Here is a 115,150-nt window from a genome sequence, read left to right on the forward strand (position 1 = left end):
AATTGCTATCACATGGAAGCTACCAAACGCCCTCTCACCCCTCATTTCTTCCCTTAAAACTGTGATAAGGTTTGTGACACATGGAGGAGCTCATCCGTTACTTACATTATAGAGAATATACCTTTACTTTGGTTTGGGCGCATGGATCTTTGCTGAAAGACAGCTCCCTGAGCTGCGAGCTGAAATCCAGCAAGAAAAGTACCGTAATACCGGTATTTACGTGCACAATTACCGTAATGACAGTAATAGTGCGTGGGGCGCATTAAATTTGGCTGTAACACCAACAATTGAATATGCCCCCATGAGTCTAAGTCAGACAGCGCCTCTGTGATATCACTGAGGCCTAGCAAATTGATAGGCAGTAAACTGGTTAAACTCACAAAATATATGCCTCCAGTCTGTGCAAGTAACAGGTCACTTTAAGACACAGAATGTCTGGCAATTGCTACTTGCACAAGAATCCATTCTGCTACCAACTCTAATTGTGGCAAACAATTAGTTAAGATAGTTTAACTAATCTATCTATACTATACATGCCTAATAAAATAAACTACACAGCTGTCTCAAGGTATTCCTTCACACCTTTCAATAAATATTTATAATACTGTTTGTAGCAGTCAGATTATACGGAAAACAGAATACTGTAGGTGAGTTTGATTTTTGGTGGGTTACTTTGCATGCCTAGTAACAACACCGTCAACTGTGAGTGACTCACTGCAGTGGGGAAGGTAAGTACATTATTTTTTTTATATAGCTACACTCATATTATTTATTACATTATACAGTTTGGGTGGAGACTCCTAATACCACTAAATTTTAAAATGTCAAGGAGTAATCCATGTTTAGTTATGATCCATGTCAAAACCAGACAGTAGCAATTTCAGAAAAGATGGTGTTAAAATTCTTTAAAGCCCTAATATGGAGAAAATACTTAGGTAATAATCGTCTAGCTAATGTACAGGATTCTGCCTGTGTAATATGCTTAATAGCATCTAAGAGCAGATGATTGTGAAAAATAGGCTGGAATGCCGAGGTGGGCTATGCTGTGGAACAGGGGGAAGTGGAGATATGACCGGGGAGTATACTCTGCTTATCTTTCAGGCCATGCACTGTGCAGTTGCACACTTACCGTATTTTTCGCTCCATAAGACGCACTTTTTCCCCCCAAAAAAGTAGGGGAAAAAGTGTGTGCGTCTTATGGAACGAATACTACATTGCACACCACCTGAGAATTCTCCGTAGTGCGCGGCTGCGTGTCTTAGCCGGCTAAACCGGAAGTTCGGCTATTGACACGCATGGAACGCACGCCAGGCTCTCTATCTCCATGCTTATCACTGTTAGGAACCCATCTGTCTCCACACAATCTACAGCTGCAATCCTTTCCGGATCACACCATTAGCCACATCTTAGGTTTACATCTGGACCCTGGCAGGCACTGTCGTGAGGTATTGTTTTATTTTCCCTAATCACTCACTTCCAACCAGAACTGAGACTTTTTGTGAGTATTTGAACTGCAGGTTTTTTTATGACTTCTTATCTACCTTATACATGTTTAACTGGACAGCCATTCTTCTTGTATATATATTAGCTCTTGGATGATGTTTTTATTTTTTATTCAATTTTATTTATATCAGCCATTTGTGGTTGTTGCATCAATATTGTCTTTTTTATCTCCTTGTTTATTCATTTTGTTCATATTAAATCAATTGTTTAGTTTTATATAACGTCTCTCAATATTCATAACACACAATATTCTTATATTCAGCATTATGGCAATCATTTCAATGATTAGTTAGCTCTAAGCATTTGAGCGCAATACAGCTGTTATATATTGTATATTTATACATGCAACTCCCCTTCTGAGGTGTTTTTTCCGGCAGTGCCCGCTATTGTGGTATATTACCAATATCCATCTATAAGTGTATATGAGATTTGGTTCAGAATATTTTTTTGGCCGTTTTCCTCCTCTAAAAATTAGGTGCGTCTTATGGTCAGGTGCGTCTTATGGAGCGAAAAATATGGTACTTGGTACGCTATCATGACCAGTAGACTACTCCTTGCATTCTTATTGTGGGATGGTGCTGACTATTCACCGTTGTGTAGGGAGGTCCCCACAGACTAAAATAGTAAATAACTTAATAAATAAATAATAATAAAATTAATAAATAATAAATAAATTATAAATAAAATTAGTAAATAACTGGAACTATCCACCAATAAGCATTCTAGGAGCCACCTATTCAGTATGACAGCATTCCAGAACAGTCAAACTCTTCAGTGCACTGGTATACAGCAATGGACCACATGAGCGGAAAATCATTTGGGTGGCCAGCAGAAATTTGGTGTCTGCTTTTGTTACCAACAAAAGGTTCTCCATTATAAAGCCACTGTATAGCAAACCACAAGATATTTTAGGTGTGCGCACGAGAACATCACCAGAAATGTATGGCTCTGAATTGTATAGTGCAGTGGTTTCCAAACTTTTGCAGTTCGCAGCACCCTTAGAGTCTCCATAATTTTTTCAAGGCACCCCTCAAAAATAATTACAGAGCAGTCCTGTTTTAGAAGTGTTTAGGTCAGGACAGAAATACTTATTTAGTTGTATGCAAAAATGCCCCCTCTGCATCCAGTCACTCTGCTCCCTCTGCCCTCTCTCACTCTGCCTCTTCTTCTTCAAAACCGCTTACCAATACGCGCGGCGCCCTGGACCGAGCATTCTCCTCTCTCCCGCAGCTTGTCACTGAATGTCGATATTGAGTGAAAAGCTGCGTGAAAGGAGGATGCTGGGGCCTGGGCGCCACGCAGATTGGTAAGTTGTTTTGGTTTTTTTCCTCTGACTTGCCCGCGGCACCCCTGCGACAGCGCCGCTGTCACAGTGGACTCTAGAATAGGACTGGCATTGAATCAGTTACTAGCAAGTTTTTTTGTGGTTTTTTTTTACTTGTAGTCACCTGCTTCCTTCTCAAATTTTTAAATGCTTCGCTTATCAATGCCACCACATTTGTAGATAAGATGTCCAGTTGTTGTGGTCTTTCCAGACTGTGTGTGTTGATGACGATGTTGAGGAGTATCTTTTCCCTTCCCATTGTGGATTTTTAGATATGTGGTGATGGGCATTTATAAATGGGCTGGGGATTTGGTGAGGAAGAGCCTATGGTCTATAACTATAAAGAGCATTCCCATAAGTGGGAGGTAAGTGCTTCATATGAATTCCCTACCAGGAAAAGGGAGCAAAGTGTGTTGTTATGAAAATACAGTATGCTATTGTGGGATATTATATTAAGTATCCCAACAATACTCACAGCGCTGGCTCCAAGTAGTGCTTAGGCCCCATTAATGGGGTGTAAGTAAAGCATGAACTTACACAGGAGAGACGGAAACACTTATCCATGTACAGGTTACACATGATCAGCCAGTTGTGATCTCATTTAACTTACAACTGACCTGCTTTTATACACAAATCCCTTGTTTATGTTTACTAACACATTGCTACTTCTTTTATAATTATTGATCTTTTGCATTTAGCATCCTTTGGGCCCCAAATGCATTGTTATGATCGGTCTGTGGGACATTGAACATGGTAGTATCAAACCCAATGATTTTTAGTTTTTTTTGTTGGTAGCTGGATATATTAAACTATGTTTTATGGTCATTTGTATCTAAACATCAGACTACTGTGCACATATCAATGAATGCAAGCAAAAGTGCTCTAAACTTAATGGTTTCAATTAAAATATTCAAAAGTATGGTCTAGCTTAGGGAGTAAGACGACAACTTTGGCTTTATTACACAACTACACAGCAGTAAAATACAGTACGTTAACAGTCTTATTTACCTATGCACTATGAAGTCTAATTAAAAGATAGTTCATTTAGAACTACCCTATAGCTATTGTAGAATTTTGCAAGCATATATGAAGGAGAATTAATCTCAAAGGAACAGACCACAACTCATATCAAGATGTTAATTTTAATTAGATGTAGGTTAACTGTGGAATCAGTTATCCAGGAATGAATGCTGTTTTTGTACATTTTAATTAGATGGTATTTATTGTTATTTGCATTCTCAAAACCAAATTTCCTTGGTCTCTAGTAAATATCAGTAGAGAAGTTAACTATAGGTACCAAAAAGTTTAAACAAGAAAATGAACTAGTATGTCAGAAGTACTTTTTTTTTTTTTTTTTTTGAAAACCACATTTCATCCAATATTGTTAATCCAATTTTTTTGTGCAACACCTCACCTTTATATGACCATTCTTTCCTGTATTTTAAAGAACCAGTAACCAGTTCCAGGACAGTGGTCAGAGTGATGTTCTTATTTAGGTGGTGTCAAAGGAATGATATATAATCAGCTGGCTAAATATATAGTACTGCAGATCCATCCTTATGAACAGAACACAAAGAACACACAAACCACAGAGTTCTTACACACAAAGTCGAACTAACTCCAAAAAACCAAAATGATTAAAAATCCAAGTGAAAGTGATATACTGTATAAGAAAACATAAAAAACCACAATGAAAATAATTTGTGTTATTAGTGTATGTAAACCAGATTAAAAATGTCTGCAGAGCAGTTCCTTTGACTTGGGATGTAACAGATTTTCACACAAATATAGCAGCATGTATTGAGCATGTTCTGTTACAGTAGACAAGATTATTTGAACATTTAAGAAAAAGCAGGTGTAGTTCAGTATTAAGCTACACACATCCTCATCACCATTTCTTGATAACCTTGATTTTCAATGGAGGATTCTTAAATTGCTGCACTAAACTGCAAAGTGTTTTATATTTTGGTAAATTTGTGCACATAGAGGGATTTTGATGCAATGACCGGCAGCACCTCGCTGCTAGCTGAATTTACCCCTAGGAATCAATTTGATCATGGAAACCCAGTCACTATTTGCAAAATTAATAATGTATGCTGCCAACGTGGAATAGTGTGCTTCCTAATTAATAAAAGGATATGTGATTACATGCCCAGAGATGCTGCAGGTAAGACATAGACTAGTCCTTGTCACACCAACACAAGTACATCCAATATAAGTAGTAGCTGGCACCGATGCCTGTGGTAGTCAGGAATGGAATGCACTCAACAGCTACCAAAAACATCCAAATTAAAGTGAGGATTTCAGAGATAAAATGCAAAGATCTTCAAGCTACAATTTGTGCATAATATACATAAGACAAGTATCAAAAAGTGTCTCCAAGAATGTAGCCCTAGCGTGCGTGTGTGTGTGTGTGTATACATATATAAACACACACACACACACACATACACACATATATATATATACATATAAAAAGGTAGTATTAAATGTTCTCATTGTAATGTATGTAGATATATGAGTACTAACAATAAGAAATTTTCTAGCTCAGATGGAAATAGGAGTTATACCATCAATAGCCTTATGAATTGTACATCTTCATCTGTGATCTATATGCTTGAATGCTCCTGTGGTTTAAGATACGTAGGAAAAACCAAGAGGTTGCTTAAACTGCGCATCCAGGAGCATATAAGGAACATTAAGAATAAGATTGCCAGTCATTCTGTATCAAAACATTTCTTAGAGGTACACCAATCAGATCCAAATTACTTAAAATTTTTGGCAATAGAACATGTGGTTTAAGGTCCAAGAGGCGGTGATTTAGTTAAAAAGCTCGCACAGCGAGAAATGTACTGGATTTATACGCTCAATACTTTATCACCTCTTGGACTTAATGAGGGATTTGAGGTTGCCCCCTTTTTGTGATCATTTCCTGCAGTCAGTGTTATGTTTTAAATTGTACTTTGGTGGAACTTGGCCATTGGGTCTATTGATAGACTCAGTATATGTGTTTTTTATTGGTTTACTATGGGTCTTATTTTATTAAGTATTTTATTGAGTATCATTGTATTTTTTATCAGTAAAGGAGTTCATTTAATTCATCATAGCCTGATTGATGTTGTAAGATCTCTGGCTCTTTTGGGCTATTTACATTAGCTATTATGGCATAATCCATGTATTCTAAATTAATTGAAGTGGTACTATTATAGAGATACATTGTTTAGTGATTACGTTATTATTTATGTATTATTAACGTTTTCAACTGCTGCTATTGATATATATCTGATAGATTCCCCTTATATTAGACATTTATATTAGTTCTTCAGTTTGCTAGTGGACGTTTTCTGTCCTAGTTATGGCCGTCTTGATGCATGCGCAATTATGCATTAGCTGTGAGATGGCTAGTTGCTGGTGCGCATGCGCAGTCGGTTAATTCTTGTATGGGAGTGCACACGCGCAGAATGGCGCGGTGCACTATGTATACGAACGCCGCTAAAAGGGTGTTATTGAAATTATCACGTTATTGGATATCTGTCATTTCGGGTAATAGCCGCCATGATGCATGCGCAACTGGGTATTAGTTGTGTGACGGACAGTTGCCGGTGCCCATGCGCAGTCGGCTAACTTCCGGTTTGGAGTGCGCACGTGCAAAATGGCGCGGCACACTATTTATACAAACACCGCTAAGAGGGCTAATTACAACTTTTTTCTCCTGATGAAGTCTGCTGGTGCAGACGAAACGTGTTGAGACTATTCACTGTGCTGTTGCTGTTATTAAACTTGCTGAAAGGTGGTCCTGTCTTAAGAGGCTGAATATCTGCTACTAGACATGTAAGTGGCTACCTTTTTTAATAAAGTGTATTTTTGAGTTATCACATCGTTGGCTCTCATTTTTTGTCATTTGAGGACCTTTGCCTTATGAATTGGCAGTGAAGAGATTGTGACCTGATTGTGCTGCTCTATGGGATAATATTACAGATAAGCGCAAAAGTTTTTATTTCTGGTACGCATACACCCGTATAAATTTGGATTGGGTGACCTGTAATTTATGCTGAGGGGCCTGACATCTGCTATACCCTTGCTTTATGCTGTGAATTATCCACATGTTTGGTTCACTTGGGTGATGCATTGTGGTCTTTGGTTTCCTTCTCACCGGTGATAAAGTCCCACTGTGGATTCGTGCATGATTCCATTTATATTATTGTACTACACTATTGTGCGCCTCCTCCTCCATCTTTTCTCTACACATATATATATATATATATATATATATATATATATATATACACACATATACACACACACACTTATATACATATAAATATACAAGTTAACCCGTGCATGATACTCATGCATTCTAGTCAAATCAAGCTACTTAAGGTCTTAAAAAGGTTCTTGTCATGCATTTGGACCTAGCCCAGGCCTCCTCAGGGGAAGAGCGTTAGTTCCCGACGCAAGCGGCCTTTTTAATGTGTGGTTATGAGGTAAAATTACCTCACGAAAATGAGTTTGACCCCTCAACTCGTAAATTTAGCCTTTACTACCCCTCCCACGGGGGGAAGGGGGGATGATGGAAGTTAACTGACTTGACTATTCTAATTTTTTTGTCAAATAATGTCAGTATACCAAATTTCAGGTTAATTGGATGAGCCCTTTCTGAGAAAATAGTTTTTTACACACACACACACACGCACGCCTCTACACATGTGTGTTCATGAGGTAAAATTACCTCACGGAAATGAGTTTGAGCCCTACCAAATTTCAGCCCTTTTTGAATTTTTTTTCCCACACACACTAAGAATTTAGTAGGTCAGTGTATAACTCTGCCCAGCAGGTGGCGCTGCAACTTGTTTTTTTTTCCACACACAGATGCCACTAAGCATATATATATTAGATACATATTATTAAAGTAATTTTATCGTTTTTCAAATAAGCATTGCCCAAGCAATTGTATTGTGTTTCCAAGGCACAAAGTGATGTAAAAAGTTAACAGTTCAATACATGATTATAATATAATACAGTACAGCACAGCCAATACCAAAAGATACATACATACTGCTGCGTTCGCATGCGCTTCGCTGCGCTCCCACGGGTGCCAGTGGACAGTAGTTCACTCTAAAATACTGTGGTCAGAGAATGACTGAAGCTAGTGGGAGCACAGCTATGATTATATACATTTAGTGTTACAGAGAGAACAATGCAGATGACGTGGCTTGCTTCTATAGGTCCAGGCTTGAGGTGGGTCCAATGTAAACAGGTCATAGGCTAGTTCAAACAACCCCCTCAAAGGCTGAGGTCAACATTCCAGATGATTCTCCTGCTCAGAAACCAGTTACAACTAGTCCATTAGCATTTTACAGTTTGATATCACTCTGACTATTTATTCCCTAACATCAATAACTAGAGTATGGAATATGCGATCTCTTCGGCGAATGAACCGGACAACTGCTGATGAATAGGGTATTAAAATGATATCAGACACATTACCTATAACCTGAACCTTAAATAACACTGAAGTGTACATATATTCATAATATATAAACTAATAATAAACTAAATACTATCTGCTCATAAATCACTGTGGATTGGAATAAATATAAATATGAAATATATATAGCTAAATGTTAGAGTGCGTGCGCATTTTACCGTGCGATCGCACCATGCGACGTGTTACGTGGCGTACTGATCGCAATCGCACGGCAAAACAATATTAACAGATATACTTTTGTTCATCCAATTATACAACTTCGACAGTTCCACCCTTTGATAGTATAATAAACTATCACCTTAAAGATGTTATATGCAGGATCTCAGTACCACGTTTCATTGCTCTGTAATGTAAGTCCCCCTTATTGTATGACCACGCTGTCTGTAGATCTAAACAAGCTATCATAATAGAGAGTCTTAATTCTCAAAACAATTTTTTTTCTTTTTCTATAGAACGTATACCTCTGGAGCTGGAGATAACCTTTTTGTATGCCCTTCAAGGGTACAATAAAACATGTAATGCATTATTTGGAATGGGACAGTGTACAATAGAACATGTATAAACAATACAGAATACTCTACTACAGTTCTTCATGTCTAACAGGTTCATTTGTCCAAAGCATGTCTTTTAGCTCAGACAACATTTATATAGTACATGTTCATCAATAACATCATCCTATGTCTATCAATAATGTCATATACAATCTCCTTCAGCTTACGTTAGTATATACACTCTAATAATGTCATCAGTTCTTTTCATCAACACTTGTGGGCGGGCTATTGTCTGTTCGTTCTTCTCAGTCTCCCAATACTCAGGTTTGTTTGTACATGAAACAGTGATCGGCTTGCAAAATATTGGGAGACTCCAGACTAAGGGACCTAGGTGTCGTACTTTTCCCGTATTGACCTCCCACCCATAATTCGGGTACCTCAAGAATATTTAGTGGAAAGAGAAATAGTCCTATTTGATATAATCACCGAGGCATGTGAGAGCACGCCCAGCACTTTGTTTGGTCTGAAACCTTACCCTCCCAAGAATGATAATCATTCTCAAGGATGCCTGCTCAAGTCTGAATATTACAGGACTGGCATCGCTGGGTGAACTTCTCTTCAAATATGTGGTCAACGTATTTACGGATGTAATGCTACTCAGACAATAGCCCCTCGCACTTTCTCCAAGCTCCAAGGTTTCCAAATTTTCCTTTACCCCTGAATTGAATAGAGTAATTAGCTGGACCGATTATGCTACTAACTTCTCCTCCATCCCCAATACCTTAATATCATTACCTGAACCAGCCTCTGTCACCTGTCAACAATCAAAAGAATTGACCGTCCTGAAAAGAGTATGTGATGAGAGAAACACAGAACTACAACTTCATGCTGGACAACTGTCTTAGCCTTTGGCTCAGGTGCTACTAACTGCATTCGAGGCCTCCCAGAATAGATTCATGAATACACTTGGACCCTTCTCTGAGTGTTGGCCCCTCTGCAGTGGGTGAAATGGGTACCAGTGTGTCTCCGCTACCCTTGAAGTCGTGATGCTGGTAGCCTACACTCGGTACCTGTCTGTCAAATAACCTGAGCCTAGGAAATTACTGCTCCACAACTTACTCTCCCGGTCCAACATCCTGACAGTTAGTGTGACTTTTCAGGAAACAGTGTTTTGAACGTTCTTGGTTGCTGTCTCACCATTTACCTTCCCTCTCAAGGTCTAAACTAGCCTCTCAGTTACAAACTCATCCCAAGAGGGGTCAAGAACATTTTAAAATCGACAGGTTAAGAGGCAGCCCAGGAGTGATCTTTGGTAGTGGGGAAGGACTAGTGGCCAAAGCTATCAGCCACTTCAATCAAATTCCAACTCTTATTCTATTCAATTTGTTCTACCTAGTACCGCTACTTTATGTTCACACTGGTTTGTGGCTAATCAAAAGTATGTAATTTGTTACCACTACTCATACATTATACCTTTATTATCAATAACATGAATACCCCTATCACCTATTATAACTCTAGGGCTATCACATTGAATAATAAAAGCTTTGAGTATGACACAGTAATACATTAGACACATTTCAATACACCTTTACCCAGACATATTTCATTGGTACACCAGTGTATACTTGAGGATCCTGCATGGTGGTAATTGGATGACATGGATTTGTTTTACCTGGAGAAAAACCCATCTGCAGGAGGGATATGGGATGGTTCTATTGGTATCATTTTCCTGACATTCTCTTAATCAAGATAGGACGTTGCCGTCCTACTAGCTTGAGAAGAAATGTCTGGTGCACCCCAATATGCTCTTACCAGCTTGCGCATACCTTCTGTACCCATCTGAGTCAGGCCATGTGCTGCCTCCGCTAGGTCTGGAAGATACACTCTGGGAGCTACTGGTCTACCTTGTCCATAGCTCCAGGGTCCGCCAGACTCCTCACCACATCTCTTCACCTTTATTCCTCAGGTAACACAAATCTTCATATATTAACCAATATGTGTATGCGTGCATGTGTGTGTGTGTTCACATTTTAAAACAAAACAATACAACGAAAAACAAAACAAAACATAGATTTGTCAGCTGTCACATAAAACCCTGCTGTCTATTTGACAGCTATGTTCGCCCTGGTGTGACAGCCATGTATGGTCATGTGTGTAAGTGTGGACTTTACTAGCAGCTACTTCAGTTGGTAACTGTGTCACTGTATAAAGTCCTCTATGTAGTGTCCTACTTATGTGCTGGTATTGCTATACAAAAGATTTTTCAGTCAACTCAACGTCGCCCCCTAGACTAGAAAAATGCTGAAGACCAATGTATATCAATCGATTTTCCCTCTGCCAACTCACATGCCATTCTCAGTACTTCACATTCAGCTACTTGACTAAGTGAGAAAGGCAAAGGGGTCTATTTCTAGAACACTTTCTTCAAATATAACAGTATCCAGTACATGTCAGTCTAACAGTGAAAAAACATAAAACACGAAAATTCTACATTTTCTAGGGTTTCACATTATTTTGTATCTTGTGGCAAAAATCCTACTCCAATGTTCTACACAGAGATGCATATCTGTATGTCTAACCTCCAGCAATCTCCTGTCCTTCCCACCCTTTGTGCATACTATAAAGGCACATATTTGTACAGGGTGGCACGAAACACAAAAAAAAACAAAACAGATATGCAATCTATAAAACATGAATCGTATTTCCACACAAAAAAACTTTCTGCTTAACATTAGCAGCTTCTATACACAACACCAAACCCCTAACTTTCTGTAACTCATGCCAATCTAGTGTGTATATCCCTGTCTTTTCGTATCTCTATACAAGAGAAGAGAGAGAGGAAAAAAGATAGAGATACTAGCATAGATGTAAAGAATGAGAAAATAGGAGAGCAACGAATAATAGGAATACAATTATTTGAATACAAGGGTTTGAAAACAAACAGACATGCAGAAAGGGAGATTTTTACAGCAAAAATGACAGCTGGATTGGACTCTATGGGAAAATGGCTGTATTCATTCCACTAATCCCCTTAGCTATTTCCTAAACTATGGCCCCTTCCCATACTTGACTAGGGGGTCTTACATCAACCGTGCAATCCAGTGTCGTCCGTCATTTGTTCATTAAGAACTCGGTATCACATTAACTACATATCTTTGCAACGGACTTCCTGACTTATGACAGAGAAATAGAAAAAAATTTACTTTTGGCGACTCATCTGAGATACATTAAACAATATTTTGGAGCAAGGTATGTACATACTTCATTTTTGGATAATGATTCTCAGCCAAACAAATTATCATGAGTCACTGCAGCCTAAAACAAAGAGTGTTCCAATGATCCATTGTTAAGTAGTCTTTCAAGAGTAATTTTCCTATTTCTCTATCCCACCCCTTTAAGCACTAAGGGGTATATTTACTAAACGACGGGTTTGGAAAAGTGGAGATGTTGCCTATAGCAACCAATCAGATTCTAGCTTTCATTCATTTAGTGCATCCTACAAAATGACAGCTAGAATCTGATTGGTTGCTATAGGCAATATCTCAACTTTTTCAAACCCGCCGTTTAGTAAATCTAGCCCTAAGTCTATATTTCTTTCGTGTACCCTTAGCTGTGAGAAGAAAAACAAGATAGTTATCTTCAAACAGCAAACGAAAGAAACATTTCCATTCTTTACCATCGGCCAGCGATCAGAAAAGCAAGCATGTGACAACATAAAACAAACAAGCAAAATCAACAAAGATTACTTTTTAAACCAGTTTTTTTTAAACTTGCACATTAATACTTACCATTGATTATTATTTGCCTTGCCTGGTCCTAATTTCCTAGCTTTCGCTTTAATATTTTCTTTGCAATTTTTCCTCAAATGTACCTTAAGGATTTATCCTTCTCCAACCTACAATCCTTAATAAACTTTTGTATATCAGTATCGAGAGGAAGACAAGCTCTAAACACCGCTCGACAATCTTTATTAGCAGGCTCATGTGCATTACCTAATCTTTTCAAGGATCAGGGAAATTAGACATAATTGTAAACCGTTCCATCCTATTCCATGGAAAATACATTGCTACATGTTTTATGGGAACTACACCATCTCTGTCCGCCTTCTCATTCGAAACTGCTATTGTGAGGACAGGATGTAGACTTACCAAGTCGCTACATTCTGAACTAGCTGCTGGAATTGCTGTTGCAGTATAATGAATGTCCCCCTTTCTATTAATTTCTATATTATCCTCACTGATTTCAGCTGCTGCCCCTGCCGGTGGAACCGTTCCCTTTCCTTGTCCGTGTACTGCTTCTTGTATGTTACTGGCATGGGCAATGGCTGAAATGATTGTGGGTACATCTTCTTCTAAAATATTACTTAAGACATCATACAACTTACTCATTACATTTTTAACATTTTTGGTATTGGCTGTACCTACCACCCCAACCGCATTTGGCGGCGAGGGTGCGCACGTGCTCAGTTCTCCATGCTTTGCAACGCTCACATCCGTTGTGCGTGCGATTTGCGCCACGCCTACTTCCACTGAACACACGCTCCCTTGCCACATGTACCCTTCTTTTTGCCACAATTTTAAACAGTCATCATGTTCAATTCTCGTTTTTGTTGATTTTATCAACCGTACTTTATCTCTAACATTATTTAACACCTCTAAATCAAAACTACCTATGTTTGGGAAAGGTTTCACACACTCCCGGGTCATCTTGACCCATTTGTCGCAGTATGCCGTTGCATACGCACCATATTTATTATGCATTACATACTTTGCCGAACCCACCAGCCATTCATTAGGCAGCACACAATTGTCTTCTTGGCCCTGGACGATTTCAACAGGTACGTCATCATCATCATTTATTTATATAGCGCCACTAATTCCGCAGCGCTGTACAGAGAACTCACTCACATCAGTCCCTGCCCCAATTAGAGCTTACAGTCTAAATTTCCTAGCACACACACACACACAGACAGACATAGAGAGAGAGACTAGTGTCAATTTGATAGCAGCCAGTTAACCTACTAGTATGTTTTTGGAGTGTGGGAGGAAACAGGAGCACCCGGAGGAAACCCACGCAAACACGGGGAGAACATACAAACTCCGCACAGATAAGGCCATGGTCGGGAATTGATCTCATGACCCCAGTGCTGTGAGGCAGACGTGCTAACCACTTAGCCACCGTACGTCCCCTCAACTCCACGCCACTGAGTACAACTAAAGAATAACACGCGATTGTCAGCGTACTCACTGGAGAAACAAACTAACACAACTGGGATCAGACAAGTACCAACTTCGGAATACCCTGCTTTTCCTAGTTTGAGTACTTTACCACTCTTAGCAACCAATATCAATCAAGAATATCAGTGGTTGCAGCGTATTTCCTCCCACATCTCCCAAATCACAATGACGGCTGCACTAAATCAACCATGCGGTCCGATCGCACCGCTTACAGATACTAACTATCAGTAAGCTTTGCGATTACTATTGGGATTGCCGCAAAAACCTGTTATTTTTGCTATGAGTATACCTGCCATATATACTCTGTGGTGTCTCTTTATCCCCTGCTCTTTGATAGAACAGAACACCACTCACACAAAGGTTTCTTCATATCCTGTTCACACCGAGAACAGAACCTTTGTTGTCAGGTCCTCTTTTTACCGTGCCCCGTCAGACACACCTGAACCAAAGCGCTATAAATTTTTCAACAGTTCCACGTTGCCCTCCCAATACTCAATCACGGCCTTACCATGCGGTCGAAACGCACCGCTCAAACTAGTTATCAATACACATTGTGATTAGTATTGGGCACACGTGCAAAAACCTATATTCCGTTACCAGTATACTTTTGTCTTTATGTACTTATATTCACATACACACACACACACACAACCTTTTGTTTTCTGTACAGAAAATAGATTTCCCAAACAATGGTAATATTTTTTTCGGAGGCTTTAACAATTGATTATACTATACATATATAACAGACTATGAACACTACCGTTGAAACACGCAGCAACAATACCGGAAGTTCATACACGCTAAACAGGAAGTACACATACGCTATGCAATGCAATACCTTTTAAAACGCAAAACGACAAAAAAAAAGAAACATTTTTCTTTCTTGTCCCTAGATTCAAGTTAGCGTTCTTTCAGATTATGCAACAACGGACATTCGGTTTCGCAACAGAGAGTGAACAACAGGTTTTGAACACATTGCGTTCTTTCCTGTATGTGACGTGTCAATCCACCCTTTGTTGAGGAACAGAAAACCGTAAGCGTTGCATACCTGCGGATAACGTAACCTCCAAACTCAGAGCCCCCAAATTATTAAAGTAATTTTATCGTTTTCAAATAAGCATTGCCCAAGCAATTGTATTGTGTTTCCAAGGCACAAAGTGATGTAAAAAGTTAACAGTTCAATACATGATTATAATATAATACAGTACAGCACAGCCAATACCAAAAGATACATACATACCGCTGCGTTCGCATGCGCTTCGCTGCGCTCCCACGGGTACCAGTGGACAATAGTTCACTCTAGAATATTGTGGTCAGAGAATGACTGAAGCTAGTGGGAGCACAGCTATGATTATATACATTTAGTGTTACAGAGAGAACAATGCAGATGACATGGCTTGCTTCTATAGGTCCAGGCTTGAGGTGGGTCCAATGTAAACAAGGTCATAGGCTAGTTCAAACTACCCCCTTAAAGGCTGAGGTCAACATTACAGATGATTCTCCTGCCCAGAAACCAGTTACAACTAGTCCATTAGCATTTTACAGTTTGATATCACTCCGACAATTGTTAAGAGCGTTTTGTCGCTATCCAATAACGATTGTCGAATCTCAATGTGTTTCCAACGCACAAATATTTATTCTCAAAAAGTAGCAGAATAATTCAAGCGAAATAATAATAAGTACAGCCGTTACTTATCGCAGGCGCTCTGGATCCAGCGAACAGTCATTCAATCCTGAAGTCTGTGGACAAGAAGTCTGTTCACTGGATGTGAGGCTCATGCTTATATCCAAACAGAAATACAGTAAAACAATGCAGATGATGTGGCTTGCTTCTATTGGTCCAGGTTAAAGGAAGGTCCAGGGGGTTGTAGATCATAGGCTGGTTTAATCTAAGGAATTCAAAGGTGGGGGTCATCTCTCCAGGGGATGAGCTCTGTTCTTCCCACCATAACTCCAATTACAACCAGTCATTAGCATTTTACAGTCAGAATCATATTAAAGGTTTATTCCCTAACATCAATAACTAGAGTACGCAATGTGCGCTCTATTCGCAGAATGCACCGGACAGCTGCTGATGTAAAGGGGATTAATATGATATCAAACATGACACATTTCCCTTAACCTGAATCATTGGTTTCACTAGTATGCATATACCTTCTTTATTAAACATGAATTCTACTATATTTCGACATAAATGAGTATGTGTTGCAACTACAATTAATGTGTACTATTTACAAATGTTTATGTTTCTGCAAATGTGTGTAAAAGTGTAGAAACGGTTTATTGCCACGTGTTGCGGCTGGATACGCTCTTTTACGCCGTAGCATGCTCTACGCATAATTTCAGACAAAGACAATCAAGTTTGCTCGATATTAATTGAAATGACTTTATCCAATTTGCTGACTTCGACAGCTCCACCCTTTGATAGTTTGGTGTACTATCACATGATAACCGTTTCAAGTTCAGGATTATACAATATTTCTTCACAGACCAAGATCTCGGTATCTCTCACCACCCTTTCAGTCTCGTTTTCAGTGTTTCTCACAGGAGACTGTTTTCCACACTTCAACACAGTAGGAACACATTTGACACACAAACCAATTGCTAAGATGACACCAAGTATAAGGAGAAGGAGCTTACCTACACTAGCAACCATATCCTATACCCACTCCCCTAGACCAGAGAACCATTTTACAGGGTTCAACCACGAGAACCAACCTGCCACCTTTTCCCCGACATCATATAACGAAGAATTATGATTCCTTCGAAATTCCCATTTCAGTTGCAGAATTTTGTCCATCTTCCGGTCTATAACCTCTTTGGGGTCATCTGTATTATTGGTGATGTACGTGCAACACTTGACAACAAACTGGGTAGCCAAAGTCACACAGTATCCACAAGTAATAGAGGTAAGATAATTCAGTACCAACCTATGTTGCACCAACTCCTCCTTGTACGCTTGTAGCTCCCTTGCAGTATACCTGAAAGTGTCATCATACATCTCGGTGATATTATCTATCAATTTAGCTAGGTCTTGAATATATTTAAAATTTAACGTTCCCCGAGTGGTCCTGGTATGGTCTAGAGCAACCATAACGTGATAACCAGCAGTTTCACTAATCAATTTTGTAGCTATGGGCTCCTCACCAGGAATCAGATTTCTCTTGTCATGGAACCAGTTTAGCTAAGAAACACAAACCCTTGGAACTCGGAGTCACCCAGGAATAAGCTTTCCTCCCACAAACAAAGTACACATCATCAGGGAGAACATAAGGAACAGTATGCCCATTAATTATATCACATAAGGTTTTGACAAAACTACCCATGCCTAGTGTCTCCATTTGTTCACGACACGTGTCGGCATGGATAACATTCTTACAATTACCTATTGAGACCTTTCCAATGGATACTTTCTTATGTTTAGTTACACGCCCTAATTTGTGGTGTCCATCAACAGTCCTGCTTATTGGTGACCTTGCAAGTCTCCCTCCAACATGAGTGTGGCGAGCTATTGTCTGATCTGATAGGTCAGCTTCCCAATTCTCCAGAAGCTTTGCATGAGAGATGTTTAGGCACAGCAAAGATCTGTCTAAGGAGTATTGTCGAAGCTTCAGACTAGGGTACATAGTGTTATTGTACCTCCCTTCTATGGGCCTCTCTCCCCTCAAATCGACTACCTCAGAGATGTTTAGTGGGAACGCCACTAGTCCTACGTTATGCTGTCCCTGAGGCACGTGGGAGCACACCCAGCACTCAGTTTGATTTAGAACCTTACCCACTAAGAAGTGATAATCCTCCAGAGGATGCCCGCCCATTTCCAGGTTACTGGTGGACTGGCATCGCTGGATGCACTTCTCTTCAACTAGGGAGTCACAGGCCTTACAGATGAAATACTCATCAGACAATAGCCCCTCACACTGTCTTCGATTTCCCAATCTAGCAGACCTTTTCATAACCCCTGGACTAAGCTTGATAATGGGCTGCTCTGGGTATTCTACTAACTCCATCTCATCCGTATCACTACCAGAAACTGCCTCTGTCCTCCATCCTCCTTCGCAAAAATCAAATGTCCTAGAAAAAGTAAAAACAAGGAAAATCCTGGAACAAAAGAAAAACAAAAACCGCCACTCCATCGCTGGAAATATAGTTCTGAGACAACGTTTCTGGTTCAGGGGTCTTGACTGCAGGCTTTAGGTCTCCCGGAACAGGTTTACGAGTGACAGATCAGTGTCGTCGGTCTCAGCTTTATCGCGCACTTTCTCCGGGTTCCTGACTTTCCTACAGTGGGTGGAATGGACCCAAGTGTCTCTCTCTCCAACCTTCAGTGATGTGGTACTGGTCAGCAACACTTGGTACGGGCCTTCCCAACGGTCTGTTAAACAACCTGGGGGTAAATGTATCAAGCTGAGAGTTTTCCGGCGGGTTTGAAAAGTGGAGATGTTGCCTATAGCAACCAGATTCTAGCTGTCATTTTGTAGAATGTACTACATAAATGATAGCTAGAATCTGATTGGTTTTTCAAACCCGCCGGAAAACTCTCAGCTTGATACATTTACCCCCTGAGCGTAAAAAATTGCGGATCATAACATAGTCCCCAGGTTCAACATCATGACAGTTCGTTTCTGGCATACCAGGTGACAGCATTTTGAGTTTTTGTTGTTGTTGTTTTAGCGGTCTGCTCATTTTGATAAGATATTGTACAGTCACTTCATGATTTTATTTTAAGTCGTCTTTCGGACTCACGATCAAATGAGGTTGTCGGCCGAACAGTATCTCAAAGGGGAACAGATTAAGAGGAGGTATAGGAGTGGTTCGGATGCTATGGAGGACTAGTGGCAAAGCTTCAGGCAACGCCAGTTTCAGCCATTACCTTACCAAGCTTGTTCTTAATAGTACCATTTAGTCTTTCCACCTTACCACTAGCTTGTGGTCGGTAAGGGGTGTGAAGTCTGCTACTGATTCCCATGAGTTTACACATATTTTGGAAGATATCACCAGTAAAGTGGGTACCCCTATCACTTTCAATGATTCTAGGGATACCGAACCTACACACAAAATCTTGTACAATTTTCTTTGCAGTGAACCCAGCAGTATTAGTGGCTGCCAAATATGCTTCTACCCAACCGGAAAACACATCAATACATACTAACACATACTTTAGATTCCTGCAAGGTGGTAATTGGATATAGTCAATTTGTATTACCTGAAAAGGCCCGTCTGTAGGAGGGATGTGGGATGGCTCAGTTGGAATAGTTTTCCCGACATTTTTCCTCAAACAAGTAAGACATGACATTGCTTTCTTACCAGCCTGAGAGGAAAATCCAGGAGCACACCAGTATGCTCTCACCAGTTTGCACATACCTTCTTTACCCAGGTGAGTCAGACCGTGTGCTGCTTCAGCCAGACTTGGATAGTATGTTCGGGGAGCTACAGGCTTACCTTGTCCATGCCTCCAGAGTCCTGAGGACTCTTGCCCACATCCCTTCGCCTTCCAGACCGCCTTTTCCTGCAGGGAACACAAATCTTGCATTTCAATTAATTTCTGCATGTCTAATGTATGAAAAACCATCATAGTCTCGGTCGATACAGTCATAGGTTGCCCTGCCGCCCATTTAGCAGCTTTGTCTGCCCTGTTGTTGCCCAATGACACCGGGTCTTCTTCAGAGGTATGGGCTTTACACGACTGACGGCTACTGTCCTGGGTAACTGTATCGCTGTCAGAAGTCCTTTTATGTGTTGTGATTTTGCCACTGGCGTACCTGCTGCTGTCGTAAAGTTTTTAAGACGCCAAAGGGCCCCAAAATCGTGCACTACCCCGAAGGCGTACCTAGAGTCAGTATATATATTAGCTGATTTATCTTTTGCCAACTCACAAGCTCTCCTTAATGCTACTAGTTCAGCCACCTGGGCTGAGTGAGGTGGACCAAGGGGTTCAGCTTCTACCACATCCTGATCGTCTACAACAGCGTAACCAGTACATAGTTCTCCCATCTCTGTCTGTCTATGACAACTCCCGTCTGTATAAAACGTAAAATCAACATTTTCTAAGGGGGTGTCACGTATGTCGGGCCTGGCAGTAAAGGTCTGGTTCAGGTATTCCATACAATCATGCATATCAGTACTCTTGCCAAACTCATTATCACCCAGGGTCTCCTCACCTCCCACTCTTTGTGTCTCTCGAGACACATATGGAAGGTATGTAGCTGGATTTAAGGTGCTACATCGTTTGATGGTGATGTTTGAGGGTGCCATCAGAGCTAGTTCCCATTTTGTGAATCTAGCTGAGGAAACATGTCTGGTTTGAGCTGAGTTTAACAGAGCTGATACAGCATGGGGTGTATAGACAGTTGAATCATGTCCTAATACTACATCCTCGCACTTACTTACCAGTAGAACTGTCGCTGCTACACTTCTGAGACACGTTGGGAGTGATCTTGCCACAGTGTCCAATTGTGCACTGTAGTATGCTACCGGTCTGCTAGCGTCACCATGTTTCTGTGTGAGGACACCTGCTGCGCAACCATCAGCTTCCGTACAGTATAGCTCAAAAGGCTTTTCATAATCAGGTATTCCCAATGCAGGTGCTCTAGTCAGACTATCTTTAAGATTAAAGAACGCTTGCTCTGACTCTTCTGTGTGTACAACACGTTCTGGTTTCGAGGAAGAGACTAGCTCCTGCAATGGTAATGCCAGAATAGAAAAACCTGGGATCCAGGATCTACAGTATCCACACATCCCCAAGAAGGTACGCATTTGCTTCTGGCTCTGCGGCAGAGTCATGTGTTGTATGGCCTCAATTCTGTCAGTCATCAGATGTCTTAGCCCTTGGATGAGACAGTGCCCTAAGTATTTGACCTTAGTCTGACATGGCTGTAACTTGTCCTTTGCCACTTTGTGCCCTGTTTGCGAGAGATGGAGCAACAACAATTTAGTATCATGTAAACATGACATAAAAAAATCAGAGCACAACAACAAATCGTTCACATATTGAATTAGAACAGACCCATTGCTAGGTTGGAAAGTTTGTAAACAGTCATGTAAGGCTTGAGAGAAAATACTGCGGCTGTCAATAAACCCCTGGGGAAGTCTGGTCCATGTGTATTGCACTCCCCTGTAGGAGAATGCAAAAAGGTATTGGCAGTCAGGGTGAAGAGGGACTGAGAAGAAAGCAGAACATAGATCAATGACAGTGAAATGAGACGGTGAAATCTGCATGAGGATGACAGCTGGATTAGGCACTACGGGGAATTGGCTCTCAACCACTTTATTAATTCCCCTTAAATCCTGGACTTATTTATAGCCCCTCCCCCCACTCTTCTTCACAGGGAAAATTGGACTATTTGCTATGCTGTATGTACGAATTAAAATCCCTTGCTGCAACAGCCTCTCAATAACAGGATATACCCCTAGTTCCACCTCTGGTTTTAATGGGTACTGTGGGATTTTTGGAGCTATCCTACCACTTTTTAGATTTACCATCACAGGAGCTACGTTTGCCATTAATCCATTGTCTTGTCCATCTCTGGTCCATAGTGAACCCGGTATTTCCAGCAACATCCCCTTTACTTGAGATGGACTCTGTTCTATAACAGTAGAGTGCAACATTAACCTTTGAGGGGTGTCCAATATATCCTGTACCTAATGTGCGACCTTCTCCGGTATATCTAAGAACACACCATCTGGGGTACAGTATATGACACATCCCATTTTACATAACAAGTCTCTTCCCAGCAAGTTAGTAGAAGTCGCCGCAGCCAAAAGAAACGAATGCTTGGTATGCAGGGGCCCGATAGTAACTTCAGTGGGCTTATTTAAAGGAAAATGTAACACTCTTCCCGTTACCCCCATAGCTGGAATAGTTTTACTGGTCACCTGTAGATTGAAAGGAGAGGTTATCACAGATCTGGCCGCCCCTGTATCTACAAGAAAAGTTTGTTTCCTACCAGCTATGTCAACTATCATTGTTGGTTCTTCTCTCAGAATCTCTGTTAACCTCACTGGCTGTAGACTACAGGTATGACCTGACCCCTAGCGCTGACTATCGCTTTCCCGCACAGCATTTGCTGCTATAATATGTGCGAGTAGATGTGAGTCTTATAATCTATGTGAATCCTTCCTTGGAGGATATTTATGTGTCCCACCTCTAGGGTTGTATCTGTCCTTTTTACAATCCCTCCTAACGTGTCCTTCATTACAGTTGAAACATCTGATCAATCTATGTTTCTTATTATGTGGGTTGTATGCTGGTGGTCGTGTATGCATCCTCTCTAGAGCCTGTATACTCACCATCATCAACCTATCACTCTTCTCTTCCTTTTTCCTAAATATATTTTTATCATGCTCCACAGCAGACTCCCTAAGAAAATCTACTGTGATGCCCCTCCAATTAGGTAATGAGGTTTGTACACTGGTTTTTAAATTTTCCCTAAGACCATCCATTAGTACTCCTACAGCTACTTCCCTGTGATGTGGGTCCTCACGTATGTTTGATATCCCAGTGAACCGTGTTATCGCTGATATAGCTCTAATAAAGTAATCTGCTGCTGTTTCACTATCTTTCTGCTTAATGGTGAAATTGTTACTCCAATTTGCTACTACTGGAAAATAGATGGCTAAATGTTGGATAATTTGTTCTATATTCTCTTGATTCACCTCATCTGTCAAGGTATCATCTTCCTCCAACGAACAATCTTTAATAAATTTTTGTACGTTAGTATTGGGAGGAAGACATGCCCTCAACACTACACGCCAATCCTAATTTGGTTGTTTCGTGTGCATTTCCTAAGTCTTTAACAAATTTCTGACACTTTGCCAACTCTTTTCTAGGATCTGGGAATTCAGTCATAATGGAACGTAATTCTGATCTAGTCCAAGGACAATGTATTGTTACATTTCTTAAAGGAACTACACCATCCTTATCTGCCTTCCCATTGGGAATTGATATTGTGCGGACTGGATACATACCCACCGGTTCACTATCTTCAGGGTTAGCTACTTCAGTACTTTGAATATTATCTCTCCTAGTGGTCACACTACTCTCACCTATCTCAGCCATTGCCCCCTTTCCATACTTACACTGAACCTCTAACATATTAACAGCATGGGCAATGGCTGAAATTACCGTGGGTTCATCCTCTTCTTCAGAAACACTTGCTTTAAACTGACTTAAAACAGGATATAACTTAGCAATTTCCTTTTTTTTCCATTTTTAATAACGGCTGTACTTACTCCTCCCGCCACAAAGGGTGGCAGGGCGCGCTTGCGCTGAGTTCTCCACGCTTCTCAACGGCTACTTCCGTTGTGCGCGCGCTTTTCGCCACGCCTACTTCCGCTGTGCACTCGCTGCTCTGCCACGTGTTACCTTCCATTTGCCACAATTTTAAACAATCATTATGTTTATTTCTCACTTTCTTTGACTTAATCAACCATACTTTATCTTTTACAGTATTTAGTACCTCTGCATTAAAACTCCCTATTGTTGGGAAAGGCCTAACACACTCTTTGGTCATCTCGACCCACGTGTCACAATACTCAGTTGCGTAAGCACCATATTTCTTGCACATAAGAAACCAGGCTGAACCAATAGGCCCTTCCTTAGGCAGTACACTGGCCATCTCTAGCGTATGCTTAGCACCCATGTTGAACAGTACCAGTCTATGCAGACCACACTTCCATAAACACTTTCAACCCTTAGCTACAAACACTCTACCGCTAGAGATCTCTTACTGGCCGTGGACGTATTTGCTCAAGCTGCGTCCACTCGCTTCCTCTCATACCAAACTAGGACCCCTAACACAGAAAATATCACTGTGGGACCCAAGGGCTATCAGCTCCTCGATACCCTGGCTAAACGACAAAAATCTGTTGAGTTTATTACAACTGGTAGCACAAAGTCGATACAATCAACCAGCCTTTCCAATGTAATTAATCCCCGCTGCCTTCCCAAGTTACAATCACGGCTTTCCTTGCCGTGCGGTCCGATCGCAACGCTTACAATTACTATGAATAAATGTTGCGATTACTCTTGGGAGCGCGAGCGAAAACTTCCTTTGTTTTCGCTTCCGGTATACCCGCCCCGTATACCGACCTTCAGTTGGGCAACCTGCCTCGTCAGACAGCAACTGAGCACCTCAACAATAAACAGTGTATCTACGTTACAAAATCACACACTATACACCTTTTCTGCGCAGAAAATCAAAAGTTCCCAACAATAGTAATAATGTCTTAGAGGTTTTCACAAGTAATTATACTATGCACATATAATAACTATCAAAACGATTGTTTAACCACATGGCAAATCTACCGGAAGTTCACATACGTTAAGCAGGAAGTACACATATGCTATGCAATACAATATATCAAAACGCAATATGACAGAAAAAGAAAGTTTCTCTTTTGTCCCTAGATTCTAGTTAGCGCAACTTCAGATTATGCAAAACGGACATTCGGTTTCACAACACAGAGTAAAATTCAGGTTTTGAACACATATATGTTATACATGCACAATACTCTGTGGCTGATATGGGTGGCAGTTATCTGGCCTGTTTGTCCAGGGAAAAAAGGGATAGCAGAGTAATTACAGCTATTTACGATCAAAATGGAGTGAAACAATACGCTGGGGCGGATATCGCCAATTCCTTTTTGCAATATTACAAAGAAATATATGCTTCTAAAGCGTCTTTTTCGAACTTAGAGCTTCATTCATATTTAGACACTATCCAACTCCCTAGTCTGACTAGTGAATCTGTTGCCTTCTTGGACGCCCCTCTCACAGTTGAATTGGCTATTAAATCCTTTCCTAATGGGAAGTCCCCAGGGTCAGATGGTATTCCTGTGGAACTGTATACAAAATTTGAGGAGTTTTTTGTCCCGCAACTACATGCGCACTATGCTAGAATATTGGAGTCAGAGGTAATGCCTGCTACAATGTCAGAAGCTTTAATTGTTGTACTGCCCAAACCTAGAAAAAACCCTCTGTATACAGATTCATATCGACAAATTTCTCTATTGGGTTCTGATGTTAAAATCCTTGCTAAAATCTTGGCTACTAGACTTAATTTGGTAATTACTGAGATTATTCATCCTGATCAGATGGGATTCATGCCGGGCAGATCTACTACGGTCAATTTGAGAGATGTTTGTTCACACATCTGCAGATGGCTCACCTTGCTGAGCCGAGGGCTGCGGTGGTATCTCTTGATGCTGCCAAGGCCTTAGACTCGGTGGAGTGGATTTAACTGTGGGAGGTGCTGAATAGGTTTGGCTTCGGACCTATATTTATCCGTTGGCTTCAACTGTTGTATAGCGCTCCTGTTGCGCGGGTGTGAGAATAGATATACATCTGTCTCGTTTGAGTTGGGTAGGGGCACTCGTCAAGGGTGTCCTTTATCACTGGCCCTATTCGCTATAGCCATTGAACTACTGGCATGTTTGATTTACGCTCATCCGGGTATATTGGGTCTCCCTGCCGGGGAGGTTACAGACACTATTGCTTTATATGCGGATGACATGCTATTGTTTCTGTCTGAGGCGAATGGCTCCCTTAATAACCTATTGGAGACTGTTGATAATTCTGGCCATTACTTAGGAGTTAAAATTAACTGGGATAAGTCTATTATCTTTCCAGTACATGGTATTCTTCCAGCCCAGTCTACACAGGGCCACCCTCTTAAGTGGACTCTATGTTTTAAATACCTCGGCATCTGGGTCTCCTCTAAACTAGCTGATTATGTAAGTTAAATGTTGATCCCATTACTGATTACTTTAAACTTAGGTCCCATACCTGGAGGTGCTTGCCATTGACCGTGACAGGAAGGATTAATCTCTTTAAAATGATAATGCAACCTAAATATCTCTACGTGTTGCAACATTCCCCCATATATATCCCTAACAAAAATTTCCAAATCATAAACTCAATACTTTCTTCATTTATTTGGGGTGACAAAAGGGCCAGAATAAAACTTAGTACTTTATGTAAATCCAAGTTTGAGGGTGGTTTGGCGCTACCCAACCTCAGATTATATTATATGGCAGCCCAGTTGTCACATCTGATTGAGTGGATGAATGGACATAATGTCGGCTCCTTGTTGGGCTTTATTGGTGAGCGGGCTGGGCCCCGGTTCACTTCTCTACAGGTGCTTTTGATGGGTCGGTCTCGTAAAATAGACGCTCCTATCATTACACAAGCCATTAGGATCTGGAATACAGCACATAAAATCATTGGGGGGAGAGTGGATGCAGATACTCCGATCTGGTATAATGACGCTCTACCTGAATTATGTAAACTGAGTGGGGACTGTTTCTGGCGGTGTTTGGGCGTGTCTACGGTGGGTCAGCTCTATGACACAAATTTGTTCAAATCATTTGAACAATTTAAAAGAGATTTCCAGATTCCTCAGGGGGCTTTCTTTCGATATTTGCAAATCAGACATGCTACTCAGTCACAGTTTGGGAACACCCCCCCCCCCCATATTGGCTACTGCCCCTACTAGATCTCTGCTTGAGATTATGAAGGGTCGCAGAGTTATCTCTTTAGTTTATGCGTATCTTAACCATCATCAGACATGTAATAGTCTATTACCTCTCAAGGTAAAATGGGAATTCAATATTGGTACAATTGATGAGGAGGAATGGTGCGACATCCCAAAAAGTATTAAACTTGCTACATCTTCGGTTTGCTTTCAACAAATTCACTTTTATATTTTACATAGGGAATATCACACTCCATTGTCTTTGGCAACCATTGATAGGGCTCGGAACGCTGATTGCCCTAAATGATCTCAACCAAGATGTGATTTTTGGCACTTGCTCTGGGATTGTCAGTTAGTCCATGCTTTCTGGGAAAAAATATGGAAATGTATAACTGAGGTGGTACCCGGTGTCCCTCCTTTGGAACCTAAAGCATGTCTTTTTGGGTTATCACTAAAGGATAAACTAAGCACGCCTCTTTATAAATTTATCCTTATAGCATTTACTTTGGCAAAAGTTGTCATAGCGCGTAACTGGCTGGCAAATGCAAAACCAGACTTCCGTAACTCGAGGGCTTTGGTAAATGAGACCATGGATCATGAGAGATACACTTATACCTTGTGAAGGGCCGAGCACAAATATCATTAAGTATGGTCCTCTTGGTACGAGTCCAAGCAGAAAAAAAAAAGAAGGATGGTCCAGGATGTTGGATAGTTAATTGTGAGATCTCCGCTTGGTCTGGTCTGTGCTAAATTAAATAAATTAATTTAATCTCATTATTGTGGTGCTGATAAACTGCTACTTTACGTGATATCTCTGATGAGGCTATATGCAGGATAGTTATGTATTTAAATACGTGTCTATGTAACTGTTCTATCAAATCTGAACCTGCGCCATTTCTCTATATATTATATCATTTATATATTCAACATTTATCTCTATACCCACACTGATCTCATCTGGGTGACCTTGGGACTCTGCTAATTGGCTGACATAGGTTAAGTAATGTATGTGTTTTGTTGTTTTCTGTTATATGTAATAAAATTCAATAAAACAGTACCTTATTTAAAAATTATTATTATAAAATTTTAAAAAAAAGAATATTTGTGCTGAATATTAAGGGATTAAACTGGAATTCAGCACATCTCAAAAAGTGTCAGATTACGTAGGAACAAAGCTGGTGGTTTATTGCATTGAAAAAGAACACCGAAAACTATTTACGGAAATCAACAAACTAATCTCAACTAGCCGTCAATCAACATATTCATTGGATTACAATGCTAATTACACCCTGAACAACTGCATATACTGCTGTGGAATAATTGCAGTAAGCCGTGAAGTTGTGTATGTAACCATGGGCATATAATGTACCTAGTGCACAAGTGATTATGAAGACATCAGGTGGCTGATTTCACAGTATGTTTTCCAGGTGAGTGCCTGAAAAGCTTCACACAACCTTTATATCACACAGTCCCTAAAAATTAAGTTGCTAATTATAGATACGTGGACATTTCTGTAGTAGTCGTTTTATCACATTAACTGGGATAATTAGCTTTTTATATTTATTAGTAGGGTTTTTGCTCACATTGAGTGCAGCCTATCGACACAAGTGGTTTTAGACACAGATTCAACGCTCTGAATATTTACATTTATTAAACAGGAGTAAATAAGAACAATGCCACACTGCTTGTTTGGCGGAGATAAAATGAAGGAAAAAATAAATATTACCTACTGCTCACTACTAGTAGTTTATTTTTTCATTTATTTCTCCTGATATTTTGCAGTGTTCCTATACTTTAGATTTTATTTACATTCACTGCAAAAGCAGATGTATATAAACAAGACAGTTCATCAACCATCCTTTTGTTACTTTATTCCTTTGATGTTTAGAGAGAACAGCCATCACAGTCATATAAGGATTTATCTAGCGGACAGTGTGTGTGAAAGTAATATAATTTGATTAAAATTGTATTCTCTCTTCTACTACAAGGTACTAGAACCAAAATTTTCTCATCCTCATTTGACTACAATACCAAAGACAGTTCCACTTATTGCCTTCATAAACATTTCTATTGCACTCTCCACTACCACATACCTGTCGATCTATGCGTTTAGTAGAATACAATCTATATGGAAGCAGCAATGCCATAACCAACATGTAAAACCAATCATGTATATTTCCATGGAACCATTTACTTATTACACATGAGATTAGCTTTTACTTAGAACAAGCACCACCAGAGAGACAAGAGGTTTCTCTTTTAATGTTTATTTAAAAAGATCACAATATATTTTCATTCCAGAAAGCCCAGGATGAATTAAAAAAAATAAACAGTTTTAGAAGTAAACCGAGAGACAAATTTGGTGGCAATTACGCTGTTACACAATAGTACAAGTTGAGACTTAATACAGTACTGAAATTATCAGTTTTCAGGCATTAATGTCATGTAAGGTAAAACCCAACCAAGGACATCACCATTACAATTCTTTAAATTGTGACATTTTAACTAATGATTGTCAAAACATTTATGTTGCAGTTGTTTTCCTTGTATATCTGTATAAGGCACAACAGTTCTCTGAAAAGGAATAAAATAAATTGTAAACTGCTCTTTTCACATGTAAAACAACAAAACTAAAACAGCAAGAAGAATGCTCTTTACTCAAATAAGTGGTCAAAGTAAATCAACCCAAGTAAGCTAGTGTCCGAAGATAGATGGAGGCAACCACCCAAGTGTACTGTACTAACCATTTTTCATAAAATATGTAGGACAGGATCATTTAGGTGATTTGGCCAGAGCTACAGGCATGTTGATTACAAATTGCATTTAAGACTATGCCCAGAAAGACAGTTTTTTCCTGTATTCCTGACGCAGCATCCAGGAATGGGAAACTGAGGCACTTTCCACCCCTGTATTGTGTTTTTTCTTTAGAAAACACCAATGTACAAGCATTTTAGTTGTGTTATTTAAGCCCTGAATCTGTGGTGTGTGTGTGTGTGTGTGTGTGTGTATATATATGTATATACAGTATATTTGCTAAATGTTTTGCAGTATCACTTGACATGCAAATGTTTCCTAATGTTTAGTTACCACAAGTGATTCTTTAAAAGAATATTCTATTTTTAAAGATTATATGCACCAAAACTACAATTTGCCCATTGAATGTGCCTTTTTTTTTTATTATGAACCCAGAAATCCTCCTGCTTGCTTTGTAATTTTCACAATGCAGTCTTTAAGGGGGGGAGGCTTATCCATGGTTATGTTAGAATAAACTACCCAAGAAGTCATCAATTGCAACTTTGCAAGCATTCCAGGGACACCAATATCGGTCTCTCCCCTGTGTCATATCAAAGCTACCTACATCTGGTAGTCAACACAGGCAAAGAAAGTAAAACAAAACGGAGTTTGATGTGGGAAGGGGCGTGCCAGATAGCCCTAAGGCTGCGTAGCAGTGCCTACTACCTATAGCTGCCAAATAAATTATGTATAGCAGACAGGTATTGTTATAGCTTCTAAACTAAAATGCACACCTATCTTTTATTAGCAAATATGTATGTTTGGAGCCTAAAAAAAAATATTTTTTTTTGAAAATTGAATTTTTTAACATCCCAATTCTAATATCCAACTTCAATTAATTAGTTATGCAATCTAGTACGATAATTTTTTTAAGGCTTGTCTTCTATAGCTTTCCAACCCTTTTTAAGGCTATGAATGGCAAATAAGTCAATTAGTTTGTTTCTCTCCCAAATAAAAACTAAAGGGTCTTTTCTTCCATAACAATTTAATTTGCGTGATTGGTTTTAAACACTCAGTACTATGTCCAAAAACAAAACGGGTGGTTTAACCTTACTTCGCACACATACTAGAAGATGTTTATGAAATACTCAAAACAAGTCATCTGTGGTCCCATACAAAATATTTCAAATGTTGAATTGTTTTGTATTACTCACACTCCTGGTGTGAAATACTTCCTACCAGTTTTCAAGTTTAATACTATCATGATAATGGTGTTATAAAATACCTGCCTTTTCTATAGCTTGAATAAAAAACACAGGGATAGCAATTTTATAGGGGAAAATAGCATGTTTAGCTATAATCATGACCTACACAGTGTATGGCATATTTCGCACCATTATACAGTAACTGTCATAAATGTCTTACACTATGCAGCACTTGAATTCACATCCAAATCAGGATTCAATAAATATTATATCAACAAAATGAGGGCTGTGCTCACTTCATGCAGTTCTTCTAAGTTTTACTTGGCAGAAGCACTGCCAAAGCCAGCATGGCGTTCGTTATTACTATGCTTACAGTAAGCTTTATTTTCAATCAAAAAAATTGCTGCGCTTAAACATTTTATCATTATTTTGTTAATTATGTATAGGTAAACTAATCTAAATTAACTGTCAGGAATATTCCCACAATTTCTTACATAGGAACATGTAAATTTTGGGGGTTTTTGCTTTTTTTTAAAAAAAAAAAAAACACAGTTGAAGCATAAAGTAAGCTAACAGTACACTTCCAAAGATGGGATACATCTCCTTTAAAATCACATTTAAAAGCATATACTGTACACAACATGGTTTATAAATACAATTTGCACAACAAATCTCTTAAGGATAAACAAACCAACTACAGAATTTAAAAAGTACTGTGTTTTTAGCTAGTCAAGTATAAGGTTAATTTATAAAGGTTATAGCAAAAGTTTGGTATGCAAGGAAAAAATACATATGTTGTTATAAATGGTTAAAATGATCAGTTGAGAAACCCAAAAGACCAGAGAATTAGAATGTAGCAATTGTATAGGAATTGTTAGCCTACAAGAAAACAACAACGTTCATGAGTTAGAAATATACCATACATTAACAACAAGGACACATTTCACATATTATTCCCCCTTTGTATTAGTCTCCAGTACATATAATATTCTTGCTTTGCCTAGTTTCTGTGATTTTGCTCAATCAGTAAAGTTTATTTTGCTTTCTCTATTCCCCAGTCCCTACCCTGACCTGTAACCCATCCCCTTCATGTGTAGTCCCTGAAACAGGTTCAGTACCCAAGGTTCTTACCACTACTATCTAGAAGTGGAACATAAAGTGTTAAACAGTTTAACATTTCATCAATTCATAAAACAAATTCATATCCTTCATTTCGCTTGAATACAAGCTACAAAACATTCATGAGAAATCATTTACACCATTAAAAACTATAAACAAACCACATTCATGTATAGTATTATGCAAAAACTGTAGGATATTTTGAAAGCATTTGTTCATTTTCTCAAGGACTGGCACATTAGTTTCCAGTAAAAGTGTACACAGCATGTAGTGCTTCCTCTGAAAAGAAGCATATGATCACTGCAGCTCTGTTCTTTGTGCAATCCTATTTAGTTTACACATCATTGAGTTTAGCCAAAGGCGTCACCTTATATTTGACTGCCTTGTATAAAAGTCGTCAATGCTTTTTGCCAGCTGTTTGGTGAACAGTTTATGTATCCTGCCACAGTAGGTGTGTACTGTTTTCAGCAATTCCAGTTCTAAAGGATATAACAAAGAACGGATGAGGTCATCTCCAAAAGTGTACTGTGAAGAAAAAAAATAGTATTAGAATTATAAATCATGTCAACACATCCCTATTTATTTCTCCTAATAATATTCATGCATAGTGGCACAGCACAGTGGCCTAGTGCTCACAGCACTGGGGTCATGAGCTCAATTCCCGATTATGGCCTTATCTGTGTGGACTTTGTATGTTCTCTCTGTGTTTGCGTGGATTTCCTTCCACACTCCAAAAACATACTAGTAGAGTGTGTGTGTGTGTGTGTGTGTGTGTGTGTGTGTGTGTGTGTGTGTGTGTGTTAGAGAATTTAGATTGTAAACTCCAATGGGGCAGGGACTGATGTGAATGAGTTCTCAGTACAGCGTTGCGGAATTAGTGGCGCTATATAAATAACTGATGAGGATAGTGGACACTACCAAAATATGTGAGATAAGCAACGTACAAGCGTCAGATTCTGAAAGCCTTAGGATCTGGCTTACTGCACGGTAATCCATAAAGCTTGGCCACAAGCCCCCTTAGCAATCTCCTATTTGGCCTCAGAGATGAGTAGCAAAATTGGGCAAGATTTGGCAGTAGACCAAGGAGACAGGGTACATTTCAGCTTAGAATCAGCATATCCAAGGTGAGCTCCTTTGAATGTATTAAATGTGTACTAAGTGAATAAAACACTTGAGAAAGTGCAACCAGTACAATTTTAGTATTTGAAAAAAAAATGAAAATCTATATCCCATGCTGTTGGTGAAAAGTTCCCTTTGGTAAACTGGCCACACGCTTCAATATTGCAGGCAAAATAGGATAAAGTGCGATGGAAAATTTTAGGCATGTGTGGAAAAAAATGCTTCAAAATAAGAATGCTTTCAAAAACAAAAGCGACAGTGTTAATAGTTTATTTTTATCAATTAACAAAATGCAAAGTGAATGAACAGAAGAGAAATCTAAGTCAAATCAATATTTGGTGTGACCACCCTTTGCCTTCAAAACAGCATCAATTCTTCTAGGTACACTTGCACAAAGCCACGGATTTTGCAGTATTATAGTCAGGTGTATGATTAACCAATCATACCAAACAGGTGATAATGATAATCATTTTCATATGTATGTTAAAACTGTCATTAACTGAAACAGCTGTGTAGTAGGTGTAAAACAGAGTGAGGAAATCCAAACTCTGCTGCAAAGGTGAGGTTGTGGAAGACGGTTTCATGTCACTTGTTATGCACCAAGGTAAGACTGAGCACAGCAACAAGACACAAGATAGTTCTAAACATAATCAGAGTTCCAGTATCTGGTATAATAGCAGTTTTACACCTGATATCGGAACAGAAGGATTAGGTGGCAATAATTATTTGAGTGTTTTCATACTGAGGACCTTGGTTTCTCTGCTACACTTGAATAGTGGGATTCGTGTTGGAGCATTTGACTTTAATGAATTGGGATACATTCTCTCCCCAATATTAATACTACCAGGATTCCTCAGGAGATTGCTTTAGATAAGGTTCCATTAAGAAAGTGTTGGACCGAATTGAATATATAACTGGACTTTGCCTGGAGCCCTTTTTTCTCTTTGCTTGTTTGTACAGTTTTTTATGTATTTTATTTGTAATATGTGTTTTATATTTATGTGAATTAAACTATTGTTTTAATTACACATTCACCACATTTTATCAGCTGGTATTTAGAAAACCACCCACCCAATTGCATCAGATGATTAAAAGCAAATGTGTTATATGACAGCTCTGGCAACTGTTACAGAATTAGAGCAATAATCACAGTTGCACCTATTCCAGAGGGTGCAATTAATCTGTCTAGATGTTCACTACCTAATAAATGGAGAAGTATAGTGGAAACTACTTGGGCAATTGTCTTTTATCTTCTCCACTGACCAGTACCAGAAGTCCCAAAACCTACAAGTAAGCTCACATACTCACTGCGGCCAGATACTCGATGGCATTAAATTGGGTGAAAACACCTCATGATTACTGCTCTTTATTAATAAAGTTTGGCAAGTTTATAAGCTGGAGCCCACCACAAGCATCATTTATGACCAGCCCAACCAATTCTCTTGTTTGGAGTGTGTAGATTACGTTTAAGTAAAGCTTTGGAGGTGGACCTCTGATTCTCATACCCTTCCTCATTCCTATACTAACATCCCCCCTTGCATCCAGCTTCCCTTCCCTCCAATTCCCTTTCCTTGTCAGACATAACTCACTAAAGTTCAATCATGTGGATTGAACCTCACTCCCTCCTTGTTTGATCACATCTACTTGTCATATGACTTGTTTCACCTGTTGCCTGCTGTATACTTAATTCCTGTATTAATGTGATATCCCCTTACCCTATTATATTCTGCTCCCCTTCACCCAGCTCTATTAGAAGAAAAGTTTAATAAACTAAACAAAAAAGAAAAAAATAAAATAAAAAAGCAATTATCTTAAAATAGACATTCTGAGAACAAATGATTTTTTAAGATGTCTAGATACTTCGACAGCAATGATATTTTTTTTTAACCAAGCAAAATCACCAGAGCAGGATACCCAATGGCACCTAAAATGCAACAAGACAACACACAGATTGTCTTTATGGGACACACAATTTATTAACATGAGCTTCGTGTGTAGCGTAATTTGTGCAGTTAATTTAATATATGTCCACAGGCCCGGGTGTCAAAGTGGTTGTAGCCCATGCAGCATGTTGTTAATGCTGCTACATAAATAAAATCAAAGTAATCCTCTAGAAGACAAACAAAGCTTTGCCTGCATTCTAAAGCAAATTCTCAATTTACAAGATTGGCACAGAAAGGTCATCTTCCAAGTAAAAAGTACAGACCCCTCAGAGTATTTAAAAAAATAAATAAATACAAACCAAATAACCCACAAGGATTTTATAGGAACAGTTTCAGCGAGTGCAGAGCAATCTCACATCCCCAAAAGTGCCTTCATTCATTTTTTACATCCACATGACAGCTGGTTATATAGCACCATTAAAATATAGTATTGATTTTTGAAGGTTATATACAAGACTGTCTCCTCTATTACAATGAGTACCAACACATTTTACAACTCTTCAGTGGGTTTACAAGTAATAAACTGATTATTTGTAGCCTGAAAGAAAGAAATCAGATCAGCTTGGCTGAAAACCTTGCATACATTTCATGTAATAACCTCTAGAAAAGTTGGAAAATAACCAGGCTAAGTTATAATGATATTCCAAAACTGAAACTCTACATAAAATGACAAAAGCAGTTCCACTTCAGGGTACCATTACATAAGAGATATTATTATTATTATTAATAATAAAAATATCATCAATCTAATCCCAAGGAGACTGTAATAATGGATCAATTTAAATGAAAGAATTTGTTTGATTCCATTGGTGCCATTTCTTATATATCTTGTCTGAATGCCATCATATAACATGCTCCACAAACTGCAATAATCTCAATGGAACAGATACTTGTGCAAAGACTTTAGGAACGAACATAAGTTTGTCACCACTGTGTTTCATCCCATTCAAAAAATTCCAATATCTTAAAAGGCCAATTCCACCTTTATAGTGAAAATTCTCAAGTTACCACCATCCCTTGCGCCTCTTCAGTTGAATATTGTGGGAGCCATCCCCAGGACTCCAATCTCCTTGACCCGTTGAAAGTAGGACAGAAGCGGAATCCCATGGACTGATATCTTTAGGAGCCATATGTTCTCCCACAAGTGGCTGAGTTTCAGAGAGTTATGTGCAGCCACCTCTTTAGCTTGTCCTTAGACAACCTATGGAGATTCTTCTGTTTGGTCCTGGAAAAAGCCATCTACCGGTGTCATTGCAGAGGGGGCAGGGCACTATTCAGAACTTGATTTCTCCATTACTTTTATGCACAACTATTTTAGCCCATTTTTACTTCTGACATAAATGTAAACAATTTTTTTATAACAAGTATGTAAAAGGTACATTTTAAATGCATCTACACTGTCCTAAACATTAGTTTGTTAGAGTTACCATGGAAGCTAAAGTGCGCCTTACATTTCTTAGTGCATTATACACGGCTCGAAAAGCTGGCTGTTTTTCATCATGGTATACACCTCTGTTCCCATGAAGGACGAAAATTCCATCTTCGGCTTTGTTACAATTGCTTCCATAAATGCAATGATCAGGACGATAATTCCACTGACATGGAAAGATAAAGAGACTTTCTGTTGTAGGAAGCAAGAAAATAAAATTAGTTATTTTTGTGAATCTAGACCATCTGTTGGGATATTGCAAACATTATAAGAGTGTGCATGCTTTGTAGTAGACATTATTTGCAAAGAGGTCATTCAAATCTTCGGGTTACACATTGTACCAATATGTGTAGGACTGAACACTAGTTGCTACTGTTTTGATGCAGACTAAATGACTGATCTACTTTAAGTCAAGCCCCTATGTGCCAAATAGTGTGTATCCCTCTACCACTTGTGTTCAATGTGAATGGATATAGTATGTCCTCTGCCTCCTTCTGAGGGTAAAATCCCCTCTATTTGTTAGAGCAAAGACCATGATCATTAACTCTTACACACTGGTGGTATCAGTTTGTCAGCTAAAATAATCAATATTCATGACCAAACAATGCAGACTATCAATTACATAAGAGTGACATCACGGACGTGCTTGCCAAGCTTGTGATTCCTAGCAAATTGATAGTAAAAATTCTCAAATATTTGTTCAGCCTACAAAACCACACACACTGTATAGATGATATACTATTTATATTGCAAACAGGAAAAAATTGAATTTTAAAAAGAAAACAAATTAACCCATAGCATCCACATTTCTGCTATTTCTCCAATTCCAATAAAGAAGTTTACAGAATAGGTCTGTCTGGATGTGCTGAAGCAACAGTGGGATGAAGCAATGCTATGCAATGTCCTACAGACTTCCCTTTCCCAAGAAACAAGGTCACTTAAATTATAGCAATGACCAGCTGTCCGGATCAGAGTTAATGAGTATATTTCATTGAAATACTTCATGACAGCCATTACATATGGGTTAACTTCTTAGTCAGCTAGAAACAGTAGAAACAGAAAAAGGGAGGACACCCAGAAGACATTTAAGGTAAACTCCTTCCCTTTAGTGTCTTTGAAAATCTTCCAAGCAATCCTTAAAAAAAAAAACATCCCACCGACAACACAGGTGGGAAGATCTGGCTGCCATGGATTCTCTCAAGGAAACAAATTAAGGTAATAATTGTTGCATTCCTTTTCAAGGCTCCATGACAGCCGTAACATATGGGATGTACCAAAGCAATACATGAGCCAGTACTGCAAACTTTTTTTGTATTATTTAATCAAAGTTTAAAGGATTTTCCATCCAAACTGAACTTCAGTAGAAGCTGTCACATCCAGAATATGTCTAGTAAAGATATGAAGTGATGACCACCCTGTTGCCTTGCATAAATCATTTGCTGTGGGTTGAGCTTTCTGTGCCCAGGAGGTTGCCACCATCTTTAGACAAGGTGTTATTATTTCTGGTACCTCGCTTCCATTACACTTGTAAAAGCTTGCACAATGACCTCCTTAATCCATATTGTATGTTTAGATGGAGCATATTCCTGATGGAGCCCTGGAGGCAGAACAAAAAGTTGATCTGTCTTCATGATTTCTTTCATTCTGGAAAGGTAAATAAAATTGCCCTGACAAGATCCAGGGTACGCAATTGCTCTTTACTAGCATTAGTTGGTTGCGGATAGAGAAAAGGAACAATAGTTTCTTGATCCATATGAAAAGTAGATCTACTTTAGGCAGAAAAGTATTGGTTCTGAATACCACTTTGTCCATAAATATGTTTAGCAAAGGTTCTTTAAACCATAGAGCATGTAGTTCTCCCACTTGACAGGCAGATATGGTTGCTATCAGAAATACCACTTTAAAATGTCTGTCATTTGATACTGTCACTTTGATCCCTTTTAGCCTGCGCTTGAAGTATCCAATGTTAGAGCATGTAATACCAAGGTGCTATAAAAGGTTTGTAATGGTTAAAAGCTCATCAGATGCCAAACTTGAGTCTAGGAAAATGCAATGCAGAAACCTCAACTTTCAGGGCAGCAAGAGAAAGACCCTTGTCTAAACCACCCAGAAGAAAATCTAAAATTTGCGAAACTGTAGCAGAAGCTGTATAGAACTGTTCAAACTCCGGTGACAACGTTTTTGTGTTGATGTGTAAAACTGGTTCCTTGTGTAGCAGGTCTGAAAGAGTTGGTAGAGGGTAAGGTTGTTCCAAAAACATTCCCTGTTCTGCCGTTTCCTTGTTGCATGTGGGTAATTAGTGTAAAAGCAGGGAAGAAATACCCTAATTGAAAGTTCCACTCAATTGATAGGGCATCAAATCCCATTGTTCTGGTATCGCTGTGACTAAAATTAAATTGTGTTACCTTGGTGCTTGTGTTTGTAGCAATCAGGTCTATAAGAGAACCCAAATTTCAGCACTATCAACTGAAAAATCTCTTCACCCATGAGAATGGGCCTTGCATGACATTGGCATTGACTCAGTCTGCTATCCTGTTGTTTTTTTCCCCACTACATATAGTGAGTGCAGTGTCAAATTATTTTTTCTTTACATTTTATGACTCGACACTTCTGTCATCATGTTCTTAAATCTTGTTCCACCCTGTTGGTTCATGAAAGCAACTATCATCTGGTAGATCGTAAAAAATTCTGAGATGTTTCTGTCTTGAGAGGTTGACAGCGTTAAATCACATGCTATACTGCCCTCATTTCTAGAATATTTGCCTGAAGACATTTTTGTTCTGGAGCCACACACCTTGTGCTACCTCTGTAAGTAGATGAGATTCCCAGCATTTGGAGCTTCAGTCTGAAGTGGACACAGTCCATTCTGTTTGTGAGTTTGACACTACTTGAACTCTTAGAGGGAGTTCAATTCACTACAAGGTCCCACAGGGGCCTTACGTAATGTGTAGCTGCACTTATTTCCAGGTATCACAATACCAAAAACATTGCTGATTTTTGTAAATCCCAGCATTGCATCACGTGAGACTCCAATGGGACTTCATCTGGAATTCAATTCCATCCTTAGACTTATTTTTTCACCATCCAAAGGATTCCTTGTGATATTTGTAAGCCTGATGTATGGTTATAGAGAAATTAAATTGCAATCACACCAATTTAGTATGTACAGTTGAAGACGTTGCATGCCATCTTGCCCAAGAAGAATACATTCCTTGTAGGCACATACAATTCCTTATTGGCACCTTTTTCTGAATTTGAATTTGGTATGCTAGATGTTGAATTTTCTTCTTTCAATGTGTCTATCAGTCCTCCATGGACTGTAGCTGTTGAATTGGCAACAGATATCTTTTGACTGTGTTGATGATCCAACTGCATTTAACAGAGTCATCACTTGTTCTGTCTTTGGCAACTTCTGAGCTCCCAGTTACTATAATGTCATCCAGATAAGGTCATATTATGAATACTTGTTTTCTGAGAGCTGCCATAAGAACTGCCAGCACCCTGCTAAAGGTACTTTGAGAAGTGGACAGTCAGAATAAAAGGTGTGCAAATTGCAAATGTCGACCCAGAATAAAGAATCTGAGAAACTGATAATGTTGAGGTAAAATAGGAATGTGGAGATTATGAGATTTTATACTTCCGTTAAATCCTTTTCTCTTAGTCCATGGTGTATTGAGCATCCTTCAGGACATGGGCACTTTAAATAATTCTAACAATTAAATGCTCCTCCCTCTTATACCTCCCCATCTTGCAGGGAAGTCAGGTTTTTTTTGTTTTGTTTTTTTAAGAGTGCCCTTAGGACACAGTGTTTCTTTTACTAGGCTGCCTTGGCAGCCCGTTTCTTTTATTTATTTTATTTCGAATTTGTGTCTTATGGTGATGTTTATTCGGGGGTTGACTTATATAAAATTATTAGAAAGGCAACAGGTGAAAGAGTTCCTAGAGTCCTGCCAAGAGCTCAGGACTCTGTTTCAGGCCTTTTCACATAGTGGCAAAGGTATGAGAGGGAGGAGCATGTAATTGTTAGAATTATTTAAAGTGCCCATGTCCTGAAAGAGGCTCTATACCTCATGGCCCAGTGTTTACCAGTGGATAGGGAAATATCAATTGATCTATACAATATGCAAGTCTCCCTTCTCTGTGGCTTGGAGAATGGATTGTACTGAATGTGGAAATGTCTTGCACAAATTATTTAGTGGAGTGGTCTCAAATCTAGGACTATTAAGAAACCTGATGCTTTCTTGACCAGAAAAAAAAGCTTGAAAATTAAAACCTGTGCCTTTCAGTTTTACAAAAAAACAGAATTACTTTTTCATTTAGCAATGTCTGTAAACGCTTTTGTTGTGCATTCATTTCCACTACCAAGTAAGGAGGGAGAAGGGTTCTTAATTTTACAACTATATATTATCTGGCTATAGAATGGAACTCGTTCTTGTACCTTCTGCAAATGATGGCGCAATCCAGCGATCTCGAGTGGTGAGCAGTCAAGTCTCTGCATGTTTTAATATTCTGCCACCCACAGGATTCCATTGAGGTATGTTTAGTCTTTGGTTCCAGCTTACCTTCTTCCTTAAGGAACGAAAAGGCTGTTTAAATGTGGTACCACCAAACTGTTGAAAATACGGCTTCCTTGGACGATAGCTTCAGGCTTCTCTGAATTGCTGGAAAGATGGAAGGAAAACTTCTAGCTCTCATATTTTGTGGGAAATAATGTGATTTACCTCCAAGTAATCCTCAGAATCACACAATTACTTGCTCATCTAGAAGTGTAACTAGCTGTAGTCTTCAAAATAACATATGGCTGCATCCGTGGGTGGCAGACTCACAATCAAAGCATTGTTTTAAATACACCTCCACTTAGTTACACTTCTAGATGAGCAAGTAATACAGTTTTCACTCTACTGCCCAGGCAATATCCCGGGTATATGAACCCGGGATATTGCCAGGGGACAGAGGCTCCCCGGAGTCAAAATCCCGGGTAGACTGCGTTCACACTGAACACGGGTCTGCCTGGGGTCTCCATGGCAACATCACAAGAGGAACTCTGATTGGTTCCTCTTGTGATTTTGTGATTGTTTAAAGTAAAAAAAAAAAAAAAAAAACTTTGTGTCAGGTGAAACCCAGATTGAAAAACCCAGGCTGCACCATTCATAGTGCAGGCTTCCCAGGGCAGACCCAGGAATTACCCCACCAAAAGACCCGGGTCTAATGACCCGGGAATTAGATCTGGGATCATTAATACTGCACCTCGACCCAGGTCGTCTGGGCTTGCCCCGACAAAAACCTGGGTTTTTGGTGCAGTATAATGGGTTATAACTATCTAGTGTGGCTTCACAAAAAAATCCATTCCTTTTTGCATACTTTCAATGCTTTTAAGTTATTATTGTCTATTTTCTCTTGCATATCTTTATGAACGGTCTCTGTCCAAAATAAGTACTCGAGACAGAAGCCATAGCTACCCCAGACTTTAGTACTGTAAATGAGGAAACGGACTTAAAGCAACTTTGTTTTCTGGCCACAGGATCCTTTAATGGGTCTTCATCTTCTAATGAAATAGTTGCTTTTGTAGACAAACTGGCTACAGCTGCATCAATTTTTGGTACTGAACACCATTTAGGAGCGTCTTTATCCTGAAAGGGAGATACACATGATCAATGCTTTATCAGTCTTCTCCCCGCCACCTATTTCCCGAGTTCTCCACCCAGCTCTTGGAGCCCAACAGAGTCATAGAAACATAGAATTTGACGGCAGATAAGAACCACTTGGCCCATCTAGTCTGCCCATTCTTTTATTAACCTATGGTTACCTTAAACCTTATTTGATCCCTTATTCTTTATAAGGATATTCTTATGTCTATCCTAAGCATGTTTAAACTGCTCTACAGTATTAGCCTCTACCACATCTGCTGGGAGGCTATTCCACTTATCCACTACCCTGTGAAGTAGTTTTTCCTCAAATTTCCTCTGAACCTACGTCCCTCCAGTTTCCGTGCATGTCCTCATGTTCTAGTACTTCTCTTCCTGAAGAATGTTTCCCTCATGTATCTTACTCAAACCCTTGATATATTTAAAAGTTTCGATCAGGTCACCCCTTTCCCTTCTCCAAACTATACATATTAAGCTCTTTTAGTCTTTCAGGGTAAGTTTTGTGCTGTAGGCTATGCACCATTTTAGTTGCCCTTCTTTGTACAGCTTCTAATGTATTTATATTCTTCTGGAGATATGGCCTCCAGAATTGAACACAGTATTCTAGATGAGACCGTACCAATGACCTATACAGTGGTAATATTACTGCTTTCTTTCTGCTACTGATTCCTCTCCCTATGCAGCCAAGCATCAGACTTGCCTTCCTCATTGCTTTGTTGCATTGCTTACCTGCCTTTAAGTCACCTCAAAATAGTGACTCCTAAATCCCTTTCCTCCTCAGTAGTTTCCATTATAGTGCCATTAATACTATATTTAGCCTTTGGGTTTTTGAGACCCAAGTGAATGATTTTGCATTTTTTGGCATTAAACTGTAGTTGCCACTCTCTTGACCATTCCTCTAATATACCTAGATAATCAGTCATTTATTTTACCCCTCCTGGTGTGTCTACCCTATTGCATAGCTTTGTGTCATCTGCAAAAAGGCATACTTTCCCTTCAATACCATTTGTGATGTCTCCAATAAAAATATTAAAAAGCACTGGTCCAAGTACAGATCCTTGGGGTACTCCACTGGTAACCTTTCCCTCATGTGAATGTACTTCATTTACTATAACTCTGTTTTTTTATCCTGCAACCAAGATCTTATCCATTCCACTATCTTGGAAATCAATCCCAAGCTTTCAAGTTTATTTAACAGTCTGCGATGTGGGACAGTGTCAAAAGCCTCACTAAAATCTAGATAAGCTATATCTACAGCATACAGCCCCTCATTGATCTAGTACTTTAGTCACCCACTCCAAAAGGTCAGTAAGACTTGTTTGACATGATCTTCCCCCAGTAAATCCATGCTGTTTGGCATCTTGTACGTTACTGGATTTGAGATATTCTACAACTCTTTATTTTAAGAGTGTTTTCATCAACTTTCCTACTACTGATGTAAGGCTCACTGGTCTGTAGTTGCTCACCTCTTCCTTGCTTCCACTTTTGTGTAGTGGGACTACATTCGCTTTTTTCCAGTCCTCTGGAATTACTTCTTAATCTGTTAATGGTGTTACCAACACCCCTTTAAGCTATTTTAGTATCCTTAGATCTATCCCATCTAGCCCCATTGATTTATCCACTTTCACTCTGTCTTTAGTCTTATTATTCCTCCTTTAGTTTTTCTGCTTTCACTTATATATACCACAAAAAATAAATTGTTTCCCCCTTTACCCACTGACTGGGCCATATTCTCTTCAGCTTGTGCCTTTGCACATCTGATTACCTTCTTAGCAAGATACACCTATTTGTCTTCATTATTCTGAGTCTGCTTATATGTCCTAAAGACCATCTTTTTTTCTTTCACAATACTTGCTACTTCTTTTGCAAACCACTCTGGTGGCTTCCTTTTCCTTGTACTTTTCTTAACCCTTTTGATACAAAGGTCTGTTGCTTTAAGTATTGCATTTTTTAATTTTTTCCACCACTCCTTTCAAGTTCTTCCACTCTGCAAAACAGAGTCACTTACACATTTTTCCATCTCTACAAAGTCTGCCTTCCTAAAATCTAACATATTTGTTTTTGTGTGGTATGAGTTGGCCTCTGTCTTTATACTAAACCATACTGCTTGATGGTTGCTGGATCCTAGGTTCTCACCCACATTTACATCAGATATCCTGTTACCATTTGTAAGAATTAAGTCTAATATTGCATCTTCGCGAGTGGCCTCCCTCACCATTTGCTTGAGGGATGCTCCTTGCAAGGAATTCAGAATGTCCCTACTTCTAGTGGACCTTGCAGAAGACTCCTCCCAGTTCACATCAGGTAGATTAAAGTCTCCCATGATTATTACCTCTCCTTTTAATGCCATTTTATTGATGTCCTGCAGTAAGTTCCTGTCCAGTTATTCCTGACCAGGTAGTCACCCAGTACGAACAACAGCCTTATCCCCAGTTTCTATGGTCACCCAAAGGGCCTCAGTTTTTTCTTCAATACTTTGTATTAAAGTAGTATTTATGCTTTTTTTCCCCACATACATTGCTACCCCTCCTCCGACTCTTCCCACTCTGTGCTTCCTAAATAACGTATATCCCGGTATAGCTATGTCCCAGTCATGATTTTCATTGCACCATGGCTCTGTAATAGTCACAATATCCAGATCATCCCTTGTCATTAAAGCAATTAGATCAGGAATTTTATTACCTAAGCTTCTAGCATTAGCACACATAGGTCCAAGAATTTTGTTTGAGCATCTTCTGTTCATCTCTCTCTCTATGTTTATTTTGTTTTGACCTGCATTGTCTTTTGTTGCTGTGGATATGTTTTCTGTACTATTAGCCTGCAGAAACAATACCTCTTGGTTGGGGGAGCAGATCGTTTTTTTCCCGTTTAGTTCACTGCCCCCCTTTGCTTGTTTAAATAGTTCCTGATGAAGCTTTCAAACTGCTCACTTAGTATTCTGGTTCCCCTTGAAGATTGGTGCAGTCCATCACTTCTGTTTAATCCCCTATCTTGCCAGATGGCATGACTGATCTATTAATCCAAATCTCTCCTCATAACAACACTTATTTAGCCACACATTAAAGTTTCTGCTGCAGTGAGTTCTGTCTTCACCTCTATGCACTGGCAATACTGCTGAAAATGTTTCAGTGGTTGCCACCTCTTTTAAAACAGTCCCAAACTTTCTAAATTCATCTTTTACTGCCATGACTTCAGCATTAGCCAGGTCGTTTGTCCCTAGGTGGACAATGACATCCACCTCCCCATCTTTTCTTGCTGCTTTCACAATTCTTAATATGCATTCTTTATCTCTTGGGCTCCAGGTAAGCACCTTACTTGTTTCTCTACATCGGTAGCTTTTCCCAGATGTATGCCTCTTATAATGGAATCCCCCCCCACCTAAGAGAAGTGTAGTTCTTTTAGGAGATTTTATTTTCCTGTTCCTATAGCTAGTCCCCACATCCTCATGTTGTGTATTTCCTATATCATTTGTACATTACAACCCTGCAAGAGCAGCATATGAGTTTTTCAATGGCACAGTTTGTGGGATGTTTGTGTCCCTCTGGATATTTACCCTTTTCAGAGGTTACAGTAATCCAGGCAAAACGTCTTCTGGGGACTCTCCGAGGCAGTGGTGGACTCAAGGATACAGACAGACACTACATACCTGAGCTTGCAGTTTGGCCATTTTCTCCAGCAACAAAGAAAATTGCCTACAGATTGGATACTAGTTGAGTTTCCAGAATGCTTCCCGCAAAACAATGCACACCTACTGCACTAGTGCAAACATTGTATCAGATGTTAATTGTAGCGTCAATATTTGTGCACCTGCTTCTGTATTCAAAGTCACCTGACTATGAGTCCTATTAAAATAGAACAAACAATTGTTTAACCCAATAGAACCGGCACTACGTGAGCCCTACAGCCAGTCCCATCATAATGCCTACTTAAAGGTTTAAGAGATTCGCTTGAAATTTTTTCTTCAGCAGACTCTGAAAGAGTACTGAGAGGGAAAGGGTTACTAACCAATCTAAACTATTCAAACTTTGCAATAAATATATATTGCAGAGCTTAAATAAGTTTACCAGGCAGGTGTTTTTTGGGATGTGGATACCAGCTCCATGATGTAGAATTTATTTGATAAAATGTAGTTTGCAATGGAGGATCTCCAAGTGTTCCACATGTCTTTACTGCCGATCAGCAAACAGCTCGCACCGGATGTGATGTCATACAGGCGCAAATCACCTTATTGGTTTTGTGCTTATTTAAACCAGGCTCTCCTGGTAACACTGCAGTACTTTATGTCCAATGGTACAGTCTCTTATACCCCGCCTATTTATATATAATGTCCGGAGCATAGCTATAAAGAGGCTGACTTTTCACTCAGCAGCCAGGTGCAATGTGCTCCTGGAGTCACTGAAATTAAGGGGCGACTCTCCAACCATGCATTTGCTACTTTAAAAATAGGAAGGAATGCATTCACATGGGAGTCACCTCTGTCCCTGCTTGAACTCAGCAAGGTCCATCACATGGAACCATCTGGACTTGCTGGGAACAGGTAAGCCACATAAGTAGACAAAATAATAAAAATATTCGACACACACATGCCTTACTCAGCTGAGACACAGGAGAGACACAGGAGAGACACCAAAGGGAAGGAAGATTCACCTTATATTCCTTCCAGGGATATTTTTTTTCACTCTCTACATAGCTGACTAAGGAATAAACCCATATTTAACAGCTGTCATGCAGTCTGGAAAAGGAAAGCTTGTTTCTAGTCTCTAAGAAGAATACAGCTTCATGAGCATAATTTAATAATGTGAAAGAGCCAAGAAATCGGTCTTCAATAAAATGGGTACTTTTAGGAAAAATAAAATTAATACAGATAGATATATCTATATATAGATCTCTCTATACACACACACACGCAAAGGTATATATATATTCTCCTTTTTTATTCACAACTGTTCGCTGTTAATATGCTTTTCATCAGATAAGGCCTGAAAAGCGCTTTCAAAATAACCATTTTGTTCTAAACTTTTAAGGTTAAGATTTTAAAAGCGTAGCATGACAGAACTCGTTGGTTAACGTGCTTTGCATGGACTTATTGATTTTCTTCAGGTTCATGATAGATACCAACAAATCAACATAGGCACTTAGTGGCAGTTGTTAAAAAGTTCTTACAAGGACTACATTTACACATATAAATAAAAAATAAAAAAACCACACACAGGCACATTTATCTTTCAAGAAGTTAATCAGATTACTCATCTATAGCAATGTCAGAGAGAGAGATTGACGTGCAGAAACCTCACCATATTGAAAATTTGGTCATAGCCATCAGAACAAAAACTTACCTGGGTTGTGGGAAAATACAATATTCAATAAATCCTGGTCCCCCCAAGTTATGTTTAACTTGTACTTTTTCAGCAATGGCATAAGGATTTCCCCCCAATGCAGATGAACAGGAGTCATGTCATTCTATATGAAGAGAAAAGAAAAGCTGCTGACATGAGGTTTTCCTCTTGTTTAGCTAAATGGATTCTGTTCTAGATTCCACAGTAGAATATGTTCAAACTAAGTAATGTCATGCTAAAATGGCTGATTTATATAGTACACATGGTCAGACCTACTAAACACTTCCCAACTCACTTTATACTATTGTAATTTATTTATTTACAATAGTTTTGATTCTAGTAATTCAGAAATTGTCAATGTAAGAACACACACACACAAAAACAAAAAAAGAAATTGAACTATGGATAAAGACTTAATTGAATTAGTATATGGGATTAGTATATGTCAGACTCAAGCATCAAATTTAGTCACGGTGAGCTTGTAATGTTAGACAGATGCTTCGGTTACTATGCACCTCTGTCATCTCCATTGTATTTGCAGCCAGTGTAGCAGTCCAAAGCCTCTGCAAATAAAATGTCAGGAGATACCACATGAAACCTGCTGATTATTTCCACACTCAGGGGTAAATGTATCAAGCTGTGAATTTCCAGGAGGTTTAAAAAGTGATGCTGTTACCTATAGCAACCAATCATACTAGCTTGCATTTAATTAGTACATTCTACAAAATGATAGCTAGAATCCAATTGGTTGCTATAGGAAAAATCCCACTTTTCAAACCTGCTGAAAACTTGCAGCTTGATAACTTTTACCCCTCAGTCTTACTGGCCATGAGTTTCCCATCCACTTCTTCAGTTTTTAGCTGGGTATACCTATCAACCAGAATCATTCAATAAAAGCAAATTTGCAAATCAGTAAGAGAAGGTCTAAGCAGCTGTGTTACAGTAATGCTAGGTATGGTGGACATTTCCTTCTGACTTAATGTGAAACGTATGCTTTTATTTTATAACGGTTTTTGTTACTTGGGAGTAAATTAGGAACCCCTCCTCCCACAAAAACATTAAATTAAAAAATGCCTACCATCACCTGTCTGTCCAGGAGAGGATCTAGCAAGTTCATCATGCCAATTAACCCAACAACCAACTGATCAGCCCCCTGCACCGTGGATACTATTCCAGGTATTTAAAACAAACTTTTCAAACATAATTAATAGCTTAATATTTCTATTAGTATTGTCTATATTAGAATATCTTGTCAATCAATGTAGCAAAATGTGAAATATTTGTTGTAAAAGTGCCGAAAAATCTTTTCAGATGGACAGATGTCTGAAAAACTACATTCACTTGCCTTGAAGCGTTTGCTTCTCATACGAGTCATATTCATTAACATAACTCCAGAATTAATGCCAGTCTTTCCGTAGTAAGGGTGTCGAGCAAAGCGGTTATACCATCCTATGCGTGGCTCTTCATGTTCCGGAGCCATAGCAGCAATCTGAGTAGAATTAAACTGACTCAGAAAGGACCAAATATCATCTACTGGACGTAAAAACAGGATGTCTGTGTCAACATACAACAAGGAGTCCACATCTTTGAGTATTAACTGCAAAGAGAAGAGATCATTACTTAATAGTGTAATATTAATTTTTTACTTTAACACAGGTTACATCAATGCTCTATAAGTTTTCTTCATTTCCACTCTCCTTTCTTGCTTTTGACATACCTACACATATTCTTGTTATACCTCAGCATTTAATTTAATCATATACAAGATAATGTTACCACCTAAAACTTCTCTCCAAAATTACTCCTTTTGGTGGACCACTGCAAAGAAGGCAGTGGACCACAACTTCTTCTTGCAGAGTACTACCAATAATTTCTCCAATTTCACCCCTTCACCTCCACTCTGATTATTATGAAAACGTAATATTCCACACTTCCTCGTAATGCCGATTACATATGCAAGAAACTCTATAATTCAGGATAAGCCCTTACTAACTACACCTCTACTTTTCTCAACCTATTGTATCATGCTACAACACCAAACACCATAAACCGCAGCATGACAAAGCAGCTTGGTCAACAGAGTTACCCCAAACAAAACAGATTTCCCTACAGAGGCTTGTATATTGCGGGACGGCCAGCGTTTGGGGAGGGCACATAAGGCAATTGATCATTGCTCTAGCTTGACTGGGGAATACAAGTCTTGGTTCTTTACTACCTATATATACTGTCAGTAGCATGTTTCCAGCATTAGTGTCAGGAGCAGTTTTTCTTAAAAGGAAAAACCGCTGCAAACTCTTATTACCATGGCAGCTTCACTTATATCTATGAATTACATTTAGATATACTTTTACATAAAAAGGAACAGAACTGCGGTAGTCTCCAGACAGCTGCACACTCTGTGGCCGCAATGAACCTGACCAGTCTCACGACACAGAAACTAACAGAGTCAGTAATTACAAACACTATTGCTGTGTAACACAAGTAAAAGTCTCAGGGTGTCAATATGATGATACCATTGCAGCTAAACAACTTAATTAAAGGTGCTTACTTTGGACTGTGACTGGCATTATGCCTTTATGTTGAGCACAGGCTTGTGTATGGTGGGCATTTGGCTGAATGTGGGGAGCATGAAGCTGTTATGCTGAACACAGGACTACAGAGGAATACTACACGGTGTTCAACATGGAGATTTTGTCATTTTTAAGACTCTTCTCCAACACACCCTTCACTCCACTGGCCTCTGTGACATAGTTCTTTCATGGTTCACTTCCTACCTGTTCTGGGCCCTTTACTTTTTTCATTGTACACCTATTCTCTTGCAGAGTCATCACCTGTCCTCATACCTCCCTCACTGTCAATAACTCCACAATTTCCTCAGTCTCCCAAGCCCGCTGTCACCCCACCCTCTGTTTTATTCCGCACATCCAGACTCTCTCCTAGTCCAGTCAACTCCACCTTCAAAACATTGTCAGGATACGTCCTTTTCTTACTTAACATGCTACCAAAACTTTTATCCATTCTCTCATCATCTCCAGTCTTGACTACTGCAACCTCCTGCTATCTGGCATTCCTGACACCCATATAGCCACACGATAATCCATTGTAAATGCTGCTGCAAGACTGATCTTACTCTCTCACCACTCCACATTTGCTGTACCACTTAACAAATACCTACACTGGCTTCCTGTGTCCTCCAGAATCCAATTCAAATTACTTGCCCTTACCTACAAACCCCTCAACACCACCACCCCTCATACATCTCAAATCTCATATCAAAATACTCTCCCTCCAGCTCTCCTAGATCTACCTCTGATCTGCGCATGGTGTTGTCTCTGGTAACCACTTCTCGCTCGCACATAGAAGACTTCTCCCGTGCTGCTCCCAACTTGTATGTCCCTGTTTAATGTATATACTGTTTTCCTTACTGTACGGCGCTGCAGAGCACTGTGGTGCCTTACAAATCTACAATAATAATTTTTGCCATCCGGCAGATAGTCACAGTATTTGTTTTCCCATACCGTGCACACAAAGTTCTCATACATTTTTCTTTTCTATATATGAATGACGTTTTATTTAATTACAGTTTTGACAGGAGGAACCAACCTTGGTTACTGCCCTAAGAAACTTTCACTCAAGACTCCACAACTACAACTTAGTTGATACTTTAAGTAAACAACGAACATCCCATCACTGATATTTTCTTCATATAGCAATTCTCCATGCTGATTCACACTACCAGGCCAAGCCCATCCTACTCCAACTGTGCTTTTATTTCCCAAGATACAGGTCTCCATAAAACGTATATATACCAAAGTACCCACTCTAGATCATATTCTCCTTAAAATGTTTTAAAAAAAAAAAAAAAGTATTTAGACAGCACAAGTAAAATAGACATATGTTACTGAACACATTAAAAAGCATATTACCGGCAAGAATAACCTCTGTGATGCACAGGGTTTAAAGAGTTTTCTCCATTCTGCTGCATTTTCCAATGGAAAGGATATAGGGTACAACGTGTACTTAAATTTCTGAGGAAATCCCCAACTGCTGAGCTGTAAAAGGAGGAGGATTACTTTGGTTACAAAGATGTTCAAATATATAATCAACCTCTCTCCTCAAAGTAACTGTCAATTTTTCAGCCAAACTGCAGCTGTACAGTAAATGTGCAATAATCATGTAAGTAATACCAGTAAATGCCAAATACATACAAAGACAAAATCAGGCTACATGGAAGTTTTGGAACACAGAGGGACAACAGAGGCATGCAGGTAAGTGAGTCCTAGGTAATTTAGGACAGCAGGAAGCAACAAAACAAAGCTGCCATTTTGTCTAAAATAAACACTTCTCACCAGGAAATTGTTAGGCAGTAAAGGGGGGTGAGGGAGAATCTAAAATCAATGGATTCCTGTAAGTAACTTACCATTGTGATGAAGTCATTGTGTAGTTGCTCTTCAGCAAAAATGTGAAACTGAAGGGGTTTTCTACTAAACAGAAGTGCAGATTTCAGCATTGTAACAGTCTCTTCCAGTCGATCTCCACAAGCCACAACAGCCAAGTGCATGGGACGCAGATCATGTTTCACAGGAAGATTGTACCTGCAAGAGAAGACCTTTTACTTCTGACACAAATGGGAGAACAAAAGGGTTTACGTTTAAAAGTGTCACAAACGGTACACAAACTACTTTAGACAATAATCCAGAATAACTGATTATCATTCCTAAAGAGGAAAAGTATGTCCTAACCATCACCTTTGTTCAGTTCATTGCTGTTGTTCAAAAGAACATATGAACATTATTTCTCAATGACAAACTTATTTATCTCCAAATTTGCATAAATTAAGAAAAAGTGAGAGCAGTTGGTATATCACCACCTACATTGACACAATTGTCACAATGTTTATGGAAGGTGGTAGAACACCATTATGGCTTTAACTAAAAACAGTTGAAAAGAAAGATACAACTTCTCAAACATTGGGGTAATGTAACCCCCGTTAAGAGGAGCTCCAAATAAGTAACACTTTTTTTTTTTTATTATATTTTAAAAAAAGCAATTATAAAAGTCTTCTGAACAAATATCAAATGCACCTAGATGATAAATAAATTATCCCATTGAAAGCATAAAATGCCCCCTGTTTTTAGGAAGAAAGAGGTTATCCCACAACAAGCAGTCCAGCTCCTCCCATCAGAAGATGCAACATTTTGCACCCGCTGCAATCATGATATCCACATGTATACACTTCAAATAAATACGGTCGCATTTGCACATAAATGGGTTGGTTGTGCAACAAAACAGCACAAGCACTTTTGGGGCACATTTGGAAATATTATTGCGTGGAGTTACAAATAAATAGTGTACAAAGCTGCATCTCATTTTTAATATTTGTTTGAAACTTTCAATTTGTCTGGAACTCATAACTTGCTGTAAGAGTCAATTAGCTACATCACAATAGGAAAGCACTGTGGAAAAGTAAATTAATGTTTACTAAATATTCTGTTTTATATGAAGAATTGTATAATTAACCCTTTCAATGTCTGTAGGAAAGGCAGGTTTTTTAAAAAGTTGCTCTAAATTAGCTTGGGCAAGATTCCTTGGAAAAGTGTTACATTTTACATGTAAATTTTTTTGCCCGTACTATCAGGACAAACTTGGCTTCTTGCACCAAAATTCAAATTTTTTTTCTTTTTTCTTAAAAAAAGGTATTGTTATGATATTGTCAAAGTCGTATAATTGGATTAACGAAAGTATATTGGTATCAGTATGCCACGCTACACATGGCATGATCACGCGGTAAAATACGCACGCATACTCACACTATTATTTAGTTATTTATATAATTCATATTTATATTGGTTCCATTCCACAGTGGTTTATGAGCAGATAGTATTTAGTTTATTATTAGTTTATATATTATGATTATATGTACACTTTAGTGTTATTTGAGGTTCAGATTGCAGGAACTGTGTCATGTTTGGTGTCATTTTAATCCCCCATTTGTCAGCAGTTGTCCGATTCATTCGCCGAAGAGATCGCACATTGCATACTCTAGTTATTGATGTTAGGAAATAAATGATCAGAGTGATACCAACTGTAAAATGCTAATAGACTAGTTGAAATTGGAGTCTTGGCGGGAAAGTCAAGAGCACAACCCCTGGAGAGATGATCCCCACCTTTGGATATTTGTGTTTGAACTTGCCTATGACATGCAGCAACTGGACCTTCCCGATACCTAGACCAATAGAAGCAAGCCACACCATCTCCATTGTTTTCACTGTAACACTGAGTGTATATAATACAGCTCTAACTGGTACCAAAGCAGTCTTTTCTGATAACAGTATTCTGGAGTGAAGTACTGTACGCTGGTACCAGTGGGAGCGCAGCTTAGCGGGCGCGGTATGTATGTATCTTTTTGGTATTGGCTGTACTGTATTATAATTATGTATTGAACTGCTAAATTTTGCATCTGCTAAGATAAATTACTTTGTGCTTTGGAAACACAACACAATCGCTTAGACAATGCTTATTTGAAAACGATAGAATTACTTTAAATAATATAATGAATTTTTACAAACAGCATTATAAAATTATTAAAGATAAACTTTCAAACTGTCAAAACCTCCCAAATATGCGAATATTGGGTATGTATAGTACCTTGAATAGCAATTAGTGAAATTTTCAAAATTGTTCTGTGAAATATTTCTTTTTTGCATTCGGCCACAAAATTCTGTATAGAATTTTGCCTTAAGCGTTCCTAGTCCCACCAAAACTATACCACATAGCAGCATGAACTGACAGTCATTGTCCCAGCTCTATTCAGACCATAAAATCAGCAAAATGAGAATATAAATACATGGAGCAAATTGCATTCCATGGAATGTGTAAGGAAAAAAATAAAACAAACATTGTATCACTGATTAAGCACCTATACAGAACAGCGTGTTCAGACAAAACTTTATTGGCCTTACAGTTAAAAGTGTAAGTGTGTACCTGGACAAACCATGTGCTACAAGGGGTAAAAAATAATTTTTATTTTTGCTTGTAGAAAAAAAATTCAGTCTATTTTGCATGTAGCCCACAAATACTGGGTAGCTTTATTTTAAAACTGCAGTTTACTGTTGAGCTAAGATGTGCACCCTTCCCAACTCTAAGTCTGCCTGTATTTTAAAGTTTCCATCCCTGTAGTGAAACATGATTTTGCCAAGGTGTAAAACTGCATCTTTCAGCTGGAATTTCCTTCTAACTTCAAATGAGGTTTCTATTTGGGCCAAACTACTAATCTCTATCCATGACATATCACTAGCACAGATCCTCATCCTCAATCATTGCAAAACAGAAACAGCCAAAACACAACAAAAACTAAACATTAGATTACAGACTTAGTAGCTAAAATGTCAACCCTTATTTTTGAAACATGTAGTACAGAGTATAGGAGTACTATACATTATACAGCATAAAAATATCAAATGGAAATATCAGTGCTTAAAATACATCTTAATAACAATAGGTGTGTTACAATTAGAGATGCTCACTGACCCCCGTGTTTTGGTTTTGGATCTGGATTACCATCATGTTTTGGTTTTGCCAAACCATCATTGCGTGTTTTGGTTTTGTTTTGCCATTTTGTTTTTGGGCCTAAAATAACCAAATTTAGTGCTCCACCTGTTTCTTGGATAAGTAATGTAATTGTAAAGCTAATAAATTATCCAAAAAAACAGTCTAAATCCTGGTAGGCCTTCATTAATTCGACACACAAACCAGATTGTCTTCCTCTCCATCTATAAATATTGGCAATGCAGCCATCGTCTTTGGATATATATTACACCTTACACTTATACTTAAATATGTAAAGAAATGGACAAAGGCAGTTTGCTTTCTGTCTCTCTAGGCCCCCCTCCACTTGTATAAAATGCCAAAAAATTCAGCCGTTATAGACTGTACAATATTGAGAAATGGACAAAAAGACAGTTTGGGGGTCACTCTGTATGACACCCTACCTTAAGGAGAAATTGCCCAAACAGCAGCCTTTCAAGACGGTACGTGATATGGAAATGGGCCAAGTCCCATTCCTCTTTGGGGGTAGATTGGACCCTACACACTTACATAGAAAGTTTTAAAAAGATGTTATCGTCATCATCTGGAGCTTCATCCTCACCCTCATCAGTGTTGTACGTCATCATCACAGACTATCAATTTATCGCTGCTTGAATCCACCATTACAGAACAGTCAGTGCTTGGATGTCTTGGATGGTGAAGGCCTTCCTCGTGGAAAATGTAGTTCATTTTTATAAACATCATTTTCTCCACATTTTTGGGAAGTAACCTTCTACGGCGATCACTGACTAAGTTCCCGGCTGTGCTGAACACTCGTTCAGAGTACACACTGGAGGATGGGCAGCTTATGTATTGCAAAGCAAGTTTGTACATGGGTTTCCAAATGGCCTGCTTTTCTTCCCAGTAAGGAAAGGGACTGTCTGACATTTCCATATCAATTACCTCTTGAAAATAATCCTCCACCATCCTTTGCATGTTAATACTCATATTGGATGGAGTTATGGGCAAGGTCACACATTTTTTAGAAAAATCCTTCAAAACCAGCCCAGATGTTAAACTGTTCTGGTCTGCCCCCTGCGTCTTCCCTGCTTCTTTTTTGAAAATTTAATTTTTTACGAGCAGCAGCTGCTTGAGAAACTGAAGGAGGACACGTCGGCAAGCCATGGCAGAATGCCTGAAATCTTACGGGCCACCGAAAGAATCTCCTGCACCTCACGGTTATTTCTTAGGAAGATCTGCACCACCAAGTTGATGGTGTGAGCAAAACAGGGTATGTGCTGAAAATCACCCAGCTGTAATGCCCGCACTATATTGTTGGCGTTATCAGAAATGACACATCCTGGGGAGAGTCCAAGTGGTATAAGCCATGTATCAATCACATCTCTTAGTTGCGTAACAAATTGTCAGCTGTATGCCTGTTAGTGAAGCCGGTAATACAAAGAGTGGCCTGCCTGTGACAAATGTTATGTAGTGGTGTACATGCTGCTGCTGTTACTGCTGGTGAAGGTGAATGACCAACCCAGTGGGCTGTCAGTCATATAGTCTTTGGTTTGATCACTTCCACTTGTCCACATATCTGTGGTTAAGTGGACAGTGGACAGAATGGCATTTTTCAGCGCAATCTCTACATTTGTACACACTTTTTGGTAGAGTTGTGGAATAGCTTTACGGGAAAAATGGTGTCGCGATGGAATTCTGTAACACGGACACAAAACCTCAATTAACTGTGAAAAACCAGCTGCGTTTATTGTGGATATTGGACGCAGATCTAACACTAACATGGCAGCCATGGCGTCTGTGATTCGCTTGGCGGCTGGGTGACTGCTGTCATATTTGAAACAATCATTTGCTAGGGGAAGCACAGTTAATTGTTGAAATGTAGGACTGGTCTTTTTCTTGGCCTTCCTCTGGGCTGACGATTCACCCCCAGCAGCAGCAAAACAGTGGGACTAACACTTTCGTCAGAGGAATCAATAATAGTGCAGGAGTCATCCAGCCTTAATAAGTGGGATGCAGTGCTAACTTCGAGCGCTACTGAGGATATTGATGAGGATGGTGTGGTGGGTGTATTTTGTAGCCCTCGGGATGTCGGTGAGCGGAGGGTCCTAGCTGATGATGGAGTGCTTGTAATTTTTTTGGAAGAGCTTTCAGCCTTTCCAAAACACTTTGCCATGAACTCTCGCCAAATGGCGTAACATAGACGAGGCTCCAAGATGGTTAAGGTCCCTCCCTCAACTGACTGTGGCTTGACATACACTACAAATGGCTATACAATTGTTGTCTGGATTTGGGTAGAAATAATTCCATACATAAAAAGTGGATTTTTTTGTTTTATGGCCTGGCATGACAATGGCCTTTTTCTTGTCACGTGCCAGAACTGCTGCCACTGGTGCAGGACTGACACAAACAACCTCATCCTCATCAATATCCTCATTAGCACCCTCGTCGCCTACACAAATCTCCCCCTCATCCTCTTCTAATTCCAAAGTGGCATCCTCAATTTGTGTATCACCGGCTACACTCGGGCTGTTCAGGCACACATCAGCAGAACTGCTGAAAGGGTCCCTCTTTATGGGTACACTAACAGAATGCTCACGATTAGACGTCCCACTGTTGGATGGACTCTCCACAGGGATTGGTGTCATTTGTGATTCAGAGCAAACATTATCCTCTACTGCCTTACTGTTATCTTGCAGCTCGGCTTTGACATGCAACAGTAGTTGTGCACCACTTGTAGGCTCGGTAACATTTTTTGATCTGCCACTAATAGACAAAGGTGAAGGCCTCATTCTCTCTTTGCCACTGCGTGTGTAGAATGGCATGTTGGCAATTTTTTTTTATTTTTTTTTTAATCGGCACTTAACTTTTCCTCAGTTACACTTCTTTTTCGCTTCAACGCGATAAATTTTTTGGGGGTGTGTGTTTTTTGGACTGATTTCAAAAGACTGTAGTTTGACATCGCCTTTCCCAGATGACGTACTGGGAACACTACCATCAGAACTGGTGACAGAACCTGGTTGCTGATTCTGCTCATATATGGACTGCTTTGAATCCATTATGAGCCCAAAGCACTTGTAGTGCTACAAATTGTTTTAGATACTGCTGACAAATATGACTTTTGACAGCCAGAAAAATGAATGTATAAGAATGGGGGACACCCCAACAGCACTTGGAGTGCCAGAAACTGAACAAAACCCCTCCTCTCTTCTCCTCTTACTGCTGTAACAACTGATTACAATGGTATTGAATACAATCAATCACTGTCCCTGCGCTGATATAGACAGTGTGACCTAACCCTGCTTTCTCCCTCTGTCAAATGGCGATGGATTGCTGTGGAGGCTGGTATTTATGCTTTTCAAATCTCGCGACAACCAAGCTCTGAAAAACGAATACGTCACAATGATGTTTTGCCTCGATTTCGAATGGGCGGGAGAGTACCGAGCGTGCTCGGCTCAGTACTCGGAGACCCTAAATTCGGTAGGATTCGGATCTCGGGGAACCGAGCCCGCCCATCTCTAGTTACAATATGAATATGGTCTTCAGGATAACTACAGATATATGTATGAACTCCAACAATAAGCACATGAACAAGTATTTGAATACCAAAGCTGATGTGCCACACGAAAGACACCCCTAAGATCCCAAAGTCTTCCCATATAATTCAAAGGTGTAACTGTGGGTCCTGTGCACATGTATGGGATAACAGCAGGACTTTCAGACCTGCGTTTCCGCATACTGTTTTAAAACACAGGGGTGTCGACATGTAAGGTTACATTGAAATGAATGAAGCAATTTCTTATAAGTGATCATACAGTTTACATTAAATAAATCATTTATTTCAGAGAAACATCCCTGCCCACTTGTGTACCCAGAGCCTTTTCCTATTGTCCCATCTCACACCCATGACAAAAATGCAGTGACCTGAGCAAACTACAAATAGAGCAGAGCCTTGGGCCTTTAGTCCCCATCCCCCACCCACCCACACACAAGTGATTTGAATAGCATACCTATGAAAAAGGTTGTGAAAATCAGTAACAGTTAGAAAACACAGCTGTATATAATATGCTGTTGTGAATATTCCAAGGATATGACCGCCCACTTCAAAACAGGAGATAAAGAATTAAAAACAAATAGACCAACAACTTAAAAACTGTACAGTAATGGCCAAACGTTTTGAGAATGACACAAATATTTTTCACATAGTCTGCTGCCTCAGTTTTTATGATGGCAATTTACATATCTTACAGAATGTCATGGAGTTATCAGATGAATTGCAATTAATTTCCAAGTCCCTCTCTGCCATGACAATGAACTTTATCCCCAAAAAAACATTTCCACTGCATCTCAGTCCTGCCACAAAAGGACCAGCTGACATCAGGTCAGTGATTCTCTTGTTAACACAGGTGAGAGGGTTGATGAGGTCAAGGCTGAATCATGACTGTCATGTTGAGTGAGTTATAACAGACTGAAAGCTTTAAAAAGGAGTTTTCTGCAAGGAAACACGTGCAGTCATCATTGCTTTGCATAAAAAAGGGCTTCACAGGCAAGGATATTGCTGCTAGTAAGATTGCACCTAAATCAACCATTTATCGGATCATGAAGATCTTCAAAGAGGTTCAATAGATGTGAAGAAGGCTCCAGAGTGACCAAGAACGTCCAGCAAGTGCCAAGACAGTCTCTAATTCAGCTGTGGGTTCGGGGCACCACCAGTGCAGAGCTTGCTAAGGAATGGCAGCAGATAGGTGTGAGTGCATCTGCACGCACAGTGAGGCGAAGACTTTGAGGATGGCCTGGTGTCAAGGAGGCTGCAAAGAAGCCACTTCTCTCCAGCAAAAACATCAGGGACAGATTGATATTCTGCAAAAGGTATAGGGTTTGGGCTGCTGAGGACTGGGGTAAAGTCATTTTCTTTGATGAATACTCTTTCAGATTGCTTGGGGCATCTGGAAAAACGCTTGCCCAGAGAAGGAAAGGCGAGTGCTACCATCAGTCCCGTGTCATGCAAACAGTAAAGCATCCTAAGATCATTCATGTGTGGGGTTGCTTCTCAGCCAAGGAAGTGGGCTCACTCACAATTTTGCCTAAGAACACAGCTATGAATAAAGAATGGTAGAAAAACATCCTCCAAGAGCTACTTCTCCCAACCATCGAAGAACAGCTTGGTGAAGAACAATGCATTTTCCTGCATGATGGAGCACCTTGCCATAAGGCAAAAATTATTAAGTGGCTCTGGGATCACAATATTAACATTTTGGGTCCATGGCCAGGAAACTCCCCAGACCTTAATCCCATTGAGAACTTGTGGTCAATCCTTCATGAGGCGGGTGGACAAACAAAAACCCACACATTCTGAGACACTCCAAGCATTGATTAGGCAAAAATGGGCAGCCAGTCAGTATGTGGCCCAGAAGTTGATTGACAGTATACCAGGGCGAATTGCAGAGGTTTTCAAAAAGAAGGGTCAACACTGCAAATATTGACCGTTTGCATAAACTTAATGTAATTGTCAAAAACACTTATGAAATGCTTGTAATTTTACGTCAGTATACCATAGCAACATCTGACAAAAAGGTCTAAAAACACTAAAGCAGCAAACTTTATGAAAACCAATACTTGTGTCATTCTCAAAACCTTTGGCCATGGTAATTCTAAGAAAATGATCCACAGCAAACAGTTCTTAATGATATCCATAGATTATATTATATGTACAGTATTGATATAATTTATTAAGGACCGTTTACACTGTGGATCCTTTCCACAGATTTATATACTGGAGAACCTTTTTGAACTATGTAACTATACAGTACATTTGGGGATCTTGGTGATTCGAGTTGTTATTTTTCTTTTCTTCAACATGAAACTGTATTTTATGCATTGTCTTCACTAGAAATTAGAGAGATTTAGAATTTAAAAAATATGATGGTTATCGCTCTTTATAGTGAAAATAGATATTGAAACAAAATAGTATGTTTTAAGTGCTGTTGAAGGATACTTTCACTTCTACTTAAAATTGCTCCGCAGTTTATTGATCTGAACTTTGTGCATGCAGTTCAGTAAAAAGGCTGCATATTTATTCTTCAAATGAAAACTAAACATCGTCTTGTTTATCCTTACCTAATGTGCACAATTATTTTAAAAAGTATTACCAGACAAACAGGAATTCTAATTACTGCTTTGTATCTCTGTTGTTCAAGAATTGCAGTCCAACTAACCTGTTATAGACCTGTGGACAAACAATTCTGATGTATTTAATATTTACCAAAGGGGAACATTAAATATTAACAATATTACATATTTAAACCTATTTAAATATTTAATTGTATATAGAACTGTTTTGTTTAAGTCTACACTTTAAACTTTAATTTGGCCTCCAAGTCTGCAGTCTTGGCCCCAAAGAAACCTTTCAAGCTCACAAAATAAGCTGGAAATTGCACAAGTGTGCATTGCTTTACATCAATTTCTATATTGCCTGTAATTAGAAAAGTTGAGGCTTGACGATATATTATGGTGAATGCTCAAAGTACGCAACGCTGCAGAGAAGATCTCAGATGCCTTAATGAACAACATATCACAAGCATAAAAGACTGAAAATAGTTGACAGGTGTTGTGAACTGGAACACAATAAACAGTATGAACCAAATACTTCCCTCTGTTTTTGCCTTTTTTCCTACGGTCCATTTCTCTTTATAGTAGTTTATCGCTAGGCTGAAGAAATTCATAACTAAATAATGTTTAATGAATGGTAGAGATTACTACATAGAATTGTCAAAAAACTACACCCAAGCTACCTTCCATTTGTGTATTTAATTCCGTGTTGAATAGCTTTGTCACATGGAAAATTATCCCACAAATGTAAAATATGTATTTCTGCATGACTTCCACAAGATGGCGGTGTTCAACAACTAGATGTAGCAGCATTAAATAAATGTGCACAGTAAAATAAAGTAACAATTTGGAAATGATTGGAAAACAGTGGATGCTTTAGCAACTTAAGAAAGCAAACACAAGGTCTAAGAAACACATTGTACCAGGGTGTGCAGATTTTAAGCAACTTGATTTTAATCACAATTTAAATCACCATTAAAAAAAATCCAGGGTTCTAACAATCTTTTAATGGTAATTGTCATACTGTGCAATATCAACCATAGTCCTTTGACCTTTGATTAGTTGCTATACTAATAAAAGGTCTGTATCTATGGCTATTGCTTTCTGACCTAATTTAATTATGACCCATGATACAAAGCACAAGCAACAAAATTCCAGAATCTATGGAGAAAGACCAACACCACTGTTGAAAGTTCAGAGAGAAAGACAGTTGAAAGAAGTAACTTATCACTGTTACAAATTGCAAAAGTCATGGCAGGCAGAAAGATCCTGTATGGATTTATTTTACTGAAGAAAAAACAATCAGGAAGAGGAATAAAAGCCCAATGTAAAAACTGTAATACAAAAATGATGGGGTTGGCAAATGAAAAAAACACTTCCAAACATGCACTCTGGGCCGTGGAGGCCCAAGAAGAAGATAAAGAAGAAGTAGAACTAGTCCAACATAGCGAACAGCAACAAAGTCAGTGTGACACCTTAGGTAAATTTAACATTTTTCTATAGTTCATTTTTCAAATCAGAAAAATTTTAATCTGCAATAAATCTGTCATTGGCCTCAGCCTAACTCCTGAGCCCTGGCATTGAATATATAAAACAATAATTTTATATGCATATTATTCGCCATTTATTTGTAGAAAGTCAGCTTTCAAATTCAGCTCCACAGACACCTACAACCAGTAAACAATTGTCATCACCTGCGATAGCCAATAAGTAGTTGAAAAGAAAAGCTAGCCAGGGTGACCATGAAATCAATAATCCCACCAACTAGAGAAGCATGGACACATGTGGTTAGGACAACAAGTCTGCAAAACAATGCACTTGATGAGCAAGTAGCTAAATTTATATATGCAAAAAATTCTTCATTCCGTGCTGTAGAGCATGTGGAGTTCAAAAAGATGGTAAGCTTAATGCGTACAGGGTATACTCCTCCAACCGAAAAAGTTGGTAACTCACTCCTTGACAAGATCTTCAAAAAAAGTAAAAGAAACATGCTTAAAAACTGACAAAGCTGCAAAACTTGTTTCTTTTTAAGGCTTTCAATAAACCTGATGTGTAGGCTCATTCTGATTTACAAATCAGGCAAGACAATTGCCAACTATTGTAACTTAACATCATTGCTGTTTCTTTCCTTTTGCAGTTTGTGTTGTAATTTATTTGTAGTTTGCTATGCCATGCCATGATTGGTGCCACTGTCAAGTCACTTAAATTGAATATATTAAAGATACAGTATTTTAAAACAACTTTGTATTACTGTTTTCATTTGGTTTATTTGTTTACTTGATCATTTTTTTTTAAACCCCCCCCCCCCAAAAAAAAATAATTTAAATAAAAAAAAAAAAAAAGATCAGCTTGGTTTGTTTTTTTTTTTAAAAAAGGCGTTTTGGTTTTTTTCACACTCTGCATTGTAGCGATGTGCAAAGAAATATTTAATTTTTATTTTTCAACCTTATTTTTAATGTTTTATTTGTTTAATCTTTGAAACACCCTAGATAAATTTAAATTTAACTTTTGTATACTGTGACAATGGGAGTGGTTTTCCACAGGCCTCCATCAGAAAAGTTGGGTATACAGCTGACAGTCTGCAGGGCAAGGCTGCAGACAAGGTTATTCATTTGTACAGCAGTGCACCTAGGTTAAAGCTATACAGGTGGAGGATATATGTGTAACAAAATAAAAGTAGAGCGTGATTTAACTTACATGTTTTGATGTGGTTTGGAAGTAATTTTCCTTCACAGATAACAGCAACAGACCGGGTTATGGCTGTAGTGAGACTGATCAAACAGAGCACCTGAAGAGACCTCCTCTATAAAGACCAGGTGGAAGTGTCATCTGTCCTTCAGCTAAGGTGGGGAGGAGTATAACTCATTTAAACCTGTAATGTTGTTTTGTGATGCTGGGTGTCAGTGTCAGAAATTTGGATGTCAACCAACCTGACAAATGCAATGGTGGAGAGTAAAACGTATTTAACTCCATTATCAAATAACAAACTGTTATAAACCCATCTGTTGCCGTAGGAGAAAAATTGCTGTTGTGTTGTAGAGAAAGCAAATGTTATAATCTGTGTAGATGCAGAGAAAGAATAAATATACCTTTGAAGCCATTTGTTTTGCACAGAAAGCAAGTTTTAAAAACAGCTTGCTATTGCAGTGCCACATTTGCTGATTCATTAAGTTGTGAGTTGGTTGTGGTCCAGAAATCTGTGCAAAACCGTTTGGCTATTTGCCTCTGGAAAGTGCTGGCTATATGTAAAGATCAACTTTGTTGTATAAAGGCTTCAATAAAACAAAGAGTAGTTGTTGCCTGTGCAAATTGTCTTTACTTCAGCTAAGATGGGCAAGATAAAGTGGCAAAAAGAAAGTTTGCAAACAGATGTGCTTGAAGCACTGTCCCAGCAGGAAGATTTGAAAACCTGCACTAGCCGGCAGGCAGCAGACAACACCAGGCGGACCATAGACCTCATTCAACATATTAATGAATGTAAATTGCCCTCTCTCCTCATGTCTCTTGATGCCGAAAAGGCATTTGACTGCGTTGGCTGGCCCTTTAAGGTGAAAACCCTCACAGTCTATGGTTTCAAAGACCGCTTTATCGAAGGGATCTCTGCCCTGTATGCTAATCCAACTGCTTCTGTCCAGGTGAACGGGTGTTCCTCATCATCCTTTCATATTAAAAGGGACCCGACAGGGTTTCCCCCTCTCCCCCCTCTTATTCGCATTAATCATAGAGCCTCTAGCCATGAAAATACGTCAAAATCCTAATATCTCCGGCATACAACTATCCTCTAGCACTTATAAGTTGGGGCTTTATGCGGATGATATCCTCCTTACCATCACTAATCCCCTAACATTGCTACCAAACTTATTCCAAGAACTTGACAATTTCTCTATAGTATCGAATTCTAAGATCAAAACGGCTAAGACAGATATCCTGGATCTCAATATCTCCCCTAAGATAAAGCAGCTCCTGGAACTGAACTTCCCTTTTCACTGGAATTCCGATTGTATTAAATACCTGGGTATTACACTTACCTGAAAACCTGCAATAAAGTTTGCAGGTGGGAGATAAATTTGCAAAAACTCTTGCTCTCTGCAAATAAACGGTTAATACCTGGAGCAGATTATAGGGAAGAGTTTGCATGGAGAAAAGTTTTTGGGTTTTTTTGAATCTAGAGAAAACTACTGGCGTGAAAAAGAAATGTGGAATTTAAAGCAACAGTGTGATAAAAGTATATGAAGTTGTTTTTGAATACTTAAAATCTGAAATGTATGAACTGCAAAAGTCATAAGGAAAGAGGAAAAGCAGCAAAAGTTGTTTAAGACACTGCAAAGATGGCAACAAAGGGAGAAAGAAATTTTTGCTTCTGAATCCTTGAAAGGTGAATTGCAGAAGTCATGAGAAACGAAAAAAGTTAAAGCTCATCAATCAAATCAGGAGAGTTCCTAAGTGATTTGATTATATTATTTCTCACACACGTCACGCATGCACATTTATATACATACACACACATTTTACTTTGTGCCTATACTTCTTTTCCTGTTTAATGCCATCTTCAAAGGCAAGAAATTTGAAAAAGACATCACCAGAGCAGATATAGTCATTCCCAAGTAAGGTCGTGTTCTCAGCCTCTATGATAGCTACAGACCTATATCACATTTAAATATTGCCTTGAGACAGTTTGCTAGGCTACTGGCAAATAGACTGGCCCCTCTGATCCTAATTAGTCCACCCCAATCATGGGGGCTTTATTTTGGGCCCCCAAGCCATGGACAACACAAGGCGGGCGATGGATTTCATCTCTACAGCTAACAAACATCATACTTCCGCTCTGGTGCTGTCTCTAGATGCCAAGGAGGCCTTTAAAAGGGTTTCCTGGCCCTTTACGAGAGGTATTCTCAAAGAAATGGACTTTCAAAGTTGATTCTTATGTTTGCACTTCCTCAAACAGCAACACTATTTCAGGGAGAGTGACAAAATGAAATACCTGGGGGGGGGGGGGGGTTTACCTGACCATACATTATAATCTGCTGTATAATGCCAACTTCCCCAGTTTGTTAAAAACTCCTTTAAAGAAAATCTCATTGACTGGGATAAGCACCACATTTCCTGGTTGGGGAGGATAACAGTTGTTAAGAAGAACACTTTGCCTATAATCCTCTACTTATTTCAAACTCTTCCCATCAAAGTCCCATCCCCAGTTCCGAAAATACTGCAGAGGCAAACTGCCTTTACAAATGTAGGTGAACGGTCTATGATATTCCCGATAGGCACTGGCAGACCAGGGGCGCGGAGTCAAACGAGTTCCCCAGTGTTCTCCAAGAACCGCCGCAAGGCGGAATGGACTTCGCTGCCAGGAACTCGCAGGTCGCTGCCCCCGGGACTGTTTCAGGAATTAACAGGTCTCGGGAATATTTTCCCAAAAGCAGTAGAGGGCAATGATAATGCAGACAGAAACTAGGCTGACATGATCTAGTATAATAAATAAAGGGAAGGTACTGACCAGTTAGGATCGGGTACTCGGGAAGTCAGACGAGCCAAGTTCGGCACACAAATGATCCAATAAAGTGTAGTAAGCAAAGTTCAGTACACAGGAGATCCAAGAGGTGAGCACAGGGGAACAGAATACAAGGTCAGACAAGCCAGGACAGTACACGGAGGATCCAGCAATAATAGTACTCATAGGGAGAAGGGCACAGAGAAGCAGGAGTCAGACGCTAGCAACACAGTTGCACTGACACGGAGTGAGTGTCACTGCCGAGAATATAGAGGAGATTTCATATAGCCCGCCCCGGCAACCGGATCATGTGACCCGCTACCTGGAAGTGCTGGCACGGCAGCGAGAGGCAGTGCTGGAACGGGGAACAGGTAAGAGCGTTACAACTGCTAGATTTGTCTGGTCAGATAAAAGCTAGAGTGCAAGCTTGTACCATTACCAACATACACCGGAGGGCGGATTGGACTGCCCAAACATTCAAAAATAATATGATGCCACCTACCTGACTAGGTACCCGAGACTCTTGGTGGACACTGAAGCTAATCTTTTAAATATGCTCTCAGTTCAGTCATGGCCAAAAGTATCGAGAATGACATAAATATTGGTTTTCGCAGTTTGCTGTTTCAATGTTTTTAGACCTTGTTGTCAGATGTTGCTATGGTATACTGGGGTAAAGTTACAAGCATTTCAAAAGTGTCAAAGGCTTTTATTGACAATTACATTAAGTTTATGCAAAGAGTCAATATTTGCAGTGTTGACCCCTCTTTTTGAAGAACTCTGCTAGTCGGACTGGCATGCTGTCAATCAACTTCTGGGCCACATACAGACTGATGGACACCCATTCTTGCCCAATCAATGCTTGGGGGCATATTCAATTCCGATCCGCGGTAACGCGCGTTACCGCGGATCGGGATCGGAATTGAATATGCCCCTTAGAGTTTCTCAGAATTTGTGGATTTTTGTTTGTCCACCCGCCTCTTGAGGATTGACCACAAATTCTCAATGGGATTAAGGTCTGGGGAGTTTCCTGGCCATAGACCCAAAATTTCGATGTTTTGATCTGCGAGCCACTTCGTTATCTCTTTTGCCTTATGGTAAGGTGCCCAATCATGCTGGAAAAGACATTTTTTTAATCACCAAACTGTTCTTAGATGGTTCATTATTCATGGCTGTGTTCTTAGGCATGAATGATCTCAGGATGCTTTACTGTTGGCATGACACAGGACTGATGGTAGCGCTCACCTTTCCTCCTCTGGGCAAGCGTTTTTCCAGATACCCCAAACAAAATGAAAGGATATTCAGAGAAAATTACTTTACCCTTGTCCTCAGCAGTCCAATCCCTGTAACTTTGCAGAATATCAGTCTGTCCCTGATGTTATTCTTGGAGAGAATTGGCTTCTTTGCTGGCCTTCTTGACAGAGGCCATCCTCAAAAAGTGTTCGCCTCACTGTGCGTGTAATACCTGCTGCCATTCATGAGTAAGCTCTGCACTGGTGGTGCCACAATCCCGCAGCTGAATCAACTTTAGGAGACGGTCCTGGCGCTTGCTGGACGTTCTTGGGCACCCTGAAGCCTTCTACACAACTATTGAACCTCTCTCTTTGAAGTTCTTGATGATCCGATAAATGGTTGATTTAGGTGAAATCTTACGAGCTGCAATACCCTTGCCTGTGAAGCCCTTTTTGTGCCAAGCAATGATGACTGCACATGTTTCCTTGCAGCTAAACATGGTTAATAGAGGAAGAACAATGATTTCAAGCACCATACTCCTTTTTAAAGCTTCCAGCCTGTTATTCTAACTCAATCAGCATGAGAGAGTGATCTCCAGCCTTGTCCTCCTCAACACTCTCACTTGTGTTAACGAGAGAATCATTGACCCAATGTCAGCTGGTCCTTTTGTGGCAGGGCTGAAATGCAGTGGAAATGTTTTTGGGATAAAGTTCAATGTCATGGCAAAGAGGGACTTTGTCATGAAGAGTAATCAGATGAATTGCAATTAATTTAAATTCTGGAATATATGCAAATTGCCATCATAAAAACTGAGGCAACAGACTTTGTGAAAAATAATATTTGTGTCATTCTCTAAACTTTTGGCCATGACTGTACACTCTTCTGTGGATCTCCATTAACCACAGACTGCCTCCCCACTATGACCCTTTACATGCTTTCACACAACATTTGGGACTATGGCACGTGTACTTACAAAACTATCGCAAATCTTCCCATTAAGACCCTCAATAGAATAGTTCTGCCTTCCCACCTGGCCTGGATCACAGCTCATTTGCAGCATCATACAAACACAATATAAAATTCCTACCCAATATTGTCCCTCTACAGTTTTTCCCAAGTTCGTGGACATTTAGCGTTTGTTCCATATCCCACACAACTGCTTTTTCCAATTCCTGCAAATTAGACATCCGCACCACTAAATGCTTGAGGTCAAATCACTATTCGCTTATTTACCTTACAAACGTTCTGTAACTGTAAATCACACCGCAGTTGAATTAGCTCTACCTTTTATCGACTCAGAGCTCACCGTCAACTAGATCGGGATAGATATGAACTGAAATGGGAGGTTGACATCGGGGGAGATTCTCAAGATAGAGGAATAGTCCACAATTAGGAACAAATTTTCAAGAGCTCAATTTGTGTTAATACTAAAGAATACACCTAAAAACTGCTCTATAGATGGTGCATGGTTCCCACCCGCGATCTGTCCTGGGTTTTTCAAATCTTCCAGAAGAAATTGCGGTCAAGACAGCTCTTTTAGTCATATTTGGTGGACATGCCCTATGATTGTGCGTTTCTAGGGCTGTATTCATGACTTATATATGACCTAATCTGCAAACTCCCGAACCTGACGCTACTTTTCTGTTCATCAAACTTATCTTTTACCCTGTTCCATTCTGGACGCAGACTAGTATATGATTGGACACACTCTTAATGCCGCTAAATGCGTAGTAGCTCCGAACTGAAAACACCCTGACATCCACGCAGCTAGTAGAATTTGGCAAACTTTTTGATGCAAGTTTATCACAAGTATACTCCATGACTGACATGTTCAATTTCAGGCTACACCTGGCTATCTTATTACAAGTTCATGGTTTAACCTATTACTCTTATATTGCTCATGTTGGACGCCTAGCTATGTTTGTTGATAGCATCGATCTGGACATATGTCTTCATTTCCCTAACTTTTCCTCCTGTCCTCCACTTCCTTCTCTTACACACTGCTCCTCAGGTAGTTGATGTCTAATGGATGTTATAAGATTCTGGATACCTGCGATTTTAACCACTACCATGTTGATGCAATTGTTTGTTTTGTTATGCAATACTGTTTGGTTGGCTTTGCACACTGCTATGTTTTTAGCAATGTCTTTTTTCCATACACAAAACTTAACTTAAAAAAGACTTCAACAAATTATATTTAAAAAGAAAGAACAAAAGAAATTTGCCTCAATGTTAGAACCTCACCATCAAATTTATAGGAATAAAGTGCTATATAGGATTTTTTTCCCCAGCTCAATATAGAAGTTTATTTAACAGTCTTTTTTTCCCCAGCTCAATATAGAAGTTTATTTAACAGTCATCCTCGAAGAAGGCAAATATCCTGAATTTGTGGGAGTTATTGACCCATCTCCCTTCTTAACATAGATATTAAGATCTATGATAAAACAGATTAAGATCTAGATTAAGATCTATACATCCAATTCTACTCTCGGAGAGTAATAATCAGGTTGATTAACTGCTACCTTCTCTTCCACAACCAAGGCTAAGCTGGGACCTCAGATCTTCTGCTATATTAACTCCAAATGGGAGGAGACAGAGTTGCCATCACTTTGGAACTGTCTGCAAGCTATATTAGGTTTAATGTGTATATCTCATGGTTACAGAAGTGCAATGTCCTTCTGTTTGAAGAATATATTACTGTCAAAAAAATAAAATAAAAAAAAATTCTTCTGAATCTTTTCTTTGATTTGCAAACTTAACACATTATAAGATCAATACTACTAAATAAGCTTCCCTCCCAATTTACCCATCTAATTTAGTTAAAACTACTCCAAATTAATCTTTCTTTCACCTGGCACAATATCTAAATTCAAAATATATTTAAGATAAGAAAAAATTACCAGATATCAGTTTGCTGGGGTTTCATATGTGGTTTAATGGAATCAGGCTACAACAGCAGTCTTTGGCACAGCATATGTAAAACTGATCAAAGACAAAATATCTTCGTAGCAGGTTCAAGCACTAATCTGTATAGGGCACTGCCTGGATATCTGGTAAATAAGTAAATGTCTGGTATTTTTAAAAAGCTATAGTGCTACTGAAGCGATTAAGTCATGTGTATTTGTTCAATTAATTTGTTTCCTAAAATTGTGCAAAGAAGTTTATTTTTATTTTGATGTGGAGTACTCCGATAATCACATTTCTATTACTTTGGTGGAGATGCATATAACTGATGTGATAGCAGAACTCCTTTGGTGGTTTATTAAGGATTTTTCTACTATGTCTATATGGTTTATTGATACGACCAAGGGCGTTCCATCCAATTATGCCAATACAGTTGCCATGCACATTAGCTACTTCAACCAACATTTCTCTCCTATAAGCCATGCTACCTCCCAAATACTTGCACTCCACATACAGTTACTAAGAAGCTGCCTGCAATTAACAAACCAATCATTGTGAACTTCCTACAAGCCACTGTATGATGAGCGTGCTGGTAATTGCCAAATAGAATATAGAAGTTGCAAGAGGAAGTATCTCGCCATTCCTTTATTCCTGCTGTGACATGTTCTTCAGCCAGTGACTACAGGAGGAAGAATGAGGTGATTGTTTAGTAAACGACGTATGAAAAATTCTGGATGGAGAGAGGACCAGGATAGAGGCAAGTATGCAAGCTGAGAACATGAATATACCAGGAGTGATCAATAGAAAAAAACACAAAAAGTGCATAAAAAGCAACAAAAACACACGATTATATAACAGACCCTAGTATTCTGTCTCCAGAGAAAAGGGTCTCATTTCATCGTAACAGTGCCATCTCCCAATACCACAAACACAGCTTCATGTCAGTATCCCTGGTTATGCAACAATGAAAATATTATAAAAAAAATATAAAAAGAAAAAACACATTTGGATCTAGCATGCATGAGCGAATGCTTATATTTGATTGTTGTTATTTGTATCGTTGCCGTTTTGTAAGAAACCGCAGTGCTATGCAGCGCCGGACAGTGCGGAAAACAGTACATACAAAATAAAAAAAAACAAGATATACAGAAAAAAGTGCAGCCGTCAAGACCAGGTAAGGAGTTCCCTGGTTATGAGGGTTTACAATCTAGTAGGAATGGGCAGAGCAGACAACAGAGGCTAATAGAACTCCGAGCAAATCACCTCCTTTAAATTAGGTAGTAGAAATACTTTAAAAGTGGAATTTACAGATCCTAATTAAAATGAACACTAGAAGGGGTTACAAATATATATCTTTATTTTGCAAAGTAAACCAATTTAATCAGCAACTATTTTGATATTTGATCCATAAAACCAACATGTCCTACCTAAAAGCAGCTTCCCACAAGCAGTCCTTTCCACATACACCAGTAGGCAGCATCCAATAGGGATTCCAGAAAGAGACAGAGAAATCCTTACACCTGACAGAATAAGATATAATTAAAAAAATTGTGGTTTTAAGAAAAATGGTTGTAGCCATAAAAATGCTGCAGTACCAAGTAAAACACGCCATTAACCCTGTCATACTCAGGAATGGTTTACACCTAAACGAGACTGATGTTTATTTTTCAATGCATTAATTTAAAAAACCTGGAATATCCTTCTAGTGAATAATTTTTTAAAAAACTTTAAATTTATGTAAGTATCCCACTTTATAGGGACAGAAATGCTTCCACAAGTGATATATATGCCTGCTGCCTAATGCTTTTCTATGGCAACGCATGGTACTTCACTTAATCTCTAACAAAGAGGTTAACACAATTTCGGCAGGGCACAAATGTAACAATGACCTATTTGTGCAAAATCACTATGTATTTGCTGAACGGAAAATTTAAAAACCATAACAAAAAACAGTCAATGTGGCATGTGCAAAGATTTGGGTACACAATCAGTTGGTAATAAGGCTGGGTACACACTACAAAGTTTTCTGACCAATGTGTTATCTACAACAATTGTACCAACGACTGAAAAGCAAACAAAACAAAAAAAAATTGAATGATCCTCATTCATCACTGGAGCGTACAAACTGCAATAGCGGCCCGAATGATCGTTGATCGCTTGATTGACCCAAAACGTGGCTTAAAACACTGTAGTATGTATCCAGCCTTCACATCTCATGTGTTACCGCAGCTCCCAAGCATTTATCTTAGTTAGTGGAGAGTCTTGTTTTAGGAATTTCCCACTTTTCCTTGTGGAACAGTTTCCCTTCTATTCAATTTCTGACTGACGTTTACAAAAACAGAAATCCCAAGCTGGAAGTATTATAATTTTATAGCCGTCCCTTGCATTATAACAGTCACCTTTTCATTTTCAAGCCATCAGCTGTTTAAGTTGATTAGAGGAGTCCAGGGTTAAGGTAATAAAAGGTCAGTGTTTGTTTTTAAATTAAATGATGAGAAAGGTTGCCATAAACTTTTGTACATGCCACATGCAGTCCAGTTATTTTTCAACCAGTTAATTTCAGGTGAGAGTCAAGGTGAGACTGTAAAGCTTTTTGAATACAAATATCTGTGACAGGTAAAGCTGCACCTCCATTAAAAGGATAATTTCCCTCAAAACTGAAAACTTATTATTGGCTGGATTATCCTATCCAAGTAAAACCAGTCCCAAAATATTACCTACCTGAGGCCCTATGTTCAGGCTGCCGTCTTGCACACACCCATCACTTAGTTTGCTTCTCTATGCTCCACCCTGTCAGCACATTGTTACTTCCTATCTGACAAAAGGGACAAGCTTACAGGAGCAAAGATATTCCAGGGTCATCATTCCTTGGACAGGCAGCATATTCGGCCAACAGGAGCATGTATAAGTAAACTGAGAGGTGGCAAGTGTGTGCAATGTTTACTGCGCTTTTGTATCTGTAAATGCCCCTATTTGTTCTGCTATGATATACATGGATGTAATACCAAATTTCGCTGTTTATAACATGTTTCAGAAAATGGGTGTACACTTAATTTGGTGTGATTTCAGGTCTGCCTTGAAATGCACAAATATCTTGTCCCAGGAAACGAAGGCTTGTTTTTACAATTTGGCGACAAACAAGACACACAAGTGTGCCTAGCCCAGATTTAGCTAAGAATACCTGATGACGTGCAATTATGATCCTCCTGTTAGAACATGTGTTTGGACAAAAAGAAAAACTTTTGCATAAGAGAAGGGAGAGAGGAGAGAAAAATAGGAGAGATATTTTGTGAGGCAATTCTCACACTTCATCATTTATTTATATAGCACAAGCGAATTCCGTACCGCTTTACAATTGGGAACAAACAGCTATAAAACAATACTGAGTAATACAGACACAGTGTTCTCAGCACCTATTTCCTGGGTTTCACCAGGCCACCTGGCTCTTGGAGTCTAATAGTCTTATTATAATAGAATAAACCATTGTTTCTCCTATTAGAACAGGCACTATGTGAACAGCCAGCAGTGTGTGTTAGACCACTGACCAACAATCTGACCAGTCCTGGCAGGTATGGGCAATAACCTCTGAATTTGTTCAATATTATTGCAAAGTATTACAACTTTCCCCATCCAGCTACTTCTTAAATGCCCCCTGACTGGCAAAATTTTCTTGGGAGAACACTGCAGACAGAAAGGTAAAGCGGCCCTGCCCACAAGCTTACAATCTATGGACATGAAAGCAATTATGGGTAAGAGATGATAAACAATCTGTCCAAACAACACAGATTTTCAGAGGCCACAAAGGGCACAGACTACTGACAAATGGATGTGGCATTATTGGAAAATGGATGTGGTCAGGGTATAGATTGAGAGCTTGGACTAAATTGTTCCGATTTACCAATCAGTGATGTGACACCTTCATAGAAGGTAAGTAAACATTATAGCAATTGCTTGGTTGGCTACAGTATAGTTAGTTCATCAAACAGAGCTATGACTAGTAATTTTTTACAATTGAAATAGCACTTTTCTCATCTCACACAAAGTGTGAAAAATTTGTAGTAATGTAATTACCGTTACTATAAGTGACAAACTTACAGGCCCATAAAAGTTAAACCTTTCATAATTTGTTTTTTTGTATCAATGTTTTTCTTTCAAGATCAGCATCTAAAATTGTGAACAGTATAGAAAATTAAAAACAATTTCAAACAGCATAAGCAATTTTGTATTGATTTGATATTTTCTTGGTTTATGGAATGTATGAAATGATATAAGGGAAACAGAAACAAAATGTAAAAAAAATGTGGGGGAGGAAGATTAAAATAATGCAGGGAAAGGATAGGAAGCAACACAGTCTGAAAAAATGGTTATGTACCAACAAGTTATATTGTAAGTCGCCAGTAAACCATGGTTCCATACTTGGTTAAATGTGTCACCTTTGCTATATATACAGTGGGTAACTTCTTATATTTCAGCTATAAATCCCTTTTTTTTTTTTTTACTTTCTTTATAGGAGTAAGGGTTGTTTCTAAAAGCTCTCTACAGAAGTCCTAGCAGCCTGGAGAAGATGGAATGTTAATTGAGTTTATAGGTAAGTGAGGAATGGGCAGGCCAAGGGTTTATCGTGACATCAGTTTGTAATCTGCCATCAAATAGATTTTTTAACGTCCAACAAAAAGATAGAAATATTTGGACTAGGTCTTTGGCCGCAACCTCGCCAACAGAGAAGCAGATGGAAAGATTTTGTTTAATATATTTGGAACCATGTATCACATTGAGTATTGAGTAAATTTTTATAAGAATGTTCCTTAATTAGTATGGAAATGGCTAATCATTAGATAAGAAGTTGCTAAATCTTCCAAGAGAACTCATTTGGTGGAAGGCCAAAATCTTACATCCAATCAGATTCAGGTTTCATTAATGGTTCCAGATTAAAAGAGCATAGCTTACTATGTAGCACAGATATAATACCATTTGTGATGAGTAAATACTAGCAAAGTAGCTTCAAAAGGAGTAGGATCTCTAAATTAATCTTTCTATCCTTCCAAACCAGAGATTTTTTAATTTAAATAAGTTGGCAAGGGCTGCACATGTGGAGGATCAAGCCATTATTCCAGATAATTCAAAGTGATCAACTGCTTCCCAGAGTTTTCATCAAAAGGGTTTTCCTTTATATATTTAAACATCTTCAATTCGATAGGCCGTCGTTTTCTCATCCAAAGTTCGATGTACAAGAGAATTTGTACATGTAATCATTTGTTTTAAGAAGTGTTTTTAATGTCATTTTTAATGAGTAATAAAAATGTAATGGAACTTTTTTGTCTAGTGGAAGGAGCTTAGAGATATTTTCATATTCTCAGAGAAATAAGTCCGCATTAGTGCTTACCCAGAGGGGATTAAACACAGAGGTGGTTTGGAGGTGTTTGTTAATATAAACACACTATTGCTATTATACACTTGTAAAACTGTTGGGATTTTAATTATTTTTCCATAGCAGTGTGTTTCACAGTGGTGTTTTGATTTGTTGTTCCAAATTACACTGTATATTTTTCTTTACCGTTACTAAACTAACATTGAAACATGTTAGGGGGGGAAAAAGAAAAAAAAAGAGAATATTGTTACCTTGAGGATACACTCAAATAAATCTTGCTATAGGTGTATATACAACTACTCTTTAGTAAATGTCTTAAATAATGAGAAGGCTTGCTATGAACTTCATCTACTGTAGACGAAGCACAAAAGTAATGTCTATTACACATTTTTGCTTTATATTTTTGTAGTTTACAAGAGATTAAAGTTCTGAAGTTCAGTATGATTAAGAATCTGAAACAAAGGGTGAATTGGGATTGTTTCAATCAAAGAAATTTATGATAAGTATTATTTATCTGAGGAGTTTGTGATCAGGTTCACATAGTTTGTGTTAAATCACTAGCGCCAACACATTTTCATTCGTGTGATTTGTATTTTGGGATTTGGGGATTAGGGTGGATGAAATCCCAGGAGAGGTGGGCTGCAATCTACTGGTACTGCCAGAATTAAGTATTTTTTGATCAAGATTTCAACTACTGTCTCCATGTCTGAAGTTATTTTTGGGTGAAAAGTGGAGGTATCTTTATATTGTGGACACAATAACTTGTTATATAAAACACCCAAATATTTTAATGTCCTGGTTTTCCAATTGAACTCAATTTTGGGCTAAGATTAATGTGTGTGTGTGTAATGTAAATGTGCAAAGCCAATTCAGTATAGTTTATTTTATTTTATAACCCGATAAATTGGAATATGAATCTAGTCTTATACAACTTTAAGTCAATAGTCATTTGTCCATATTGCAGGCCTCGCTAAAAATTTCTTTAGTCTTAAAAGTGTGTGCTCGAAGGACGACATCCCTTAGGAGGTGCAGAAGTCTGAGGTCATGGTTTCAAAGGTCAATGAGCCTAATCTATTAGAAGATGCTCTAGGGAAGGGTCTGGCAAGAATTATTGAAAAAAAAAAAACAACTCACCAGAAAAGGCTCTAGTGGAGTGGGGATTTGATAGATTATGGAATATTCTTAATATGTAGATTATTCCAATGAGCTCTGTTCTTCATTTCTTCCTGCTTAACTTATTTATTGAAGATCCTGATGGAATGCTTTGAGGTTATCTTATAATTCCTGCTGGTATTGTATAGTTTCATCCAACTTTGTTCTTAAATTGTCCGTAGGGGCTCCAATTTCAAATACCTCAGTTTCTTTAGACCTGCCATTTAACTGCATTACATCTCCCATTTCAGGGCCTGATTAAGGAACATATTTATTTTTTCAAACTGGACTGAAACGCACGCAGGAACGCCACTTTCTAAGAAGGGTGATCCCCATACTGTATGGTCACTTTATGTCATCTGCCATTTCTGGAAATTGTTTGTGTGTCCTGTATTTCAGCTATTGTGAAGTCTATCCATATAAGACGCTACATATCAAATTATATCAGTTTGATTCTGAGGCACGGCACTTCTGTCCTACGTTTATTTTCATCTATATTGGGTTATAGTTCTACACATCCTCTGAAGAATCCCCACTCTTGATTGCAGGATACACTCTGTTCTTAAAAGCGACTAGTTTTTCAACGATCGGCGATGATAGATCCTATTTTAAGAGCTGCTTATAAAGACATCAGTATACACTGAAGGTGGCTGTGTTATATTTATCTTTATAGGCAATATAGTTTATTGTAAGATGTTTATCTTTTATATTTCATAAGTATCTAGTAATCTTATTGATATGTGGTCTTAGTGATGTCTCCTTATATATTTTCTGCTTATTTTTTTTACTATATTTTTTGTTGTTTACATTTATTCATTTATCATTTGCATAGGTAGGAATCAGGCACTGGTATCCCTTTTTTTGGTTTTTTTTTAATTTATTTTTACTTGAAATTGTGGTCAGTCAATTACTGAACCAAGTACCTTTTAGCAACTGTGAGTGAGTGCTATCGGTGTAAGAGGCGTATGCCTCCTAAATCTGTACCTTCTCCTGATAAACAAGTAACATTTAATGTTCTGAATAGGCCATTTCTACACACTTTAACTCATGGCTTAATGAATACTGACAAAAAAATAAATTTGCTTAACTCCACGACATGTGCTTCAGCCCATTTTCTCTAAAAATCACTTTTTCCAGAAATAACATTTTATAGACTAGCAGATTAATTGGGTTTTTTTTAAGGACAAATTGTACTGTCATTTAGGAGCATATTGCATCATTTCTTTAATTTTTTTATTTTTGTATATTACAGAAAATTATACCCGTTACTTATACTGTTAGTGCAGCCCCATAAATATGTTTGGAGATTTATTCTAATGGGTAAATTTATTAATCTGCGATATTCCGGCGGGTTTGAAAAGTGGAGATCTTGCATATCGCAACCAATCAGATTCTAGTTATTATCTATTTAGTACATTCTACATGTGATATATAGAATCAGATTGGTTGCGATAGACAACATCTTCACTTTTCAAACCACCAGAAACTCCGTTTTATAAATTTACCCCTAAGAGTTAAAGGCCCGAGTCATTAAGGCACACATCTAGAACCCTACTAATGATGTTACAAGAGGTTTCTAAAAAAAACATTGTTTCCTATGTACAGTCATGGCCAAAAGTTTTGAAAATTACATATTTTTCACAAAGTCTGCTGCCTCAGTTTTTATGATGGCAATTTGCATATACTCCAGAATGTCATGAAGAGTGATCAGATGAACTGCAATTAATTTCAAAGTCCCTCTTTGCCATGACAATGAACTTTATCCCAAAAACATTTCCACTGCATTTCAGCCCTGCCGCAGAAGGACTAGCTGACATCAGGTCAGTGATTCTCTCGTTAATACAAGTGAAAGTGTTGATGAGGACAAGGCTGGAGATCACTCTGCCATGCTGATTGAGTTAGAATAACAGACTGGAAGCTTTAAAAAGGAGGAAGGTGCTTGAAATCATTGTTCTTCCTCTGTTAACCATGGTTACCTGAAGGAAACATGTGCAGTCATCATTGCTTTGCACAAAAAAGGGCTTCACAGGCAAGGATATTGCTGCTAGTAAGATTTCACCTAAATCAACCATTTATCGGATCATCAAGAACTTCAAGGTGAGAGGTTCAATAGTTGTAAAGAAGGTGAAGAAGGCTTCAGGGTGCCCAAGAACATCTAGCAAGCGCCAGGACCGTCTCCTAAAGTTGATTCAGCTGCGGGATCGGGGAACCACCAGTGCAGAGCTTGCTCAGGAATGAAAATAGGCAGGTGTGAATGCATCTACATGCACAGTGAGGCAAAGACTTTTGGAAGATGGCCTGTGTCAAGAAGGCCAGCAAAGAAGTCACTTCTCTCCAGGAAAAACATTAGGGACAGACAGATATTCTGCAAAAGGTACAGGGATTGGACTGCTGAGGACTGGGGTAAAGTAATTTTCTCTGATGAATCCACTTTCAGATTGTTTGGGGCATCTGGAAAAATGCTTGCCCGGAGAAGGAAAGGTGAGCGCTACCATCAGTCCTGTGTCATGTCAACAGTAAAGCATACGGAGACCATTCATGTGTGGGGTTGCTCCTCTGCCAAGGGAGTGGACTCACTCACAATTTTGCCTAAGAACAGCCATGAATACAGAATGGTGCCAAAACATCCTCCAAGAGCAACTTCTCCCAAACATCCAAGAAGAGTTTGGTGATGAACAATGCCTTTTCCGGTATGATGGAGCATCCTGCCATAAGGCAAAGTGATAACCAAGGGGCTCGCAGATCAAAACATTTAAGTTTTGGGGCCATGGCCAGGAAACTCCCCAGACCTTAATCCCATTTAGAACTTGTGGTCAATCCTCAAGAGGCGGGTGGACAAACAAAAACCCGCAGATTATGACAAACTCTAAGAATTGATTATGCAAGAATGGGCGGCCATCTGTCAGTATGTGGTCCAGAAGTTAATTGACATCATGCCAGGGGGAATTGCTGAGGTCTTCAAAAAGAAGGGTCAACACTGCAAATAATGACTCTTTGCATAAACTGAATGTAATTGTTAATAAAAGTCTTTGACACTTATGAAATGCTTGTAATTTTACTTCAGTTTTTTTAGACCTTTATGTCAGATATTGCTAAGGTATACTGACCAGCCAACTTTGTTAAAACCAATACTTGTGTAATTCTCTAAACCTTTAGCCACGACTGTACAGAATTTTATATTAATCTGGCAAAAAATCTTTATGGTTAGCGTTTTACAAGGACAGCAACTGTCAGAATTCTAACAAGTAGTACATACTATCTGATAGGCAAAGAAACTGCACATTGACAGCACTATAATTGGTTACCAGCAATGAGACCTCCCATGCATAGCATTACAACACACTGCACAATTATATTAGTCAGTGTGCTGGACCGGGGTGCAGCGGGCCCCCGGGCCGCTCAATCTAATAGCTGTTCAGGCCGGCCGCCTCCCCCCACCCCCCAGTGGATGCAATAATAGCTTATTACATGCGGCCGCATTGCGCCGCGTCAGCGCACAGGCGGCCGCATTACATGACACGCATGTAATGATTATGACGTGGCCGCATCGCGTGTCATGTGATGAGGCCGCCTGTGCGCCCCCCGGGCTGAAACCTGCCAGCCCGCGCCTGCTCATGAGGGACTGAAACATTAATTAGTCCATATTTTAAACATTAAGGGAGAATTCAATTGACCACATTACATGTGAGAGTAACACTGCCTACTCACTATTACCATTAGTATGTTAATTTTAACGCAGATTCCTGCTGGTGGCTCTTAGAGCTGCCATGTTACTTGTGAGCTGTCAACTGAATTCCCTTTTAAATATTGTGCTGCTGAAGTCTGGAAAATACACCAAACTAATTAATGACTTATGCTTCCACCTGGAGCTGCACCCAGAAATAACAGTATGAAATTCCACATAAGTGGTACTACAATGCTTACCTCACAAATGAAATATTTTCTAAATTACATAACACTTGTCAGGCTAATGGCCATCTCATTACTTATATGAGGTACCATAAACATTCTTGTGTGCACTTTAAAATACAATCATTGTAAGTGTTCAGCGTCAGACTTGCCTAGAAAGAAAAATACACTTTTTCATTGTGAAAACTTAGATTTTTTTTAAGTTACTCACTAACTTTGCTATCCTTTAGAAGACGTGTTACGTGAGACAATTGCCTCATCATAGAGGTATCTCTGTTATTTATGGTACAGGGTAGAAGCTTGAGCACAGCTACAACCGTAAATATGTTATTACACGCCCTCGTGAGGAGAGTGGTTACCTGTGCCGCACTCGCGAAGAGGCGTCTGGGAGCTCCTGTGCCTGGGTGTCCCCGCTCCCTCTCTGGGTGAGCGCGTACAGCAGCGAGCAAAAGCCACAGACCAAGCACACCAGCACAAGCCGTGACGCCGGCCGCCGCATTACACAATCCCCCAGTCGGGGCAGTTATCTAGGTTTAGGCTGCTAGTGAGCCGCTTCCTTCCGGGACCACACTCCAGGCACTGGATCCGGGGGCGCGGTTGCAAATCTGCGAGGGGCGGAGATGTGAAGAAAAAAATATTAATGGGACGCTATGTTATGTTATGCTACAGGGAGGAGCAGCATGTGTGTAAGAAAGTGATGCGGTAGGGCGGAGTTCTGTTTTAGCATAGCAACTTGTCAGAATCAAGACTCAGAATCAGCATTGCAAATCACCAGGTTTATTAGTCATACACCATGAAGACCTTATGTGCAGATGAAAACTTTAGTAAATAGACAGGTTATAGATCAATAGGAGTAGTGCCTTTCAAGTTTATTTATCAGTCTGTGATGTGGAACATTGTCAAAATCCTTACTAAAGTCTAGATAAGCAACATCTACACCCCCATCCCCTTTGATCTATTACTTCAGTCGTTTAGTTAAAAAAGTCAATAAGATTTGTTTAACACAACAACCCAGTAAATCCATGCTGTTTACGATCCTGTAAGTAACTGGATTTGAGATATTTTACAACTCTGTCTTTTAAGAATGTCTCTATCAGTTTCCATACTACTGATGTAAGGCTAACTGGTCTGTAGTTGTTTGCCTCTTCATTGCTTCCATTTTTGTGCAATGGGATTACATTTGCTCTTTTCCGGTCCTCTAGAATTACTCCTGTAGCAAGCGACTGGTTGAATATTTCTGTTAATGGTGTTACCAGCACCCCTTTAAACTCTTTTAATATCATTTGATGTATCCCATCTGGCCCCATTGATTTATCCTTTAAGTTTTGAGAATTTTGTAAGGACCTTCTCCTCTGTAAAATGTACTATCTGCTTATTTTTTATGAAAATACTTGCAACTTAACTGTGGTCCCTTCTCCTGTCTTTTAGTGAATACTGAGCAAAAATAATGATTAAGATAATCTGCTATTACCTTGTCTCCCTCTTACACTCTGTATTCAGTCTTATCAGAGCCATAACTTAGAATTCTAGCGCCTGGGACGAGAAAGACAAATGCCGCCCCCGTAGCCCTCAATTTTAACCAAATTAACCTAAAATATTTCTAAACTGCGCCCCCCTGCAGCACTGCGCCCTGGGCAGTCGCCCCTATCGCACAGCCCTAGTTACGGCCCTGAGTCTTATTATTCCACTTTTTGTTTTTCTCCTTTCACTTATATACTTAAAAACATGTTTGCAACCTTAACCTACTGACTGGGCCATTTTCTATTCACCTTGTGCCTTTGCATATCTGATTAGCTTCTTAGCCTCCTTCTATCTAACAAGATAATTATTCTTAGTTTTGTTTATATTTCCTAAAGACCATCTTTTTTGCTTTTAGAAAACTTGCTACATCTTTTGCAAACCCCACTGGCTTCTTTCTCCTTGTGCTTTTCCTAACCCTTTTGATACAAAGATCTGTCGTTTTTAGTATTGCAATTTTTTAATTTTTCCCACCTCTCCTGCACTCCTTTCAGGTTCTTCCACTCTGCCAAAGAGTCACTTACACATTTTCTCATCTCTATAAAGCCTTCTTAAAATCTAACACTTTTTTTGCGTGGGATGAGTCAGTCTCTGTCTTTATACTAAAGCATACTGCTTGATGGTTGCTGGATCCCAGGTTCTCACTGTTAGGAACCCCGCCAGCCGGCACAACACAACCCGGAGTGTACTCTGCCAGTCAGGTGTTCACTGGAGCCCCTGATGGTGGGGACAGGCTGGGCTGCAGACTGACAGAGGGTTGTGAGGTGTGTAACGGCTGGGGAGAACCCAGGCAAGCGGAGTGGAGTCCAAGCAGAGGTCAAAGGCCAGCAGCAGATAGCAGATCTGATAAACAAGCCGAGGTCAGGGGTCACGAGCAGACAGGGAGGTCGGTATTCAAGCCAGAGGTCAAGGTCACGAGAAACACAGGCAGAGTCCAAATCCAGGCAAGAGGTCATACACGGGTAATCAGTAGAATTTCCAACAGACAGGAACAAGGCACAGAGCAGGTCGGCAGACTGGCAAACAGAAGCTATAACCGGCAGTGAGGCTGCAGACCTCACTGCCTTAAATACCAGTGGCCACCAATCAGAGCCTAGCTCTGAATCACACACAGCCCCCTGCATGATTAATGTACCAAAGCATTAATCAGCCCACAGGCTAGAGCAAGGCTTGTTTATTCAAGCCACAGGTTGTTTAACTGCTGCGCAGAACACAGAGCTTCCGAACAACGGTCGGCCAGGATCCGGAAGTGACGTCCCGGTCGTCAAGGTGACGGCCGGGACGCCAGTGGACACAGTAAGCGAGCCGCTGCAGCTGTGAGTACCGCCGCGGCTCGTGACACTCACCCACCATTTGTATGTATTAAATCTAATATTGCGTCTTTGCGAGTGGGCTCCCTCACTAATTGTTTGAGGGATGCTTCCTGCAAGGAATTCAGAATGTCCCCACTTCTAGTGGAACTTGCAAAACACTCCCCACAGTTCACAGTTCTCGGCCTTTTGGCTAAGATCAAGTGTAGTATCTGTTCTTATCTGGCAATCTAACACTGGTGAGGGTTCAAACAGATGTAGACTTTACTGCATGGTGTACCTGTCCTTCTCCTGTCAAAAACCCAGTGGTCCGAAATCTGATTGTGGCTCTTCCATAGCACAATCTAACACTGGTGAGGAACTGTCAAGGCAGTGCTGCACCTGATGTTACCCGACCAGGAGCAAGAAGATGACGAGGACGATCGACTCCGGGGAAGAGGCTCTGCTGGATGCTGAGCGCTGGGAAGAAATCTACATAGCTCCGCCCCCTTGTAGAAGATTGCCCTCCAGACAAGCCTTCCAAGCCTCTCTGCCCCAGGAAGAAGAGCCAGGAAGATGGCTTCAGCCTCTGCAGCTCCTGCCTCCACCGCTGCTCCTGCCTCTGGGAAGAAGGAAAGAAAGACCACCGCTCCAAAGCCTTCCCCCATGACTGGAACCTCTGCCTCCACCGCCCCTGCTATTGCTGGACAAGGGAAGCCCAGGCAAGAGAACCCTCACTCTGGAACCCTGGATGAGGCAGACCGTCGTCCTGAAGCTGAAGGAAGTGGATGGAAGGGTCCCAGACATGACAGCTGAAACTTTTGGAAAGAAGATGATCCTCGGTCAGGGATTCTCCACGGCTAAAACCCTCAGCATGCAGAACTAAATGAAGGGGATCTTTTACATCACCTCCGCCTCCATAGCTATCCGCAAGAGATACTGGGAGGCAGTGAAGACAGCAAGACTGGAATCTCCCTTTTCCCGCTTTGTGGGGAACTGCCCCATCCAGAGAGAGGAGAGAAGAGGGAGGGTCATCTCTGGTAAGGACATCGCTACTTTACTGAGCCGCTTCTGCTCCGTGATCAAGGACCCCTCCAATATCCTGAGTGCCAACGGTTTCTGGACAGGCAAGTGGTCCATCATTATCAGGCTGAGGAAAAACGACTCTGCAACCAATGGTCTCCAGCACCTGCCATCATGCTTTGCCCTGGGCGGCTCTGCTGTCCTCTCCACTATGCTGATCACCCAAGAAACTGCAGGAAGTGTGGGGAAGCTGACCACATGTCGAGAAGCTGCAAAGTTTCAACCTGCAGGAACTGCAGAGTGGCAGGGCACGAAATCAAGGACTGCCCACAAAAGACATCATGCAACCTCTGCGGCCTGGCCAGCCACATCTACAGGGACTGCCCCCAGAGAGCTAGAACCTATGCTGCAGCAGCCGGGAAAGGACTGCTGGAAAGTGAACCTGCCCCAGCTCTACAGCCCAAGCCAGCCCAAAAGAAGCAACAGAAGCCCATACCATAGCCATGAGTGGGTAAGAAGTCTTCCATCTCTCCTCTTCCCACCCCCCTTCCAACCTCCCTTCCCACTCCTCCCCCTCCCTGCTCCTGTTGTGACAGCACCTCCCTCCTGTCCTGCTGTCACGACTCCTCCACTCTCCCCAACCCGCTCCCGTCCTCTTCCCACCTTCACTCCCCCTCCTGTTGCAACCCTCCCCCTCTCTCCCGTGTAGTAGCACTAACCCCCTGCACCGCGAATGCAGCTCCCCGCCTTTCCCAGGAAGATTTGGTGGGTCGGGATTCCGAAACAGAGGAGATTTAGGTGGAGGTCTGCTCCCACCCCGCCATGGGGACAGGGGCAGACCGGACCAAGTCCCACCGGACAAGGAGGGTAACTAATGTATTGACTGTGCTAACTTTCTTTTTTCTCCCAATTAATGATTAAATTTTCTCTTTTTACCATTAATGTGAGGAGTGTGAAGGATAAGATTAGACGTCAGTCTGTGTTGACCTTTCTAGACAGCCAGAAATGTGATGTTTACATGTTGCAAGAATGTTCTTTGCCTTTCTCTAGCTCCTATAGGCACCTGGGTAGGCAGTGGTCTTATGGGCCCTCCTATTGGTCTGTGGGGAGTGACTGTAAGTCTGCGGGGGTCGCCATACTTATCTGGGGAAGCCTCTTCACACTAGTATCCGTTCAGGACTTTGTCTGCGGCAGATTGCTCATCGTAGATGGCTCTTGGGCAGGTGAGCCTATCAGGCTTATCTGTGTGTATGCATCACCTGGTAAGAATGAGCGTTTGGAGCTTTTCCAGACCCTGCGGGCCCAGCTCATAACCACCAGGGCAGTAGTGATGGCCGGGGATTTTAACTGTCCTATAGAGGAAGGTGGCTGGCTCTATACTTGGAGCCGCCCTGATGGCTCAGTCCGTTCCCGGATTGACTTTGTGTTTACCCCGAGAGTAGTAAGACAGAACAGGCATGCCATGGGTCCCTGCTTCTTTTCTGACTACAGGGCCATTCTCTTCTGGGGGATTCTGGGCCATTGTTTTCCTCCCGAACCAGGCTCCTGGAAATTAAACTGTGCTCTGCTGGAAAGAGAAGCGTTGGAGGAGCTGAGGGATGCTTATGTGATTTGGAAAAATGACAAAATGTTACTTTGTATGTCTAACTGGTGGGAGTATGTCAAGTGCAAGTTTCACAGTTTCTTTCAGGCTAAGGGCAGACAACAGGCGTGTGAGAGGAAAAGAAACTTCAGGAGGCTTCAGCGTCAGCTGCAGTCCCTGCTGGTTCTCCAACTTTGCGGCTGGGACGTGAAGGATGATCTGGCGGAGGCCAAGGGGGGCCTCCTACCCAGCCAGATAAATCTCACAATATGACTCTGTAGTGCCTTAAATGCATGCAACAGCATTTTGACTGGCATTGCTTGGAAGTATAAAATCCTAGGAAGAACATTCATTTGCATAGCTGTTATTCTGCCTATGAGATCTATTTATAAGATAAATAATCTGTCCCAATGCCTGATTATTTTTATAGAATCTATCAGAGCTGGGAAGTTGACTTCATAGAGTTGGTCATAATATCTGGTCAGAAAGACACCCAGGTACTCAATATTATGATTTGTCTGTTTATTTAGAAATTTGAGCATTCCCCACATGTATGGAGTTTTTACGTAGAGTGTTTTTGTTTTTTTAAGGTCAGTAAAATCATCTGCATAGAGGGAGAGTTTGTACTCACTAGGCAGCTATAATACCTGTTTAGTTAGGATTGCTTAGAATCCTTGGTGCTATGGGTTTCATCATGGATGCAAAGAGAAGAGTAGGCAGATTTCAGCTTTTTCTAGGTACGATTGGAGACTGTTAGAGGAGCCAAAGCGGTACCATTGGCCAGAACTGATGCAGATGGGTCATAATATAAAGCAGCAATTACGCATAAGTTCCATCAAAGTCAATTTCCTTCAAAGTGCATTACATAAAATGCCACATGACCCTGTCAAATGCCTTTTCAACATCCAAAGACAGCACCAGGGCAGGAACTGCTTCTTTATTTAATGCATAGATTAGATCAACAGTTCAACTTGTATTGACTGCTGTTTGATGGCCTGGGAAAATCCACCTTGTTCTGGGTAGGCTAAAGCCAGAATGGACAAGGCTAATCTATTTGCTAGTATCCACATAGAGGATAAAAAAAATAGATGAAGGTTATATGTAGAGATGAGCGCACTCGGATTTCTGAAATCCGAGCCCACCCGAACACTGCCGATCCTAGACAGATCCGAGACAGATCCGGGTATTCCCGCCAATTGCAAAACTGAAACCGAGGCTCTGAGTCATAATCCCGCTGTCGGATCTCGCGATACTCGGATCCTATAAATTCCCCGCTAGTCTCCGCCATATTCACTCGGGCATTGATCAGGGTAGAGGGAGGGTGACATGAATCCGATTGAGCATGCATTTCACTTGATGAAGACAAAACTGAAGGGAAAATGCCCCAAGAACAAGCAGGAACTGAAGACATTGGCAGTAGAGGTCTGGCAGAGCATCACCAGGGATGAAACCCAGCGTCTGGTGATGTCTATGCGTTCCAGACTTCAGGCTGTAATTGACTGCAAAGGATTTGCAACAAAGTATTAAAAAGTCTTCCACCACAGTTTGGACCTGGTACCCAGTCCACTAAATATATTATAGAGGTGTGATATGGGTTTATAGCTAGTGCACAATGTTGGGTCTCGTCCTTCCTTGGGAATGAAGATACCACCTGCCTTAGTGGTGTTCCAGTCATTTATTTTCCCTTGCAATATTGCATTATTAAAGATTAAGAAGCATTGAAAACTCAGCAATTTTTTGTTGCATTAATAGGCAGTAAAACCATCAGGGCCTGGCGCAGCAAATTTCTTGGGAGACTTAATTGTCTAAAGCTGGGTACACACTACAGAATTTTTCACCAACTTTTCATGCCAATCAATTTTACTTCCGATCGATGGTCCGATCGCTCGGTCCATGGACTGCATACACACTAGCCTTGTTTTAGACGATAATAGGAAGAGCGGCCGTCCCGTTAGCAACTTTTTACAGCCATGTTGTCGTGAGCAATGATTTTAATTTCGTACACACTGAAGCAACATTTGTGGGGCATGTAACGATATAGCAAAGATATTAGCATAAAGGGGCAGAGCTTTCACTATAGTTAACATCTAAAACCGCATAAAAAGAGAAGGCAACACTGTCTCTTCATTCATTCCTATTTCTTAACCTACAATGAATACAGTAAAAGAAAAAGCAACTGCAGTTTTCATGTATGCACCTATCAGAAAGAACTTACCGTATATGTGAACAAATGTACAGGTAAAAACGATCATAAAATCCCTTTGTATGTAATGGTCCTGTACGGGTTAAAGTTATAGCAAAAAATCATCATGCACGAGGTTATTATTATTATTATTATCTTTGACTTATAAGGCGCCACAAAGGGTCCACAGCGCCATACATTACATATACAGAAAACAGAACCAAGACACAACATGATACACAAATATATACAAACACAGGTGACAGGGTAAAGCAAATCAGATTATATCTGACAGATAGTGAAAGGGATGGTAGAAATCAGCAAGAAGAAGGCCGAAGCTTAAGAAAATAGGGAAAACGGCTAGCGAAGCAGGCCAAGTAGTGCAGATGATGAAGGAACAGTAGAAGGAGCACACAAGGTAAGAGGGCCCTGCTCATGAGATCTTACACAAATAGGCATCACCCACAATGCTCCATTCTCTGCGGCCATCATTGCTGATTGGTCCACAGCAGAAACGAACGTCCATGTCTGAGTGTATAAAATGACAGAGGAGCCTGTCTGGCGCCGAGGAACATGAGAAGATGACGGGTGAGGAGAAGGTGTCAGTGGGGGTTGCAGCTATGGAGACAGAGTCAGAGATGGTGCTGGTGGGGACAAAATTTTTTGAAAAAGTTAAGGTGGTGGAGATGCTCAAGAAGAGCAAAGAGCAAAGTCGATGAGCCCAGGAGAGGTGGAGATGATGGGAAAAGTACTGGACCATTACGACTACGACATTAAAAAAAGTGAGTAGCACGTGTAATGTACCTGTTTGAAGGACTTTATGTATTTCATTCTAGTTTCACACAAAGCAATGTAAACGCCTGATTTGTAACATAGATTTTTTGGTGTCAGAACGATGAATTAACGGTGAGAAGGCCTGTTTAGTTACCACTTGTACCACTAATGTAACACCTGTTATCAAACAAGAAAAAATTGATGTTGAATACCAAGATATGAAAGAAGTTATACACAAAGGTATTTTAGTGAACATGTGTAGACAACTAAATGCTTTGGGCACATACCTCTACCATTATAATAACCAAAATGGTGCTCGTTTTCCAGAATATATGGAGGTTAAGCCCACTATTATTGTGATTGTGCTAGAGGGGCCACAACATAAACTGATCTCGAGCAGTGTGCAAGGTGAGCAAATGAGAGTATTTCTGGTGTTGGATATAGATTACAGATATAGAAGTTTAATAGTAAAAAAAATAATTATTTCCTTGTTTCGTAGGTAAAGAAATCAAAGGGAATATAAACCCAAGTGACATCAAGAAAAAAATGAAAAACCTTGAGAAAAATTTTAATGAAATGTGTATGCTGTTTGGAACTGTTCTGCCACAAACCACTAGCACCTTTAAAGTGCAATACTATTTTTTTCACTTGTCATATTCTCCAATAAAATTTTTGTACTTTTTCCTGCAATAAAACTGTTGCATTAACACTATGTGGTTTTTTCTGGGCATTTTACAAATATTAGTTAATAAAGGTTAATATGATTTCATAAGTTTAATAGTTCATAAAAGGTAAATATGAATAGGTTCCCAATATAGATGCAAAGGGTAATAACACACATGCTTTACACAAGTGTAATGGTCTGCAGCCAGACAGGTGCAATATACATCAATACAAAACACTAGTCAGTGATGTGCGGATACCGCACCACGTGGGACTGGTACAGACATCACTAATTTACATACACACGCCCCCCAGGTCGAGGAAGTATAGGAGGATTGTCGTGGATCGGTCGGAAATTTATACACACTACACAACGAAAAGGAGATTGAAACGAAAATATTTAACTGTACAACCAACCAAATGAGGCAACAATCGTCCATTTGGGAAGACTTTAGACCATCGTGTCACTACACACACTGACCCGACTTTCAAACGAGCGGTCGATGTCAGATGGTTGAGCCGATTATTGGACAAAAACTGTGTAGTGTGTAACTAGCTTAAAAAATTTCTTCTTCTGTAATGTGTTTATTGAGAGCAGCTGAATGAGCCTCTGAGAAACAAGGAATGTTACAAGAGTGTAAATACACTAGTAAAATCTCTGTTGAAGACATTTAAGAGTCTTGAATGTTTTTGCAGTTAGGAGTTGGTTGAGCTGACGCCTAACAGCAAGAATAGAAACATAGACTTTGAAAGTAGATAAGAACCGCTTGACCCATCTAGTCTGCCTAATTTTACCCTCAAACCCTATTTGATCCTTTAATCTATGAAAGGATATATTTATGTCTTTCCAAAACATATTTAAGTTTCACTACTATATTGGCCTCTACCACATCTGATGGGAGGCTATTCCACTTATCCACTATCCTTTCTGTGAAGTAGTTTCTACTCTGAATCTACTTGACTCCAGTTTCAGTGCATGTCTTAAACTCTCTTCCTTTGAAGAGTGTTTCCCTCCTGTACCTTGGTCAATCCCTTGATAAATATGAAAGTTTCTATCATGTCCCCCAGCTCTGGATCTAATAGAAAAGAAATGCAAGCAGATATACCTTATTTAAATATAAATGTACTTCTTGTTAAATGTAAAGCAAACTTAGTCGGTATAGTTAAGAATAAGTTTGAATACACAGAAAAATGTCAATCGGACAACAGGTGGCACCTTCAAAATGGCAGATCTCAATGATACCAAAGGTTTGTCCATTATCTGGGGTCTGACTGTCCAGAAATGGGAACTTTAAACTGGCAGTTACCTAGGAATTACAGTCTCTACAGTGTAGCTTATCTTTGGCGCAGTTACACTGCAATGTGCAAATAAAAATGTGTGCAGATTTAGACCTGGGAGGTGTCACGAGCCGCGGCGGTACGCCGCATCCTGGAGTGAATTAGCAGCCGGGCGCGTGCTTTAGTTTCTATGCTGTTATTATCCTTGTGACATAGATGTAGGAGGGTGTAGGGACATCCTCCAACACCAGGGAGAGCTCTCATATGATTTAAACTGGTTCATTTATATTTTTATACGTTTCCTGGTTTATGTTATTACCTATGCTAGTTCTAGCTAGTAATTAATTAGCTGCCTCCTGAGGCTGATTGTCAGCCCTGTCCTCCTCTGTCCTGATTGGCTCTTAGTACTATTTAAGGCAGTGAGATCTGAGCCTCACTGCCGATTATAGCATCCTGTTCCAGTACTGCTGCCTGCTATTTATTCCTGTGTTTGGTGTTTAACCTAAGATTGATTACCTGTGTATGACCTTTGCCTGTTCCTAGACTCTGAACCTGTGCTTCTGACCCTGATCTTACGCCTGTCCCTTTATCCTGAACCTGTGACCTTGACCTTTCTGCCTATACCTGACATATCCTCTGGTGCCCTGCCCAGTCCGCTGACATCTGGCCTGTCGCTACTCCGTGTGCAACCTCCTATACCTGTGCACTACCGTGTAAGCATAAACGAATACTACTCTGAGCAGAAGACCTGGGGGCATCTGAGTACCTGTGAGCACAACCAGTCTCTATGGGAAAGGTGGCTGCTAAAGGTGAAGACCTCTTCTACCTGTTCTATGACTTTATGCCGGCACTGGTGGCCATAACAGGAGGTGGGCACATCTTTGCTGAACATGCAAAGCCAGGAAGTATTTTCCCTATATGCCCCCAATTTTTTAGATGTTTTTTTTAGGTCAAGTAAACACGTCTCCTAATATCATCAGACCTCCATCAATCCCTCCCCTTAAATGGCCAACTGCCCATGTCCTCTAGCAATCAGCCACTCTGCACTTCCTGCTGAATGTGACATCAGTCTTCCATTTCTTTCTGAGCAATTATGTTTTGGAGTTCTAGAATGCTGAATCACATGCTCAACATTTCAGGACTGCAGATGAATTGTGATGTCACGGCAACACAGCTCAAGCTCTCTGTGGACTGAGGTGACACTATAGTGCCCTTGGATGTATGTGCAGTGTTGGTCCTTTTCTCACATGCAGTTCTGCTACATATCAAACATACATCTTGAGGCATGCCACACACCTCTCTGCTGGTCTTGGATAAATCATTGTGCCACCACATTATAAAATAATGGGCAGTTGGGGACCTTTTGTGACAAGGAGTATAGTGGCAAAGCATATGTGACAGAGGCAGAGTGGTGAGGGAATTTGACATATCCAGTTCCACTCTACCCACATTATTTATATAGCGCCACTAATTCCACAGCGCTGTAGAGAACTCACATCAGTCCATTCCCCATTGGGGCTTACAGTCTAAATTCCCTAACACACACACAGGTCAATTTGTTAGCAGCCAATTAACCTACCAGTATGTTTTTGGAGTTTGGGAGGAAACCCACGCAAACACGGGGACATACAAACTCCTCACATGCTCCCACACCTTTCTCCACTCCTCACATATGAAGTCAAAGGCATTTTACACAAACTAGCCATATTGTGGAACCGCAGTACAAATGTAGTATAGCTCTCCGAACCCTCCTCCATCAGCAACCGTAGCAGGGTAAAAGTTGCTAGAGGCCTTTCGGAAAAGGTAGACTTGAGGCCAGAGACCAAGGCCCTTCCACGTGCCACAGCACAAGTCCCAGCCAGAGGTGGGTCTCAGAGGAGGCGGTGAAGGGAAGGCAAGTCTAGAACCGCAAAAGTGTCTGCAAAAAAACTGCAAAAGTTACACAGGACCCTGGCAAACCCTGTAACAACGGCTACCCTCCTAATAGTTATGCCTATGGTGGTTTTCTAGTGTACAAGAATCTGGGTAATTACTTGTGATGCTGAAGCCGGCTTGTGACATCATAGACCTTCTCTTGATAAGGTTGTGCATAACAAGAGGCTTAACCCAAATGTGTGAAACTAAAACTTCTTCCTCAGGGACTTTTAAAACTATACACACACACACACACACACACACACACACACACACTAACAACTGGCAAAGTACTCCTACTTCATCTTATTCATTAAAACCAAAGCCTAAAAACAGAGTACAAAGCTACTAAACAAGTGTAGTAAGCCTATTTTACACCTCTCCCCTCATCTACTTTGCTCACCACAAGTTTTATCTCTCACTCTAGAACATTTGCTCATCATTCATACTACCTTAACTTAATAAAAAAAATATTTACAGAGAATAAAGACTTATATCAGGTTGGGTACTAATTTCCTATGCACAAAATACTGACACAAAGAATACAAACATGAAAATGCCTACACTGAAAATACTGGGAATTAGGAAATGTCTAACATTGTAAACACCAACAAGCAAGAAATGCCAACAGCCTAAATACCTACATGTAAGGAAACCCGACACATAAAATACAGACCGTGCGATTGGCAACAATGAAAATGCAGACAGTCACACTGCCGGCATTAAGACAGCAATGCGAGCGGATCCGACCTGCCCCCAAAAACCCTTGTGCTGCCAGCCTACTACTGGTTTCCGTGAAATCTGTGGGGAAGGGGGGAGCTTGGGCCCCTCCTTTCCTAATTTCATGAAAACAGACAGTAGGCCAACCAGCCAGGGGGGTAGCAGTATAGCAAGGGGATACGCAGCAGGGATCTCCCTGCCATAACAACAAACCAATCCCAGACCGTTTAGCACAGGGCTAGATTCCCTAGGGAGTGGGGTCCACAAAGATTGTGTGGTTTCCCCCCCCCCCTCTAGAAATACCCAGCCCAGTGTTAAAAGCATTAGGGCTATTCCTAAACCCCTGAGGAAGTAGGTGTAGGGTAATAAAGTGTGTGTAATGTAAGAATAAGTGAAACACTATTTTACTTTGTGGAACTACAAATCCCAGTCAGCCTGAGCTCCAACAACCTGGGCATACTGCTACTTGGAGAACCAGAAATGTCACCATGCTCTGACACCCAGGGCTTGCTGAGCCATGTAGTGCCACAAAGTGAAATAAAACACACAAATCTCTTTACAACCATATTAGTTTAATAAAAAAATAATAAAACCCTCAAAATAAATCACAACATCTTCTTTTCAATCACATATTTATTCAAAATAATAAAGCCCTGTATACTTACCATCTGATGCCTTCTTCTGTATGGGACCCAATATTGTAAGATTTCAATTCAACAAGGCTTTAAATAATAACTAGCTGGTGGGTCGGACCTGCTTGTATTGCCATCTTAATTCCGGCAGTGGGACTGTCAGCATTTTCATTGTCGGCAATCACACAGTCTTTATTTTATGTGTGTTGGGATTTCTTACATGTAGGTATTTAGGCTGTCTGGATTTTTTTCAGCGCTCACGTTAGGCATTTCCTACTTGTCAGTATTTTCAGTGTAGGCATTTTCACGTCAGCATTCTTTGTGTCAGTATTTTGTACATAGGAAATATGGTTACCACCCCTTATATCATGATTACACCTTAGCAGAAGCAAAGCAGGGAAAATCAATTAAGAACCAAAGTTAAACGGTGATCTGTTCAAATGACACTATCCAAATGAAAATAGACCATCTTCAGTTGTAGACTGAAATGATCTACATATGTTGTCCACTATGTGTATGTTAAATTGTAAATCACCAGCTGTAAACAAATAATAAATTGCCTAAAATTAACGAGCTCTCTTTAACCTATCACTTTCACCCTCTATTTAAAAAAAAATAAAAAAAATGGTTGGCCAAGAAGTGCAGATAAAATGTGTACTTTTTGGATAAATATTTACACAGACACAACCCTATCTTTGGTGCTATGTGGCCTAATATTCTGCACTTGTACTCCACCATCTTCAAACTTTTCTCTGGATATTTAATAAAAGTCCGTATGTTACGGTAATTAATCATAAGATTTCCCCCCCCCCCTAAAAAAATAAACAAACATCAGTAGGGGGTGCATGATGTACCTATTAAATATAACACAGCAGACTCATTTTCTTTAACTATCTGTATTTCATAGTAAACATCAAAAATCAGTACCGTTGTGCGAGTATGGATTTTAAACATCAAGTACAATGGTACAAAAATTGAACACAACACAAATGTCAGGAATTACAAAAGGCATTATTTAGATAACATTACATTTGAATTTGGGGTGGTGGTTGTAAACAAAAATGCAAAACCTGTATTCATAAAAATATTTTATTGGTACATGTACAGGATACCAACTTAGAATAATGGATTTCCACACCAGGCAATAATGAAATGAACACGGCAATGTATTTGATTTGACATTTACAGAAATATTGACATTGGGACTGAATGGTTACAGTGCAAGGAAACACAAGCCTTTTAAAAGGTGTGTTCACATGAGGTCGGGAGTAGGAATCTGCGCCACCAGCAAGTAGAGTTAACTTAAGGTGCCCCTGGCTCATATCAAGCTCTGTGCAGCCATTTTTCCCGAGCACTCCTCACTTCCTCTTACAGTCATACTAGAAAACCCAGATCATGGGGGGGGGAGGATGAGAGCAACAGAACCAATTAACCCCCATCTGCTGCCATTTAACGTCAACTAATTAACTGGATTTGTCAGCTCTGTATTACAGGACAGAGCACTGCAAAAAAATTCTGCACGTAACAGCCTGCAAGGCTTGCGTGAGGGGTACCTTTGTCAAATATTTACACTGCTGGTAGCACAGCTTTAAGGTTGAGTAACAGCATAAACTAAAAAGTGGTTGCTCTAAATTCGTGAAACCTGTTGCAAAATAATAAAAAACTAAAGTAAAACTAATTACTGTACATTCGTTTAAACCATATTTGATTTGCTGTGACTCTTCATAAGCAGAGAAAGGAAGCACATAATATTTTAGTAATTAGTACAGTATGTCCGAAATAAAAGGCTTATAAAGCAATCATTCTAAAAGACAGGTTGATTAAAATCAGAAGTGAATGCACTTTTATAGCACCATTGATTTTAAAACTCTTATTAACCAAAGGATTACTGAAATTCTAATATCACAATGCTTAATACCCATTAAAGAAATTCATTGGTGGAGCCACAAATTGTTGTGGTATCCTGTATAAAAAGTAAAATAAAACAAACATCTATTTTAATTTTGCTGCGTTGCCAAGGATTCACTAGACATTTTCATGTTGTAATCATATTATGCCAAATAGTAAATGTCAATATAAATCCAATATGTATTTTCATTTTCCTCTTCCCTGTTGTGCAACTTTTTATAGAATTAGAACGAATGTAAATGGAGTAAAAAAAATAGTTATGAAGTAAAAAGTTTGGGTAACAGGACATTGGAACACAAAATGCACATTTTAGATTTTGCCCAATAACAATCAACACAGAGATTAAAAGAGAAGTTCAATAAAGAAACAAGAACACTAAAGACAAAAACAAACTTGCCAGCATGTTAATACATGACAACTTATTACAGCCAGCGACAAAACCCAGAGTAACAGTTGCCCAAAATACACGTATAAAACAAAATAAATGGCAAAATTTCATACAAAGGCTATATTTATATTTTTTCCTATTTAAATCACACCAAGTACCAGCAGGTGCATTTAAGATAGTCACTTTGAGATTCCTGTAGCAGTAATAGTTGACAAAGTTGATTTTTGAGTTGTATACATAACTATGTGTCACAATTTTCCAAATAATACATATTTAGGCAGCTTGAACTATGATATAAAATTTTATTTCAATACATGCCCATAAGAATCTATTCAACATGTGTTAGTACTCACTAACCTAAAAGTGAAGATGGAATTACTAATAACACTGCATAACAAAATGATCAACCACATTTCCATGGCACTTCAACAATAATTTGTAACATTTAAGACTAAAAATGTGTGCTCAACCCTTTTGTGCCTCATAGTATTAAATAGATGCACGGAAAGCTATAGATGGTATCACCAATAGCAATTTCAAGAGGAACTCCTGTGAACAGTTACATTTGAGGTGGGGAGTCTACAATCTTCAACTTGCAGATAAGATAGACATTAAAAATTGTGAAATAAAATGGTCAGTCACCTTTTGTTCTTACACTAAACTAATGAACAGAATGCAATATGTATGCCAAAGGCAATATATCCCCCAGATTGATCAATCGCAGTACCTCAGTACTGTCCTTGATCCCTTGACAGTCCAGTAGCTTTTCATGGATGGAAATCAGCATTTTGCATACATAATTCAGGAGGCTTACACATTGTGAATGGAACAATATTAATGCATATAATTATTTGCTGGCCTAGTCTATTCACCAGCTTAGTTATTGTAACAAGGCTGCACAGCATTCATTTTAGAGAGCAGATATGATGCAAGGTTTGTCAACTTGCAAAGAGCCAGTAGTTTTGACAGCAATAATTTGAACTTTAGATACAACATATGATTTCTGTTAGGGCAGGTAATATGCAGCTTTACAGAACTCCAGCCAAAAACCACTCTCCCCTACACTAGCCACCTTTCCAATAGTACATCTTCCTTACCCTCCAATCACTGCTTGAACAGAAGAGGAAGGCAAAGCCACCACCTTCCAAGCAGTGAAGAGATTGAGTCAGTGGGTAAGATTCAAACAGTTCAAAACAATGAGGTGCCTCTTTCAGTGCACAATACCAGTTGTCAACTGATTATATCTTATATCCAGTGTCTCAACCTTCTCCAGCACCTGCTGGCCACAGAAGATGGTGGCTTCAGATTCAGTTCAGGTGGCATTTGAAGGTTAGAGGAGAAACTATTTCAGGTGGAGTTCATCTTAAATTTTTCGCGGTCCCATTTGAAATTGTAATGGTTTACTGTGAACTGTAATTACACACACATACATATACATATATATATATATATATATATATATATATATATATACACACACACACACACACACATACAGCAAGCTGGCATTAAAGGGCTAGTTAAACCTAAAAACGGAGAGGGTCTATATACATTTGTTCGAGACTGAGATTAAGTACATGTATGTACAGATTATTAGCCCTGTAATTTTTAGGTGAAGTAATTTTGCTTAGTCAACGTCAAAATGAGTCACGTGTGTAATTATGGTAAATGGCTAATTAAACAGGAACAAGTAGATTTCTAATGTCAATGTAATTTTAAGGGATCCAGTCATGAACAAACATTTTTTTTTTTTAGTTCTATGCTTTTAAATATAGGGTAGTGTAATGTATTCAATATTACAAATATAAAACATCAAGTATGTTGTTTCTCTCTGTTTCATTGATTTTGAGTCTCAGCAAGAGCCTTGCACCACAGTCAGCCTCATCTGGCGATACTACTTGCCGTACTTCCTTAAAGGCTAATTCACACAAACACACCATTGGTCAACTGCTTGCGAGTAGTCCAAGAAATTTGACTATCACAATGATCATTAACCTTATGATAACCACCCCTCAATGTTTACACCAGACTGCAGCTAAAACTCAAATGTGGTAAAAATGATGAATACATCATTTTGTGCTGCAAACGTTTCAAAAATCTGTGTGAACAATCCCTAAGTGGTAAGTTGCACACTATCTGTACTTAGATATAATACAGGGTTACCTATTGATAGGTAATGAGGCTGAGGGAGATACAGACCAGGTTCACCATGTGAAGCAATTTGTTCCAACAATAAAACCGTTTAATCTGACTTTTGTGCAAAATAGATAACTATACCCTTTAAAACATAAATAAAAATGATACACAAATTGGCGATAGTGTCCCTGTTACTACTGTACCTTATCAGTTGTTTAATAAGCTTGTAAAGCAAACAGACTATAGGGTAGACATGGCAGCCAGAACACACTGTAGTCATATGGTAAATATTGGAGAGCCTCAAATAAGCAGAACATCTTTATAAAATGTGGAGTAGTATATATTATTTCTGTTCATATCAACCCTTTTCATATTTCGGTGTCACATTAATAGTCTTTTCTTTCAAGGTGCACTTACAAGTGTAGAGTTAAAAAAAAAAAAAAATTAAGTGCATACATAACCATTTTCTTCCTCAAAAAATACCAGATTTGCATCAGATTTTTTTTCCATGTAACTGTGGTGACTATTAGCAAAGATTCTTGTCACAATATCAAGAAAAGACTAGAGAGAAACTTTAATGAGATTCCCCATTTACTGACGATGTTTCTCCCCTGGGTGATGATGACCTGGATATTCCTCTCTCTGTGTTTTCAGAGCCAGATCCACTTTGACTGTGCTGGTCCACTGATGTGGCACTGGATGTAGGGGGGGACTTTGTTTTCTCCTTAAAGTCTGTAATAATGACTGTTAGGTCCCCCACAGTAACCTCCAAATGCTGTGCACTACTCCTATCCACATTTTTCAATCGTGGCCTAGAACAAACAGATAAAAATATAATATTATTCATGTTAATAAATTGAAAGCATTTAAAGATTTTCCATACTCCAAAAATATAATGAATTTGACACCATCCATGAGCATATCAATATATATTGCCCGCTCTAGAAAGTGTATACACATACATATATTTTATATACATTTTCTCTGTCTACACACATACATTACCACAGAATGGATAGCTAACCTTACAGTAAATTGTAAAGGTGTTTCAAGATTCTTTTAATCCCAGGAGGTATGATTGGTGGTATGGGATTCCAATTTAATCCTTATGTTCCAATCAATATACTTTTGGATTTTGTTGCTTCACAGAAAACCCTAAGACAAGTCAATTATGAATAAAGCATTTCCCACCCATACTCCATTCTGATATAGATATATAAAAAAAAAAATTAACTCATCTTTCATTTTGTCTAAGCATGACACACAAATGTGGACATTTGTTATAAACAAATTATCTATTTTTAATCCCTTCCATCACTATCAATAACAAATAAATACGTTAGAAAATTAATGTACATGTATTGCCCAACATAACTTAAGGGATGAGGTGAGTTCTATAAAACTGGAGGAAGGAGAAATTGTATTTAAAATGGTGGTAAATTAAGTAAATACTCTTTTAGTTCAAAATGTGATGGTAAACTGGAGGTAAAGTGGTGGACTTTATTCATTATAACATCGCGTTAGTTTGCCACAATTCCACTTCCATAAAATACCCCCAGAATTCTATAAAAAAACAAAACAAAAAAATAAAAATAAAAAGCAATTCTTGTTATAAAAATATACTTTGGAAAGGATTTAAAAATTCAAATTGAATTTCTCAACACCTAATTTCATGTGTTTATAAAACTATGCAATCCTACATCTTAAATAGTCTAAGAAAACCCACACGAGATGAGATTATTGAAATGTGCAGTGGCACTGAAGAGAGTGGGTTTAGAGTACAGTTCAGGATTAGGAAAAAAAAATCTTCATCACGTTTATATCACACCTGTCTTCATACCATCACCTCTAATGACTACACACTTCTTAATTGTCATAGAAGATGCAGTACCTAATGTTTTCACAGGTTAGTAGACTGAGGAAAATGTGCCATATGATTAGGCATATATTGAAAACTATTTACATTATACCTGTTAACTGCACGTTAAGGGATGTTGAAATCTTAAAACAGAAAAAGAAAATCCATATGTATAGTAAAATAAAATGCTAGCTCGGAAATAAACAACCCTAATACATTCCCGTCTAAATGCATTAGCTATATAAGTCTGTTTTTCATTTGTATTTGTGCATTATGAAAAATGTTTTCAACTTGTAAAGAGTACAAATTTATGCTGCATTGTTTGTAATCAACACTGTAGATTAATCATTCAAATTGGCCAATGCAAAAATATAACTGCAATATATGTTTGCATTGGCCAATTTGCGCAATGCAAAAAAATAAAAAAAGTGTGCATACCAAGGTAATTTCTAATTTCCGTTTGGCCTTACAGAAAAGTGCTACATTTTTCTTTTTAATGCAAACGTAAATGTTATATTTTAAACAAAACAACTTTAGTTTGAGCAGCACAGTGGTTAGAATTGTTGCCTCACAATGTTGGGGCCATAGCTGTGTGGAGTCTGTATGTTGTCCATGCGTTTCCTCCCACACTCCAAAGACATAGATGTATGTATAGATGTATGTATGTAGATCTGGATGGATGTATGCATAGATGTATGCATAGATGTAGCAAACAAACAATACTGGGTATTAACAAAAGAGACAAAGCTTAAGAGGGCCCTGTTTGCAAACTGGCAGTTTGTAGGAAAATAGGATTTTTACATATGAGGTAAAGGGCCACTTATTACATATTAGTTGAGCTAGACAACAATTGGAAAAAAGTGCCTAGTGGGGCTTTATGATCCAGTCACACAGCAAAGTTAGTGTTGGGATCAGAGTTCTGAGTGAACGGAATAGAGCAGAGGTAATCAGGAAGTATAGTCTAGGGGGATTAATAATGTGACCAAAAAGGCAGATTTTCAAAGAACATGAGAGGCCATGAGAAAATCTTGTTGTACTAGGCAGGAAATTCCAGAGTATGTGCAGACTGAGAAAAGTCCTGTAACCAGGAATGTGAGTAATGTGTGTGGATGGGCAACGCTGTGGCACTGCACTGGGGCCATGAGTTTGATTCCCAACTATGGTCTTATCTGTGTGGAGATTGTATGTTCTGTTGTGTATGTGCGTTAGGGAATTTAGTCTGTAAGCTCCAATGGGACAGGAACTCATGTGGGTGCCTAATATCCTCTGCGCAACGCTGCAGAATTGGTAGCGCTATATAAAAGGCGATCATGAAGAGAGGTACAGATCTTAGGACAGAAGCTGGAAAATATTTAGAGACAAGGGAAGATATGTATGTTGGTGCAGTTTTGTTAATGGCTTTGTATGTTAATAGCAATATTTTATATTGGATTTGGTAAAATACAGGAAAACAATGTATGGACTGAGAGTGGAGCAGTAGTAGATGAACGTTTGGCAAGGAAAATTAGTCTAGCTACTACATTCAGAATAGATTGTAGGGCTAAAAATCTGTGTAGTGGAACACCAGTAAGAAAGGAATTGCTCACAATATTTAAGCTGGGAGATGAGAAGTGGTTTAATTACAGATTTCTGCAGTTGTGAAATATATGCATTTTCTGGCCATGTTTCTTAGATCTATGTAACTTTATTTGGAGACAGATTGTACGTGCAGAACAGTTCAGAGTAAAAATTCACACATAGGCAGCAAGCTTGAAGGGTAGAATTGGTTATTGAGAAAAGATATAGAGAAATATAGGTAGCTACTGTTGACTGGTGGCTAGAGGAGATCCAAGATGAAATGACAAAGATATTTAGTAAGAAGGGCCAACAGCTGGTGAGAGATCCAGACAGAATAGATACAATTGAGTATTATCTGCATGGAGACGATACTGAAGTCTAAAGGAGTTTATTACTTTTTTTTTGTTTTTTAAGAAAAATAGTGCCTAGCAGCACCCCAACTGATGGAGGAAGCAAAGAGGAGGTAGATCAACAGTAACAAACACTGAAAGGTAAAAACAAGCCCAGCCCAATCACCCATGCAAGTAATTTATTTGTGTCTTAAAAATGCCACAGCTGCCCCCCCCCCCCTCCCCCCATACACACACTACATCCAAGCTATATTCTTAAAAATTAGAACACTTTCCTTTAGAATTCCATTACAGAAAATTCAAGGGGCACTTTAGAAAGTTTTATGCTTCAGGCATGCTCCAAGGCACAAAACAAAGAAACATCTCTGTGAAATGTTGCTTTGCTTTATTAGTCATTTTGCCGTTACATTACATATTACGTCATTTGGATTCTAAGGGGTATATTTACTAAACTGCAGGTTTGAAAAAGTGGAGATGTTGCCTATAGCAACCAATCATATTCTAGCTGTCATTTTGTAGAATGTACTAAATAAATGATAACTAGAATCGGATTGGTTGCTATAGGCAACATCTCCACTTTTTCAAACCCAGTTTAGTAAAAATACCCCTAAGTGTCCGGATCCCCCAAAAATCCCATACTGTTTTAGATGTTTTTGCTGGGTAGACATTTTCTGCTGCATCCAAAGCGTGTTTTTGAGTTATAAGCAACAGATTATTAGTGACCACAGTAATAAAAAAAGGTTATTGTATAACCTCCAGACAGGTTAACAATATAAATATATAAATTAAAACGAACTTTCTAATCAATAAATACCTTGCTTTCTTGTTACTGTTCTTTTTAATAGGTGCTTCTTTTTCACTCTTTTCCTTCTCTATTTTCTCTTTTTTCTCTTTCTTTGACTGCATGGGAGGCACAAACTGCTGAGTTACCTGCTGTGCAACCAGCTGCGATACAGGACGAGGTTTCCTGCATGAAGAAAACATTGAATTATTGCTGACATTTTGGTTACAGTCCAAACAATTGTCCTGAACAAAACATTTTTTTGATAACAGGTACGAGATCTTTTATCCTAAGACCCAGTATTCAGAAAGACATGAAAGAAAACAAAAACATATAATTAAGAATATTAGCTATCTGCGCTCAAACACAGGCAGTATGTTGAGCATCACTTTTCGAACCTTCAGTCAAGTAAAAATCTATGAGAAACTAAAAAGGGCCTCATTAAGGCAATGCCTTTTGATACTTTAATAAAAGAAAAACAAAAAGATAACTCCTGTTAATCTTCCCTGGGAGCAAATTTGTAAATATAACCTTTTTTTTTTATTTGGATTTATTTTATTATTTGTAACATGCAAAGTATCAAAATAAATCCTTAAGATTATAGTGTAGTTTAATTGTTCAGCATCAACATATTTTGTCATACCAGAGGTGATTATACATATAACCCAAAAGTGGTGTGAAACAGTGTCATAGCTACAAACAGACAAAGGGTAAAAAGACTAAGTCAAGCTTTAAATAATATTTGAAATAAAGCTAATATTTGCCCAAAGAAATGTCTTTTGTTTTAAATTATTGTGACGTCAAAATACCTTTTGTAGACGTTTCTGTGAATCCCAGTAACAATTTTCTTGCTTTGTGGCTTTTCAAAATGCAGTCCTGGTAGGGGAAGTGCAGCCTGCAGTGACTTCATAGCTCTGTGGGCAATGATTGTGGTGGAAAACTACATCTACTATCATGCATTGCATGCATAACAGTAGCAATAAACAATATATTTCTCTCCTATGACATCATTACCAAGCTGTCTGAAGCCTGGTTGGACCAACTAGTGTCTGAATACTGCCTGTGCAGTTCGTCAATATTAAAATAATAGGGACATTTGACAGGTACTAAAATTGCCAGATACTCCCTTAAAGAACCCCAGTTTTGATTTAATGGTTGTTGAACAAAATACACAATATAACCCTATTTTTGTGCTGATCTTCCAGCACAGACCCCAGGTTTTTAAAAAAAATTGATATTGGTAATTATAGTCATTGTAAATGTCCCTAGTGTTTAATAATTACACTGCAAATTCTGTTATTCTGTAAATAATATACAATTCTTACTACCGTATTCTAATTATCTGGACTTTGTACACTAATATTTATTAAAGAATGACAATTAAAAAGCAAAAGACAGAGAGAGCGATGCAAAATTAAGTTTGTGTTTGGAGGGGTCAGGTCGGGCAAGGCTGTCCTAAATCTGCATTGCAGTGTATTTTGGTCCGAGCAAACATTAAAACAAGATTTCTCTACAGGGTCCCAGACAAGGCTGGATCTTCTAAACTAAAGCTCAGCATTACCATGTTGTATTGTCAAATAGGTAGATTTAGACCAACTAGATTTAATGGAAACCTTAGATTGAAAGTAAACTGGTCCATTAAAAAAAAATAAAGTAATCCCACAAAAGGACACATAGATATATAATGGACACATCAAAGTATAGCACTAAATAACATTCTAAAAATTGGAAGCCTATATACTAATGGTGCACACACAAAATGCAGCCCCCCCCTCAGTGTTGATAAACGTATGTTAACATAGCTTTAATGGATTTAGAGATCATTGATCTTGATGGGAAATGCTTTTTCAAGTACAAACAAACACTTGTTTCATGTACTGCTCAGGTCTAACCACTACTTGCAGTATTTACGGTCCAACCTGGGCGTTGAGCCACAGGTGAGACCCATAACATGAACGGACCCTAAGCAAATCCACCATGATGTGGGTCCCATCTTTTTGCGGAAAGCTTTCTATCTCTGCTTAGTAAAATGGAATGCCTCTATTTTGCATCACTCAGGAATAAAGAAGTAGGTGTGGTACTGTGGACAAACTATAGTGATTGAGACCCAGTCTCCTAACAAAAATGTTTGGTGGATTTGAGTAAAGTTTTAACCTGTAATGTCACAGCAAATGCTATGCCATGAGACTTTTATCACATCTATGCAGTTTACCATGGGGGAAAAAAACTGCATGTAAATGCAGAAAAGGTGTTCAAAAATATTCCAATAATAAACAATGAAACATTTCATGTACAGCTAAACAAGTGTAAAATCATTCAGTGACTGCACATGTTGTAGTAAACACATCACAAGCATAAGTGTGTATGTTCCTTAAGTGCTGAGTAGCTATTGCTGTTTGTGAAGGAGATGTGGTAATACTCCAACACACATATATATATATATATATATATATATATATATATATATATATTCATTCGCTGTAGCTTGAGGATTCGTCCATGAAAACGTTCCTGATTTTTATATAGCAGTGCATCTAGTTCGGTATGCTAGATGCAATACTCGTACCACTAGATTACATATTACATGTATAATTAAATATAGCTGAAACGCATTAAAGTGTTGGCTAGTGGTGACGTTAATGTGCGGGAAGTGTGTTATTGTCCTCTGTGCTATTGTGGTGATGGGCAGTATTGGGGTGTAGGTGTGGGTCTCACCGGGTGGAGGTCCCTTTGCGCACATCACACATTAGGCACTTAAAGGCCTCGGCGCTGTTCTTGAAGGTGCAAACACTGCAGTCCCAGTATCCCTCGTCTGACGACGGCTTCGGCTGCCGCTTCGGCCTGAGGGAGAGAGAAGCGTGAGACACAGACATGTCTTACATGTAGCACACAACAAGGCCTGCTCCCATCTGCCATAGCCTCAGGCTCTCCTGCATGGCGAGGCGTAGTACGCTGCCCACCCCCCACACGCCTGCCTCTGCCCCGGCTCACCTTGTAGGGCTTTTCTTGTCTCCCATGCTGCGGCGGAGGAGGAAGAACGGAGGCCGAGCGGGGACGCCCGGACGGTGAAGCGGGAGCAGGCGGCTGCACCGACCGCGATCAGCCGCAGCCAGCTGTCCGCCGCCGCCACACGTGACCCAGTGCGGCCAATCACAGGACGCACATGGCTGAGTCGGACAGCGGGAGAGGCGTCAGCTCATCATCTGACTAGGCTTGTAATGGAGAGGGATCGTGGTACCGCAGTCACAGCCTGGAAGGAGGACACCACTGGATGCAGAGGTGGGCTGGAAGAGGATTGATGGAGGCCAGAACTGCGTGGGCACCACTCTGAGGGAGGAGAGGAAATGGAGTGCAACAGTAATTTAGCATTGCAGCGAGCTGGACTATTTGGGTGCTGTCAGCTGCTGAATCTGACTTGAACTGCATGCTAAGGCGACACTAATGGATGAATATGCAGTTATCTTACAGGGAATTTTGTATTCTGTTTTGTCATAAAGGTAAACTTGTGGATGAGTCACTATGGAGAAGGTGATAATTAGGATATTATACAGCATGGTATGTGAAACATCTATTGTCCCATTAGGAAATTCTTGAACTTTAAAATGCACATTTTATGCAGGTCATTCACAGGGGAGGGCTGGCAAAGTTCAGCCCAGGGAACGGGGGCAAGACTCAACTCAGCAGCCTATTTTAAAGGACAAAAAATGCTGGTGGCCTATTGACCCAGCCCAAGATAGCCCTCTTGCAGATGCCCCCCATCGCAGCCTGCCCCTCGTCATTCACAAAAAAGAAAATTGTCTCCTGGTTTTGTGGCTAAAATTAATTGTAGTACTGCCCTGGGATGAAATTGACAATCAATTAAAAAGCCTGATGTGTTATTTGCTTCAAGACCTCTGTCAAGATGGTGTCAGGGAGGTGCGAACCAAAATGTAACACCATGCCCTTGATCTTGGAGACAGGGCCCATAAGGCCAAGTCATTAATCCAAAGTGATCCAAAAATGATAACTGAGGCACTTTGGACTTTTTGCTTGTTTATTGCTGCCTTCTGCCTTCTTGGTCCTCACTTTCTGACTGCAGGAAAATGTTTCCTGATTTCAGCCAGATGCTGGGGCTATAATTATTGGCAGCATTTCATTTATTTATTTTTCATCTTGGGTATATTACTCATTTTTCATCACTCTAAGGGCCCTGTCTCTGAAATCTAGGGGTGGTGCTACATTTTTGTTCTCATCTCTCCATTTTCTTAGGGCATTCCAGAGCTGTAACGTAAGAGTTTAGTACCTGGGGTGAGAAATAAAAATGTCGCTGCCCCTAGCTCTCAATTGTAACCAAATGAACCTAAAATATTCATAAACTGCGCCCCCCCCTTAAGCGGTTGCCCCTATCGCACAGCCCCAGGTAGGAGGTGAACATTTAGGAATAGGGGAAAGCTTAGTTAGCTCCCAGGGTAAACTGTATTCTTGTGTATTGTGTGCTGTCACCAAGTGCATAAAAATACGAGTGATGCACAATGTTGCATTCGTCAGGCTTTTTTCTATAGGAAAAAGCCCCCTTCGCCTCCAAGCACCAAGATTAGAATGATCATTAGATAGCAAATGACTTCAGATTTTCCTTAGCCCTTAGGGGTCAAGTGTCTTCTGACCCAATTGTTACGAAGGGAGTTACGTAGATACGTGCCCCCTAAGAAGCATTCTGACTTTATTTGATTATCCAGTGCATATTGGTGATCACATACACCCAAGATGTGAAACATCTATTTTTCACATACACCCAAGATGTGAAACATCTATTTTCCCATTGGGAAATTTTTATATAATACATTTAGTACTATATATTTACATACTTACCAAAACTGGCTTTAGATACATGTGTAGCATAATGAAATTGATCAAATATCAGCGCTGCTTTCTTTGATATCTTTAAAATGTCAATAATGTGGGAACCACCATTTCTAACCTTGAAAACACGGGTAGTCTTATCGTTTACAGTACCTTCCACAGTTGCTCATGCTGACCACACCACAATTTTGATTGAAAAAATATAACTTTATTTTGCATAAAGATACAAAAAACAGACATAAGACATTATATTCCAGTGTACTTCATCGTAGTGCAGCTGAAAGCACAATACACTAATATGAAACATAAATCAGACATACTTTTTAACACAATATAAGACTTATGGCACAAGATATGACATCCTACCCTATTCATCAAGTACTGCACTGTTCATGCATCACTTGAACAAGACAACTGTTTCACCAAGCAAATTATGTAAAGGGAAGGTGGTATATCACAGACCCATTACAGTCTAAATTCCCTAACACACACACACACACCATTTTAAGGGCAGCCAAATAACCTACTAGTATGTTTTTGGAGTGTGGGAGGAAACCCACGCAAACATGGTGAGAACATACAAACTTCACACAGATAAGAACACGGTCAGGAATTGAACTCATGACCCCAGTGCTGTGAGGCAGAAGTGCTACCCATTAAGCCATCGTGCTGCCCAAAAAACTTCAACAGTGTGATGGGAGAATGGGATGGAGGGGGTAAGAAAGGGGAAGTCACAGGCCCAAAGCTTTTTTGGAAAACAGACTCATACAGGGAGAAAGTGCAGTATAAGAAGACTTTAGTGCTCTTCTTCCTTAGGACTGTCCATGGTGGAATAGTCTATAAGCAAGCTGTGATCGGCCTGCGACAGTCCTGCATAGACATCTTCTCCTTTTTAAAAATGAGGCGATTCCTGGCATGCCATAAAGCATACTTAGAACAGTTCATAAGGCGCCAGGCCTATTGGATTGCCATCCATGCAAAGTTTTTATGTCCATTAGCTACCTTCTCCCAAACATGTTTTGCAGTTGCTGGAACATAATCCATCACATCCTTTACACATTTTTTTTTTCGTTATTGAATACCTGGAACGGTGATTTTTTTAACCCAAATGCTCCAAAATAGTGCAAAACACAAAAGTATGCATAGGGGTATGGTTTCAGGCTCTCTAAAGAAAAGGGGCCCCTTCATTTCTCCCCCCAAAAGGCCCCTTAGGAGATCAAGAATAGAGGGTCCTTTTTGTCATGGGTTCTGCTGAAGCTTCACCCCGAAAGAGGTGACGTTCGAGGATTCAAGACGGCCTAAGTGTTCCGGCTGATGTTCTAAAAAATTCCCTGCCAAGCCAGAAGCCCGGAGCAAAGGAAGCGATGTGTAGCAAAAAAGTGGGATTCGTGCACCGTGCCATAATCTCAAGTGAGGTTCACCACTCCCCTAATGATTTTAGGCAGCTTCTTGGCCAGAGGACCAAGTTAGCCCATCCATTATTGGAGGGCCCCTGACTTACCTTCCTGGGACAGTACTACACTTGATCTTAGCGAAAAGGCCAAGAAGCGTCCTTTACACATTCTCATTTTGCACGGGGAGACTGGCGAGAGCAGGCTGCTGGGCACAGTGGACGCTATTTTAAGCTAGGCATCTCCTCTTGCCAGCCACTGTTAAGCTTATTTTAAAATGTATTATCATATGTTTTCCTTATGTTACAACTACACTATTAAATGTTGCCAGGTGAGTCCACCAATGTAAAGTTAGTCCTATTATTAGTACAGCATGCCAGGTATATTAGTGTAATGCTGCATCTGTACTTTAGGTATTGGTATGTTTTAAGAGAGCCTGACACAAGAAGTCCTAGGTAAATGAGCATCTCTCCTCAGCTGGGATTAAGGGGGAAATATAGTCTTCTTCACAACCGGCATCCTTTGTCCACAGGAAGTGGTTGATCATCACATTGTAACTATATGTCTATTTGGTGTGTGCTGGCCACTACTCTGTGAACCACCAAGGGAGAAGTTGTTGCCTTGACAACAACATTTCAAGGGTGTGTGCTCCTTTTTGTTGCTGTGTGTATGTCAGAAATCTGCTATATAAAATATCCCAATGTTAAGGGTACTGTGATGAAGCACAAACTTGGTTAAATAATCTTAGATAGCCCCTTGTGCCCTGATATCAGGGCTGAGGCAAAGATGCTGATGAGAAATAGAAGTGTGTATTGTGCACCGCTGTGAATCCCCTGGTACTGATACATCGGTTTAATTATTTTGTGTATTGTTTTTGTAAGCGTGTGAGATATAGATATATATAGATATAGATATATATATATATATATATATATATATATATATATATATATATGGACAAAAGTATTGGCCACACCTGTTAATTATTGAATTGAGGTGTTTCAATCAGACCCATTGCCAGAGGTGTATAAAATCAAGCACCTGGCCATGGAGTCCCCATTTGTAAACACTTGTGATACAAAATTAGTTTTGTTCTGAAGAGCTCAGTGACTTCAAGCGTGGTTATGTGATAGGATACCACCTTTACAATAAGATGGTTCGTGAAATTTCATCCCTGCTGGATATTCCATGGTCAACGGTAAGTGATATTATTAAGTGGAAGCATTTCGGAACAACAGCAACTCAGCCACCAAGCGGAAGACCACATAAAATCATAGACCGGGGTCAACAATTGCTAAGGCGCATGGTGCGCAAAGTCGCCAACGCTCTGCTGATTGTATAGCTGAAGAGTACCGAACTCCCACTGGTATTAATGTAAGCACAAAACTGTGCAGCAGGACCTTAATGGAATGGGTTTCCATGACCGAGCAGCTGCATGTAAGTCTCGCATCACCAAGACCAATGCCAAGCGTCGGATGGAGTGATATAAAGCACGCCGACACTGGACTGTGGAGCGGTGGAAACGTGTTCTGTGGAGTGACGAATCACACTTCTCTGTTTGGCAGTCAGAGCGGCGAGTCTGGGTTTGGCGGATGCCGGGAGAACGTTACCTGTCTGACTGCATTATGCCACCTGCTAAGTTTGGTGGATAAGGGGTATGGGGCTGCTTTTCAGGGATTGGGCTAGACCCCTTATCTCCAGTGAAGGACAATCTTAATGCTTAAGCATACCAAATCATTTTGGACAATACTATGCTTAAAACTGTGTGGCGACAGTTTGGGGAAGGCCCTTTTCTATTCCAATTTGACTGTGCCCAAGTGCACAAAGCAAGGACTGCAAAGACATGGTTTGATGAGTTCAGTGTGGAAGAACTTGACTGGCCCGCACAGAGGCCTGACCACAACCCCATCGAACACCTTTGGGATGAACTGGAACGGAGATTGCAAGTTAGGCCTTTTCGTCCAACATCAGTGCCTGACCTCATAAATGCTCTAGAGAATGAATGGGCACAAATTCCCACAGGAACACTCCAACATCTTGTGGAAAGAATTGCAAGAAGAGTGGAAGCTGTTATCGCTGCAAAAGGGGTCCAACTCCATATTAAACTATATGTATTTGAATACAATTTCATTACAGTCCCTGCTGGTGTAATGGTCAAGCATCCAAATACTTTTGTCCATATAGTGTATAAAGGGTGTGTAGTTTACTCATTTATTTGTTGACTAGCTGAAGTACCCGGCGTTGCCTGGTTTTAAATCTTCAAATTAATAAGTTATCAATGAATTGGATGTATCTGTAACCTTTTAAAAAAAATTAGCAGCTTAGAAATTCTTCCAACACACCCATGAGGTGGCTGCCCAGTGTCGTTTTTATATTAAATGTCATCCAAATCCATCCAGTGGAATGCCCAGAACAGGCTCCCCAGGTCAAAGTTCTGCCCAGCGTACACCAACGGCAGTTCCAACGGGACCCAAGCCCCCCTAAAACCTGGCCAGGATCCAACTGGCATACCTCGCGTTAGTTTTATCCTAATCGGAGCAGGCTCAGAACAGGTTCCCCAGGTCAAAGAAGTGAAGCAGGGTCACCTGCCATTGCGCGGGTCCGATTTGTAATGTGTAGCAGTTTTTATATATTAGCAAATTATTTGGTAAATGGACCAAAAATGCCATTTAAAAAATAAGATTTGTTGCTTTGTCGCATTGTCTATATGTCATGTTGTGGCGAGGTTTGCTTCCAGAAGTCAAACAATTGTTTCAAACCCAAAAATTATGTTCTCAGTATTTGTCGCCTTGTCGCTATGTGGGCTAATAGCTTACTTTTTCGATACTAAATAACTATGTAGGATTGACAGCTTTACCTTGAGAGCTGTGGAAATAATCACTAACGTGTGTGTGTGTGTGTGTGTGTATATATATATATATATATATATATATACATATTTATTTAACCCTCATCGAAGTGCCACTGGCCAAATGTCCTCACAGCTGGCCATTCAAGTTGTTCCACATTAATCTATAGCCCTTGCTGCACAGGGTTGTTGTAATGCTGAAACTTCCTCAAGCTGTTGCCAAAAAGTTCGAAATTCCACAATTTTCTAGAATGTTATTATATAATGTAGCATTAATATTTTCCTTCATTGAAACTAAGAGGCCCAGGGCAAACCATGAAAAAGGGCCCCAGAACATTATTCCTCCTCCACCAAACATTACAGTTGGCAGCACACATTTTAGTAGTAAGCATTCTCCTGGTATCTGCCAAACCCAAATTCATCTGTCAAATAGCCAGATGGTGAAGCGTGATTTGTCACTCCAGAGAACACATTTCCACTGTCCAAGGGTGATGTGTTTTACACCACTCCAGTTGACTTTGGGCATTGCACATGGTGACGTGTGGCTTGTGTGCAGCTGCTTGGCATTGGAAACCCAATCCATCAAGCTCCAAATAAACAGTTCTTGTGCTGACGTTGCCTCCAGATGCAGTTTGAAAGTCTGTAGTGAGGGTTTCAACTCAGGATAGAGCTATGTACTTCAGCACTCGGTGATCCCATTCTGTGTGCTTGTGTGGCCTAACACTTCTTGGCTGAGCTGTTGTTGCTTCCTAGAAGTTTCCACTTCACAATAAGAACACTTACAGCTCTAGCAGAGTATAAGGCACCAAGCTCTTCAGTGCGACTTATTCTACCTCCAATGTTTAACTACAGAGATTTTGCAATGTGCGTGGCTGAAATGGCCAAACACACTAATTAGAAGGGGTGTCCACATACTTTCTGCCATGTAGCATTTATATGTGTTGTATGTATATACAGTATGATATTAGATAAAGTACACTTGTACTTTCCTAGTTGTTTGGTCCAAACTTGTAGAGGTACCAGGTACCCTCAGTCATCACATGTATACACATAAGTCCAGTATCCTCACAGAGACATTATTATCGTAGATTTGTAAGGTGCCACAGTGCTCAACAGCGCTGTAGAGTAGGGAAAACACACATGCATATAACAGGGACATACATGGTAGACAAAATGAATTTCAGACATGAAAAAAAGAATGGGGTGAGAGAACCCTGTTCATTAGCTTATAAATTCTAATTGGAAGAGGGCACAGTTGAAACAAGAGGAGCGAATGTGGCTCAGTGTGGAGATTGCTACAATTATGAGGGTGCATTAGTGTGAGTAGAAGCATTGGGAGTAGGCTAATAAAGAGATGGGTTTTCTGAGACTGGCTAAAGGCTGTAGAAAGTTATGACTGGGCATGGTAGGGAGTTCCATTAGTGGGTAGCAGGACATGAGAAGTCTGGTAAGTGGGAAAGGTGCTTACCAGAGACAAGGTGAGGCCCAGGTCAGAGGTGGATTTAAGAGGACGAGAGGGGAAGTATTTTGATTTGAGATGTGTGAAAGAGTGTTGAATGCTTTGTAGGTAAGGGTGAGTAATTTGAATTGGATTCTAGAGGATACTGGGAGCCAGTGTAGAGATTTGCAAAGTGGTGCTGCAAATGTGGAGTGGTGTGAGAGGAAGATCAGTCTTGCAGCAGCATTTTGGGTAAAAAAAATAAATGGTGTATTCTGACAATATTTCTCAGGGAGGTGAGAGGACTGGAAGAGATTGGATGTGAGGAATAAAGCAGAGGGTGGAGTCAAGTGTGACACTAAGGCATCGGACTTGGAAGACTGAGGAAATGATGGTGCTATTGGCGGTAAGGGATATTTGAGGGGAGGTGGTGACTCTGGGAGGAGGGAAGATGATAAGCTCTGTTTTGAACATGTTGAGCGTTAGGTAGCATTCGGACATCCATGTGGAGATAGCACATAGAGATGGTTTGTTACAGGAGTACAGAAAGGGAGAGTTAGGAGGAAAGGTAGATTTGGGAGTTGTCAGTGTAGAGGTGATACTGGAGGCTGAATGAGCAAATTAATTCATCAAAAGAAAGGGTGTGATAAAATCAGAGGACTGAAAACAGATAGTGGAGGAGATGATATGCAGGAGGTACACACAATAAGGAGAGGTTCGATAGGTAGGAAGTGAATCAAGAAAGAACTGTTTAACAAAGACCAATGGAGTGAAGGGTGTATGGGAGAAGAGGATGATCAACAATGTCTAAAACAGCTAACAGGTCCAGGGGGAAGAGTATGGAGACCCTTGAACTTTGCTGTAAGTAGATCATGATCACTTTTGTGAGAGCAATTTCTGGGGAATGTTGGGATTAAAGTGGTTTTAAGGCAAAGGGGAGAGAAATATGACGGAAGTGTAGAGAGAGAGGCTGGGTCAAGAGATGGTTTCTTTAGAAGTGGAGAAATAAGTGCATGGAAATGGGGATGTAAATGTACCAGTGGAGAGAGACAGATTGAAGAGGTGGGCATGCAGTGGAGGAGGAGATGGGTGAGAATAGGGTGAAGGGAACAGCTTGAAGGGTGGAGTTGGGTGCAAAGATTTCGTCTTCAGTTACTGGAGAGAATTACTTTCTGGGGAGTGTAATAGATAGTGGGTGAAGTGTGTGGCATTTATAACCAGTTGTATTACAAACTTCTTTCCTCTGCTTGCATTATGACACTACACCTGTCACGACTAACATGAAATAAGTACACAGGTCACTTCCTCACAGTCATAACATTTGCCTCC

The 115,150-nt window shown here is 39.6% G+C and overlaps 2 protein-coding genes, 2 long non-coding RNA genes and 1 pseudogene across 6 annotated transcripts; 3 read left to right on the forward strand and 2 right to left on the reverse strand.

Moving 5' to 3' along the window:
* Window positions 1-28,147: 28,147 nt before the first annotated feature.
* On the reverse strand, window positions 28,148-81,346 carry GXYLT1 (glucoside xylosyltransferase 1). Of its 2 annotated transcripts, XM_075209059.1 has the most exons (8): window positions 81,112-81,346; window positions 71,751-71,843; window positions 51,466-51,640; window positions 50,972-51,097; window positions 48,391-48,642; window positions 47,046-47,169; window positions 36,087-36,256; window positions 28,148-32,098 (listed from the first exon to the last, which is right to left on the reverse strand). In XM_075209059.1, exons 1-8 carry the CDS (start codon window positions 81,249-81,251, stop codon window positions 31,937-31,939), a joined length of 1,242 nt encoding a protein of 413 aa, XP_075065160.1. In that variant the 5' UTR covers window positions 81,252-81,346; the 3' UTR covers window positions 28,148-31,936. The 2 variants fall into 2 exon arrangements, with proteins under 2 accessions (XP_075065160.1, XP_075065161.1); XM_075209060.1 differs by lacking the exon at window positions 71,751-71,843 and having other exon boundaries at window positions 81,112-81,344.
* Window positions 81,347-83,753: 2,407 nt separating this feature from the next.
* LOC142155743 (U2 spliceosomal RNA) lies at window positions 83,754-83,865 on the forward strand (annotated as a pseudogene).
* Window positions 83,866-89,263: 5,398 nt separating this feature from the next.
* LOC142150042 (uncharacterized) lies at window positions 89,264-89,801 on the forward strand. The gene is made up of 3 exons (XR_012690987.1): window positions 89,264-89,360; window positions 89,448-89,528; window positions 89,620-89,801. It is a non-coding gene; the product is annotated as an uncharacterized LOC142150042 (long non-coding RNA).
* A 5,601-nt stretch (window positions 89,802-95,402) lies between these two features.
* YAF2 (YY1 associated factor 2) lies at window positions 95,403-106,447 on the reverse strand. 2 transcript variants are annotated; one of them, XM_075209063.1, is made up of 5 exons: window positions 106,297-106,447; window positions 106,021-106,146; window positions 104,115-104,219; window positions 103,339-103,491; window positions 95,403-99,571 (listed from the first exon to the last, which is right to left on the reverse strand). In XM_075209063.1, the coding sequence occupies exons 1-5, from the start codon at window positions 106,320-106,322 to the stop codon at window positions 99,334-99,336; spliced, it is 648 nt and encodes a 215-aa protein (XP_075065164.1). In that variant the 5' UTR covers window positions 106,323-106,447; the 3' UTR covers window positions 95,403-99,333. The 2 variants fall into 2 exon arrangements, with proteins under 2 accessions (XP_075065164.1, XP_075065165.1); XM_075209064.1 differs by lacking the exon at window positions 104,115-104,219 and having other exon boundaries at window positions 106,297-106,446.
* A 240-nt stretch (window positions 106,448-106,687) lies between these two features.
* LOC142152420 (uncharacterized) lies at window positions 106,688-110,477 on the forward strand. Its single transcript, XR_012691336.1, has 2 exons — window positions 106,688-106,802; window positions 110,068-110,477. It is a non-coding gene; the product is annotated as an uncharacterized LOC142152420 (long non-coding RNA).
* Window positions 110,478-115,150: the final 4,673 nt, after the last annotated feature.

This window comes from Mixophyes fleayi, chromosome 4 (genome assembly GCF_038048845.1).
Source record: "Mixophyes fleayi isolate aMixFle1 chromosome 4, aMixFle1.hap1, whole genome shotgun sequence".
Taxonomy (NCBI): domain Eukaryota; kingdom Metazoa; phylum Chordata; class Amphibia; order Anura; family Limnodynastidae; genus Mixophyes; species Mixophyes fleayi.

Coding starts and splice junctions, on each gene's coding strand:
- GXYLT1 (XM_075209059.1), bottom strand. CDS start 81,251: ATGCGGCGGCCGGCGTCACGGCTTGTGCTGGTGTGCTTGGTCTGTGGC. Junction 51,641..71,750: donor TTGTGGGAAGCTGCTTTTAG/GTAGGACATGTT, acceptor CTTCTCTTGCAG/GTACAATCTTCCTGTGAAAC. Junction 36,257..47,045: donor TGTATTTTCCCACAACCCAG/GTAAGTTTTTGT, acceptor TTCCTACAACAG/AAAGTCTCTTTATCTTTCCA.
- YAF2 (XM_075209063.1), bottom strand. CDS start 106,322: ATGGGAGACAAGAAAAGCCCTACAAG. Junction 106,147..106,296: donor GACAAGAAAAGCCCTACAAG/GTGAGCCGGGGC, acceptor TCTCTCCCTCAG/GCCGAAGCGGCAGCCGAAGC. Junction 103,492..104,114: donor CACAGAAACGTCTACAAAAG/GTATTTTGACGT, acceptor TTCTTCATGCAG/GAAACCTCGTCCTGTATCGC.